This window comes from Erpetoichthys calabaricus, chromosome 3 (genome assembly GCF_900747795.2).
Source record: "Erpetoichthys calabaricus chromosome 3, fErpCal1.3, whole genome shotgun sequence".
NCBI classification, from domain to species: domain Eukaryota; kingdom Metazoa; phylum Chordata; class Cladistia; order Polypteriformes; family Polypteridae; genus Erpetoichthys; species Erpetoichthys calabaricus.
In genome coordinates, this window is record NC_041396.2 from 302,452,434 (window position 1) to 302,595,172 (window position 142,739).

Here is a 142,739-nt window from a genome sequence, read left to right on the forward strand (position 1 = left end):
ATGTTATTTAGACATTTCTATGATTAGCCTGCTAAGCTTCTTTTTTTATTGGTGGACACGTTAAAGCGCCTTTCTAGGACCCTTTCATGAAAACATTAGTGGGACCACAGAAGAACAAGCATGCAGTGAAAAGGCTTGGGAAAAGCCACAACACAAGAAGAGCAAGTAGACTAAGTGCAGAGTGTGGGAGCAATGAAGAAGGACTGGAGAGCCACATAAACCACAGCGACTACTTATGACATGAGGAGCAAAACATAAATAGAGAGAGAGGATGTAATGTCAACGCGTAAAAACGTTACCTGATAGCCACTAGAGCACAGCATAAGAAGAGCAAGTGAGCCCTGAGCAGCAAAAATGTGACATTGATAAACAGAGAAAGTGCGAATCTTCAACCATCTGTTTGAGAGTACAAAGGACCTGGAAGGAAAACACAAACACATCATGCTGGCAGCAAATGATGAGCAACACATCAAGCATTTCCAGATAGGAGCGTAAAACAAAGGAAACATTAAAAATCTTCTTTCGGCTGCTCCCGTTAGGGGTTGCCACAGCGGATCATCTTCTTCCATATCTTTCTGTCCTCTGCATCTTGCTCTGTCACACCCATCACCTGCATGTCCTCTCTCACCACCTTCTCTTAGGCCTTCCTCTTCTCCTCTTGCCTGGCAGCTCTATCTTTAGCACCCTTCTCCCAATATACCCAGCATCTCTCCTCTGCACATGTCCAAACCAACGCAATCTCGCCTCTCTGACTGTCTCCTCACCGTCCCACCTGAGCTGACCCTCTAATGTCCTCATTTCTAATCCCATCCATCCTCGTCACACCATTAGCATCGTCCTCGTTAGCATCTTTAACTCTGCCACCTCCAGCTCTGTCTCCTGCTTTCTGGTCAGTGCCACCGTCTCCAGCCCATATAACATAGCTGGTCTCACTACCATCCTGTAGACCAGGGGTCCTCAACTCCTGGTCCGCGGCCCACTACCGGGCCGCCGTCATCTGATGGCCGGGCCGCGAGAGAACTGCTGGCAACGGAGACTCACTCAGACTTTTCAGAACGCTTGGCGGGCAGGGCTTTGCAGAGGCGCAGAGAGAGGAGAGAGACGGAGGTGAGTGACTATTACAACAAAGTATTTTGATGGTCCCGACAGTTTCCCCATATGACACGAGTCTATAGAAATCGCGTTACTACGAAGTACATTCAGCAGATGCTTTCATTACAATGAAGTGACCTTGAAATGCCCGAATGAATCATCCACAGAGCAGTTAGATCTTTGGTTGCAGCTCAGCTGTGCACATTTGCACAGAAACATTGTAAAAAAAAAATCTCTTTCTTTGAACTTTCCTCATACTGTTCTGTTTTTTTTGTTTTTTGCTGTTTTTGTTTTCTGTGGTTTTCAGTGATACCTTTTGCTTATTGCTTGTCAACATTTCAAAAACATTCATTGGAATTTAACTCATTGTCACCCTCCTATAGAAACAGCAGACACGAAAAAAAGATAGCAGTGTTAATATTTGTGACGTGCAGTCTGTTGGAATGGCAAATGTAAAGCATTTGCAAAAAAATGAAGAAAAATCTCGGGTTGCAAACGTATGCGACCTGCGCCACCACCACCTAATCAAATCATCGTGATGTTCCTACATTGATGGATTAAAAGCCAGAAGTCTACATGACCATCATCATCAAGTCCTTCCATGAGAACCCTAAATACAAAGAGGACTGTTCATTTATGTGAGGTAGAATGCCCAGAGGGGGCTGGGGGGTCTCATGGTCTGGAACCCCTGCAGATTTTATTTTTTCTCTCCAGCTGTCTGGAGTTTTTTTTTTTTTCTGTCCTCCCTGGCCATCGGACCTTACTCTTATTCTATGTTAATTAATGTTGTCTTATTTAAATTCTTACTTTGTCTTTTATTTCTCTTTTCTTCGTTATGTAAAGCACTTTGAGCTACATTATTTGTATGAAAATGTGCTATATAAATAAATGTTGTTGTTATTGTTGTACATATCCTGTACAACTCTTACGTACTTCTCTGCCACTCCTGACTTCCTCATACAATACCACAGCTCCTCTCAGTCACCCTGTCAGATGCTTTCTCCAGGTCCACAAAGTCACAATGCAATTCCTTCTGGCCTTCTCTAAACTTCTCCATCAACACCCTCAGAGCAAACATCACATCTGTGGTGCTCTTTCTTGGCATGAAACCATCCTGCTGCTCACTAATCATCACCTCACTTCTTATCTGAGCTTCCACTACTCTTTCCCATAACTTCATGCTGTCGCTCATCAATTTTATCCCCCTGTAGTTACTGCAGTCCTGCACATCCCTCTTATTCTTAAATATCGGCACCAGTACACTTCTTCTCCACTCCTCAGGCATCCTCTCACTTTCCAAGATTCCATTAAACAATCTGGTTAAAAACTCCACTGCCATCTCTCCTAAACACCTCCACAGGTATGTCATCTGGACCAACGGCTTTTCCATTCTTCATCCTCTTCATCGCTGTCCTTACTTCCTCCTTGCTAATCCGTTGCACTTCCTGATTCACTATCTCCACATCATCCAACCTCTTCTCTCTCTCATTCTTTTCATTCATCAGCCTCTCAAAGTACTCTTTCCATCTTCTCATCACACTCTCCTCGCTTGTGAGTATGTTTCCATCTTTATCCTTTACTACCCTAACCTGTTGCTCATCTTTCCCAGCTCGGCCCCTCTGTAGCCCACCGGTCCTTTTCTCCCTCCTTAGTGTCCAACCTCTCATACAACTCATCATACGCTTTTTCTTTAGCCTTCACCACCTCTCTCTTCACCTTGCGCCTTATCTCCTTGTACTCTTGTCTACTTTCTGCATCTCTCCAACTATCCCACTTCCTCTTTGTCATCCTCTTCCTCTGTATACTCTCCTGTACCTCCCCATTCCACCACCAGGTTTCGTTTTCCTCCCTCCTCAGATGTCACACCAAGCCCCCTTCTTGCTCTCACCCTTACTACATCTGCTGTAGTTTCCCAACTGTCTGCTGACTCTTCACTACCACCCAGTGTCTGTCTCACCTCCTCTCTAAACTCAACCTTGCAGTCTTCCTTTTTCAACTTCCACCATTTGCTCCTTGGCTCTGCCCTCATTCTCTTCCTCTTCTTGATCTCCAACGTCATCCTACAGACCACCATCCTATGCTGCTTAACTACACTTTCCCCTGCCACCACTTTGCAGTCTTCAATCTCCTTTAGATCGACTCTTCTGCATAGGATGTAATCTACCTGTGTGCATCTACCTCCACTCTTGTATGTCACCCTATGTTCCTCCCTCTTCTTAAAATATGTATTCACCACAGCCATGTCCATCTTTTTGGCAAAATCCACTGTCCTCTTACCTTCATTCCTCTCTTAGACACCATAACTACCCATCACCAACATGTCTATTGAAATCTGCTCCAATCACCACCTCTCTCCATCACTTCATCCAACTCACTCCAGAAATCTTCTCTTTCTCACCCATTGCACACCCAACTTGCGGTGTATATGTACTAACAACATTCATCATCACACCTCCAATTTCCAGCTTCATAATCATCACTCTGTCTGACACTCTTTTCACCTCTAAAACACTCTTGACATACTGTTCCTTCAGAATAACCCCTACCCCATTCCTCCTCCCATCAACACCATGACAGAACAATTTGAATTCCCCTCCGATCCACCGGGCCTTACTCCCCTTCCATTAGTCTCTTGCACGTACAATATATCAACCTTCCTTCTCTCCATCGTATCGACTAATTCTCTCCCCTGACCAGTCATACTGCCAACATTCAAAGTTTCTACCTTCAGTTCCACTCTCTTTACTTACCTCCTCTCCTCCTGCATCCGGACTCGTCTCACCCTTCTTCTTCAGCCAACAGTAGCCCAGTTTCCGCCAGCACCCTGTTGACTAACAGTACTGGTGGTGGTTGTTGTTAACCCGAGGCTCAACCGATCTGGTATGGAAATTTGTATTGTTGTCCGCATATTGATTTGGCAAACTTTTACAGTGGATGCCCGTCCTGACGTAACCCTCCCCATTTATCTGGGCTTGGGACCGGCACGAAGAAACACACTAGTTTGTGCATCCCCTGTGGCTGCATATTAAATTTGATTTGAAATAATCTGAAATATTGATATTGCTACAATGGACTCACTCATTTTCCTCTTTTCAGCTTCCTACTTTCTCAGAAATCTCAGATCTTGTCCCTAAGTCTAATCCATCCACCTGTCAACTGGACCCCCTCCCTACAGTTCTGGTCAAAGCCTGCCTCCCCTCTCTGGTCTCCCTTATCTCTGCTATAATCCACTCTTCTCTCACTACTGGTTATGTTCCTTCATCTTTTAAAACTGCTGCAATAACCCCAATACTGAAAAAACCTGGTGCCGATCTGACTAATTTCAGTAATTTTCATCCTATTTCTAATCTACCCTTCATTTCCAAAATTCCTGAAAAAATAATGGCTATTCAACTTCATTCTCATTTATCTCACAATAATCTGTATTAACAGTTCCAGTCTGGTTTTCGTCACGTCCACAGTACAGAAACGGCACTTATCAAAATGACTAATGGCCTCCTTATGGCAGCTGATTCTGGTTTAATTCCTATTCTCATCCTCCTTGATCCGAGTGCAGCCATTGACACTATTTGTCACACTGCTCTTCTCAATAGATGATCTTCGATTGGCATTACCCACACTCCACTAGATTGGTTCAGATCCTACCTCTCAGGCCACACTCAGTTTGTTCAGCTTCAAACTTTCACATCCCAACCCACCGCTGTTACTTCAGGTGGGCTCTGTCCTGGGGTCCCTCCTTTTCATTATTTACCTCCTTCCCCTTGGTAATATCTTTTATAAATATAACATTAGCTTCCACTGTTATGCTGATGACCCCCAGCTCTATCTCACCAGCAAACCTACTGTTTCCTATCCATCCTCCTCACTTATTGATTGCATAGCAGAAATCAAATCCTGGTTTTCTTCAAATTTTCTTAAATTAAATAACAAGTGACAAAACTGAGGTTCTCCTCATTGGTACAAAATCAACATTATCCAAAACAGATCATTTTTCATTTGTTATTGATAATTCCTCTGTCTCCCCTTCCCCACAGGTGTCATCCTTGACAGTACTTTATCCTTTCAGTCCCATATCAATAACATCTCCTTGTCTTCATATTTCCACTTGTGTAACATTAATCATATTCGCCCCACACCACTGCTATCCTTGTTCACAGCCTTGTCACTTCTTGTCTGGATTATTGCAATTCCCTTTTTCTTTGGTTTTTCTCGCAAATCTCTTTAGAAGCTTCAACTGGTCCAGAATTCAGAACCCCCCTCTGTTCGCCATATCACTCCCGTTTTGCAGCAGCTTTCAATTCAAAATTCTCCTACTAACTTTTAAGGCTCTCCACAACCTCGCCCCTCCATATCTGTCTGACCTCCTCCATGTTGCCATCCCCCCCCCCCCCTACCCTTAGATCCTCTTCCTCTATCCACTTGACTGTCCCCTTTGCCTGTCTTACCACTATGGGGAGCAGAGCATTCAGTTGCTGTGGAACTCACTACCATCTGAGCTTAGAAATATTGAATCATTTTCACTTTTCAAATCTAAACTTAAAACTCATTTGTTTAAGAGTGCTTTTTCTCTTTGATTACAATTGCTCTGTCTGATTTTAATTTTGTTTATAATCTGTGTTTTATCTATTGTTCGGTGTCCTCGAGTGTTTAGAAAGGCGCCTACAAATAAATAAAATGTATTATTATTATTAATACTGTTGAGCGTCATTGAAGCGGTTTAGATGCCTCCTTTTATTTTTGTGATGTAGCTTTCATCCTTGGGAAGACGACGACCCCCAGTGGACTGCAGTGGGGCATCAGCGTCGGTTTCTCTGGATTTCTGCCGGCCGGAGGAGCTGGCTAAAGACTGACTGTGGGGTAAGTTGCTGGTCACAATTAATGAAATCCGCTCTTTAGGTCAACCAGGAAAACAGCAGCTGCAGGATCACAGACTTCCAGAAGTTTAACATACAAACCGTTGTTCGCTTGTTGCACTTTTAGCGTTTCTCACTACAAGATTTGCGAAAGGTACGAGACCTTCATAAATTTAATGTTTTTGGGTCATTTAACTTCCGTTTCACTGAATGAATTTGTGTTTGGGATTATGGGTGAATGTCCGAATGAAAATAGCGGATAATTGTGTTGAAAATAAGTTATTTGACGTAAAATATGTTTTATTGTTGCACTAGAAACACTTGAATATTTCACATACATGGTGCTACTTATTTGTTCTCGTTCCAAATTGTTCTCTGTTCATTTATCAGCTTGTACCAAACTGTCCCGCATGTTCTCTCCACGTTTGCGTGAGTTTCCACCCACAGTCCAAACACAAGCATGTTCAGTGAGTTGATGGTGCTAAATTCGCACAAATGGGTGTACAAGTTCGCCCTGTCCAGCCTTGCGCCTCCATGCTAGCTGGGATAGGCTCCGCTACCCCCAGACAGTGGTCTGGATTAAGAAAGCGAGAGAGAGAGAGGCGAGGTTGGGCGCATGCGTGATTTACACATGCACCACATAACGAACCACCTGGATTAGGACTGGAGTGCAGCGAGTGACTCCTCAGCACCACACTGGAACAACTTGAGGTTTTCTACGGTGGTTGGAGTGCCAATCCTGACACAATTTCCCACGTTTTCCCTGCAATTTGTAAAAGCTGGAAGCAGATTAACGTCATACCCAGGACGAAGCAATTGCAGATTAAAGGCCCAATGGAGTGGAGTCACTTCTGCCATTTTCGGGATTCGAACCGATAACCGGCGCAGATCCCTCGCATCAGAGTCTGGATTAAGTTGGTTAGAAAATGACATGATGGCCACTTGTCCAATTGGTCAAATTTAGTGTTGTCAGATCGCACACGTTACTTTAACAATCCAATCAGATTTAATCCAGTTGGTCGGAAACCACACCAAACTAGCAGCACTCCCGCCAACATCCAACATCCCCTAGCATTGGTTTAGCCGCGCGCGCATGTGTTTGTTGCCCAGTCATATTCTATCTTTTACGAAGATGACAGATGTAGCGAAGACGAAAAAAATAAAAGATGTAAAATATTAGGAAATTTTCCCCATTATCACACGTGTACATTCAGCAAAAAAGTGTAGGTATGCTATTAACCTTCCATCGATATAACTGCCGATTACACACCTGCGCTGCTGTCGCCTCCACTAGGGGTGCTGCTGCAGGCGACGCCGTGCCTATGGGGAACGTGAGAGGCTAGTTGCAAGGGCGACCCGCAAACTGCAAGCGGTTCAAAAAATAAAACATAATAAGGGCGCAAAGTTAGTAAAATAATATTTAGACTTTAATAAAATATACAAATTAAATAAGTAAATGAAAAAAAAATACATAAACGATTGTCCCAGAATTATTCCGAAACACAATCAAAAACACAATAGAAAGCTTTCAGCGAGACTTTCGTGATCTGCAATACAGTACTCCATAAATTGCAATTTAGGCCTAAATGTCCACTCCATTGGGTGGTAAAGCGTCGAGGACACCATCGTCTATCATCTGCTAGTATTTTGCTGATTAACTTCAGTTCTCTGCCGTTGTGACTATGTCAGTTGATAAAATTTGGTTGCGATTCCTCGGATTATTAGACCGATAATCTCGATTGTCAAGAGCATAAGGGACGCCATTTGTACTAAAACGAAATAAATGAAAAGAAACGAGATACGTAATCACGCGAAAAAGTGCAATGACATTCAATATTGAAAACCAGCAACAATGACACAGTTAAATACCCACTGATTGATTTGATAGACGACAAAATCAGATTAAAAGAGACCTTTTAAAAAATATAATAAACTATTTTGAGATGTGCCGTCAGGAAAAGTCCAACTGTGAAATACAAACACTCCTTCAAAAAAATAAGGTAATTTTAAAATAAAACCAGTAGACGTCAATTTCAAAGTACTGTATATTAATTGAAATGGATAAAACAATGATGTGCAATAACAAGAGAAGTATTAGTATTACGTGCAGTATGATAAAATATTCTGTTCTGTTTTAGTTATTTTTTACAAGATTCATTTATTTATGCATTTCACTTATAAACAAACCGTGGCAGCATTTTGCTTAGAAAATAACACTACTGTAATTTGATCCTGTTCTAAAAATTAGAATGAGAGACGGAGCTATAATACAAAATAAATCTCACTGGTCCAATAGGTCGATTTATGTATCTAGATTTATTTTAACTTTTCACAAGAAATGTTTAGGTCAGTAAAATATATAACAAATTGAAAATGAACAAAATGGTAAGCTAATTTTAAATGTCCATTTTTTTGTTTTGTTTTTTTGGGGGGGGGGGGGTAATGCAACATTTTTTCATTGTCTTTAATCCATGTTCTAATTGCATTTTTACATCACACGTTATCTCACGGAGGTTTGTAAATAATACCGAAGTAATTAAGACTTGCGAACGGAGACCCTGCCTTCTAGTTCCCACCGCGCCGAATTCCCACCTGCTTTTCACAGGCACTCTTATACCACATAAAGAAAAGTAAAGCCTAAGAGAGGGCGGTACCAACTTTACTCCAATCACAGAAGAGCACAGGCTGACTAATACAGTGAATGGACTTTCAGTTTTCAATCTCTAAAGCTACCGAAACGCATAGTAATAAAGGTCCCAAATAATAATAGCACTAAGACAGACAATCATTACTTCAATATATTACATAAACATTAAGAAATATATATATAATATATAATATATATATATATAATATATATATATATATATATATATATATATATATATATATATATATATATATATATATATATAAAAACTTAAGCGAACTCTACCAGTAAAAATCAGCAAATGACTTTAGAAGGTAGCACGTTGAAGTTTATTTCCGGATCCTCGTGATTGACTCTCATTTCGTCCAATTGCATGAGACATGCTTTCCAAATTTACGCCTCTATGGGAAATGCCTCATAAGGTGTATTCTGATTGGCTGAGGTCAGCGTCACGTTCCGTAGAGGGACCCTCAGAGCGGCAAAATGGCGGAGGTTGTGGAGCTGCACAAACTCAAGGTAAGAAGCCGGTAGTCTGGTAGCCTGTTTGCGAGGAGTTGGTTGTTTAAGCTCTTTATTAATTTGGAATTGGAAGGCTTGTTTAGAGGGTTAATGGGAATGTGGCAGATCTATCAGCGTGTGCTTTAACCCACTTTAAAATGAGCAGGAGACTGTAGGGAGAGGGTGGTTATAGTGTTGGGTTCAGTTTTGGAACGAGGAGTCGCGTGCTTTTAGTTTTCCCTTTTCTAATAAATCAAGTTAACTTCATCTTTGCTGAGTGTTTCTTCCTTAATTGGTTTTAAAGAGGCGAAGGCGTGAGCGTCACATAAGACTTGGAGGTGTTTGGTACTTAAGCTGTATGGTTATGTTAGGTGCACTGAAATGTTAAAAGAAAATAAGCAGAGTGACGGTGAGTCGACGCCGCATACTTCAGAACGCCCCCCACACCACCGGCTCTTCTAAGAGGGGTGCGGTTAAGTGTTGAGAGTTTTTTAGTCTTGATTCTTTTTGATGCCCAGAAGATCGAATTTGAGTCTGCAGCGGGCGCGTGTGTGTGGTAGAAGCTCGTTCTCCGAGTGCGTTACTGAATCCTTCTTTTCTCAACAGCTTGCTGAGCTGAAGCAGGAGTGCATCGCCCGGGGTTTGGAAGTAAAAGGAAACAAACAGGACCTGATCAACCGTCTGCAAGCATACCTGGACACACATGGTAGGCAAGACTGTGTCTGTTACTCGTTACAATCTGCTCTTCTTGTCCGTACCAAAACCCATTGCTATGACTTCACTTCAGCTGTGTCAGATAATGACTTGAACTAATTAACCACACGAGCAAAATAAAGAGCTCTTTGCAAAAACTATCGTAGATACATTAACAGAGACCGATCAGACTACTGTACTTCTGGGTGGTAACAGGGTGACACCTGCTGTGGCCTCCAGAGCCTGTATGACCAGGGAGGAAGACGGAGAGGGAGAGAGAGACATACATGTGCAGTTCAGTTTAACTGGTGCCTGTTTGTGGATGGGCGGCACGGTGGCACAGTGGGTAGCGCTGCTGCCTCGCAGTTGGGAGACCTGGGTTCACTTCCCGGGTCCTCTCTGCGTGGAGTTTGCATGTTCTCCCCGTGTCTGCGTGGGTTTCCTCCGGGCGCTCCGGTTTCCTCCCACAGTCCAAAGACATGCAGGTTAGGTGGATTGGCGATTCTAAATTGGCCCTAGTGTGTGCTTGGTGTGTTTATGTGTGTCTTGCGGTGGGTTGGCACCCTTCCTGGGATTGGTTCCTGCCTTGTGCCCTGTGTTGGCTGGGATTGGCTCCAGCAGACCCCCGTGACCCTGTGTTCGGATTCAGCGGGTTGGAAAATGGATGGATGGATGGATGTTTGTGGATTGCAGACTACTTTATTCTAGGTTTACCAGAAGAAAATATCTTCCTAATTCCTCCTGCTTTCATGGTGCTAGCTATAAATCAAAAGTACCACACTAGCAGCTTGGTATTTCACACCATGTCAAAATGCTAGGGATGCAAACCCTTCTAGAGCAGGGGGCTCTTAAACTTTTAAATCCGAGGACCGAAATGATAAAATCAGAATTGTACTGGGACCCAGGGAGCGGATTCGGAAGGTTGCCCTTGAGCAAGACCTTTAACCTGAAAATTGCTCCAGGGGTGCTGTACAATGGCTGACCCTCCACTCTGACCTCCAGAGGTCAAGCAAAAAGACAACTTCCCCTTGGGGACTAAAACAGTGTACCAAATACCAAAAAATATATATATAAGGACAGCAGCATCATAAAGAGATGAAGAGTATTATGGATATAATAAAAAAATGATTTTTTTTTTCTTTCAAACATATTTCTCACATGAATAATACTAAAAGAGTAAAGTGAAAAGCAAATCAGTTTTTAAAACAATACTCTGTCAATCCATTTTCCTGAACAGCATTGTGGGTCAACTGGAGGCTGTTCCAGCAAGCACAGGGTGCCAGTCCATCACAGGATGAACAGACACCAGTGGGCCAAATTAACATCACCAATCCCTCTGTCCTGCATGTGTTTAAAACTTTGGGAGAAAACCCATGTGTGCACACAGGGAAGCACCTGGGGCTTTAACCCAAAGCAGTTCTCATTCAAAACAGGAATGCATTCCTGATGTATTTGAGTGTAAAATGTATTGAAGTGGAGAGAAAAATTATTAAGGGTGCAGTGTGAGAATGTAGTGATTTTTGAAATGATAGCATGAAAGGTCACTTGACTCATGGTGCTAGGTAAGGCATAAAGTAGTTCAAAAATTAATTGCAGCTTATTTACGTTTTCATAGATAACTTTTACTCTCCCCCCCCCCCCCCCCCCCCCCCGAGTGTTTTAATTGAGGTTCACCATTAACAATACGGCTTTCTAAATTACTTTGAAAATAGTTTAAAATACCCCAGATTTCATTTATCAACTCGATTAACAGAGGTTAAAAAGGCTAAATTTGTTCTTTAAAAATATATACAGTATTTGTATTTTAGACGGGTAATAGGAAACTTTTTTTTTTTTTTTTAATAATTCTGGGGACAGTCTAGTTTGAAATGTTGAACTCTACTGACTGACGGGGTTCAATGTCTACTGCTTGTCTCAGCCATTTTCTAGTTCTGGTGTTCTTATGGTTCTCACTCATTGGTCTAACAAACACATCCTTCACACTCCGGTTGACCGATATTTATCAAACTAATTTAATGTGACAAGAAAGGAATTCTTCACCAAGACTTGTTAAACGTAATACAAAAATCTGTGCCTCTGTTACAGATTTAGTTTCAATGCATGCAATAATGGTGAAACCAATATAAAATATTTATGTAAAATATAAAACAATGTGACAAACTGATACTCCAATTCACTTGCCTTTCGTAACACGTTGAAGATCATCTTACACCAGTTTTCATTTCAGCATTTCAATTTAGGGCAGCATGGTGGCATAGTGGTAGTGCTGCTGCGTTGCAGTAAGGAGGACCAGGGTTTGCGTCCTGGGTCCTCCCTTCCTGGAGTTTACATGTTCTCCCTGAGTCTGCGTTGGTTTCCTTCCATTGTCTAAAGACATGCAGGTTAGGTGAATTGGCAATGCTAAATTGTGGAAGTGCGTGTTTGCCTGCCCTGTGATGGACTGGTGACTTGTGCCATATGCTAGCTTGGGTAGACTCCAGTACCCAACCCCAACCCTGCTCTGTATTAAGCAGCTTTGAAAATGATGTGACTTTACTATCTTGTGCTGCTGTGTTTTCACCCAATGACTATGTCTTAGACAGTCATTTCATTCTCTGTCCCCCTTTCTTATATGTGTCTACTGTCCGTCTTCTCAGACTTATTTTTATTACTAACATTTGCCACAGAAACACTCCCCTTGATATACCAATGGCATTGCTTAATGCACAACTGCAATGAATTATTTGCTAAATAGCTGGTGGCGCAGCATTCGATACAGAATTCAGAATACAGAATGGATGATTTGGCAATTTTTTTCTACCTTTTGACCTAATTTGGGTCACAATCCATAGTTTTATGAAAAACCAATTTAGAGTAACAAATTTATTGCCAAACAGCAGGAGTACCTGCTGTTGCATTTTTAAATATCTATTTGTGTAATGGATAAAGGTAACAAAGCAGATCTGTCTTTTAAAAATGTTGACTCTTTTGTCATTGCTGGCTGCATTGCTAGTGTCCCATCCAACAAATTTCAGTTGTTGCTATCTGGCAGCAGATTTAGACTTTAAAGGGTAAAGAGCAACAGATGTAAGAACAGTTTCATATTATACTCGGAGATACAAACATTTTTAATTTTATAAGTAAAGCATGCAGACCTAATTAAAATAGTTTCTCTATAAGCATCACATATAACTCTTCCATTTTAGCAACCTATTCTTCTGTTTTCACCTTGAAAAAAATCCAGCATCCCATAATCGCATTGGTGATGTAACTGTCCTAAGTAGTGTTCATTTGTCTGCACACATTTCTCTCTTGTTCTCGTTCTTGAACTCTGTATCCTGGATTTTGTGTTGCATGCCTATGAGCTTTCATGTCTGCCAGCTGCTCAGTTGCTTGATCTTATGTGCTTTCTGTGATGTCCTTGAAGCTCAGCAGATGTCACAGCTTTTCTTTTTCCTCCTTCCAGTTATGTGATCTGCTTGTCATGGTCGATGATCAATAAACACAATATTTGCACTTGATTCTGCACATGTGTACCATGTTCTGTGGGATTATCAATAGATGGGCTTGCGTTGACCATGCTTTTATTACGATAAACATATCTGCCCACCAGTAAAGTGGCAACTAGATTGTCGTAACCCAGACTTTTTTGAATTTCCAGGACATATGGGGATATATTCTGGATCACTTCTTGCTAGTCTATTAGTATTGTTTCTTCTTTCTTGGTCTTCATTACTTAATCGGTATCTATGATGTGCTTGGCAGATGACACTGTTCTTCTTCATCTACTTATTATGTTGTCCTTTGTAGCATAAGTGTCTTTTGTGATTTGCTTGATGCTCAGCAGATGTTTAATCTCGATCAACTTGCGTTAAACACAAGCAGAGGTCACTTTACCACGGTTGCCTCTACTTCAGTTTTTGAATTTCCCAAACGTATCACTGAGCAACAAGTCTAGAGAATTTTAATTTTGTTAATTAAACATGAACAGTTGACACATGTGGTCTATAGTTTGATTATAAAAATACACTTTAATACAGGAAGTAAGGCTTCTATGCTTCTGGTTATGCAGGAGCTTAGTGTAAAAAAGGTGTTAAAAAAAAAAAAAAGGATAAAGATGAACAAAATTTAAATCAGCTGATCAAGTAACATGAAATTGGTGATCACTATCAGCCTTAAAACCTGATTAGAGCATCCCTACTGTTGGCTGAATGGCTTTGGTGTGACTACACAGTGTTGGTTTTGTGCAAGTCCTCCTAACCTCAGTTTTATCCTCCTTACTTGAATGTTTGAAAAAGCATTAAAGTCTAGATTTTCAGTTGTACAAACAGTAATGCACTTGCAAATTCCTTGAACTTTGCCTTTTGGTGTGATCCTCTTTTGTTACACAACCCGATGTAATTTTTTTAAACTCCATGTATTGTGGGTGTTAAGATAGCACAGTTTTATTATATATATATATTGTATAAATTAGCCATCTCCTGCAGCTTTGCCTGCGTAGTAGTAAAACAGGCAGTGAGGAGGTCCCTGTCCAGATCCCCACTCCTGACGTCACTCTTCCCCCTCCCCTCAGCCCGTCTCAGATTAGTGTGAGTATACCAGCCCTGCAAGCGAATTATAATATTTAGCGTAATGAGAGAAGTCGCAAAATCAATCGGAATGTTCAAGCAAATTATAGAATAAAAAGATCTAAAACTGTTACTTAGTTCTCTCGTTAGCTAAGTAAGCAGGGTCTAAAAAAACTATAAAAAATTTTGTGCTTGGACCATGAAATTTTTAAAAACGTTTCTTAGCGAGCACCTATGGGCCAAGGGTAACCTACATTCCAAATTTCAGGTCCCAAGTCCTCAAGGTTGATGGTTTGGGAGATTTCGTGATGAGTGAGTCAGTGGTAGTTGGCATAATATTAAAATGTGGCACGCGGCTGGCGTCTGTGCCCAGCCGGGTTGTCCCTGCACTGTATCCTCAGGGGGAGCAGCCCTGGACGGTGCAATACCTCCCCCTGGACGCTAGATGGCCGTCCCTCTGGGTTGGAGAGGTGCCTCGGGCACCTGCAGGGCTCCACGGGAGTTGGATGCAGCCCTGTTGGCTCCCGCAGGCACCGCCAGGGGGTGCTGTAGCTGGGACTCCTGCGGCCCTGTGGGCCACGTAGGCACCATACCCGGAAGTGCAGCCGGAACAAGCCAATCAAGCACCTGGAGCACTTCCAGGTGAATTATAAAAGGGAACAGCAGCCACCACTCGAGGGCCAGAATTGGGAGGAAGAGGACAAGGTTGCCTGGGAGGAGTGGTGGTGCCAGACGAAGAGTTGGTTGTTTTGATTAAGTGCTTGGGACTGTGTATTGCCTGTGGGGTTCACGGGGAAGACGTGCCCCACAGGTGAAGAAAAATAAGTCTTTGTGCTTTTACACATGCCTCAGTGTGAGTCTGTGTTGGGTCGGGCGCCTGTATAGCGTCCATATCACTATAAGAGAGAGAGATAGATAGATGTGTGTGTGTGTATATATGTGTAGATATATAGATATATTGCAATTAAAATTGACTCGGAATGTTTTGTTTTCCTTAAATTGGCACAATGCATGCTCCTAACCTATTTTGGGACAATGCATTTTTCGTGTTGCACCAGCAAACCACCTGTCCGATTTATACTTTTGTCACACCATGTAGCCCATAATTGGTGGACCTTAGTGCTGGGCGGTATACCGGTTCATACCGAAAACCGTTTTTAATTTTTTTTATGATATGGATTTTTCTTATACCGCAACACCAGTTTAAATTGCCTAAACAACGTTCGGAACATGGCGCAGCAGGAAACTGTTCAAGTGGGGACCTTTTTCACTGCTACACCACCAAATAGTGGGCGGTAGCATAGGTATATGGAGGACTATTTTGGACAAAATTAAATAAATAAATAAACGCGCAAATAAATTAAAGTTCTGTGAAATGTGAAAAATGGACAGAGAGCATTCCAAAACTGAAGCCGACGATAAAGTTGAACATGAACAACAGAAGAACTTTTGCCAAAAAAAAGGAGTCACGTCCGTCGCCTGGAGACACTTTAGTTTTAAAAGGTCAGATGTGTAAATACTGTTTCTATACTACTGGATAACACTGCAAGCCAAGTTGTACTTGTTTTTGTACTTGCTAGTGTATGTTTTGCTTGCATTCATCCTGTGATGTGCTGGCGACTTGTTCAGAGATGGGCGCAACTCTGAATGGATGGCATAATTAAACATGTATAACGAAGATATTTTTAAAGTTCTGAACACTCCGTCGGCTAAGTTAATAACTAGTTTTAATTTCACAAAGACGTTTATCGTGTGGTGATTGGTAATGTGGAGAAAGAAAAAGGAAAGATAGGAACTGGGGTTTTGGTAGAGAGCAGGAATATCATGAAGTGAATGGATTCTGTACGGTGATTGCTGCAGGCGCCTGCTCTTAGTGCGGAGGAAGTCAGTGAGTAACGACTGGGTCGGGGAACACTTAACACAAAGTATTTGATGTGCTGCATTAACTTATGACGGGGTTTGTGAAAATCTAGTAAATTAAGCATTGATTTTAGGATGAAGTTTAGTTTACAACATTCTACTTTAATTATAAAATAAACTATGAGAATAAAGTGGAAATGTCGACTTTAATCTTGACATAAGCGTCAACATTAAAGTGGAAATGTCAAGAATAAAGTCAACATAGTTTGTTTGTTTTTTTCTTCCGTGTCCATATTTTTTTTTTCTTCACAGTGGCCCTAATGCGTTTCCATAGGGCTATACCACAAACAGCATTATAAATGCAAGTTGCAGTTTTATTATTTATTTATATAGCTTAGCTTGAAGCAAGGTCCATATTAATGCAGTTTGCCTAAATGATGGTACAGTTGGTAAGATGTCATCACCAAGTTGCACTTATTTTATTTTAATTTGGTGAATACTGTGTAATGCACCTGGGCTTGAAGCCTTGAAGTAATGGTGCAACTATCAGTAATACTATTATGTATTTTATTGTTATTATTTATTAGTTTAAATATTATGCAGTTTAATGATGGTAAAATTGTTTAAAAAGTCACTTTAACGTGTCAGTGGACAGAGATTGTTAACATTAACAAAGTGTAGTTGGTTTACAAAAAATATTTACTATTTATTCCTTTTCTAAGACGTGTTCAGTGCAATCCAACTTTAGACAAACACCTCTGGATATTTTACTAAGTCTAAATGCCTCTTTGGATGGTTGAAAATATGTTGTCAAAATCATAGTTTTAAGCTTTTGCAAAAATTTGTTCAATTGAAAGGTTCTATATTTTGACTGCATCTGTCATGCAATGTGATGCCTTCTCTTTAGTGCCACCCCTTTGAAAACTATCACTTTATGGGGCCATGCAAACCTGGATTAATACTTGTGTGCACATTAAAATGTCTTTTTGTACGATGTACAATTCTCAGAACAGTCGAATAGGTTATTCTTAGCCAGTCTACTGCAGTAATTGTAGTGGAAAATGTGGTTAACATCCACTCATGCATGGGGAAAAAAATACCGTGAAACTGGCAGAATTTAGAAAAATACCGTGATATAGAATTTTGGTCATACCGCCCACCTCTAGTGGACCTCCATGCAAAATTTTGTGAAAATCAGTTCAGCTGTTTTTGCACGGCTGGTGAAGAGAAGAGTTAACTGTGGAGATGCGATCTGAGGATTAAAATGAGGTCCTTTAGTGAGCTGAACGGATAAACGAAGTGAAACGAAACCAAGCTGACAAAATGAAGAGACACTCTGAGGTGGTTTCAATTTTATTTATACAATAGAATAGTTTATTTTTGATAGCCCAAAATCACACAAGAAGTGCTACATTGGGCTTTAACAGGCCCTGCCTCTTGACAGCCCCCCAGCCTTGACTCTCTAAGAAGACAAGGGAAAAACTCCAAAAAAAAAAAAAAAAAAAAAAAAACCTTGTAGGGAAAAATGGAAGAAACCTCCGGAAAGGCAGCTCAAGAACAGACCCCTCCCAGGTAGGTTGTGAAGAAGGGGGTTCATACAAAGAAGTAATGTATGTAATTTATGTAACTTTTTGTAATTTTCCTGGCTTGAAAATCTGTTGGAGAAACTAATGGGTTCGCTTCCCGGTTCCTCTTTGTGTGGATAGTGCTTTGAGTACTGAGAAAAGTGCTATATAAATGTAATGAATTATTATTATTATTATTATTATTATTATTAATGTCATGCACTGCCAAAAAAACTTGCTTGATTGAAAGAGTCTAACTGTGGTATTTGAGGTTTTTGCAGATTTCTTTTCTGAAACTTCACAATTTCTTCTTAACAGCTGAAGAGGAGGTCAATGAAGAGGAAGTCTTGGGAGATGACACAGAGGTAAGACTGGTTAGTTACGGTCACTTGTATGTGTGCTCCAGTGATCTGCAGGCAGCAGTGCTCTCGCTTTGTGTGTATGCATACAGTAGGTGTGAGTTTGTGCTGGACTGGAGTCCTGGGTTGTCATTTCAAACTTTGATACGATACTAAAAAAAGTAATAAAATCTGATGCAGTTTTTGATACCCAATAGAGTATATAATGAAACTCATTTAAAAATGTATTATAATTCTGTATGCATTCAAATATTTACATTGATGAAATCAAATAATTGAAATTGTACTCATTAAATCATAGGAATAATTAGCTATAGTAGCAGTTAATCACCTTGGTGTTAACCTTCATGCACGTTAGAACTTTGTTTTGGTGGGACATAATCTTATATAGGCAGATTTGAAAAAAAAATACAACCGCACAATCAGGGCTATGCTGATGAGCATTTTATGTGATGCACTCTGAAAGGAAAATGCACCATGCTGCAGCATTCACGCAGACACCATCCATGAAGCTGCCAAAGCCAGTCAAGTTTCAATTCAGTTTCTACTGTAACACATCAAGTATATGAACAAATGGAGGACTAGTGCCATTGTTTATACATTTGAGCAAAGTTATACTGCCTCATACAGTAAATGTGAAGAAATAAAATATGAAAATTGCACTAATAAAGTAATGCACTACAGCAGCGAGATTTTAAAAATCAATGGAGCCCTAGTGCTAAAATGTGTTGTCCCCTGAATGAACAGCACAGAATCAAAATGACCTGCTGGTACAAAAAATAATTTTAGACCCTTGTCTTATCTTAGGGTGCCTAGTCATTCTGGCCTCTTTTCACTCTCTCTCTCTCTCTCCTTTCCCAACAAATTGCTAATGTGTGGTGGGTGTACTGGCACAAAATGGCTGTCATCACAGCACACATTGGTGGTTGAGTTGGTTACCCACTTTCCATGTAAAAGTGCTTTGAATAGTGAGAAAAATGCTATATAAAATGCAATCTCGACATCGTCTTAATAAAACATTTCACTATGTAATAAAGTATTTAACCTGTAGAGCCATGGAGACAAAAAAACAAAACAAACAAATGCCACATCCCTGCTTTAAGTGGAATTGTTTTGAGATGCTTTGTTCCTCCCCAAAGAGAAATTGTCTTTTGCATGACCTTAGGCCAACTGTGTCCAGCTCCGGTCCTGGTGTGGGTCTCAGTGGCTGCAGGTTTTCATTCTAACCCTTCTCCTAATCGCCGAGCAGTTTTCACTGCTAATTAACTCCTTTTCTCTTCATTTTAATAGCCCTGTTTTTAAGGATTCAGTGCTTCATTAAATGAAATTATTCATTTCTTCATTAAATGGCAGGAGTATCTGTCATTCATTGATTGTGCCCGTGGGCACACAGCCAATCTGTGGGAGCCAGAAGTCTGCCTGGGTTGTAGGGGTTCAAACCCTTACTGTATTTCTCTCAATGACATGCAAATCAATTTATAACTTATGTGGACATCAAACTCCAGCCAATTTCACTCCAACCAGTTTCTTAATGAGAAGCCAATTCTTGCTGTTAATTAAAGCCGTTTATTGAATATCAGGACTTGTTGCTGCTCTCCTTCTGCCACAGCAGACTGTTGAATTTGTTTTTTTTTTCTAAGAGGTTTTGGTGACCTGAGCAGACCAACATGACTAAGACCCTTCACCTTTCTTTATTTTCATGTTAATGGGTAACATGGCGGCTTGTTTTGTGTCTCATTATTGCTTGGCTGCTCATTAAGGAAAAAGAAACCACTAAGGGGTCGGAGATACGTCAATTAAAACGAAGGCCAAAGAAGTTAATCAGTAGCAACAATGGCGCACTAATTAAAAAGATGGTTAGAATGAAAACCTGTAGCCACTGTGGCCCACCATGACCGGAGTTGGATTCCTCTGCCTTAGGGAGTCAAAGTGCAGGGTGTGCAGGCTTATACTGATTCATGTTTATGTCATTTAGAAATAAGAAAAGGAATTACAAGCCAGGGCAGCACAGTGGCACAATGGTAGTGGGTTCGCTTCCTGGGTCCTCCCTGCGTGGAGTTTGCATGTTCTCCCCGTGTCTGTTTGGGTCTCCTCCCACAGTCCAAAGACATGCAGGTTAGGTGCATTGGCCATCCTGAAATTGTCCATAGTGTGTGCTTGGAGCGTGTGTGCTTCCTGCAGTGGGGTGGTGTCCTGCCCGGGGATTTGTTCCTGCCTTGTGACCTGTGCTGGCTGGGATTGGCTCCAGCAGACCCCCCCAGGACCCTGTTTTATGATATAGTGGGTTGGAAAATGACTGACCACAAGGCTCTACTGTCAAAAGCTGAAACGAAGAGGGAAGCGCTCTAGGCTGTAGAACTGAGAACACGAAAAATGAGCATTGAAACAATTGCGTTACAATCGATACCTATTGATGTTTAGATCCTGGCTTGCTTTCTACATTTCACTTGTTGCTGCAGGGAAAGGCTTTGTCCAGCAAGATGTCTTAGGAAACTGGGGACAAGTTCAAGAAGAGTGTGCTGGTAAATGTTAGCTGGCTGTCAGTAGCACACTAACGGCTCGTTGGCACTGCACCTCTCACCAGAGATGTTCTATATTTTCTGGTTATTGGTCTCGCACTCCTATTGCTTGTTCTTTATGCTACCAGTCTACAGTGTGACCCTCAGCAAGTTGTTTCACCTGCCAAAACTCTTGAAAGTTGACTGCAGAGTATGAATGCAGTGTTGTGCTGAAGTGCATGTGTGAAGTACTTGGGGGAATTAAAATGAAGTCTAAGTAATGACTGTCGATGGGGATTGGATTTGGAATCCCCCCAACCCAACCTTGGGCAACTTGTAGTGACCACTGCTGCAGCTTGTTAGGGACGTGCCTCAGTAGAGAGATTTCTTTGGGACTTTGCAGAGATATGTAAAGATGCATCCCCCGGTGGGTTTAATCATTCAAATTTTGGTTTAGTGCTCTTCAGTGTTTCATCCTGGTGGTCTGTAGAGCAGCACATGTTGCAATCATCTGAGCATACAGGGCCCTCATAACTATGTCGGCTTGTTATGAAGACATTTTTTGAATAAACAAGTAACAGTTTATGTAGTGCCTTGCTACATGGATATGTCAAAATTATCCACACTTTTGTGATGATTGTGTTCGGCTTGGCTGTGCAGCTTTCCCCGCGCACATATGTATGAAAACCTCTTGTGTCTGCAGTCACTGTGGCAAAGTTTCTAGGAGTAAACATGGCTGCTCTGCTCACTCTTTACGCCATAGAAGGGCATTGAGCAGTGATACATTTTTTTATTTTAATTTTGTTTTTTATATGCTGAAGGTGTACATTGGGGGGAAATAAGTGTTTGAACCTCTGCCGAATTTGTACATTTGCTCTTTTACAAAGAAATGAACAGTCTGTTAATTTTTATGGTAGTTTCATTTTAATGGAGAGAGACAGAATATCAACCAAAAATAAAAAAAAAAACAAAAAAACACATGACATAAGTTATAAATTGATTTGCATGTCATTGAGAGAAATACAATAAGGGTTTGAACCCCTACAACCCAGGCAGACTTCTGGCTCCCACAGATTGGCTGTGTGCCCACGGGCACAATCAATGAATGACAGATACTCCTGATCTCGACTCATGATGTGTATAAAGCACACCTGTCCACAGAACCAATTTCTTCTATTCCAACCTCAGCACCACCATAGGCAAAGACCAAAGAGCTGTCAAAGGTCGTTGGGGACAAGGCTGGGATGGGCTACAAGACCACCAGCAAGAAGCTTGGTGAGAAGGTGACAACTTTTGGTGCGATTTTATTCAGAAATGGAAGATAAATATAAAATGATCATCGGTCACCCTCGGTCTTGCAAGATCTTGCCTGCATGGGAGCAGCTTTTTGATGATCTGAAGGCAGTTATGATCACCACAGTCACCAAGAACTTCTTTGGTGTAACACACTATGCCGTAATGGATTGAAATGTTTCTGCGCCCACAAGGGTCCCCCAGCTCAAGAAGGCACATGTACAGGTCCGAATGTTCACTGGCAAACTTAAGATAGAAGAATGCATTTCAATGGAAACCAACAAGTGTTTCAGCCTCTGGTCCTTTAAATGGGGAGAGTAGCAGCCATGTTTACTTATTTATAAAAAGAGTTGTGGGACTCTGTAACAAACTACCAAGACGTTGAGTTGAAGCAGAAGCCTTGATAACCTTTAAGAAGTATCTGGACGGGATGTTGGGACAGCTTAGCTATGAGTTAAACCAATGGGCTGAATGAGCTTTGTTTGTTAAATTTCTAGAATGTTCTCTTCATGATTTTGACTAATTTAATTTACAATCTGAATAGCCAGTCTTTGTATCAGTTTGCAGCTGATGTTTTGATAGTAATTTTAACTTGTGTTGCTTTGCTTTGCATTGCATGTATGTTGGTTTTGTTAAACATCTTGTGATAATTGATTACTCCCTGCTAGAGGCACTTTATGAAACTAATTTGTTTCCTTCCATGTCCCAAAGATGTCCATGATAAGTTAACTGCAGATGTAAGTGAACTTCCTGGACTTCTTCCATAGATAGACAGAAGTTTATTTGTCTCCAGGGGAAAAAAGCCTATTAAATATACACACATACTATAGTCAGAACACAATAGAATAATTAAAAAGAAAGAAAAGTTCTGACTTGTCAGTCCCTGTCTCAGTGAGGTGTTATTCAGGTGTATTGTCGTTGGAATAATGGAACCCCTGTTGCGTTTCTTGACGCACTTCTGCTGAATAATTCAGTGTGTGTTACAGAGGGTGCGTGCAGCATTGTTCATAATGGCACTCAGTTTTGATTGAACTTTTGTCCTCCTCTGCTACCTTCAGGGTGTCCAGAATGTGTCCCCTAATTGAGCCTGCCCTTTTTAATTAGCTTGTTGATTTGGTGGGCCTCTCTTGAAGTGATGGTACCAGCCCAACACACCACACTGGCCATCACAGAGCTGTTGAACATTTGAAAGATGTCCGTTCCCTCATTAAAGGCACAAAGCTTCTTAAGAAAAAAGCATCTGCTTTGCCCTTTCCTATGTAGTTTCTCTGTGTTACAAGACCTGTCTAAATGGTCATTGATGTGGACCCCCAAGTACTTGTAGGACTAGACCACCTCTACATCCACCTCCTGAGCAGTGACTGCATACAGAGGCTCCTTGGTGTGGCAAAAGTCAACAAGCAGTTCCTTGGTCCTGCTGTTTAGTTGCAGACAATTCTTTGTGCTCCAAGAAACGCTAAGTCCTTTATCCAAGACACCACTGGCTCATCTAGCTGCTTATCTTTGAGTTGACCCCTTAACAGGGGTGGCTGGATGTATTGAAGGCACTGGAGAAATCAAACAACATCATCGCAGTGCTGCCAGCTTTGTCCTGCCTTGTGGAGCAGAGGAATGACTGTATCCTCCGCTCCAGCCTTTGTCTGATAGGCAAACTGTAGTGGGTCCAAGTGGTCTACCGCAAGAGGACTCGTATAGTCTAAGACCAGCCCCTCAAAGGTCTTCATAATGAGATACATAAGTGCTACTGCACTGTAGGCATTAGGTGAAGAGCTGCCTTTCTGCTTTGGACCAGGAGCAATGCAGGCTGTTCTCCACAGCAAGTGGCATTTTCCAGAGCCTTGGGGACAAACTGAACAAGTGACAGAGGACACCATAGAGCTGGTCAACACAGGCCTTCTGAACTTGAGGGCTGCATCTATGCTTCTGTTCTGGGGACAGCTCTGCTGTGAATGACTTGATTTCTTTGGGGGGGGGTGGTGAGAATTAAGAATGTGTTTTTAAATCTGTGTTTGTGTGTCGATTTGTAAAAATATTGCATTTATAGTTCCTTTGATTAATAATAATAATAATAAATATGACTGGGTGGATGCATGATGATCACTTTTTTTTTTTCTTTGTCCCCAATAGGAGGAACCAAAAGAAGTAGAAGCGGAGCAGCCACAGTTGGAAGAAGTTGTTGCTATTGAGAAGGAGGAGTGAGTGTTCTTTGCTAGTGCAAGCCTCGCACTTCTTGAGGAGTGTGCTTGTTAGAAGGGCAGGTCTGATACGGGTAACCTGATAGTCACGCTAGCACTTCAGTTTGGGTTAATGTGGCTTAGCGTCACTCCATTTTCCTATGTGGCTTACTTCAGGTATGCAGTCCCATGCAAAGGTTTGGGTTCCCTGGTCAAATTACTTTTTTTGGAAAAATAGCCATTTCAACTTCAAAATAAGACATTGGCATCTTTATGAAAATATTCATCTACAGTTACAGGCATAAAACAGTACACCTCTACAAACATGCAATTCATCCATCCATCCATCCATCCATTATCCAACCTGCTTAATCCTAACACAGGGTCACAGGAGTCTGCAGGAGCCAATCCCAGCCAACACAGGGCACAAGGCAGGAACCAATCCCGGGCAGGGTGCCAACCCACTGGAGGCCACACACACACACCAAGCACACACTAGGGCCAATTTAGAATCGCCAATCCACCTAACCTGCATGTCTTTGGACTGTGGGTGGGAAACCCATGCAGACACTGGGAGAACATGCAAACTCCACAAACCCAGGTCCCCTGACTGTGAGGCAGTGGTGCTACCACTGTGCCACCCCCATACAATTCATATTGAGATTAAAGCTTTGCAGTATGAAATCTCCATAAATTATTTGTTCTGTATGTTTAATATTGCCTACTATTGGACACCAGTAATGGCACACTGCATGATAATGTGCAATGAATACACTTGACTTATAGTTTTCCTCTTCTTCCTCTGTACGTTTAGCATTTATTTGCTCAGAAGTTGATGCCCTTGCTGCTTCCTGAGAAGCTCTTTTCTCCACCCCATCGGCCCGCTTCTTCTCTTCTTTTGCCAGCATGTTTTGGTGTTAAAACTGATTAAGTCAGTGTTTGTGTTGCAATTACTTCGTATGTTTTCTTTAGTTTTTCACTTAAGCTGACACTTAAGTCTTCAATCTGCCAAATGAATGATTTAAGATTTGAAGAGGTAGGGGAAGTGACGCCGAAGGTAATAGGGAATGAGAACGGTGCCCGTACACATGCGCCACCCTGCTGCCGAGAGTGGATTGTACAATTAAATAAAAATTAAAAAGAGGAATAACCTGGGAGGTCAATCATCACCCCAAATGCGGATAGTAGACGTTCACATAGTATATGTGTACCAAATTTCAGGTCAATGGGTCAAACGGTTTGTGAGCAACAGGTGATTTAAAATCCTGGATAGACAAACGAACAGCCACAGTAGCATATTATATATAAAGATTCATAAATCAAAACATTGTAAAATCAAATCAGTGTACATATACACAAGTTTTAGTTTGCTTGTAAACTTATTCTTTTGTATTTAAATATTGTAATGAACAATGAGATGGAAAGACTGAGGCACAAACCAAAAAACAGTTGAGCCCAAGAATGGTTGCGTTTGTTTCAACACTGAAAGATCGCACCTTACAGCTGTTATGACCACAGGAGATGCTTCATTAAACAGCAGACAGCACCTGACTGCTAGCCACAGCTATTCTCATTCCAGTCCCTGTTAGTCACCCAGCATCCCCAGTCACGCAACCCACTAAGAGCCACTTATCTTCTAGTCCGGTTTCTATTCATCCTTTGCTCAGTCTCCACCTGCATTCTAGAATCTTCTCTGGCATGTAAAGTGTGTTGCGAATAATCCCAGGGTTTATAAAATGTAGAGAGCTCAGTGTACCTGTGCGACAGGTTGATGTCAATCATGTATCCGGCCCCTCCTATCTCAAGGGTAATCTTGTACTACAATATTATCATAAAATACTTGCCTGCAGTGTCATTAGACAGGTTGCATGTTAGAACATGCCAGTAAGAATTTCACTGTACTCCTTGACAATTACCCGACAAAATTAGGATTTGCAGTTACTAAAGTGCGAAACCATCCAAATTTAAATTTCCTTTTATTTATTGAGTGAACATCTAACTTTGATTCCATCAGCGGCTGTCCTGTTATTTTCTGCTTGAATGAGTTATCTGCTGGCCCGACTGGCTATATTTCAGTGGCTCCCAAAATCGGTCCTGGGGACCCACTGTGGCTGCAGGTTTTTGTTCCAACCAACTTCTGTTTTTCATTGGACTCGGCCTAATTTAAGTGAATCATTATTTCCCAGATTCTTTGTTTTTGAGACAATGTAGAAATTACCAACTACGTTTGGTAAATTTTTTTTAAAATGTAATAAGCAGTTATATGGGGAATATATAATTTTTTTTTAAGTCATTAACAGCATTTTCAACCTAATTTTCATTCTGCTTTTCCAGATGTTCTGGTTATTTAATTGATTATTTACTAATTAGTGGCTCTGACACTGAAGTCGTTGCTGCTTTCATCATCCCAGGTGTCTGCTATGCTGGTTAATTGTCACTTCTTCTTCTTTCGGCTGCTCCCGTTAGGGGTTTGCCACAGCTGATCATCTTCTTCCATGTCTTTCTTTCCTCTGCATCTTGCTCTGTCACCCCCATCACCTGCATGTCTTCTCTCACCACATCCATAAACCTTCCCTTAGGCCTTCCTCTTATCTGGCAGCTCTATCCTTAAAGTCGTCTACCCAGCATCTCTCCTCTGCACATGTCCAAACTAACACAATTTCGCCTCTCTGACTTTGTCTCTCACTCGTCCCACCTGAGCTGACCCTCTAATGTCCTCATTTCTAATCCTGTCCATCCTCGTCACACCCAATGCAAATCTTAGCATCTTTAACTCTGCCATCTCCAGCTCTGTCTCCTGCTTTCTGGTCAGTCCCACCGTCTCCAGCCCATATAACATAGCTGGTCTCACTACCACTATTAGGGTTAAATGAAGGGAGCAAACTACACAGGAAAATAATAGAAAAACAACAAAAGTTATTTCTACTTAAATCACATAGAAATATTTCTAAATGTCTTATAAATGTAAAAACCATACTGTTGTGTGTTTCTGACTGCAGAATAAGAGTAAAAAGACCTGCTAATTAAGTAATAATAATTGATAACTGATCTCCTTGATTGTAAATCTGGTTGGAACAAAAACCTGCAGCCACAGTGGGTCCCCAGGATTGAGTTTGGGAACTGCTGCTATGTTTCCTTTTAATGAAAATGCCAACACTGAACATGAAGCAGAGACCACTCCACTGTGCCGTTATCCCCCTGCTGTTGAAAACCTTCACTGGGTAAAGACATAAGCGGAACAGGCTATGATTAGATGAGAAAAGCAAGCATTAGGTGATCGTCTGCTTTCTCTTTCTGCCATGCAAGAGGAGGACTGCTGTTGAAGGAGGTGCAAAGTCCATTCCTTTAATACACTGATTCTGATTTAGAAATGATAATGTCTCGAGTATTTATTACACAGTTGTAGTTGCTGGCAGTAGTATTTAATTATATCATGTGAACTGTTGTAATATGATGAAGTTTGTTCTTCACCGGTCCCAATAGAATTTAATATGAAAACAGCTGTGAATGCAAGGATGAATTTATGAAATTTGCTGTACTGTCCCTGTGTGCCTGTACTAAAAAAGCACCTTGAGCATGGGAAAGGCGCTATATATCCATCCATCCATCCATCCATTTTCCAACCCGCTGAATCCAAACAGGGTCACGGGGGTCTGCTGGAGCCAATCCCAGCCAACACAGGGCACAAGGCAGGGAACCAATCCTGGGCAGGGTGCCAACCCACCGCAGGGCGCTATATATATAATATATAAAAAAAAGTAGTAGTAATATTATTGGAACACCTTCAGTCCCAGTGTACTTCCATGTGCAGTGATGTCTTTGCTGTGAGATGACATTTTGAATCTTCACATCATTATGCAGGCAGCGAGTAACAGTTCTGCCGAAGTGCAGTCAGTGCATCTCATGTTATACATTTTGATTTACTTTTTCAATCGGAAGTTTAAATTTCCAAAATTTGACGAAATATGTTTTCATTTGCCTTTTTTTTTTTTTTTTTTTTTCCATTTCCGTCATGTGGTAATGTCATACAAAAAATAAAGACCACAGTTTGTATTGCCGGTCTTTTCTATCGCAAAATTTGACAAAGTAAAATTTTGCCTCATGCTTATACAGTTATGATTCTTTTTGAAATGAAAAACTTTTTGGCACCCTTTCCAAATTAACGTTTCCAGACTCGTTAGCTTATTAGTCTGGTCTGACGTGGCTCATTAGTCTGGCCAAGAATTATTAGGATATGTACGATGGTGACACTTCCAGAGCCTGAAAGAATCTTTGACGCTCTTATACATTATACGGCACTTAACGACCATGTGCTTTTCTAAACAATTGGCTGAAAATGAAACTAAAGCCCACAAAATAGGGGAAGACCACAGTCTGAAATGACGGCTAAGAGAAATCATGGCGTTCAAGACAAAATCTGGAGGACTAAGCAGACTGAGAGAACAGCTCATATACTGTAGGAGGGCAAAGCAAAACCCTGCACAGGGCCCTGCTGAGAAAAGCCATGGTGGTACACAGCCCTACTGGGTAGCATTACTTCCATGGATGTGACCTTCATGGAAGAGCCATCAGGAAAAACTTTACCTGCAATTTTGTCACAAGAAACATGTTTTAAGTATGCAAAATAACATCTGTATAAGGCCACTGTAGTTTGGAACCGTGCCACAGATGTGAAACTAAACGTTTTGGCTACAACCTGCCTAAAGGGGCCTGAGTTGCCTCAAAAATTTGCATATTGTAATATTTTTAGTTAGCCAATAAAAGATGTAATTTTGCTTGACTTTTCACTACTGGCCATAGCCATAAATGGTTGCTTTGGAGCAACAAATGAGCAGCCTTTGTAGGAAAGAACACCTTGTCAACCTTTGTTTATGTTTGTGACATAGGAAACATTGCATAATTACAGGAAAGAATTAAATATCAAGAATTCCTTGAGGAGAATTTTAGACAGTCACTGATACAAGAATGGCTTGTGTAATGAGATGATATTTAAAAACGCACTTCAAAATCTGCTATAAAGTACCTCAAGAAACTCCAGGTGAAGGTAATAAATGGCCCGCTCAGTCTCTGGGATGGAGTCCAAAACAAGAATTCAGAGACTACTAGCCAGGTACAAATAACATTTGCAAGCTGTGTTTTTTGCCGAAGGGGGGTGTAACTAAGTACTGACTTGATAGGGTCCCCAAACCTTTGTGAATTTCCCCTTGGGATTAATAAAGCGTCTATCTATCTAAATGCATTATGCACTCTTACATATATATACAGTTGTGCTTGAAAGTTTGTGAACCCTTTAGAATTTTCTATATTTCTGTATAAATATGACCTAAAACATCATCAGATTTTCACTCAAGTCTTAAAAGTAGATAGAGAAACCAGTTAAACAAATGAGACAAAAATATTATACTTGGTCATTTATTTATTGAGGAAAATGATCGAATATTACATATTTGTGAGTGGCAAAAGTATGTGAACCTTTGCTTTCAGTATCTGGTGTGACTCCCCCTTTGCAGCAATAACTGCAACTAAACGTTTCCGGTAACAGTTGATCAGTCCTGCACACCGGCTTGGAGGAATTTGAGCCCATTCCTCCATACAGAACAGCTTCAACTCTGGGATGTTGGTGGGTTTCCTCACATGAACTGCTCGCTTCAGGTCCTTCCACAACATTTCGATTTGGATTAAGGTCAGGACTTTGACTTGCCCATTCCAAAACATTCACTTTATTTTTCTTCAACCATTCTTTGGTAGAACGACTTGTGTGCTTAGGATTGTTGTCTTGCTGCATGACCCACCTTCTCTTGAGATTCAGTTCATGGACAGATGTCCTGACATTTTCCTTTAGAATTCTCTGATATAATTCAGAATTCATTGTTCCATCAATGAAGACAAGCCGTCCTGACCCAGATGCAGCAAAACAGGCCTAAACCATGATACCACCACAACCATGTTTCACAGATGGGATAAGGTTCTTATGCTGGAATGCAGTGTTTTCCTTTCTCCAAACAACACTTTTCATTTAAACCATAAAGTTCTGTTTTGGTCTCATCCATCCACAAAACCTTCTTCCAATAGCCTTCTTGTTTGTCCACGTGATCTTTAGCAAACTGTAGACGAGCAGCAATGTTTTTTTTGGAGAGCAGTGGCTTTTTCCTTGCCACCCTGCCATGCACACCATTGTTGTTCAGTGTTCTCCTGATGGTGGACATACAGTGGTGTGAAAAACTATTTGCCCCCTTCCTGATTTCTTATTCTTTTGCATGTTTGTCACACAAAATGTATCTGATCATCAAACACATTTAACCATTAGTCAAATATAACACAAGTAAACACAAAATGCAGTTTTTAAATGATGGTTTTTATTATTTAGGGAGAAAAAAAATCCAAACCTACATGGCCCTGTGTGAAAAAGTAATTGCCCCCTTGTTAAAAAATAACCTAACTGTGGTGTATCACACCTGAGTTCAATTTCTGTAGCCACCCCCCAGGCCTGATTACTGCCACACCTGTTTCAATCAAGAAATCACTTAAATAGGAGCCGCCTGACACAGAGAAGTAGACCAAAAGCACCTCAAAAGCTAGACATCATGCCAAGATCCAAAGAAATTCAGGAACAAATGAGAACAGAAGTAATTGAGATCTATCAGTCTGGTAAAGGTTATAAAGCCATTTCTAAAGCTTTGGGACTCCAGCGAACCACAGTGAGAGCCATTATCCACAAATGGCAAAAACATGGAACAGTGGTGAACCTTCCCAGGAGTGGCCGGCTGACCAAAATTACCCCAAGAGCGCAGAGACGACTCATCCGAGAGGTCACAAAAGACCCCAGGACAACGTCTAAAGAACTGCAGGCCTCACTTGCCTCAATTAAGGTCAGTGTTCACGACTCCACCATAAGAAAGAGACTGGGCAAAAACGGCCTGCATGGCAGATTTCCAAGACGCAAACCACTGTTAAGCAAAAAGAACATTAGGGCTCGTCTCAATTTTGCTAAGAAACATCTCAATGATTGCCAAGACTTTTGGGAAAATACCTTGTGGACTGATGAGACAAAAGTTGAACTTTTTGGAAGGCAAATGTCCCGTTACATCTGGCGTAAAAGGAACACAGCATTTCAGAAAAAGAACATCATACCAACAGTAAAATATGGTGGTGGTAGTGTGATGGTCTGGGGTTGTTTTGCTGCTTCAGGACCTGGAAGGCTTGCTGTGATAGATGGAACCATGAATTCTACTGTCTACCAAAAAATCCTGAAGGAGAATGTCCGGCCATCTGTTTCGTCAACTCAAGCTGAAGCGATCTTGGGTGCTGCAACAGGACAATGACCCAAAACACACCAGCAAATCCACCTCTGAATGGCTGAAGATAAACAAAATGAAGACTTTGGAGTGGCCTAGTCAAAGTCCTGACCTGAATCCAATTGAGATGCTATGGCATGACCTTAAAAAGGCGGTTCATGCTAGAAAACCCTCAAATAAAGCTGAATTACAACAATTTTGCAAAGATGAGTGGGCCAAAATTCCTCCAGAGCGCTGTAAAAGACTCATTGCAAGTTATCGCAAACGCTTGATTGCAGTTATTGCTGCTAAGGGTGGCCCAACCAGTTATTAGGTTCAGGGGACAATTACTTTTTCACACAGGGCCATGTAGGTTTGGATTTTTTTTTCTCCCTAAATAATAAAAACCATCATTTAAAAACTGCATTTTGTGTTTACTTGTGTTATATTTGACTAATGGTTAAATGTGTTTGATGATCAGAAACATTTTGTGTGACAAACATGCAAAAGAATAAGAAATCAGGAAGGGGGCAAATAGTTTTTCACACCACTGTATTAACATGAACATTAGCCAATGTGAGAGAGACCTTCAGTTGCTTAGAAGTCACCCTGGGGTCCTTTGTGACCTCGCCGACTATTCCATACCTTGCTCTTGGAGTGATCTTTGTCGGTCGACCACTCCTGGGGAGGGTAACAATGGTCTTGAATTTCCTCCATTTGTACACAATCTGTCTGACTGTGGATTGGTGGAGTCCAAACTCTTTAGAGATGGTTTTGTAACCTTTTCCAGCCTGATGAGCATCAACAACTCTTTTTGTGAGGTCCTCAGAAATCTCCTTTGTTCGTGCCATGATACACTTCCACAAACATGTGTTGTGAAGAGCAGACTTTGATAGATCAAAACTCAGGGTGCCCACTCACACCTGATTGTCATCCCATTGACTCAAATTTCACCTTCAAACTAACTGCTAATCCTAGAGGTTCACATACTTTTCCCACTCACAAATATGTAATATTTGATAATTTTCCTCAATAAATAAATGACCAAGTATGATATTTGTCTCATTTGTTTAACTGGTTTCTCTTTTCTACTTTTAGGACTTGAGTGAAAATTTGATGATGTTTTAGGTCATATTTATGCAGAAATATAGAAAATCCTAAAGGGTTCATAATCTTTCAAGCACAACTGTATATTGTCTGTGTGTGTGTGTGTGTGTGTTCTTCAGGACAAATAACCCAAAGACTCCTTGGCAATTTTACTGTTTAGTTGAACTTGCAGAGATGTCCCCTAAGTGGGCCAGGACAGACGTGTAGTCGAGTGTAGCTGGTAAACGTATGGTAGCTCGTTGTGTGAACGTACAACGTACATGTACCACAAAGCTGAGTTTGTCTGCATGGCTTGAATGAGAAGTAAGGTGCATGCAAGCGCCACCTAGTGGTTGTGGTTGTCAGCAGAGCAGACTGCTCCACACACTCGCATGTCTTTTTATAATTTATGTGTTTAGTTTATTAAATTAATTGTACCCTGTAACGGTACATTAACATTTTCATAAAAATGCTGTTGATTTAGACAGCACTTTTATTTATCCATGGGGAAAGTTGCTTTTTAAATAAACAGTGACACCTTTCTCAAATACACTCCAAATTGACCTAAAAAGGTGAAAACTTCTGACTTGGCTAAAGATCAGAGGGGCAGCAACGGTCATGGTGAGGCACTATAAAGGCATCTTGCTGTTGGTATAGAAGAGCTCCAGTAGCATTTCTTATCACATTTCTACGTAAATGCTTAGTGTGTTTGATGCCGAAATTATATATATATATATATATATATATATATATATATATATATATATTTTTTTCTTTTTTTAATTTTATTTTAAATATCAACAAAATATGCAGTTGGTCCAGGGGTGTCTAAAGTTTTGCATGGAACTGTATCTTGTGAATGGTTTAATATTTAGAGACAAACCTTCCTTTTCATTTTAATTTACAGTCATTGGAAGCACATGGGGCAGAGGCCTATAGAAGGTTCTTTGACAGCTCTGCAGGCTGTTGTCATTAGTATGTCATTTGGTCCACTGGTCTTCTCGCTTTAAGTGAGAAAGTCGGCTGTTGTTGGTTCCCCCCCAAACCCAAAATCCCGATTACGATTTACACCAATCAGCCACAACATTAACACCACTGTCAGGTGATCAGAATAACATTGATTATGTCATTCCAGTGGCATCTGTCAAGTGGGGGGGATTTATTAGGCAGTCAATTCTTAAAGGTGTTGTGTTGGAAGCCGGAAAAATGGGCAAGGATGAGAATCTTGGCAACTCTGATAAGGGCCAAATCGTGATGGCCAGACGACTAGGTCAGAGCATCTCCCAAATGGCAGGTCTTGTGATGTACGCAGTGTTTAGTGCCTACCAGAAATAGTCCAAGAAAGGACAACTAGTGACAGGGGTGTGGGCCACAAAGGCTCCTTGATGCATTTGGGGAGCAAAGGTTACACCGTCTGGTCAGATTCCATAGAAGAAATACTGTAGTGCAAATTGCTGAAAAACTTCATGCTGGCCATGAGTGAAAGGTGTCCGAGCACACCGTGCATACAGACTGTTCAGAGTGCCCATGCTAACCCCTCTCCACTGTCAAAAGCACCTGTATTGGGCATGTGAGCATCAGAACTGAACCATGGGGCAATGGAAGAAGGTTGCCTGTTCTGATGAATCACATTTTTATTTAGATCATGTAGATAGCTCAGTGCATGTGTGCCATTTTCCTGTGGAAAGAGATGGCAACAAGATACACTATGGGAAGAAGGCACTACTGTGAGACCCTGGGTCCTGACATTTTATGTGAATGTTATACAGGCACCTACCTAAAGTTTGCCACAAACTGCGTCCACTCCTTCATGGCAACAGTATTTCCCTGATGGTAGTGACGTCTTTCAGCAGGATAAAGCACCCTGCCCCAGAGCAGAAAAATTGTTCAGGAACAGTTTGAGGAACGTGACAAAGTGTTCAAATTCCCCCAATCTCAATCTGATCAAACACGTGTTGGAAAAAGTTCAATCCATGAAGGCCCCATCTTGGAATTTGCAGGATCTTCTGCTAACATCTTGGTGCCAGATAGCTCAGGATACCTTCAGAGGTCTTGTGGAGTCCGTGCTTCAGCAGGTTAGAGCCATTTTGTCGGCATGAGGGGGACCAGCAAAATATCAAGCAGGTGGTTTTAATGTTGTGGCTGATTGGTGTATACGTTCCAGACAGGGTTTTGGGGTGGCGTGGTGGGGGAGAAATCAAGTTATAACTATAAAATTCTTATGATGGCATTCAGCGTACAATGGAACCTATTTAGCGATCCTTTGAGTAGAACCTGCCAGCAGGAGGCAGCATCTGTTTACCAGTTATATTCACTGGTTTTGGATATTTCTGAAAAGCTAAATAATTTTTTGTGAGGAAGTTATACTGTAAATTGAGCAGTCACAGGTTATAAAATAAGAACACCTGTCATTTTCCGGTAGAAACTATTAAACATAACGTTCTCAAAGTTGCATAATTGTGTCTGGGGCCATGGGGTGCAGAATCTAACCTGGCAGGAAACCACCCTGGAAAGTGCACCAGTCCATTGGAGGGCCTGCTTGAGCATGTATTCACAGTTGAGAGTACTTAGGCTGATCGGTCAGTTTAACGTCAACCTTAACATGACACGTCTTCAGGGATGTGCATGGAAAATTGGAAGACTCTGTGAGAAGATGTAAATGTCACACAATCAGTGACTGGGTGCAGGATGTGGACCCTTGTCACTGAAGCAGTAGTGCTATACAATACTCCATTTGAAAAGAAACATTTATGTTCTCTTTGGTAACTATGCCACATGTCAGTTTTAAATTAATCAAAATTTAATCGGTTCTAAATTGTCCCTAGTGTGTGCTTGGTGTGTGGGGATGTGTTTGTGTGCTGGTGCCCTGACCGGAGTTTGTTCCTGCCCTGCGCCCTGTACTGACTGGGATTGGCTCCTGCCTTGCCCCTGTGTTAAGGTATAGCAGGTTGGACAATGACTGACTAATCGATGTTTGTATAATAGGAATAAAGTAGCAAAAAGGTTAAAGTGGCACGAGAGGAACAATGCTGTGGCAGTTGCTCGGCAGGGAACAGTGGGGTGGTGTTGGTGATGTAACTGAGCCGCTCACACAGTGGCATCTGTTAATCATCTTCTGCCACTCCCTGGTAGAGCCAGAATTGCCACTTTGCTAATGTGCCCTCCTTTTGTGTTTATGCTGCCTGACGGGCAGGGTTGTCAGTATAGCCCATCATTGGACTTGGTAGTTAGTAGCTTCTGAGTGTTTACAGCTGTGGCACAGATTTCTTCTGGAAGCCTGCAGTTGGTGTAGCCAATGTCAGTAGCAGCAGGCCTCTTCATCCCCTGCTACATCGTCTTCCCTCATTTGTCCGTTTGTGTCTTTAAACAATGTCTCCCCGACCGACTGTTGTCCGCCTTCTAAAAGCCCATGCGGATCTGTACGGGTCCAAAGGTTTGGTGCTCTGTTTTCACTCTGCTTGTCATTCATTCTGTTCACTTATTTGTTCAAAGATGATTTTTACTTTTTAAAAGCCAGCTTGGTTGTGATTCACCACTCCTGATTGGTACTTGTGATCATTCGCTCATCAGAAGTTTCCAACTTCTAAGGAATCCTTTTAAAAAGTGATATGACTGAGATTGAAGAGAACAAGATGATCCGTTTTGGCAGCGGTGACATTAATTTTAATGTGCTGATGGTAAACATGGAGTTCATTCCTAGGTGTAACCTCCATGTAAAGTAATTCACAAAAGTGAGTACACCCCTCACATTTTTGTAAATATTTTATTATATCTTTTCATGGGACAACACTGAAGATATTACACTTTGATCCAATGTAAAGTAGTTCGTGTACAGCTTGTATCACAGTGGAAATGAGCTGTCCCCTCAAAATAACTCCACACACGGCCATTAATGTCTAAACTGCTGGCAACAAAAGTGAGTACACCACTAAGTGAAAAATGTCCAAATTGTGCCCAAAGTGTCAGTATTTTGGGTGGCCTCCATTATTTTCTAGCACTGCCTTAACTCTCTTGGGCATGGAGTTCAAACGAGCTTCACAGGTTGCCACTCCTCCATGACGCCATCACAGAGCTGGTGGATGTTAGAGACCTTGTGCTCCTCCACCGTCCCCACAGATATTCAATAAGGTTTAGGTCTGGAGACATGTTTGGCCAGTCCAGCACCTTCACCCTCAGTTTCTTTAGCAAGGCAGTGGTCATCTTGGAGGTGTGTTTGGGGTCGTTATCATGTTCAGTTTCCGAAGGGAGGTGATCATGCTTTGCTTCAGTATGTCACAGTACATGTTGGCATTCATGGTTCCCTCAATGAACTGTAGCTCCCCTTTGCCAGCAGCACTCATGCAGCCCCAAACCATGCTTGACTGTAGGCAAGACACACTTGTCTTTGTACTCCTCACACACGCTTGACACCATCTGAACCCAATAAGTTTATCTTGGTCTCATCAGACCACAGCACATGGTTCCAGTAATCCATGTCCTTAGTCTGCTTGTCTTCAGCAAACTGTTTGCTGGCTTTCTTGTGCATCATCTTTAGAGGAGGCTTCCTTCTGGGATGACAGCCATACAGACCAATTTGATGCAGTGTGCGGGGGGGTGTATGGTCTGAGCACTGACAGGCTGACCCCCCTCTGCAGCAATGCTGGCAGCACTCATACGTCTATTTTCAAAAGACAACCTCTGGATGTGACGCTCAGCACATGCACTCAACTTCTTTGGTCGACCATGGCGAGGCCTGTTCTGAGTGGGACCTGTCCTGTTAAACCTGTCGCTGTATGGTCTTGGTCACCGTGCTGCAGCTCAGTTTCAGGGTGTTGCCAATCTTCTTATAGCCGAGGCCATCTTTATGTAGAGCAACAATTCTTTTTGTCAGATCCTCAGAGTTCTTTGCCTTGAGGTGCCATGTTGAACTTCCAGTGACCAGTGTGAGAGCGAGAACATCAAATTTAACACACCTGAGACCTGGTAACACGAGCGAGTCACATGACACCCACCGGGGAAGGAAAATGGCTAATTGGGCACATTTTGGACATTTTTCACTTGGGGGTGTACTCACTTTTGTTTCCAGCGGTTTGGACATTAATGGCTGTGTGAGTTATTTTGAGGGGACAAAAATTTACACTTTGATACAAGCTGTACACGAACTACTTTACATTGTATCAAAGTGTCATATCTTCAGTGTTGTCCCATGAAAAGATATCATAAAATATTAACAAAAATGTGAGGGGTGTACTCACTTTTGTGAGATACTGTATAAACTGCAGCCACAGGTCTAGGTGTCCCCTTCAGCGCCCTAAGCTGTAGGTGTAGTTTTCCTTCGTGTCGTTTGGTGTAGTGCAGGAGAATTGATGACCTGGTGGGAGTGCAAAGGGCTGGGCCGGCACTGGTTTACCGGTTATCTAATCTGCTAGCTTGTACTACTGTACTGTGTTTGCACTGCAGAGGGCAGTATTGGTCTGAAGTCATATTTCTCCGTGAATCTTGGGAACATGCGCCGTACTTGGTTTGGACAGCTGTCAGGTCCTTTCTGTTTTAAGAAATTTAACAGCAAACACTGTTTCTGATCTTATTTGCAGTTTGACATCCAGGAACCAAGAGAAAAATGTGGTTAAAATAACGCCTCCCGTTTCGCTCGACGAGGTAGGTACTTTTTTTTTGTTCTCTGTGGGCTTTTTCACGCACTAGGACGTAATTCTTCACATTTAACATTGCTACATCCTACATTTTTTGCAAATTACAACCATGAATATTTTAAATTACTGTGAGTTTACTGGCTTTTCCTCAATATCTATGTACAGTGCTTTCACAAAGTATTTAGACCCCTTTTTACGTTGCAGCTTTATGCTAAGTTTGTGTAAACTAATTTGCAAAACCCCATTCATCAAGTGTCCCTCAATACCCCAGCGTCCCCACAGATATTCAATAAGGTTTAGGTCTGGAGACATGTTTGGCCAGTCCAGCACCTTCACCCTCAGTTTCTTTAGCAAGGCAGTGGTCATCTTGGAGGTGTGTTTGGGGTCGTTATCATGTTCAGTTTCCGAAGGGAGGTGATCATGCTTTGCTTCAGTATGTCACAGTACATGTTGGCATTCATGGTTCCCTCAGTGAACTGTAGCTTCCCTTTGCCAGCAGCACTCATGCAGCCCCAAACCATGCTTGACTGTAGGCAAGACACATTTGTCTTTGTACTCCTCACACACGCTTGACACCATCTGAACCCAATAAGTTTATCTTGGTCTCATCAGACCACAGCACATGGTTCCAGTAATCCATGTCCTTAGTCTGCTTGTCTTCAGCAAACTGTTTGCTGGCTTTCTTGTGCATCATCTTTAGAGGAGGCTTCCTTCTGGGATGACAGCCATACAGACCAATTTGATGCAGTGTGCTTCACAAACTGAGGGCTGCCTGACAGTCCATTATCAGGACATCATCTACCTGCTGACCTCAGAGTTGACCCTTTAACAGGGATGGCTTGATGATTTTGAAGGCACTGGAGAAATCCAAAAAAACTTATCCTCACAGTGCTGCCAGTAAGGATTTGCAGGATCCTCATTGTTGAGGACCCGAGTGTCTGGACCAGGCCAAGGGGGCAGCCACGCAACACTTGGCTGTGGCAGATAGTCATTTCTGGATGGTGGGACTGGAACACATGTCTTCCTGGGGAGGTTGCCAGTCAGGATCCCGAGCTGTTTTGGGTGCCGCTGGTTTGACTTTGTGTTGCTCATGGAGTCCCGAATGAGACACATTACCTGGATTGTTAGGGAGCGACAGTTACGGCACTACGCCCATGTGGCATGATTATCCGAGGGTGATCCGGCTCATTGTTGAGGACCCGAGAGGCTGGACCAGGCCAAGGGGGGATGCCCACATAACACCTGGCTGCGGCAGATAGAGGGTCATTTCCGGAAGGTGGGACTGGAACGCTTTTGGGTTTCCAACCGCCATCTCAAGCCGTTTCATTGTGTGGTGGGTGCAGCAACGTGCTGTAGAGCAGGTAGATCAGTATATCCTCCTGCCAGCCTTTGTCCAATAGGCAGCCTGTCCCCAACTGGGGTGCTTCTGTCTTTCCGTTCCAATTGGAATGCAACGTCCCACCCCTAATCCAGGGTAGACGCTCTAAATAAGATGTATGTGAATTTTATTTAATTGTAATATTAATCAAAGAACAGAAATAGAGTTGAAATTTTATGGAAGTTTAACTAAGGTGTTTGTTTGTTTTATTTATTGTTGGGAGTCACTAGATCTGCTTCTATAACTTTAAGAATAAAGTATGCTTAGAAGAGAACGGTTTATTAATTTAATTTGTGCAAATGGTACCTAGAGTGTCGTACGGTGTTAACCATTATGGATGCAATGAAAAGTCAAGCAAAAGGACACATTTTAATCTTGCCTGAGGAGCTGCCTTGAAAGCTTGCATATTGTAATCATGTAGAAAAGAACTGAAAATCTCCTACTGACCTTTAAGGATTTTGACACTCTTGTTATCCTTCTGCTGTGAAACATTCTGACCTGTCATTGTTTACACATGTCTTCAACAACTATTAGCATACAATGATAATTTCTGTATTATCTATATCTATTATTTATTATGACATATCTTACACATCAATATTGCTGCTACTTCTTTGTCCTATCTTTGCACAATGTCTTGTCTTGTTTGTGTTTTAACTTTTAATTTAAAAATTTTAATTCTATTTTTAATTTTATTGCACATCATGTTGTTACACTGTGGACCCTGAGCTTCGCAATTTCCTCCATCTGTATACTTGTATATGGTTGTGATGACAATAAAGTTCACTTTGACTTTGAGTTGGCCAATATAAATGTATCATTTTGCCTAACTTCTCATTTGTGCAATTGGGAACCCAGAATACAACACACTTTAGCCCGGTCTGTTATGTAGTGCCTTTTACATCCATCTATCTGCTTGTAAAGTCTTCAATGGGTTGTAATGTGTGGTTTTGTAGCTCACCTGGCGTGTGCCATTCTTGTAGCACTAATAAGTACAGGTGCTGGTCATAAAATTAGAATATCATGACAAAGTTGATTTATTTCAGTAATTCCATTCAAAAAGTGAAACTTGTATATTAGATTCATTCATTACACACAGACTGATGTATTTCAAATGTTTATTTCTTTTAATGTTGATGATTATAACTGACAACTAATGAAAGTCCCACATTAAGACCAATGCAAAAAAAGGATTTTTAGAAATGTTGGCCAACTGAAAGGTATGAACATGAAAAGTATGAGCAGGTCCAGCACTCAATATTTAGTTGGGGCTCCTTTGGCCTGGATTACTGCAGCAATGCGGTGTGGCATGGAGTCGCTCAGTCTGTGGCACTGCTCAGGTGTTATGAGAGCCCATGTTGCTCTGATAGTGGCCTTCAGCTCTTCTGAATTGTTGGGTCTGGCGTATTGCATCTTCCTCTTCACAATACCCCATAGATTTTCTATGGGGTTAAGGTCAGGCGAGTTTGCTGGCCAATCAAGAACAGGGATACCATGGTCCTTAAACCAGGTACTGGTAGCTTTGGCACTGTGTGCAGGTGCCAGGTCCTGTTGGAAAATGAAATCTGCATCTCCATAAAGTTCGTCAGCAGCAGGAAGCATGAAGTGCTCTAAAACTTCCTGGTAAATAGCTGTGTTGACCTTGGACCTCAGAAAACACAATGGACCAACATTGACACCAACAGTGATGGTTTGGCACCCCAAACCATCACTGACTGTGGAAACTTTACACTGGACCTCACACAACGTGGATTCTGTGCCTCTCCTCTCTTCCTCCAGACTCTGGGACCTTGATTTCCAAAGGAAATGCAAAATTTACTTTCATCAGAGAACATAACTTTGGACCTTTTTGTCTTTAGCCCAGGCGAGACGTTTCTGACGCTGTCTCTTGTTCAAGAGTGGCTTGACACAAGGAATGCGACAGCTGAAACCCATGTCTTGCATACGTCTGTGTGTGGTGGTTCTTGAAGCACTGACTCCAGCTGCAGTCCACTCTTTGTGAATCTCCCCCACATTTTTGAATGGGTTTTGTTTCACAATCCTCTCCAGGGTGCGGTTATCCCTATTGCTTGTACACTTTTTTCTACCACATCTTGTCCTTCCCTTCACCTCTCTATTAATGTGCTTGGACATAGAGCTCTGTGAACAGCCAGCCTCTTTAGCAATGACCTTTTGTGTCTTGCCCTCCTTGTGCAAGGTGTCAATGGTCGTCTTCTGGACAACTGTCAAGTCAGCAGTCTTCCCCATGATTGTGTAGCCTACAGAACTAGACTGAGAGACCATTTAAAGGCTTTGGAGTTAATTAGCTGATTAGAGTGTGGCACCAGGTGTCTTAAATATTGAACCTTTTCACAATATTCTAATTTTCCGAGATACTGAATTTGGGACTTTCATTAGTTTCGGTTATAATCATCAACATTAAAAGAAATAAACATTTGAAATACATCAGTCTGTGTGTAATGAATGAATCTAATATACAAGTTTCACTTTTTGAATGGAATTACTGAAATAAATCAACTTTGTCATGATATTCTAATTTTATGACCAGCACCTGTAAATGTCTGTGTGTTGTAGTTTAGGGCTTTTGCCACTAGAGGGCCACTGTTTGTTTCTAGGCGCTCCATCTTTAGTGTGAAGTGCATTGCATTACAGGAAAGGCTCCGTGTGACTTTGGAAATATGAATTTGTATCAGAGGTTAGACCGGAGAACAGGGCTGACTGATTTGGCAAAATGTTTATGGATAAAGGGCTGCATCGAGGTGCATTTGAGTAATGCACCGTAGTTGGAAAATAAGATGCACAAAGGCTTCCGGCTTAGCCTAGAGTTCTTAGTCCTGTGAAAACTGGAGTCCCTTAAACATTCTTTACACAGAGTTGTTAAAAACTTTGAAGATTCCCCAGTGAACAAAAAAAGAAATAAAAGCAGCACCAATTTGTTGCTTAGCCGCAGCTTTACTTCTAACAGAGCATTGCTAACAGTGTCAGCCTAAATGCACTTTGTGAATGAGGGGCTTTTTAATATCAAACATGGGGAAGTTAATTTACAGCCTTTGAACAACTGTACACACTAACCAGAATGGTTTTTAGCCGTTATGCCTTTATAAAAACCAGTCCCTCCACACTGTATTATAATTCTGTAGATAAAATATGCTCCCAATTGTGTGTTACTTTTTTTTAAACCTGTTATTTTCAGGCAGCCCAATTTATACTGAAATGTTAGATTGTTGTGTATGTGAAGCTTCATAACCCTGGTGGTCTTGGTGGCGGGGGGTGGTGTTAACTATTTGAATGAAGGGAAGTGGCACATGCTTTTGAGATTTGGCATGCATAATAAATGTTTGAGTGTGATGTTCTTGCCCTGTCATCCTCATCTACATCTTTGGCCTCCCTTCCGTTTTGCTCTTTATTCCCCAATTTAAGCTGCCGTATAGCCGCAGTGCAGCCCACCTCTTCTGCTGGCGATTTACATGTCTCTGCAGCCATTATGTCCAAACTGTTAAGATGGAAGGATTGGCAGCAGGCTTTGTGCATGAAGTTGTCACTTTTCCTTCTCTCTCTTCCCACAGAGGTTGCGTCTTCGAGCCGAGCGTTTTAATGTGCCTGTAACAGCAGACAGTAAGAAGGCCGCCAGGGCAGCCAGGTCAGTAGTGTTGTTTTTTGACCGACTTGTCACTTGTTTGTGCACATTGCTGCCAACATATTACCCATGAACAGATGTTTCACCATTTTCCTCTTTCCTTGAAGGTTTGGCTTGGCATCTACTCCGCTGACAGGTAAGAGTGTATTTTGATAAATACAGTGTGCTGTTTTTGGTAAACTTGCTTTTATGTAGAAGCGTTTGACTTGGAATCTACAGTGCATCCGGAAAGTATTCACAGCACATCACTTTTTCCACCTTTTGTTATGTTATAGCCTTATTCCAAAATGGATTAAATTCATTTTTTTCCTCCGAATTCTACACACAACACCCCATAATGACAACATGAAAAATGTTTACTTGAGATTTTTGCAAATTTATTAAAAAAAACAAAACTGAGAAATCCCATGTACATAAGTATTCACAGCCTTTGCTCAATACTTTGTTGATGCCCCTTTGGCAGCAATTACAACATCAAGCCTTGTTGAATATGATGCCACAAGCTTGGCACACCTATCCTTGGCCAGTTTCGCCCATTCCTCTTTGCAGCACCTCTCGAGCTCCATCAGGTTGGATGGGAAGCGTCGGTGCACAGCCATTTTAAGATCTCTCCAGAGATGTTCAATGGGATTCAAGTCTGGGCTAAGGCTGGGCCACTCAAGGACATTCACAGAGTTGTCCTGATGCCACTCCTTTGATATCTTGGCTGTGTGCTTAGGGTCGTTGTCCTGCTGAAAGATGAACCGTCGCCCCAGTCTGAGGTCAAGAGCGCTCTGGAGCAGGTTTTCATCCAGGATGTCTCTGTACATTGCTGCAGTCATCTTTCCCTTTATCCTGACGAGTCTCCCAGTTCCTGTCGCTGAAAAACATCCCCACAGCATGATGCTGCCACCACCATGCTTCACTGTAGGGATGGTATTGGCCTGGTGATGAGCGGTGCCTGGTTTCTTCCAAACGTGACGCCTGGCATTCACACCAAAGAGTTCAATCTTTGTCTCATCAGACCAGAGAATTTTCTTTCTCATGGTCTGCGAGTCATTCAGGTGCCTTTTGGCAAACTCCAGGTGGGCTGCCATGTGCCTTTTACTAAGGAGTGGCTTCCGTCTGGCCACTCTACCATACAGGCCTGATTGGTGGAATGCTGCAGAGATGGTTGTCCTTCTGGAAGGTTCTCCTCCCTCCACAGAGGACCTCTGGAGCTCTGACAGAGTGACCATCGGGTTCTTGGTCACCTCCCTGACTAAGGCCCTTCTCCCCCGATCGCTCAGTTTAGATGGCCAGCCAGCTCTAGGAAGAGTCCTGGTGGTTTCAAACTTCTTCCACTTATGGATGATGGAGGCCACTGTGCTCATTGGGACCTTCAAAGCAGCAGAAATTTTTCTGTAACCTTCCCCAGATTTGTGCCTCGAGACAATCCTGTCTCGGAGGTCTACAGACAATTCCATTGACTTCATGCTTGGTTTGTGCTCTGACATGAACTGTCAACTGTGGGACCTTCTATAGACAGGTGTGTGCCTTTCCAAATCAGGTCCAGTCAACTGAATTTACCACAGGTGGACTCCAATGAAGCTGCAGAAACATCTCAAGGATGATCAGGGGAAACAGGATGCACCTGAGCTCAATTTGGAGCTTCATGGCAAAGGCTGTGAATACTCATGTACATGTGGTTTCTCAATTTTTTAATAAATTTGCAAAAATCTCAAGTAAACTTTTTTCACGTTGTCATTATGGGGTGTTGTGTGTAGAATTCTGAGGAAAAAAATGAATTTAATCCATTTTGGAATAAGGCTGTAACATAACAAAATGTGGAAAAAGTGATGTGCTGGGAATACTTTCCGGATGCACTGTATATAATAATCTATTATAAAAGTGGTGGAAGGGAGACAGGAACACGAGATGTGATCTTCTCGGAAGACACTTAAAAGACCCGCGAGATGAAAGACATTGGCCACGGAGCATCTCATGGGGACCTTAAACATGAGACTTGGTGCCAAGAGATTGAAATTTGACATCCCGCGAGAGACACTTTAATGTCACGCAAGACAAGGCAGTGAGACCACATTTAAAACAAGTTCACGGACATCTAACCAAGCAGTTGTTGGAATGCGTTTGGCAGACGAACATCATGTGCTCCCAGCTCTTAAAACAACAAGCGACAAGCAGAACACGCAGCTTGCCAGCAGCAGCAGTTAGAAGCCAGCAGATGATCCGACTGCAACTCCTTAGCGTGCGTTCAGCCCCCCCATCCCAAAGCAAGCGGCAGAGACACGAAGTGGCAAAATGACAGCTGCTGTACAGGCTTTTACATGATCGACGCAGAGCATGAGGCTCGCCAGCAGCAAGACAACATGATTCGACTTCATCTCGTTAGCGTGCGTTCAGCTGCCCCCCCACACACACAATGCGAGCAGCGTTCTACGTCCTGCGAGAAAGAGATGTAACCATGCCCGGGGCTGGAAATAAGTATTGTTTTTACAAAAGTTTTACAGCAAAAGTGTAGTACTAGGGTGTTGTACCGTGTTAGCCATTATGAATGTAGAGAAAAGCCAAGCAAAATGACACCTTTTGTTGGCTAACTAAAAAGATTACAATATGCAAGATTTCGAGGCAACTCGGGCCCCTTCTTCAGGCAAGATGTAATGTTACATCTTGCCTGAAGAAGGGGCGTGAGTTGCCTCGAAATCTTGCATATTGTAATCTTTTTAGTTGGCCAACAAAAGGTGTCATTTTGCTTGGCTTTTCTCTACAGTAAAAGTGAAAATAATGCATATGTAACAATTCCCATTGTATATCCGGCAAACCAAACCCAGGGTTGGGCAAGCGAAGCGAGCAGTGGATGGAGGCCCCTAGTGTGTGTATCTATATCTATATACTGTATATCAATATAAAGATATATTAAATTTGATAAGGATAATGGTGTGGTGGGTCATTTCTGTTGCTAAAGCTTTTCTGAGTCTAGAGGACTGTTTTCATTTGCCCACTTCCCCATGCACTGTAAATACAGCCTTTGTTCCAAACATTTAAACACCTCAGTCCCCTCAACAACATTAAAGTTGCATCTTGCTCTGTAAAGTGCTAAGGTGGGCTGTGTATGACCAGTGTGATCTCCGTGGATACCTGCATCTGTCTAATTAGTAAAACGCTTTGTCAGAAATTGTCCTCATATGGTTAAATATCTTGACCTGTAAAATCCATACTTTGTTTAATTGGCTTGAATTTTTTTGTTTTTGAAAATGTCAGCTTAGTTTGTTCGTTTATGGCAGCACTTAGGTGATGTAGCCAACTTGCAGCTTATTGCGTGTATGATGGACAGCATGACTGTGCTGTCCTCCCGACTGGGAATCTTTCACCTGGCCAGGAGACACTTAGATATTTATGGATGAATGTAGGCCGTGTGTTCCTCCAGTCCACTGGGTGGCACCTTCAGTCTAGCATAGCTCCCACTTGGACACCCACAGTGCCACATGGGAGCTGTAGTTCTGGCAGGCGGCCTTGGTGGAGCCGCTACAGGGTACTGTGGAAGGTCTATGTAACCTGGAAGTACATCCTGGGAGCAGTATGGTGGCACTGGATGTGCTCCTCAGTTTCAACGTATAGGAAGTCCCAACACTTCACCCAGATGAGTCAGATTCTAGTGTGGTAAAAGGAGAGAAGTGGAGGAGGAAAAGAGAGACGGAATTGTAGGGTGGATTGTTCTGGTGAAGAAGCCAATTTATTTGAACCTGGAACATGTGTGGCTGCAATTGTGTATGGAGTTTGGGGTTCTGAGGCATCTTAAACAAATCCCAGCAAATAAATGACTGCTGGTTTCTTTGCTTATCTGCTGACCACTAACAATTCCTGCCACATTACTTTTTTTTTATTCTTCTTAATGGAATTAAAAATTTGAGAGCCTTTTCAGCATTATAGGGCACTTTGTTTGCAATGCACACTTCGCCCTATCCAGATGCATCTTCCAGCATGTCCTGCTGTCTTCATTCTCACTGATGAAGAGTTGGCAGAGCCGATCCAAGATAGCAAGCTATAATTTAAAAACAAAGGTTAAGATTTATACCTCAAGTCAGAAAGAAAATAATTGAATCCAAAATTGTATTCCTCTGTGCCCCCCAAAATTAAGTCGAGTTCTGCAAGAAGGCAAGTCAGATGTGCACATACGGACAGAGCTGGCTGGTAGAAATTCTAGTAAAAAGACAGGAGTGAAATGCTGATATGTGGCCATGTTAGCCGACTAGCAAGCAAAAGAGATGTGAAGCAAAGTAGCATATCAGGTAGTTTATCTGGTGGGTTAATTCACGTCCTGGTTTTTAGAAATGTGAGTGTGGTGAAAAGGCATTTTATCAATATGTTTCACCATGCTGCTTTCAACTTATTTACAGAGGTTAAGTGCTGCTCTGGATATTTAAATAAGGATATGAGTATCTCATCTTTTTTGTTCTGTCATGTGCATTTTAACCACAAGGGGGCACCACTGAACCCCAAATGGCAGCCAAGATAATTCCAGGTTTAAAAAGAATGTTTTTATTTGTCACCAACACTTTTCCACACAAGCACCACCCCAAATACTCGCATATAATTACAAATTCTCTTCTTCCTCCACCTCCTCCAGTATATTGTTGCCTGCTGTCTCCTGACTCTGACCCTCTGAGGTGAGGCTGTGGGCTTCTTTTGAACCGGACCCAGAAACTGCTTCTAGTGTCAAGCCCAGGTCGTGTGGAAGCCAAGACAGTCCTCCCCTCTGGCAGCGCCCTCAGCTGGCACACAAAGACTCTGACAGGACTGCGTTTTCCAGGCTTCAATTCCCACTCCTCTCTGCAGGTGTCCCCTGAAGAATACTGCCACCTGTCATGTGGGGGAATGAACTGCTCCTGACAGGCATGTGGCAGGGGTGTTGAACTCCGGTCCTGGATGGCCACAGTGGCTGCAGGGTTTCATTCTAACCATCTTCTTCATTAGTGACCAGTTTTTGTTGCTGATTTAACTTATTTTGCTTTAGTTTTAATGAAATGACTCGGGGCCCCTTAGTTGTTTCTTTTTCCTTAATTAGCATCCAGACAATAATGAGACACAAAACAAGGCGCCATATGACCAGCTCACCTGTGCCCATCACACAATATCTGAAAATAAAGAAAGGTGAAGGTCTCCGTAAGGTTGAACTCTCGGGTCACCCAAACATATTTTGATGGTGTTAACAGCAAGAATCGGCTTCTCATTAAGAGATTAAACTCCCAGTTTAGCTGGTCATCTGTTGGCTCATTTCACGTCTCATTTCTGTCATTTAATGAAGAAACACATCAACTCAGAGGACTGAATCCTTAAAAACAGGGCTATTAAAATGAAGGGAAAAGAAGTTAATTAGCAGTGAAAACTACTCGCTGATTAGGAAAAGGGTTAGAATAAAAACCTGCAGACACTGCGGCCCTCCAGGCCCGGAGTTTGACACTTCTGCATTATGGCTTCCTGGCTGGTCAAGAAATCCTCTTCCATAGCACCTACAGTGTACTTTTTCATTTGTTTGCTTAATTAAAATGAAAGCCTTCACAAATACTTTTTTATGATACTATAAAAGAAATTTTGACAAGTAAAAGACCATTTAGTCCATATGCCAGTTTGTTAAACTGTCCTAATATCTCCTCTCGAGATATAAAGATTATCGAGACGTCAAAGGGGGTCGTCTTTTTATCATCGAGTTAATGTACCATTTATCTTCTGTGTAAAGAACAATTATCACTATCATGCAAAATTGTTATTTTGTTATATTGATTATATTAAGTTACATTTTCCACTTTAGTGAAGAATCCACAAAGTGGGCTACCAGAGGAACTCTTCTGGCCAAACGGTGCCTCAGCATCCCCTCAGATTGTGCTGTGGAAAATTGTGTTCTGGTTTAGAGCTTGCCAACACCAGAGATGGTTGACAGACTAGTATTTCTTGGCAAAAACTTGTAAATAATCTTTTATATATCCATCCATCCTCTTCCACTTATCCGAGGTCGGGTCGCGGGGGCAGCAGCTTGAGCAGAGATGCCCAGACTTCCCTCTCCGCGGCCACTTCTAGCTCTTCCGGGAGAATCCCGAGGCATTCCCAGGCCAGCCGGGAGACATAGTCCCTCCAGCGTGTCCTGGGTCTTCACCGGGGCCTCCTCCCGGTTGGACATGCCCGGAACACATCACCAGGGAGGCGTCCAGGAGGCATCCTGATCAGATGCCCGAGCCACCTCATCTGACTCCTCTCGATGCGGATATAGATATATATAGATATAGATATATATAGATATAAGATATACAGTAATCCCTCACTTATCGCGGGAGATAGGTTCCAAGGCCGACCGCGATAACTGAATTTCCGCGAAGTAGGGACACTATATTTATTTAATTATTTAACGTGTATTTGGACGTTTTTAAACCCTCCCTGTATTGTTTACAACCCACCATTTACTCTGTTAATAACAGGGAAAACTGCTAAGCAATATGAAATCAGTAGATAAGTTTACACTTACTGTATAGCGAAGTACACGTAGCAGCTTGTAGGCGGTCATGACGTTGTCAACCTTGTTGCAAAGATTCCTAAAGCAGATTCCATCCAGACTACTGCCTTATCACGTCCACTTGCAACTCGTTTTGCACCCTGGTTAAAGGACACTGCGGCCGTAGATCTTATGTGCTTTTCCTCCCTTTTAAATAAAAAGAATCGATGTCCTGCAGCGGTGTAGCTGTTCCCTTCCTTCAACATATCCAAAACTTTTACCTTTTCTGCAATCATTTGCATCTTCTGTTGGTGCTTGGACACGGCCCCTGAAGCATTAGCACGTTAATGATGAATGAGTGAGATGAGACTTCCTGGTTAATGCAACATTCCGTCGCTGAGCCAATCAGCAGCACACAGGAACTTAACTGCGTGCTCTGATTGGGTAGCTTCTCAGCCATCCGCCAATAGCATCTCTTGTATGAAATCAACTGGGCAAACCAACTGAGGAAGCAAGTAAAAAGACCCATTGTCCACAGAAACCCGCGAAGCAGCGAAAAATCCGCGTTATATATTTAGATATGCTTACATATAAAATCCGCGAAGTCGTAAATCCGCGAAAAGTGAACCGCGAAGTAGCGAGGGATTACTGTGTGTGTGTATATATTAAATATATATAATATATAATAGATAGATAGAGATATATAGATGTAGATATAAGATATATATATATATGTAGATATAAGATATATATATATATGTAGATATAAGATATATAGAGATATAGATACAGATATACAGTGCATCCAGAAAGTATTCACAGTACATCACTTTTTCCACATTTTGTTATGTCACAGCCTTATTCCAGAATGGATTAAATTCATTTTTTTCCTCTACACACAACACCCCATAATGACAACGTGAAAAAAGTTTACTTGAGGTTTTTGCAAATTTATTAAAAATAAAAAAACTGAGAAATCCCATGTCCATAAGTATTTACAGCCTTTGCCCAATACTTTGTCGATGCACCTTTGGCAGCAATTCCAGCCTCAAGTCTTTTTGAATATGATGCCACAAGCTTGGCACACCTATCCTTGGCCAGTTTCGCCCAATCCTCTTTGCAGAACCTCTCAAGCTCCATCAGGTTGGATGGGAAGCGTCGGTGCACAGCCATTTTAAGATCTCTCCAGAGATGTTCAATCGGATTCAAGTCTGGGCTCTGGCTGGGCCACTCAAGGACATTCACAGAGTTGTCCTGAAGCCACTCCTTTGATATCTTGGCTGTGTGCTTAGGGTCGTTGTCCTGCTGAAAGATGAACCGTTGCCCCAGTCTGAGGTCAAGAGCGCTCTGGAGCAGGTTTTCATCCAGGATGTCTCTGTACATTGCTGCAGTCATCTTTCCCTTTATCCTGACTAGTCTCCCAGTCCCTGCCACTGAAAAACATCCCCACAGCATGATGCTGCCACCACCATGCTTCACTGTAGGGATGGTGCCAGGTTTCCTCCAAACGTGACACCCGGCATTCACACCAAAGAGTTCAATCTTTGTCTCATCAGACCAGAGAATTTTCTTTCTCATGGTCTGAGAGTCCTTCAGGTGCCTTTTTGCAAACTCCAGGTGGGCTGCCATGTGCCTTTTACTAAGGAGTGGCTTCCGTCTGGCCACTCTACCATACAGGCCTGATTGGTGGATTGCTGCAGAGATGGTTGTCCTTCTGGAAGGTTCTCCTCTCTCCACAGAGGACATCTGGAGCTCTAACAGAGTGACCATCAGGTTCTTGGTCACCTCCCTGACTAAGGCCCTTCTTCCCTGATCGCTCCGTTTTAGATGGCCAGCCAGCTCTAGGAAGAGTCCTGGTGGTTTCGAACTTCTTCCACTTACGGATGATGGAGGCTCATTGGGACCTTCAAAGCAGCAGAAATTTTTCTGTAACCTTCCCCAGATATGTGCCTCGAGGCAATCCTGTCTCGGAGGTCTACAGACAATTCCTTTAACTTCATGCTTGGTTTGTGCTCTGACATGAACTGTCAACTGTGGGACCTTCTATAGACAGGTGTGTGCCTTTCCAAATCAGGTCCAGTCAACTGAATTTACCACAGGTGGACTCCAATGAAGCTGCAGAAACATCTCAAAGATGATCAGGGGAAACAGGATACACCTGAGCTCAATTTCGAGCTTCACGGCAAAGGCTGTGAATACTTACGTACATGTGCTTTCTCAATTTTTTTATTTTTAATAAATTTGCAAAAACCTCAAGTAAACTTTTTTCACGTTGTCATTATGGGGTGTTATGTGTAGAATTCTGAGGAAAAAAATGAATTTAATCCATTTTGGAATAAGGCTGTAACATAACAAAATGTGAAAAAAGTGATGTGCTGTGAATACTTTCCGGATGCACTGTATATAGATATAGATATATATACAGTATGTAGATAGATATAGAGATTATATATAAATAGATAATCTATATCTATTTTATCTCTATCTATATCTATCTTAGAGATGGAGATAGATATAATTTTTTTCCAGGCTTCAATTCCCACACCTCTCTGCAGGTGCCCCCTGAAGAATACTGCCACCTGTCATGGTGGGGAATGAACTGCTCCTGACAGGCATGTTTATCCAGTCCATCCTTTGTGGCAGGGGTGTTGAACTCTGGTCCTGGAGGGCTGCAGGGTTTCATTCTATATACAGTGGAACCTCAGTTCACGACCATAATTCGTTCCAAAACTCTGGTCGTGAACCGAAGCAATTTCCCCCATAGGATTGTATGTAAATACGCTCCAGACCATACAAACTGTATGTAAATATATTTATGTAAGTTTTTAAAGCACAAATATAGTTAATTAAACCATGGAATGCACAGTGTAATTGTAAACTAAATGTAAAAACATTGAATAACACTGAGAAAACCTTGAACAACAGAGAAAACTAACACTGCAATAGTTTGCACTATAGCACTATCAATCGCTGGCTAAAAAAAAAAAAAAAAACCTTGAGTTTTAAGCACAGGGGAAAAAATAAACATTTGAAAAAATCCGTAATTTAATAAACCACCAAGAAAAGTAACATTGCAACAATGCACGCTACGAACCGATCGCTGTAAACAGAAGTGAGAACAAAATCAAGCCCAGTGCATTCTTTAACTGCCTTCCTACCTTATGTGTCCAGCCCTCTTTCTCTCTCGTGCTGCCTGTGTGTCTGCGTCTGTCTCTGTCTCTCGTATGTGTGTGTGTGTGTGTGTGTGTGTGTGTGTGTCGCTCTCTTGCTCGCTGCACAGGAAATGCACAAGAAGAGACTGAACATGTACAAACCGAAAGGGAAACTTGCTTGTTCGTATACCGAGTGTGTGGTTGTGAACTGAGGCAAAACTTTGGCGAACTTTTTGGTCGTAAACCGATTTGTACGTGTACCGAGACACACACACACACGGAGAGGGCGAGTCAAAATTATGTTAACCATTTTTTCACAAAACATACTGTATGTGTGCAAGATGATTTACAGGAATGTCTCAACCTGTTCGCCACCATGTTCAACACACAAAACCCAACGAGCAATAGTACCATTTAAAGCCTGGAAACGCACTACACAGGGAGTAGATGATACCACAGTCCGTATTCTGTCCTTCAGGTCATTAATATCACAAACTTTCCTTCTATACATGCGCTCCTTCACCATACCCTATAACCAAAAATCACAGGGGGTCAAATCAGATCGGTGTGGAGGCCATGGCAATGGTCCACCATGACCTATCCATCAACCCGGAAGGGTGCGGTCAAGATAAAAATAATCCATTAGTGTTTAACGTAATTTTGACTCGCCCTGTATATATAAAAATCCATCCATCTGCTTTTCACGAAAGAACTACTTAACGGATTTTCGATCAGTTTTTTTTTTTTTATAATTTGCGTGAACTTTCTGGTTGATTTTGCGACTTCTCTCATTGCGCTAAGTATCATAGTTCACTTGCGGTACCGATTTTATTAGCGCGAATCCGAGAGACGCAGCAGGCTGAGGGGAGGGGGAAGTGGGCGGGGCCCTCCTCACTCACGCACCAGCCTCCGTTTGAGTCAGTCTACCTCTTGCCACATGTTGGAGCATACCTCTCCTCCGCTTAGCTAGCGATACCTGTTTGTTTGTTGACCCTGTTGTTCACTATATGGGGCTAATATGCTGTACCCTGTTATTTTTTACATTCAAATTATTCCTTTTTTAGGTGGCTGAAATAAATCTACTACCTTAAACTGTCATGTAACATTTATGTGTATACGACCGTTGGTAGTTATAGCAATTGCCAAAATGTCTTTAAAATCTAGACTTCTGCTTACTCGTGCTAATTAATGTTCAGTTATTTGATGTAAATGTTTCATGATAGTAAGAGTTTAAAATGTTATTCAAATGTAAAACTGAGCATCAGGATATGTATGTAATAATTGATCTAGAAATCTGGAATAATCCAGGCAGCGATGTGTTTAACTTCTCACCTTTCCCACTTTTTTGGCAACACTTTTTTTTTTTTTTTTGACTGCAACGCCACATGGAGAGAGACACTGCTGTTTATATTATTCCAGAGTGCCATTTCAACTTTTAAAGAAGTTAATGGCCATGGTACAATGACTTCGGAATGTATTCAGACCCCAGAATGACAAAGCAGGGCTTTAGGGGAAGAAAACTAGATGCAAGTATTCAGACCCTTTGCTGTGACACTTTAAAATTTGGCACAGGTCTGTCCATCGCATTCTGTCAGCCGTCATAAGAGCTATTTCTACACCATCTTCTGAGTCCACCTGCAATCAGTTAAACTACAGTATTTTGCGCACCATAAGGCGCACTGGATTGAAAGGCGCACTCTCAATTGCGGGGCTTATTTCTGTACTTAAGCCATACATAAGGCGCACCGTATTATTCGGCGCATGCAAAAACAAGGTAACAGAAGCAAAACAATGAGTTTAGTTAAACCTTATTCTACTACGTATTTAAAAATACACTCACATTGTTTTTTGATCAGTTTGTTGTCACAAATCCATCGAAGTCCTCACCTTCTGTATCTGAATTGAACAGATAGGCAAGTTCGCCATCAAACATGCCGGGTTCCCTCTTGTCATTGTCGGAATCAGTCTCGTTGCCGGGTGGCTGTTCAGCAATGATTCCAGCTTTCGCGTAAGCTCGGACAACAGTCGAAGCAGACACCTTAGCCCAGGCATCCACAATCCATTCACATATGGTGGCGTAACTCACCCGGCGCTGCCTTCCAGTCTTAGTAAAGGTGTGTTCGCCGTCTCTCATCCATCGCTCCCATGACGCTCGCATCTTCACTTTGAACGCCCTGTTTACACCGATGTCCAGCGGTTGGAGTTCTTTTGTTAATCCTCCTGGAATGATGGCAAGCTCCGTATTCATTTGCTTCACTTGTTTTTTCACAGTAGCGGTGATATGGGCACGCATGGAGTCGCAGATCAACAAAGACGGTGATGCATGGAAAAACCCACCCGGTCTCTTCACATACACCTCTCTCAGCCACTCTCTCATTTTCTCCTCGTCCATCCAGCCCTTTGGATTGGCCTTAACGATGACTCTGGCTGGAAACTTTTCTTTTGGCAGCGTCTTCCTCTTAAGAATGACCATAGGTGGTAGTTTCTGTCCATTACCGTGGCAACCAAGAACAACAGTGAAAGCCGATTTCTCATGCCCCGTGGTGCGTATGGATACCGTGCTGGTCCCCTTTTTCTCCACAGTATGGTTCACAGGGATGTCAAAAGTGAGAGGGACCTCGTCCATGTTGGTGATGTGGTTGGCCTGGATTTTTTTGTCGGTAATCTTGTTGCTGCAGTAGGTGCGGAAGATGGTCAGCTTTTCTTTGTAATCCGCTGGCAGTTGCTGCGCCACGGTAGTTCGTGCGCGGATGGCGAGATGGCGCCTTTTCATAAACGAAAGCACCAAGACGGACCTCCTTGAAAGTGCTCGAGCTTCATGTCTTGTGCTATCGTTATTGCCTTCAGTCGAATGGTGACTGTAGAGACGCTTCTCCCGGCTGCTCTTTGTTCAAGAATCCATTGTTCAAGTTGGTCTTCCAACTCTGGCCACCTCGCCTTGTTCCCGCGGAAACTCTTTTTTGTCTTTTTAACTTGGCGCAATTCATTCTCCTGCTTCCTCCACTCCGAACCATAGATTCATTGATTTTAAATTCTCTCGCTGCTGCTCTATTCCCATTTACAACCGCGTAACTGATAGCCTGTAGTTTGAATTGTGCATCGTAAGCATGTCTCTGATGCCATTTTCAGGGTCCTTAGCCAAACAAATGTGGTTTCGCAGTGCACCAGTAGTACAATATACCTACCTGCCGTAGGCGTGGCGGAGGTAAGTGTACGTGGCTTTACGTAATGTTCTGCAATTGGTTTATCGCTGCCAGCGTTCATAGTGTACGTATTACTACGTCCCTATGTCGGCAGGAAATGGTCTGACAGTCAATCAAGCAGAGCGCTTACTAAAATGCACAACAACATTTTTACAGATTTTGGAACTCAGTGCACACATAAGGCGCACCGAATTTAAAGGCGCACCGTGGATTTTTGAGAAAATTAAAGGCTTTTAAGTGCGCCTTATAGTGCGCAAAATACTGTAGACATGATTAGTAAAGGCAGACGCCTGTCTAGGAGGTTCCACAATTGAGCTGTGAGGTAGAAAGAATTTCCTGAAAAGCTTAGAGGCAGGATTGTGATAAAGTAGAAATCTGGGGATGGCTAAGAAAAAACAAGTTGCACCATTGAAGGTTCCCAAGATCACAGCGACTTACATAAGTGTTAAATGTAAGATGTTTGGAACAACCATGACACTTCGTAGAGCTAGCTGAATGGCCAAACTGAGTAATTGTGGGAGAAGGGCCATGATAAGAGAGGGTGACCTAGACGTTTGGCTGAGCTCCGGAGAAGCTATGTGGAAACTGGAGAAACTTCTTGAAGGACAAACCTAAACTGCAGTACTCCAGTAATCTGTGCTTTATGTCAGTGGGCAGACAACATTTCAAAGCATTCGTGGAGTTTGCATAAAGGCACCTAAAGGACTCTCGGGACTGTTCGAAACAAGATTTTCTGCCCTGATGAAACCAAGAATGAACTGTTTAGCCTCAATTCTAAGCGTCCTGTCCGGAGGAAACCGGGCACCTGCTTATCACCAGCACAATGTCATTCTGACAGTGCAGAATGTTGGTGACAGCATTAAGGTCAGGGAGAATAGACAGGGCAGAAGGAAAGCTGAAGGAAGTAAATCCAGAGATGTACTTAATGAAAACCTGCTCCACAGCATTCCGGATGTTAGACTGGGCCAAAGGTTCACCTTCCAACAGGACCACCACCTTAAGCAAAAAGCAAATACAATGAGTGGCTGAGGGGCAACTCTGGGAATGTCCTTGGGTTGTCCAGCCAGAACTGAAAATTCTACTCATCTGTATATCTCTGGAGAGACCAGAAATTAGCTGACCACCATTGTTCTCCATCCAGTCTTACAGATCTTGTGAGGATCTGAGGAGGACAATGGCAGAAAATTCCCAGATCCAGCCATGAACAGCTTGCAGTGTCAGACCCAAGAAGACTCCAAGCTGTAATCACTGCCAAGGGCCTTCAGCAAAGGATCTGAATACTTGTGTTAATGTGATATTTCAGTTTTCTAGTTTTAATAAAGTAGGGGGCTTTGCTCGCCATTTCCGGCCCCAGACATGGTTAAATCTCTTGGCACAAGGTCTCTTCTTGCGGGACGTGAAAATATCTCTCTGAAAAAGCCACGTCTCGTCTCAGGCTAAAAAGTGTCGTCCCAGGATTTTTTTATTATAATAGAGATTTGCAATTAAAGTTCCTAAGATTCTGTTTCTGCTTTGTCATTCTGGAGTACCAAGTGGTGTTTGAGGGGGAAGATTATTCTGCTCTTTATGGCAGTTACTGAGGACCTATGTAGTCCTAGCCGCCAGAGTTGTAAGGTAAGGGTGTCAGTGTTAGGGCCGCAACTGTTAATATATATAAATGATTCAGATAGGAATATCCGTAACAAGCTGGTTAAGTTTGCAGATGATACCAAGATAGGTGGATTAGCAGATAACTTGGAATCCGTTGTATCATCTCAGAAGGGCTTGGACAGCAGACAGGCTTAGGCTGACTTGTGGCAGATGAAATTTAATGTCAGTAAATGGCGCAGTAAGGAGACTGTGGAAGGTTGTGGGTTTGCTTCCCGGTTCCTCCCTGTGTGTAGCGCTTTGAGTACTGAGAAAAGCGCTATATAAATTTAATGAATTATTATTATTATTATTAAAGAATTACAGATAGAAAGGAAAAATGTGAGGTGTGAATACATAATGGAGGTCTGAAAATCAAGAGTCCACCTTATGAGAAGGATTTAGGAGTCGTAGTGGACTCTAAGCTATCGACTTCTAGACAGTGTTCAGAAGACATTAAGAAGGCTAACAGAATGTCAGGTTATATAGCGCCTTGATGTGTGCAGTACAAGTCACAGGAGGTTCTGCTCAACCTTTATAACACACTGGTGAGGCCTCATCTTGAGTACTGTGGTCAGTTTATGACTCCATAAAGACACAGCAGCACTGGAGAAAGTCCAGAGAAGAGCGACGAGGCTGATTGAGGGCTACAGGGGGTGAGTTATGAAGATTTAAAGAGCTGAGCCTTTACAGAGATGAAGAGGAGACCTGACTGACGTGTTTAAAATGATGAAGGGAATTAGTGCAGTGGATCAGATGGTGACTTTAAAATGAGTTCATCGAGAACACGGGGGACACAGCTGGGAACTTTTGAAGGGGAAATTCACACAAACATTAGGAAGTTTTTCTTCAAACAGAACGATAGACACTTGGAATAAGAGACCAAGTAGTGTGGTGGACAGTAAGACTTTAGGGACTTTCAAAACTCAACTTTTGTTTTTTTTTTTTTTGGAAGAAATAAGTGGACAGGACTGGCGATCTTTGTTGAGCTGAATGGCCTGTTCTCGTCCATAGTGTTCTAATGTTTTGTTAGCATTACTGATGCTGGTGATTGCTGGTGGCTCTCAAATGGACCCTGGTGTGGGTGCACATGCTATCTGAAGGCCACTTCTGTTAACATCTTTGCCTGTAAAGTTGTTAATGCTGCACTGTAACTTTTATGAGCTGGAGTTAAGTTTGATTCTAAAAGCAGTGAGTTTTATAAATGATTTTAAGAAAGTTTTCTTTCACTCCATTTGCTTGAGCTTTAAGCTGTAAGCTTACTCCTGCCGCTCTTAAGTGCATGTAGACTCTCGGGTAGCTTATTTGTTTGGTTTTTGTCCAGTTGATGGTTTAACTGCAGACCACGGGTCACACGCAGCAGCTGGATCCGGTTCAAGTTTTGATTCATCAGCAAAGGCAGCAGTAGCTGTGGGGGAGGATTGTCCTCTGGAGAGCAGTAGTTCATTATGCCAGGGGACCTGGCAGTGGGCCGAGTGACCAGCACTTTCTTGGAAAAAAGATTAACAGCAGAAATTATTTCTCATTTCAGGGTCTTCAGTGACCAGCAAACCAAGCGTAAGTAAGCCGTCGTTTTTTTTCTCTTCTTCTCCCCCCTCCATCTCCTCCTGCAAAGTGGCAGCTTAAAATGACCGATTCAGTGGCGTATGTCGCTCTCACCTTTTTTGTAGAGTAAGGAACGTACGTATAGCAAATAAAGGATGCTCCAATTGTCCACACTGCTGCACAGCAAATCCTAATAGAATGGTAGCCCATCATCTCTGCACTTCATTCATTAATCGTGGTGGTCGCCTCCAGTTAGAAGTCACTAATACAGTGCATCCGGAAAGTATTCCCAGCACATCACTTTTTCCACATTTTGTTATGTCACAGCCTTATTCCAGAATGGATTAAATTCATTTTTTTCCTCAGAATTCTACACACAACACCCCATAATGACAACGTGAAAAAAGTTTACTTGAGATTTTTGCAAATTTATTAAAAATAAAAAAATTGAGAAATCCCATGTCCATAAGTATTCACAGCCTTTGCCATGAAGCTCCAAATTGAGCTCAGGTGCATCCTGTTTCCCCTGATCATCCTTGAGATGTTTCTGCAGCTTCATTGGAGTCCACCTGTGGTAAATTCAGTTGACTGGACATGATTTGGAAAGGCACACACCTGTCTATATAAGGTCCCACAGTTGACAGTTCATGTCAGAGAACAAACCAAGCATGAAGTCACAAGAATTGTCTGTAGACCTCCGAGACAGGATTGTCTCGAGGCACAAATCTGGGGAAGGTTACAGAAACATTTCTGCTGCTTTGAAGGTCCCAATGAGCACAGTGGCCTCCATCATCCGTAAGTGGAAGAAGTTCGAAACCACTAGGAGTCTTCCTAGAGCTGGCCGGCCATCTAAACTGAGCGATCGGGTGTGAAAGGCCTTAGTCAGGGAGGTGACCAAGAACCCGATGGTCACTCTGTCAGAGCTCCAGAAGTCCTCTGTGGAGAGAGGAGAACCTTCCAGAAGGACAACCATCTCTGCAGCAATCCACCAATCAGGCCTGTATGGTAGAGTGGCCAGACGGAAGCCACTCCTTAGTAAAAGGCACATGGCAGCCCGCCTGGAGTTTGCCAAAAGGCACCTGAAGGACTCTCAGACCACGAGAAAGAAAATTCTCTGTCGGTCTGATGAGACAAAAGATTGAACTCTTTGGTATGAATGCCAGGTGTCACGTTTGGAGGAAACCAGGCACCGCTCATCACCAGGCCAATACCATCCCTACAGTGAAGCATGGTGGTGGCAGCATCATGCTGTGGGGATGTTTTACAGTGGCAGGAACTGGGAGACTAGTCAGGATAAAGGGAAAGATGACTGCAGCAATGTACAGAGACATCCTGGATGAAAACCTGCTCCAGAGCGCTCTTGACCTCAGACTGGGGCGACGGTTCATCTTTCAGCAGGACAACGACCCTAAGCACACAGCCAAGATATCAAAGGAGTGGCTTCAGGACAACTCTGTGAATGTCCTTGAGTGGCCCAGCCAGAGCCCAGACTTGAATCTGATTGAACATCTCTGGAGAGATCTTAAAATGGCTGTGCACCGACGCTTCCCATCCAACCTGATGGAGCTTGAGAGGTGCTGCAAAGAGGAATGGGCGAAACTGGCCAAGGATAGGTGTGCCAAGCTTGTGGCATCATATTCAACAAGACTTGAGGCTGGAATTGCTGCCAAAGGTGCATCGACAAAGTATTGAGCAAAGGCTGTGAATACTTATGGACATGGGATTTCTCAGTTTTTTTATTTTAATAAATTTGCAAAAACCTCAAGTAAACTTTTTTCACGTTGTCATTATGGGGTGTTGTGTGTAGAATTCTGAGGAAAAAAATGCATTTAATCCATTCTGGAATAAGGCTGTGACATAACAAAATGTGGCAAAAGGTGATGCGCTGGGAATACTTTCTGGATGTGCTGTAAGTTGCTAAATGCATGGACTGGTCAGGGCTGAAGTTTGTGTTGTGTTTGCAGGTGACCGTTGATCAGCTGAAGAAGAGAGCCCAGCGCTTTGGGATGAACGTGTCTTCAGTCTCAAGAAGGTGAGGCCTTAACTGTTGTTACTTTAGTATAACCGAGGGGCTTATAAGAGGGAATGGTCTCCTAAAAGATCAGCTGAATGGATTGACCTTGTGGTTTTACATAAACTTGAAGCCAAACGGTGATATATGTCCATGTAGAGCATCAGAAATTGAGAGTGGAGGCAAAGGGACTCCATTTCTTGAATTCTAGAACATCAAGATAGCAAGCGCCGACTTCCTGTGGAACATTTTACTGTATTAGCTTGTAATTTTTTTGGGGGGGCAGCTGTGAAGTAGCCACCTCCTGAGCAGAACAGGATGTTAGCTCCATTAGATACCTGGAGTGTCTTATCTTTTAAGAATGCACGCTCGATAAAAGCACACGTGTTCTTTCTGACATTAAGAAAGAGAGGCTGGCAAATGGCTCTCACGTCTTTCTGCATACTGATTTGCTTGACTGACATTCCTGACCTCTCACAATGCACCTCTTTCCAAAGTTGTGGTGCAAATGCAATTTGTGTTCATGCCACAGAAAGATAAGGTGGTATTATGTAAGGTCACCCTATCGGCATTTGCACACCTCCAGTCTTATTCTTTTATAATTGTTTTATTTTTAATCTCCGCAACGGAAACTTGAGACAGCGGGAGGGAGATATAATAGCCCCTCGTTGGGAGAAAATAGCTTTTTAGGAGAGTGCAGTGAGAGGAGCAAATTGAATTATCACGGCAGGATCCTCTTGGCTGCCTTTGTGCGCCATCGGAAGTTCCCCACACGTATCTCCTGGCGAGGAAGGATGGCAGAAGGGCCAGTTACATAACCGTAACAATCTGCTCCCCTTTCTTTTGATGCGTCGTGTGCAAGGGGGCACTCAAGGGTCTTCTTTTTCTGACCGTATTGACAAGCCACTTGCAAGCATTGCGCATATGTATAAAATCTCCACCCTTTCCGTTTTATTTCTGTGTGAGTTTATATCACGTCTTTCTGCTTCTGTTTTAAAAGTGTTGGGAGCTTCTGAATGTATTGTGCCATGCTGATGCACCTAGTTCTCTGCACACGTATGGTTTGTCCTTAAGAGATTGTTGTTAACAATATGTGTTTATGGCTTTTCATATATAATGTGTAAGGTAAAGTGAAGGTTCAGGTCATTCCCTCAAGCTCACCTCCAACCTAAGCATCGGTGGTGTAGCCTTTCCACTATTCTTTGTTAATGTCTATTTTTCCTTAACTCTTTGAGGGCTGAATATTTTTTTCCGAAAAGCACACAGAGCAATGATTTCACACTTAAGTCAACATAAAACGTCTGTTGCTATGTGCTGTGGGTGCTGTTGGCGCATGTTCGGCATCATTGGGGGCACCTCAATGGTCAGCAGGATTGCACGGTGGCCCAGCTGCCTGGCTGTCTTCGGTAGGCGCATCAGCTACACAAAAGTGTTCAGCACCACGATCACCTGGGGACCGATCAGATGATGCTGGTACCTCACTTTCATTTTTGATCTGCAGATCACTTGCATCAAACTCAGTATGACAAGTCATAATCCGATTCAACGAAATTACGTAAAACGTCCATGGAGTATTTTGCTTTGCACGTTCGCTTTGGTCTCTTGCCAGATGTTGGTGCCATTTTAAGGTTGTTTGCTCTTTGCTACTCATTTACGTGTAGGGAATCGAGGTTAAATCATCAAAGCCATGTAACTTTCCTTCTAGCAAAGAGAGTTGAACTAAAACATAAGGATGAGTTTTGTTGCAGTTTACAGCCGTTTACCCTCCTCTACGCCTGAATTTTGACAAAAGTCGACATCAGCCCTGAAAGAGTTAAAGGGCAGTCGGTTGTGCTTTGCAGGCTGCATTAATCTTCCTATGATGCAGCAATATACAGTAATCCTTCCTCAATCGCGGGGGTTGCGTTCCAGAACCCCCCGCGAAAGGTGAAAATCCGCGAAGTAGAAACCATATGTTTATATGGTTATTTTTATATTGTCATGCTTGGGTCACAGATTTGCACAGAAACACAGGAGGTTGTAGAGAGACAGGAACTTTATTCAAACACTGCAAACAAACATTTGTCTCTTTTTCAAAAGTTTAAACTATGAGACAGAGATGACCGTTCCGTCTCACAATTAAAAGAATGCAAACATATCTTCCTCTTCAAAGGAGTGCGCGTCAGGAGCAGAGAATGTCAGAGAGAGAGAAAAGCAAACAATCAAAAATCAATAGGTGCTGTTTGGCTTTTAAGTATGTGAAGCACCGCCGTATAAAGCAGCTGCAAGGAAGGGAGCAATGTGAAGGTAGTCTTTCAGCATTTTTTAGAGGAGCGTCCATATCCTCTAGGCCAGTGTGCGAACAGCCCCTCTGCTCACACCCCCTCCGTCAGGAGCAGAGAATGTCAGAGCAAGAGAGAGAGAAAAGTAAACAATCAAAAATCAATAGGTGCCATTCAAGCTTTGAAGTATGCGAAGCACCATGCGGGAAGCATATCGCTTGACAAAGCAGCCACATGTAAGCCCAGCAAGGATGGCAGCAATGTGAAGGTAAACTTTCAGCGTTTTTTGAGGAGCGGCACTATCCTCTAGGGTTGCGAACAGCCCCCGTGCTCACAATATATTTGAGGAGTTTTATTTAATCCGTAATACGCGCTCTAGTTGGGTAGGTTCTCAGCCATCTGCCAATAGCGTCCCTTGTATGAAATCAACTGGGCAAACCAACTGAGGAAGCATGTACCAGAAATTAAAAGACCCATTGTCCGCAGAAATCCGCGAACCAGCAAAAAATCTGCGATATATATTTAAATATGCTTACATATAAAATCCGCGATGGAGTGAAGCCGCGAAAGTCGAAGCGCGATATAGCGTGGGATTACTATAGATGACCTGGAAGTAAAAGAGCCAATCCCCGAAGAGTGCAGGAAATGGCAACCGAGTATAATCGGTCAGGCCAGTCTGTTCAGAAATCGTAAACTCAGTGGGATGAAATACTTTGGGAACTGGCCCAGCAGTAGTTGGCGCGTTCCAGTTAGTCGATGGCTGTCACCTTGCAATCTCTCCAGACTGAATAGAATTGGGAGGGTACAGAGAGGTGGGAGGTTTATTCAGTTTTATCCATCCATCCATTTTCCAACCCGCTGAATCCGAGCACAAGGTCACGGGGGGTCTGCTGGAGCCAATCCCTGCCAACACCGGGCACAAGGCAGGGCGCCAACCCACCGCAGTTGCAGTTTTAGGTAGAGTTAAAGAATCTAAAACATAAAACATTACTCTTTGATATTAGTGATTCCATCTACTGAAAGTTTGATCCCCTGTGAGCAAACTAAGTTACTGTCTATCTGTTAGGTGGCACTTTTCTTGTCTGTCTGTCAATCGATCCATACCTTTCCAAAAACCACTGTTTCTTCTTTAGCTTTGTGACAAATAGGGGGCGCAATCGCTCCCTTGAACCCTCGGACCAAACGCCAGACACCAGATAAAAGTCCAATTCTTGACTTTATTTATGAGTATTGTGGAGTGGAGGGTGCTTGGTGCTCATTATAATAAACACAGTAACCAATAATCAATAAACAATCCTCCACTCCCAGACGCGTTGCCACCCTTCCTCCCGACTCCACTCGCCCGTCTGGAATCTCTCACAGTCCTTTATAGTCCTTGACCCGGAAGTGCTTCTGATCCCTCAGTCCATGTGACTTCCCAGCACTTCTGGGTCAGGTGAAAACTCGACTTCTTCATCCCAGAAGTACGTCATTTCCTCTGTTGCTGTGACTAAGACGTACTTCCGGGATATAGGGAAAATAGCACTCCCTGCTCCTTCCTGCAGCGTCCTCTGGAGGCCCCCATGGGATCCAGCAGGGCTGTGATGTAAAACTCTACTGTCCATGATGCCCTGCTGGAACTCAAGGCACCTCTGTTGCAAGAAGGGCTCCACCTGGCGGCCTGGGGGTATTGGCCGGGATGAACGGCCGGCCATATCCCAAAGCTTATATGGGTACTCATGCCTGTCCTGGTAGCATAAGAAACAAGTTAAGAACCAACCTTTCATTCACACACATTTGTACTCTGGCAGCCTGGGATTAGTTTCGAGTCGTCGGTTAATATAAACCTTGGGAATATGGGAGAAAAACTTGTAATGACGCCATATGGAAAATGACTAGCTTCTGGCCTTTAATAACCTCTTGAGCACATCCATCAGTCTATCTGCAGAGGATGTGCTGATCACGTTGAGAGGTTTGATCTTCCTGTGAAGTCGGTAGACGGACTGGGACAGCATGGGAGGTTATGAAGTCTCCTGAAAGGGGTGTGTGGCGTTCCCAGAATCTCGGACAAAGGTCCGAGTCTTTAGAGTCCTAGTGCTTCCTGTTTCTTAGGTGTGGGCGCTATCCAGTAACCTGAGATGAAGACTGGACTCCTTCACGGAGAAGCCTTGTGTTGCTCACGGAGTCCCGAATGAGGCACATTACCTGCATTGTGAGGGAGCGTTGGTTATGGCACTATGGCCATGTGACGCGATTACCCGGGGGTGATCCAGCTCATTGTTGAGGACCTCAGTGGCAGGACCGGGCCAAGGGCAGATAGACAGCCATTTCCGGAGGGTGGAACTGGACTACATTTCTGCTTGAGCTGACGGATTGGGGGAGCATGGGGGGGAGTCATGAGGTCCGTGTAAAGGGGTGTGTGGCACTCCTGATATCTGCAAAAGGACGAAGGTCCAAGTCTTTAGAGTCCTTTCTGTTTGTGAGACATGGATGCTCTCCAGTGACCTGAGACAAAGACTGGACTCCTTGGGTGTACTGCAGGTTTGATTTTGTATCATGAAGTCCCATATGAGGCAAATTAGATAGATAGATAGATAGATAGATAGATAGATAGATAGATACTTTATTAATCCCAGGGGGAAATTCACATATTCCAGCAGCAAAAAATATTAAAGAGTAATAAAAAATGCAGGTAAAAAAAAAACAGACAATAGCGTGAATAATGTTCAATGTTTACCCCCTCTGGTGGAATTGAAGAGTCGCATAGTTTGGGGGAGGAATGATCTTCTCAGTCTGTCAGTGGAGCAGGACAGTGACAGCAGTCTGTCACTAAAACTGCTCCTCTGTCTGGAGATGACACTGTTTAATGGATGCATTGTGAGGGACTGTCAGTTACGACACTACAGCCATGAGGCGCTACTCCCTGAGGGTGACCCGGCTCACAGGAACCTCATTGTTGAGGACGCGAGCAGCTTGACCAGGCCAAGGGGGACCCCTACGTAACAGATAGATGGTCAGTTCCGGAGGGTGGGGGACTGGATCACATGTCTGCCTAGGGGTTTGCCAACTGGCATCTTGAGCTGTTTCATTTTGTGGTGGGTATGGCAACGCACTATACCAGTGCATGCTTCCCAATCTGACCTGAACCTGGGCTTGACAGTACAATAGAAATGTATCTTCAGTGGGATTGTGGACCTGCCATTGTGGTTAGCTCATGGCACAAGTAGTACTATGGTCTGTGATTGTCATACTTAAAGGTTAGAAAGAAAATTACACATTAGAAATACTAGACCTCGATGCTGTATACAGTCAGAAGTGTGCTGAACAAATGACAAGCCGACTAATCTGCGGACCAATTGCCTTTGCGTGTTTGTTTTTGGGTAAACTTGACCGTGGTTTGTTTCCAGAGGCATATTTTGGGAGAGAAAAAGGTCAGGGTGTTTAGCCGGACCTGAGGGGAGCGAGTTTTGTTTTAGCCAATGTAACAAGTTCCTCCTGACCAAGAGCTATCAAGTTAACAGTTTTAGCCTGTTAAAATTATTTATTTTATAATAATCGTTTGCTACAATTCTTAGACAAACTTGCAACATGTCATATGTAAATGTTCCTGAAAATGAGAGGCCTGCCATAAAGAGTGGTCCGTCTGAGTGTGTTTATAAACTTGTCGTAATTTGGTTGACTGCTTGCTTCTCTGGTTTTTTTAAAAGAGCTTCCACTTTTCCGCTTCTCTCATGGCCGTGTTTGTAGCAACTGTGGAATGGCTTCTGTTAACACAGGGACAATTAAACAGGAAAAATGAAAATGTTTAAATTAAAAAAACAAAAACAAAACAAAGGAGAGCGTGTATCAGAGGACAGTGTTGGAAACAAATTAGAAACCATCTCTATTCATGACACCCAGAACTTCTTTAAAGCAGGGAGGAGAGTCGCTTTGAGTAGTGAAAAAAGTGCTATATACATGTAAAGAATTATTATTAAAGACTCGCACAAAACTGACCCTGAAATTCCTTTCTTCACTGTGCCATTGATCTTTTTAAAAAGGCTTACTTGGAGATAATAAAAATTCTACCGTTTGCTTCCCAACTAACTGGAAAACGGGACTTGTTGTCTGGAAAGGGAAGGGAAGGGTGATCGCCTGGATTGTGGCAACTACAGGGGGAGTAGCACTGCTCTCGGTGCCGGGTAAGGTCGTCCTCAATAGAATCTGTGATCACTTGCTCACCTACCAGTTACCGGAGCAGTCTGGTTTTACGCACTAACGCGGGTTGTAAACGACATTCTGATATCCTCCACTGTAATTCCGTTGTTAGGCTTGAGTGCAGCATTTGACACCATTGACCGTTCTGTTTTACTGCACAGGCTAGAAAATGATGTTGGCCTTACAGGCACTGTGCTCGCTTGGTTTAGTTCATATTTATCAAATCGATTCCAATACGTACAGAAATGTGCTGACAGGACTCCATCATCATACACAGAAGTGAGATATGGTGTCCCACAGCGCTCAGTACTGGGACCTTTACTGTGTTCACTTTACAGGCTTCCACTGGGATCTGTCATTAGAAAACATCATGTTAATAATGTTCACTCGTACACAGATGCCTTTCTTTTAGATCAAATGAAGTTTCTCCAATGTTAGCTTTAATTAGTTGTGTTAGTGAATTAAAGGAGTGGACGGATGAGAACAAGAGATGTTAATTATTGGAGGGAGTGACGCTGATCACAACAATATATCGTCATCACTTAACTCAGATGGAGTCCCCATTAATTTTACTGAATCAGCCCGCAATCTCGGAGTTATCTTTGACTCTAGCAGGTCATTTAAAGCACATATTACAAAGTTGTCCAAATCGGGTTTCTTCCATCTTAAAAATGTTGGTTAATTAAGGCGTTTTGTAAATAAGAAATTCATTCCTGCATTTATTTCTCGTAGGATTGACTACTGCAATGCGGCGTTCAGAGTGTTCTTTATACAGCTGCAAGTTAATCCAAAATGCTGCTGCAAGAATCATTACAAGAACAAGAAAATCTGAACACACAACTCCAGTTCTTAAATCCTTACACTCGCTCCCGGTTAAGTTTAGGGCAGATTTCAAAATCCTCCTTTTAACATATAAAGCATTAAATGGCCGAGGTCCGGCTTACTTGTCTGAACTTATCATGACTTACAAACCTGAGTGCACATTAAGATCTCAAGATGCCGGTCTTCCTATGATCCCAAGGATTAATAAAATAACGGGGGGGGGGGGGGGGGGGGGGGCTTTTAGTTACATGACCCCTAAACTGTGGACTGGTCTGCCTGCTACTATAAGAGGTGCCCCTTTGGTCTCAGCTTTCAAATCCCGGCTGAAGACTCACAACTTCAATTTAGCACACCCTGACTAGAGCTGCTGATTAACTGTACAGACTGCATCTTTGTTGTCCGTCATTAGCACTAAAACATAAGTAACATGATAGTTACTAACCCTCACCTATTTTGTTTCTCTTCTCGGTACTCAAATATTGCACTTGGTGCCACGACCCACCTGCCAAGTTGCTTTGCCTGCCTAAGGTAAAGTCATCCCTGATGGAGGATCACAAGAATCGTGGGGTAGAGGGGTCCTTCAATTGGATTGGCTGGCACAGCACTGTTTCAGCTGTGGAATGGCCAGTAGGGGGAGGCAGCTTGATGGCTGAGGTCTCCAGGACTCTAAGCAAATCCAAATCCTATTATGGGATATCATCTACTGTTAACTTCTTCTCCGCACTTGTAAATATTTTATTTTTTATACTGTATTGAGGATTTGTTCTGTTCTGTGTATTGTATTGACCCCTTTCTTTTTGACACCCACTGCACGCCCAACATACGTGGTAAAGGGGTCTCTGTTTGAACTGCCCCTTTCCTGAGGTTTCTTCCATTTTTTTTTTTTTTCCCTACAAGGGTTTTTTTTTTTTTTTTTTTGGGAGTTTTTCCTTAGAGATTCAAGGCTGGGGGGCTGTCAAGAGGCAGGGTCTGTTAAAGTCCATTGCGCCATTTCTTGTGTGATTTTTGGGCTGTACAAAAATAAATTGTAAATTGTACGCCTAAGAAGTCTACCATCGACCGCATCCTGGCACTGAGGGTTCCCATGGAGCGTAAACACGAATAACGGCAGAGTTTCTTTGCAACCTTTGTCGACTTTATTAAAGCATTTGACATGATTGATTGAGCCACCCTGTGGGACATCCTGAGACTTTATAGGATCCCCTCAACGTTGTGCTGGATATCATGGCTGGCCTGTCCACTGGTACAGTGAGTGCTGTGGAGAGTGAAGGCAGAACCGCTGCGTTTTTCTCAGTTGATTCTGGGGTCCGTCAGCAGTCTGATTTTTGCTCCTACTCTGTTTAATGCTTGCATGGAATGTGTGTTGGGCAGGATAATGGGGTCCAGCAGCTCTTGGGTATCTGTTGGTGAAGAAAGATTTCACTGATCTTGACTTTGATGATGATGCTGTGAAATTCCCAAAGTCAATGGAGGCTCTGATCGGGGCGCTCGAGTGACTGAGTGAGGGGTCTGAGTGTCTGGACTTGCGAGTGTCCTGATAAAAACCAGCAGCCAGGCCTATAATGACCTCGTGAGCACAACGAGAGGTTGTGAGAGAGTGTCGAGAGGTTTACTTAACCTCAGTCGTGTCATTCATGTCTCTGGTGACTCTTCCTATGAAGTCAATAGATGGATTGGGGGGTTCATGAGGTCATTGTAAAGGGGTGTGTGGCACTCTTGATATCAGCAAAAGGACGAAGGTCCAAGTCTTTAGAGTCCTTTCTGTTTGTGAGACATGGATGCTCTCCAGTGACCTGAGACAAAGACTGGACTCCTTGGGTGTACTGCAGGTTCGATTTTGTATCATGAAGTCCCATATGAGGCAAATTATCTGCATTGTGAGGGACTGTCAGTTACGGCACTACAGCCATGAGGCGCTACTCCTTGAGGGTGATCTGGCTCGTAGGATCCTCATTGTTGAGGACCCAAGCAGCCTGACCAGGCCAAGGGGGACCCCCACGTAACAGATAGATGGTCATTTCCGGAGGGTGGGGGACTGGATCACATGTCTGCCTGGGGGGTTGCCAAACAGGATCTTGAGCTGTTTCGTGGAGTAGTGGGTGTGGCAATGTGTTGTACCAGTGCCTGCTCCCCAACCTGACCTATAGATGCATGCAGAATTGGCATATGCAGATTATCTCATTAAAAACGCATGGAAAAGTCGCACACACAAAAATAAAGTATTAATACACAAAAACACGTAAAGCCTTGTGTGTGTTAACAAGCATCTCTGCATACAAAGGTGTGAATTGGGCCTAAATGCAGTTAAAGGTAATCCTGCTGAGCAGTAAAATTCTTACGTTATTGAGAATTCTTTTCCCCCAGTTGCTGCTCAGGGGGGTATTTTCCGTACGTTGCTTAAATCATCCGAGATCAGGTGCCTCATCTTGGATAAGTTAATGCCGGTGACACTCATCCGGGATAGGTCGGTTTTTCAAACGCAGCCGTGTATTAGATTAGTCGAGCTGGATCTAATCATACGAGATGAATGCGCGCACCCGCGCTGAGTGAAAATCCCATATATATTGAGTCTAGAAAACATGATCAGCAAGTCTTTGATAGGCTGTAACAAAATAATGAAAGAACGGGTGCATTTTTTTTTTTTCACACAAACGGAGCAAGACCTTTCATTCGAAGGACGTGAAGAATTTCAAGATTTAATATGCACAAAGGGTAACACTGCAAAAGCAGCCCAAACCAGAAAAGATGGCTGGCAAAAAGTGGCTGACAAATTAAACGCTAAGTAGTGTGCATTGTACTTACTGAATGCAGCATTTCATTTCCTATGTGTCCGATTAATTATTATTTTATATGTCATAATTCCAAATCAAACATGAGAACATGGGAACAGGTTAAAGTGAAGTACAAGAATATACTTCAAACTGGTAAATATTGGCATATAACTATTTAAAGAATTGTTGACATAAAGAATCGTATATAATATAAAAAGCATTAATTTTAAAGCTAATAAGAAGGCAGACAAGCAAAAAACAGGTGGAGGTCCATGCGGTCCAGACCTAACCCCTGCAGAAGAGTTGGCTCTCCAGCAAAATGCCCATCGCCCTGTTTGTGAGGGCATTCCAGAGGGAAGCTCCTCCTCAGAACCAGTGGCAGGACGCAGTGGTCACTTCATTTCAGGTAAAGGATGGTCATTACATATATTTGTCCTCCATGTGTGCCATAGGTATGCTCCATATAGCCCTCTTTTTTTGTTGGGTCAGTTGCAGGGAATGTCATATCCCTAGAACCTGTGTCTGACCAACGAGATATTGACGAAGGTCAAATATTTGATGAAGACACTGTGTCTGATTATTCATCAGGAGGAGAGGTACATTTTCCAAATAATGTTTGATCAAACTCCACTCTGATCAGTCCCATGTGCCCCAATCACATTTGGAAATCCTGGTAATGAGAATGTTAGGCTGATTGTGAGATTCTTTATGGAACTCTGGGTGTTTTTACCTGTGTGTTACCTACAGTACCTGCAATGGCATGAAACGCCTCTTTTATTGTCTGCACACGCAGGTGTCCAGGAAACACAATGAAAACCCGAAGGAGATATTTCAGAGCCAAACAGACTTTACGAATTGCCTGGCAAACTGCACTTTTAGTTTGATTTTCCGCATCGCCTACAGTTTATAAAAAAAGTGCCGCTTGTAAAAAAAACCTCAAAGCAATTCATACTGTCTGTGTGGTTGTGAGAGCCCGACTTCGCCGAGTTTGACTTCGAATATAAGGTGCTGATAAATCTTTGAGGTACAATATTCCCCCTCGGCTAAAGCGGTATCTTTCGAAAAGAATTTCCTCCGGGAGCAATAAAGGATCTTGCCGATCGCACAAAACCCTCTCTGTATGAAATTCTCTTCTTATGATTTTCGCACCGATATCAATTGGTCGCTCATTCATGAACGGCAAAGCCCTGACTGGATGACTTCCACGCACCGTCACTGATTACGTGTGTAAACTAATCCTTGTTTACGTAGAACAGACCTGCTCCGAGCAGCTTTGAGGATTAGGATGTGTTGCTATGACAACACTTCCAGCAAGAGTTTCGAAAAACTGACAGATCCAGGATCAGGCCAAATCTTCAACAATTACATCCGGCTAAACGACTAATCCACGTACGAAAAATACCCCCCAGGTGGTCTTTGTCACATTGGGTCAGAGGCTTGCAGCCTTCTGGTTTAATACCAGCCCTTCCATTTTCTAGCTTGCTTACTTTTGAATCTCAGAGCGCTTTCCTCTATCATGGGACATTGTAGCACAAGGTGGGAGCCAACCTCGCCTGTGAGCAAAAAACACGTCAACACTTGGGTCAGTTCACAGTTAGCAGTCAACCAAATACCAACTGACATAGGAGGCAGAAACGCTAACCACTTGCAGAGGGAGAGATGGAGTGCTGGCTGAACAGCTGTGGAGTCGAGGTCCCATGTCACCTGTCATTTCCTGTTCGTGGGGTTTGCTCCTATTGAGCTGGTGCTGGTAGAAGGCAGACATGGTGCAGTGGCCGGTGTCCTTTTTTATTTTAGAGGAGCTTGTATGTAGTAACCTTAAACATTCCTTGGATTTTACAAGTCTGGGTTTTAAAGTGCAAAAGATGCAAAACACACACATTGCCTCCATCTTGCGTTTGCTCCTGCGCTTTGCAGATTTTTCCTATGAACACAATCCCCCCCCCATCCCCAAAACCCCCCATCCTCCTGAACCTGCACACACTGCCTGTGAATGGAGCTTTCACTGGCTGGGCATAATAGGAAGTGACAGCAGAGAGAATAGTTTCTGGCAGGCATGGAAATTGTTGTAAGGTTGGGGCTACTGCAGGAGCTGGCCCCCTCGTCGTGGGCTCGTATACCTTTTTTTTGGGGGGGGGGGGGGGTGGAATTAATATTTGAACGAATACAGTTAGTCAAAGGTGAGATCGGGGTAATGGAGGACAGCAAAGATTTGGGTTTTTTTTGTTGAGGAGGATTTCCACTATTGGTACTTTTTGTCTACTTCTCTTGTGAAATTACAGCTTCATGAATGACTTGCTGTACATTTGTGGATAATTTCGGGCCAGAGTACAATAATAATATGTGAAATGTGAATTTCCCCTTGGGATTAATAAAGTATCTATCTATCTAACAGCATGACCACCTAGCTCAGGTCATTTTCACCCACAGCCACTGAGGAGGCGCTGTGGTCACTTGCTGTTTTTACCCCCAAATACTAGCAGTCTGCTTTATTTTTCAATGCAAGTATATCTGCAGTGAGGGCATCTTGTCACTTTGTGTAAACTGCCCTCCGTGCTGGGGTAGAGTCCTGGTGTGGCTTTGTAGGACTGGAAGTGTGAGGAGACAAGTACAGGCGGAGTGGTGGCTCCAAGGCTACGGATCTGCACTGGCAATCGGAAGGTTGCTGGCTCGAATCCCATAAATGCCAATAGGGACTCTGCTCTGTTGGACCCTTGAGCAAAGCCCTTAACCTGCAACTGCTGAGCGCTTTGAGTAGTGAGAAAAGCGATATAGAAATGCAAAGAATTAAGTGTACAAGTGTAGTAATTGTTTGCCTTAGCACAGCTGACTAGCAGTGTCTGGATACGTTAGTAGTCACATTCTTGTTATTTGTATAAAGTGCAGGCTTTGTTTTTCTCTCCATGTGGATTTCAGGTGAATCCGCTTATCGGCGTCTCACAGTGGCTCAGAGGCCCAGGAGTCTTTTTAAACTCAAATGTTATGAACACCTTGGAGCCCTAACTAGGCTGCTGGTCTGGTTCTGGGGAATCAAGACACTATATAAAAGCTTTCGGGATTGTCCTTCCGTCCTGTGAGTGCAAAGCGTAGCAGTATTCCGCTTATCACAGACTTACTACTTGTGGCTTGCGGTACAAAGTGCCGCGATGTGAGCAGAGTTCTGGTGCTCCCATCGTTCCCTTGCTTTTGTGTGCGATGCGCTGGAAAAATAGACAAAATTATGTCTCTGGAAATAATTAATGTTGATGGAGTACAAATGCCTCACCGCATAGTAAATATCGGGGGAGATGGTGCTTGCTTATTCTCATCTACAGCTTATTTAGTGCATGAAACTCCGTCTTTAGCGGTACAGATTCGGGCTGACATTGTACGACATGTTTTAAGTAATTGGTCGAGGTTTCAGCTATTTACAATGATGCCGTCAGGAATCTCTTATACAAATGAGCTTCAGTATCTCACTGAAATGTCAAAGTCTCAAACTTATGGTACCATTTCTGAGCTAATGGCAGCGGGAGAGTTGTTCCCCTATGAGTTTCAAGTATATTATTATGGAGTCCTACACTCCAAGTTTGGACAGGCACTCGAGGGGAGATGTTATGAATGGGCACTTTGATGTTCTCATTCCCTACACTTACATGCCTGATGTACACACGGAGTGCACACAAATTGAGGATAAAAGGCGGGTGAGCCTAGTTTCATTACAACACAATACAATTTATTTTTGTATAGCCCAAAATCACACAAGAAGTGCCGCAATGGGCTTTAACAGGCCCTGCCTCTTGACAGCCCCCCAGCTTTGACTCACTAAGAAGACGAGGGAAAACTCCCAAAAAAAACCCTTGTAGGGAAAAAAAAATGGAAGAAACTTCAGAAAAGGGCAGTTCATAAAGAGACCCCTGTCCAAGTAGGTTGGGCGTGCAGTGGGTGTCAAAAAGAAGGGGGGTCAATACAATACACAGAACAAAATGAATCCTCAATACAGTATAAAAATCAAAATTTTACAAGTACGGAGCAGAATTTAACAGTAGATTATATCCCATAATAGGATTTGGACTTGTTTAGAGTCCTGGAGATCTTAGCCATCAAGCCATCATTACAGGCAAGAACTCTAATTGAGATGTTGCTTGTATGTTGATCATGTCAGACATATGCAATGTTTGCAAGTTACCTTGGTTAAAGATTACAAAGTCCTGCTCACTGACACACCGAGGAGATCGGTCCTCCCCCAAACTGTGACTCTTCAATTCCACCCAGGGAGGTAAACGTTAACATTATAAAAAGTTATTGTCTGTTTTTACCTGCATTTTTATTACTCTTAAATTTAATATTGTTCTTTATCAGTATGCTGCTGCTGGAGTATGGGAATTTCCCCTTGGCATTAATAAAGTATCTATCTATCTATCTATCTATCTATCTATCTATCTATCTATCTATCTATCTATCTATCTATCTATCATATAGTGCCTTTCATATCTATCTATCTATCATATAGTGCCTTTCATATCTATCTATCTATCATATAGTGCCTTTCATATCTATCTATCTCTATCATATAGTGCCTTTCATATCTATCTATCTCTATCATATAGTGCCTTTCATATCTCTATCTATCTATCTCTATCTCTCTCTTTATCTTTCTCTATCTCTGTCTGTCTATCTATCTATCTATCTATCTATCTATCTATCTCTATCTATCATATAGTGCCTTTCATATCTCTATCTATCTATCTCTATCTCTCTCTTTATCTTTCTCTATCTCTGTCTGTCTATCTATCTATCTCTCTATCTCTATCTATCATATAGTGCCTTTCATATCTCTATCTATCATATAGTGCCTTTCATATCTATCTCTATCTATCTATCATATAGTGCCTTTCATATCTCTATCTATCTATCTCTATCTCTCTCTCTTTATCTCTTTCTATCTCTATCTCATATAGTGCCTTTCATATCTATCTATCATATAGTGCCTTTCATATCTCTATCATATAGTGCCTTTCATATCTCTATCTATCATATAGTGCCTTTCATATCTCTATCTATCTATCTCTATCTCTTTCTATCTATCTCTATCTCTCTCTCTATCTCTATCTCATATAGTGCCTTTCATATCTCTATCTATCTCTATCTCTCTCTGTTTATCTCTCTCTCTATATCTCATATAGTGCCTTTCATATCTATCTATCTCTCATATAGTGCCTTTCATATCTATCTATCTCTCATATAGTGCCTTTCATATCTATCTATCTATCTATCTATCATATAGTGCCTTTCATATCTCTATCTCTCTCTCTATCTCTTTCTATCTCATATAGTGCCTTTCATATCTATCTATCTATCTATCTATCATATAGTGCCTTTCATATCTCTATCTATCTCTCTCTCTCTTTATCTCTTTCTATCTCTATCTCATATAGTGCCTTTCATATCTATCTATCTATCTATCATATAGTGCCTTTCATATCTCTATCTATCTCTCTCTCTCTTTATCTCTTTCTATCTCTATCTCATATAGTGCCTTTCATATCTATCTATCTATCATATAGTGCCTTTTATCTATCTATCTATCGATCGATTGTAAGGGGTCCTACATGTTTTCCCGCTACTTCATTTTCATGTTTTCTACGCTTCGATACAGAATATTTCCAAGCCACTCTGAATGCTGTCAAAGCCCAGACTCGGACAAGGGCCTGTCCTTTACCTTCTGTCCAGTATACCTGTGTTTCCATTTTGGACAAAAAGTAGGCATCGGACAAAAGGCAACCCAAGCAAGCAATAAAGGTGTTGTATGCTGTAACTGTGCAATGATGCTGACCGTGACGACACCAGTTGGCCAAGGTTTGCATGGGTTTCGCATATTGGGTAAAATCCAAATTCCACAGGAGGTTCCAAGAACCAGATTTACCCTCGCACCCTGTACAAAGCAGATCAAGCCACAGGGCCCGTTCTGGTGGATCCCCTTGGCATATGTTGGGGTAGGTTGCATGCATGATGGTGCTTTTGGTAGGTGCATATGTGTGTGTAAAGTGTGTTTTGTCTTTTTGGATTGGTTCTTTGTAAATTAATTAAACAATTGTATCTGAAACAGATTGGCTGCAACCTCCAGAGTCCCCGGCTCACACACAAGGCAAATTTTCTTAACCACTTATGATTTTAATTTTGTGGCTATAAGTTGCGGTGCACTTGTACCACGTTTATTGCAGACCCTGTCCTCTGAAAGCTCCTTATTTCTGCCATGTAACTAAATCGAGGAATCCTTCTGGACAATGACCCTCCCGTTCTCCACTCTCCCAACGCTTTGTCAAACCATTGGCTGCAAATAATTGACTCTGTCCCCATTGTTTGAAGTGGCCTGCTCATGTGATGTCATCGCCCTGAAGCAGGCGGGCGGGTGGGCGGGAGGGAGTTAGCAAGGGGTCAGCTGAATCTGGCACGGCTTTTTAATTCTCCTTTAGTGTGACTTTGAAAAGAAATGCAGTCCTGACAATCGCTGGATCTGGAGAGAAGTCCTTGGGTTTATGGTGATGAGGGGGTGGGGAATGGCATGGCACATGGTGGTTTATATGTCCCTGCTGTGCAACAAAATCTGTCCCTTTTGTTCTGGACATTGAATGCAACTTGCACTTCTGTTGCTGGCTTCAATGATGTCATTATACTAGGATTCAGCTGGTTAACCCACTTTAGCACAACGGGCAGCAGCAGCAGCCTCCTCCACCTCCCATGTACACTGAGGGCTAAGATTGTGCCCCATGAGCCCATTGTTGTGAGATTCTAGGAAACGGGATCCCGAAAAAGTGCTTGTTCCTGGTGAGGCTCGTCATTTTCAAAAGGGTTTTTTTTTTTTTTTTCTTCTTTTTTTTGGGCCCCCTCAGTTTTTGTACATAAAGCTTTTATTTATCTAATGGCCAAAGGTCATGTTGGCTGCAGAGCTATAGGAACGTCTTAAAGCCGAGTGATGACTTTATGTAAATGGTGTTGTGAAACTGGCTGGTATTTGTGTTGTGGTGAAGCTCCAAATGCTGCAACAGCTTCCCTCCTCGAGGCACCTTTGGTAATGCAGGGGGCCGTGCCATTTTGCCTATTTTTGCACATACTCGTGCTGTCATAGCAACATGCTATACATAACAATCTTGCAGTAGCTGGCACATTATCCTGAGGCCTGGCATCAAGCACTAGAGGAAGTTTGCTGAATGAGAGGAGCTTGGCATTTAAACTGGGGAGAGACAGCTGGTAGTTGAGCTTGGCACAGAACTGGCAAGGATCCGTTGGTTCTGGCATAGAGTGAAGAAACTGGTGCTATAGAGTGGCAGTTGGCAAAAAAAAAAAAAAAAAAATGCCCGACCCATCAGGGTGGAAACTGTCATTTTGAGCGAGTTCTGGCAGAGGGTTAACTATGAGCGAAGTGGTAGAAGGACAAATCTGGTGCAGTGCCTGGCAGAGGAGTGGAGTGGTGAATTCTGACGCACGTATAGCAGAGAGAGCTGGCACACAAGCAGAGGGCACATGTGTGTGCTCGTGCAGCTGGCCAAGACTGAAGCCGAGGGGCTTGCTTTCCTCTGCTGAAGCCTGTGCCGAGTTCTGCTGCAAACATATGGAAATGTTGTTATTGTTCAATTCTGAACTTTGTGGATGGAAAGTGAGAGGCAGGCTGAGCAGAGCGTCGGTAGGTGATATTAATTCACATCCCAGGCTGGCACTTTGCTTTATACCCTTTTAATTACGTTTTGCTGTCATTTTGATCTAGTATCGCCAGTAATGAGTGAGTTAATATTCTGATTAAACTGGACTCATTTGAATATTAAAATGCCCGTTATAAGCCCAGTTTGATTAACATTTGAATTGGGCCTCTTATCTCCCAAGAGGCCCTGCACTTGAAATGAGTAATTTCAGGACCTTGCAGTGTGGACAGTGCTGGCGTCTCTCTTTGTACTCCTTTTAAAGCAAAAAAAAAAAAACAGCAGTCGACCTTCTCTAAGAAATATCTTTTTAAATTAATTTTTAAAATGAAATAAGAATGACAATTAGGAAGCTAGTCCCGTCTCCAGTTGTGTATCTGGTCTCCTTCATGTTTATCATCTGTCCTGTCCAGCCTGCAAATTCAGACTCCCACAACCTCTCCAACACTCCGTCCAGCTGGTGGTGACCCTGCACCTTTTGCCTAACCTCTTGCAGCCGATCCTGGCTTTCCACTCTCAACACCGACTCCCTGTCTCTTATTGACCATCTTGGCTGTAGTGCCAAGCAAGAACCCAGACTGTCCATCCCTGACTGTCCAGTCTGTCCCCTGCCCACCTCTCCGCCCTGGCTGTTGTTCATTATGCAAAAAGACGCCGTTTCCTTATTTGTGCTGGCCTGCTGGTTCCATTTGGCATATAAATCACAGTTAATAAACATGTCTCTTTAACATAAACCAGTTTGTTGCACACTTTACAGCTCACTCTGCTCCTGCTCGCCCTCTTTATTGGAAGGTCAGTGGTATTATTAGTACAGCTGGATTTGTTTAGTGTCCCTGTGTCCCATTTAACCACCCCATACCCCCACGAGCAGAAGGCTTTTACACATATCTGCTTTATATATTTGTAATGCCCCTCTGACCTGAGGGGGTGGGTGGGTGCCTCTGGTCCAGGTGAGCACGTGCAGGCCAAGGCAGCCCAGCTGTGTTCAAAGTCCCAGGAGTCCATAGACTGCTAGTTAATGTCTGCATATTGGGGAAATGTGAGCCCCTCTGTGTTTCTGAAACATCATGAAAGTGTCTTTTTGGACGGCGGTTTGTCCCTAAATTGTGAGGAGATAATTCTTTAAAAACAAACACATACTCCAGGTTTTGTACTGTGTCGCCACTATTGACGAGAATCACTGGCCACCGCTGTATTGAAAGTGAGCTAATCGGCTGGAGACCCTTCTGTTAAACGTGTTTGACGTGAGGTGCTCTGCAAATGCAGCCGTATAACCACCAATGTGAATTTCCCCTTGGGATTAATAAAGTATCTATCTGTCTATCCATCCATCCATCCCATACAGTGCCTTTCCTATCTATCTAAGGCAGGCTCTATTGTTGGCATGGAGCTGGACAGTTTAACATCTGTGGCAGAGCGACGGGCGCTTAGCAGACTCCTATCAATTATGGAGAATCCACTAAATAGGATCATCTCCAGACAGAAGAGCAGCTTCAGCGACAGACTGCTGTCATCGTCCTGCTCTACTGACAGATTGAGGAGATCGTTCCTCTGTCACACTATGTGACTCTTCAATTCCACCTGGGGTAAACGTTAACATTTAACATTATACAAAGTTTTTGTCTGTTTTTTCACCTGCATTATTATCATTCTTTAATTTAATATTCTATCTATCTATCTATCATATAATGCCTTTCACATCTATCTGTCAATCGATCGATCGTGCGTCTGGAAAGTATTCCCAGCGCATCACTTTTTCCACATTTTGTTATGTTACAGCCTTATTCCAGAATGGATTAAATTCATTTTTTTCCTCAGAATTCTGCACACAACACCCCATAATGACAACGTGAGAAAAGTTTACTTGAGATTTTTGCAAATTTATTAAAAATAAAAACATTGAGAAAGCACATGTCCATAAGTATTCACAGCCTTTGCCATGAAGCTCGAAATTGAGCTCAGGTGCCTCCTGTTTCCCCTGATCATCCTTGAGATGTTTCTGCAGCTTCATTGGAGTCCACCTGTGGTAAATTCAGTTGACTGGACCCGATTTGGAAAGGCACACACCTGTCTATAGAAGGTCCCACAGGTGACAGTTCATGTCAGAGCACAAACCAAGCATGAAGTCAAAGGAATTGTCTGTAGACCTCCGAGACAGGATTGTCTCGAGGCACAAATCTGGGGAAGGTCACAGAAAAATTTCTGCTGCTTTGAAGGTCCCATTGAGCACAGTGGCCTCCATCATCCATAAGTGGAAGAAGTTCGAAACCACCAGGACTCTTCCTAGAGCTGGCCGGCCATCTAAACTGAGCGGTCGGGGGAGAAGGGCCTTAGTCAGGGAGGTGACCAAGAACCCGATGGTCACTCTGTCAGAGCTCCAGAGGTCCTCTGTGGAGAGAGGAGAACCTTCCAGAAGGACAACCATCTCTGCAGCAATCCACCAATCAGGCCTTTATGGTAGAGTGGCCAGACGGAAGCCACTCCTTAGTAAAAGACACATGGCAGCCTGCCTGGAGTTTGCCAAAAGGCACCTGAAGGACTCTCAGACCATGAGAAAGAAAATTCTCTGCTCTGATGAGACAAAGATTGAACTCTTTGGTGTGAATGCCAGGCGTCACGTTTGGAGGAAACCAGGCACTGCTCATCACCAGGCCAATACCATCCCTACAGTGAAGTATGGTGGTGGCAGCATCATGCTGTGGGGAACTGGGAGACTAGTCAGGATAAAGGGAAAGAATCTGGTGTGGACGATGGCTATACATTTTTCTGTAAGTACTCCTTTATATTTGCTAAAGTTTTTGTTACCTTTCTTATGCCAGTTCGGTGACAGTTTCAGCTAACCAGTTTCTTAATACAGGGGGTCCTCGGGTTACGACAGTTCTGTTCCTACGACAGTGATGTAAACCGAATTTTGGTGCAAGTCGAAACACACCCTAGCCTAAGTCACTTACCTATCCTAACACATTTGTAAAATTACAATCTAGAACATAAAAACACAACTAAGCCACAGAAAAAGGAAAAGGACATAAATATATTGTACTGTACTGTACTGTAGTAACAGAAAAAATGAGTGTAAAAAAAAAAAAACAATCCTTTATTCCTTCTCGAGTCTCAATTTTTTTTACGTTTTTATGGGAGTGAGCGTTGTAAACTCAAAACGTCGTATGTTGAGACGTTGTAACTCGAGGACTCCCTGTGTAGTTAACGTTGGCCTGTTCTGTCTTCTATAATACGCTACCGTGGCTGTCCGTTTGTCTATCCTGGATTGTAAATCACCTGCAGCTTGCAAACCATTTGAACTATTGACCTGAAATGTGGTACACATATACTACATGACGTCTACTATCCACTTTCGGGGTGATGATTGACCTCCAAGGCTATTCCTCTTTTTTTTATTTTTATTTGATTGTAGAATGAAAACTCTGCGTCGGCCAGCAGGGTGGCACTACGACACATGCGTAAATCCGCCGTTCTCATTCCCCTCCCACCTTTGCCGTCACTTCCTCTTCATATCTTAAATCATCCTTGTAGGCAGTTTGAAGACTTAAGTGGCAGCTTAAGTGAAAAACTAAAGAAAACGTACTAAGTAATTGCAACACAGACACTGACTTCATCAGTTTTATAACGAAAAGATGCCAACAAAAGAAAAGAAGCAGGCCGCTAGGGTGGAGAAAGAAGAGCTGCTCAGGAAGGAACAAGGGCATCAACCTCTGAGCAAACGAATGGTAAACGTACAGAGAAAGGGGAGGAATACTGGGAAAGCTCGAGTCAAGTGGATTCTGCAGTGCGCCGTTACTGGTATCAGTATATTGTAACACAGAATAAAGTAGTACATCAGCTGTAATCTTAAGTGAAAACAACAACAACATTTATTTACTGTATATAGCACATTTTCATACAATAAATGTAGCTCAAAGAGCTTTACATAACGAAGAAAAGTAAAATAAAAGGCAAAGTAAGAATTAAAATAAGAGTAAGGTCCGATGGCCAGGGGGGACAGAAAAAACAAAAAATAAAATCCATACGGCTGGAGAGAAAAAAGTAAAATCTGCAGGGGTTCCAGGCCACGAGACCACCCAGTCACCTCAAAGTATTTGATCTATGTTTATCTAACTACCGCTTATCTTTGTATTGTTTCAAAAGTTTCTCCATGTTTGTTATACAGCAGGGAAAATAAGTATTTCTATCTGGGCATCTTGAAGCTGTCATTACCAACAAAGGCTTTTCTACTAAGTATTGAAGGCATTTCAGTAAGCGTGTCCCATACGTCATTCCACTTTATCACTTCTTTGTTTTGATGTCTTTGTATGTGTGGATTACTTGGGTTGTTACCAACATCTGGTGAGAATTTCATGTCAATTGCCCCATTAGAACTATATTTACTGAGATACACATGAACGTGTTCAATACTTATTTTTCCCCGCTGTATATCAGTTAAGTCCATAAACTTGCAATCTAGATTTACAGCTCATGTAATTAGTTAAAATAAAAATGTAGTATCATTGCAGTCACGCTGTGTGCACTTACCAGAAGCAGGTGCCACAGCATAGTCGTATTCTGTTGAGAAGGCACGTGGTGTGCTGTTTTCCATCATCACAGACTCTTGCACATTAACTCTGAGATGACCATTTACCCTTTCAAAAGCCGATTTCTGTGTCAGTAGGGCACCTTGGTTGATTCGACTACAAAGCCTCGGCACAGCATCAGTCTTAAGGCCAAACTGAAGTGCTGCATCACTTCACGGGTGTCGAACTCCAGTCCTGGAGGGCCGCAGTGGCTGCAGGTTTTCATTCTAACCATCTTCTTCATTAGTGACCAGTTTTTGCTGCTAATTAACTTCTTTTGCGTTAATTTTAATTAACTTGACTCGGCCTCCTTTGTTGTTGCTTTTTCCTTAATTAGCAGCCAGGTAATAGTGAGACACAAAACAAGCCACCACCTGTGCCCATTACACAATATCTGAAAGTAAAGAAAAGTGAAGGTCTCAGTAAGGCTGATCTCTCAGCTCACCAAAACATTTTGATGGTGCTGTAGCAGAATGAGAGCAGCAACAAGCCACGGAATTTAAAAAAAAATTAGTGTAATTAACAGCAAGAATCGATTTCTCATTAGGAAAGTGATTGGAGAGAAACTGGATGGAGTTTGCAGCCCCATTTTACCTGCTGATCTGTTTGCTTGTTTCATGTCTCATGTCTGTTTGGTTGTCATTTAATGAAGATAAGAATCAATTGAGAGAACTGAATCCTTAAAAACAGGGCTATTAAAATGAAGAGAAAAATAAGTTTAATTAGCAGTGAAAACTGGTCACTGATTAGGGAAAGGGTTAGAATGAAAACCTGCAGCCACTGCGACCCTCCAGGCCCTCAGTTCGACACCCCTGCCCTAGTGTATACCAAAATTTGGTGTCTCTCATCTCTTTTGATGGCTTTGATCCATTTTTCTTCTCCGTGCTTCATCATTTGGAAAGCTGTGAAAAATCAGGTCATTTTTGTTTTGAATTTGAACAGAGAGGGACACCGCATACGTTCTTGTTTTGAAATTCCACCATTGTTGTAATTAACAGGAAGAGTTTTCATGTTGATGAAGAAATCTGCAGGTGTTATGAAGGGCTAATTGCTCCAGGCTCTGTCAGGAGATTAATAAAATCTATCTATCTATCTATCTATCTATCTATCTATCTATCTATCTATCTATCTATCTATCTATCTATCTATCTATCATATAGTGCCCTTTCTTTCTATCTATCTATCTATCTATCCTGCCTACTATACTAAAATTAATATCTATCTATGATATAGTGCCTTTCCTATCTATCCTGCCTACTATACAAAAATTAATATCCATCTATCTATGATATAGTGCCTTTCCTATCTATCCTGCCTACTATACTAAAATTAATATCCATCTATCTATCTATGATATAGTGCCTTTCCTATCTATCTATCCTGCCTACTATACTAAAATTAATATCTACAGTGGTGTGAAAAACTATTTGCCCCCTTCCTGATTTCTTATTCTTTTGCATGTTTGTCACACAAAATGTTTCTGATCATCAAACACATTTAACCATTAGTCAAATATAACACAAGTAAACACAAAATGCAGTTTGTAAATGATGGTTTTTATTATTTAGGGAGAAAAAAAAATCCAAACCTACATGGCCCTGTGTGAAAAAGTAATTGCCCCCTGAACCTAATAACTGGTTGGGCCACCCTTAGCAGCAATAACTGCAATCAAGCGTTTGCGATAACTTGCAATGAGTCTTTTACAGCGCTCTGGAGGAATTTTGGCCCACTCATCTTTGCAAAATTGTTGTAATTCAGCTTTATTTGAGGGTTTTCTAGCATGAACCGCCTTTTTAAGGTCATGCCATAGCATCTCAATTGGATTCAGGTCAGGACTTCGACTAGGCCACTCCAAAGTCTTCATTTTGTTTTTCTTCAGCCATTCAGAGGTGGATTTGCTGGTGTGTTTTGGGTCATTGTCCTGTTGCAGCACCCAAGATCGCTTCAGCTTGAGTTGATGAACAGATGGCCGGACATTCTCCTTCAGGATTTTTTTGGTAGACAGTAGAATTCATGGTTCCATCTATCACAGCAAGCCTTCCAGGTCCTGAAGCAGCAAAACAACCCCAGACCATCACACTACCACCACCATATTTTACTGTTGGTATGATGTTCTTTTTCTGAAATGCTGTATTCCTTTTACGCCAGATGTAACGGGACATTTGCCTTCCAAAAAGTTCAACTTTTGACTCATCAGTCCACAAGGTATTTTCCCAAAAGTCTTGGCAATCATTGAGATGTTTCTTAGCAAAATTGAGACGAGCCCTAATGTTCTTTTTGCTTAACAGTGGTTTGCGTCTTGGAAATCTGCCATGCAGGCCGTTTTTGCCTAGTCTCTTTCTTATGGTGGAGTCGTGAACACTGACCTTAATTGAGGCAAGTGAGGCCTGCAGTTCTTTAGACGTTGTCCTGCGGTCTTTTGTGACCTCTTGGATGAGTCGTCTCTGCGCTCTTGGGGTAATTTTGGTCGGCCGGCCACTCCTGGGAAGGTTCACCACTGTTCCATGTTTTTGCCATTTGTGGATAATGGCTCTCACTGTGGTTCGCTGGAGTCCCAAAGCTTTAGAAATGGCTTTATAACCTTTACCAGACTGATAGATCTCAATTACTTCTGTTCTCATTTGTTCCTGAATTTCTTTGGATCTTGGCATGATGTCTAGCTTTTGAGGTGCTTTTGGTCTACTTCTCTGTGTCAGGCAGCTCCTATTTAAGTGATTTCTTGATTGAAACAGGTGTGGCAGTAATCAGGCCTGGGGGTGGCTACGGAAATTGAACTCAGGTGTGATACACCACAGTTAGGTTATTTTTTAACAAGGGGGCAATTACTTTTTTCACACAGGGCCATGTAGGTTTGGATTTTTTTTCTCCCTAAATAATAAACACCATCATTTAAAAACTGCATTTTGTGTTTACTTGTGTTATATTTGACTAATGGTTAAATGTGTTTGATGATCAGAAACATTTTCTGTGACAAACATGCAAAAGAATAAGAAATCAGGAAGGGGGCAAATAGTTTTTCACACCACTGTATCTATGATATACTGCCTTTCCTATCTATCTATCCTGCCTACTATACTAAAATTAATATCCATCTATGATATAGTACCTTTCCTATCTATCCTGCCTACTATACTAAAATTAATATCCATCTATGATATAGTGCCTTTCCTATCTATCCTGCCTACTATACTAAAATTAATATCCATCTACCTATGATATAGTGCCTTTCCTATCTATCTATCCTGCCTACTATACTAAAATTAATATCCATCTATGATATAGTGCCTTTCCTAGCTATCCTGCCTACTATACTAAAATTAATATCCATCTATCTATCTATGATATAGTGCCTTTCCCATCTATCTATCCTGCCTACTATACTAAAATTAATATCCATCTATCTAAGATATAGTGCCTTTCCTATCTATCCTACCTACTATACTAAAATTAATATCCATCTATCTATCTATGATATAGTGCCTTTCCTATCTATCCTGCCTACTATACTAAAATTAATATCCATCTATCTATCTATGATATAGTGCCTTTCCTATCTATCTATCCTGCCTACTATACTAAAATTAATATCCATCTATGATATAGTGCCTTTCCTATCTATCCTGCCTACTATACTAAAATTAATATCCATCTATCTATCTATGATATAGTGTCTTTCCTATCTATCCTGCCTACTATACTAACATTAATATCCATCTATGATATAGTGCCTTTCCTATCTATCCTGCCTACTATACTAAAATTAATATCCATCTATGATATAGTGCCTTTCCTATCTATCCTGCCTACTATACTAAAATTAATATCCATCTATCTATCTATGATATAGTGCCTTTCCTATCTATCTATCCTGCCTACTATACTAAAATTAATATCCATGTATGATATAGTGCCTTTCCTATCTATCCTGCCTACTATACTAAAATTAATATCCATCTATGATATAGTGCCTTTCCTATCTATCCTGCCTACTATACTAAAATTAATATCTATCTATCTATCTGTGCCTTCTCTCTCTCTCTCTCTCTCTCTCTCTCTCTCTCTCTCTCTGTAGCTTTAGTAATTCTTTTCTATTTTGCTGTCAAGTGTTTTCCAACAGATTTGTCAAAGTTCGTTCCTTTTTTTTTTTTTTTTTTGTTATTGTAATTGTGCCAGCTGATGTATGCTGGCATTGTGCTTGGATCAGTTCTTGTCAAGTGGGCCTCCACACAGGGAGGAACCGGGAAGCGAACCCACAATCTTCCACAGTGCAAAGCAGCAGCACTACCACTGCGCCACCTGTGATTTTCCATGGTGATGGTTTTTCTCTTCTTTACTGTATCACCAGCACTTGCATCAGATTTGTGTTTCAGAGACATTCTTGAAGGGTGAAGACAAAAGGTTAAGATGAGCTCCTCTGCATAGCACGGTACACGTCATCAGAACAGGATGGCACCCCTCGTCAGCACGTCTGGTGTACTGACGAGACACAACATCCTGCTATGTGTGTAACAGTACAAGCAGGTTTGCTATTGAGAATGAATGGCAGCAGCGACGGGCGGTTCATCACCAGCTCACCTCACAGTCACCTCCACTACAGTATGCTGCCTGCACCGTCCACCCACCAAGAACAAACACGGTGCGGCCAAAGGCGGGTAGTGAATCGCCCAACCCCAATTCAACAGGCAGCCATCCGAGGCACACTACAATGCTACCCCCGGCCGCCCCGTTCACCTTCGATGGCCTCCATTCGGCCACAACCGGGTCACCGCTTGCAGCATTACCAGCCGCCCATAGAGAACGAACAGGGCAGCTGTGTGTGGTGGGTGGGCAGTGAAACCGCTTGCCACCAGGAGCCGCCCGAGGGACACTACACTGCGCGGGCAGCGAAATTGCCCCCCTCCAGCCTCCATCCAGCCACCGCTTGCAGTATCCCCAGGCCGAAGATGACAGAGCGGCAGTTACTGAGGCACATGCGTCGCAGCTCCGGCCCCGTTCGTAAGTCGTAGGTCGGATGTCCGTAACCTGGGGACTACCTGTACTCCATAATTCAGGACATTTATATGACCTAACATTCTGTTAGCCTTCTTAATAACTTGTGGACATTATTTGGATGTTGATTAAGTGGTGAGTCAACTGGTTCACATGTCCAAGTCTGGCCAACTCGGGCTATGCCAGTGTTAAACGTCCATAAACATACTCTATAATTGGAGCAAGAACCCAGTCCTGGCAGGAGTTTCGCTTTTCTTACAGAACAGAGAAACTCCAAAACTAGGCTAAAAGAGATCCCTAGTTTGTATGATTGACTATCCTGACTTTTGATTGTAAAGATGCTACACGAATTGTGTCCTCGCCCACTTTGTAATGGCACCAGTCATTAAAGGGTGCAGGAGCAAAACTAATATGCCAAAAATATAAATGCATGTTGGAATAATTCAAATTTAAATTTCTGTTTTATCAAAACTGAGAGAAGCAGAATCCAGGCTTCATATGATCAAGCCTGAAATGAGGGAATGTCTATTGTGGTTATTTTTCATCAATCAATGGATAGTTTAAGTGGCACCATCACCAGTATACACCATCATAGGACACCTAACTGGGCTCACACTTTATAGTTTATGTCATTAACAGTTTCTTTTGCAGATTTACTCTTATTTGTGGTGGCTCTGAGGCTAGGGATCTGCACTGGCAATCAGAAGGTTGCCAGTTCAAATCCCGTAAAATGCCAATAGGGACTCAGCTCTGTTGGGCCCTTAACCTGCAATTGCTGAGCGCTTTGAGTAGTGAGAAAAGCGCTATATAAATGCAAAGAATCGTTATTACAGTCAACCCTTGATATACGACCGGCCTGACATGCGAACAACTTGATTTACGACCAAAATTTTTGTTTTGATTTGCGACCAACGTCTTGCGTTACGACCCGAATGCGGTCACGTGTATCCGCTTGTGCGATTGTAAACAAACAACCGAGAGCGTTCGCAAGCGTCAGTCGGAGCCCAGATACATGTGTTTGTGGACGTAATTTCGGTCAGTGCAGTGATTTATATAATTTATTTCGATAATTGCTAAGGAAGGAAGAGAAGGTAATGAAGGTAAAGAAAGCGATCAGAATCGAAACGAAGAAGGAAATTGTGTGGAAATATGAGAGTGGCGTTCGTGTGACCGATCTCGCTAATATGTACAGCATGTCGAAATCCACCATCTCGACAATTTTACAAAGAAAAGATTTGTATAAGGAGGCTCCTTCCAAACAATAACCACCTTCCATTTCATTCTCCTCCTCCTCCCTTCCTGTAACCCAAAGATGTCAAATTAAATGGTGAGTACAGTATGAAATTGTTGTTTCTGGTAGGCTAGACACTTTTTTTTTTTTTTATAACTTTTTGGTTAGTACATTAGAAAAATTATTGGTGTTTTGGTAAATTATGCACATTATACAACCATTTTTTATTATGAAAAGGTTAAGTAAGTGTTGCTGTGGGAGGTTCGGAATGCATTGTGGGTATTTCTGTTATTTCTTATGGGAAAAATAGTCTTGACTTACAACCAACTTGAGTTACAACCAGCCCTCGCGAACAAATTGAGTTCATAAGTCAAGGGTCCACTGTATTTTAAACTAAATCTGTACATAGCGTGTTATGCTGTTACTCTGTCTTTGAAATTTTATAGGCTTCCATGATCCCATTGTGACTGGCATAGTGAACAATAAATGGAGGAGGAAAGGTGTAGGGTACACATACAGTTGCCAATTGGTGGCGAGGTTTCAAGAACAGCGTTATTTATAAAGTAAGTTTTTAAAAACGACATGCATTGAAACCAATGTGAATGTTGCTTCCTACTCCGGTGCTGTTCTTAAAGTACAGTGCTAGGCCACTTGATGACGGACTGGTGTTCGTTTCTGCTGTACAGTAAGCCCAATGTTTCTGGGTGAAGCTCGGGATTAAGCAGCTCTAAAAATGTTGTTTGTGATTTGTTTAGTTAGAGCTGAATATATGCCTGCAAATTTTAGACTTTTTAAAGTCTAAATGAGTGTCTGTTAATTGAAAAATGTACCTTCACTAAGCTATAAGAGGATTAAGTCTGATTGTTTGTCTGTGCCAAATGATCAGCTGCCATTTTTCTCCTACCTGTTTACCTCCAATTGTGGCACTGTAGCATAAAAAGTCATTTTAGAAAAACAGAAAAATAAATTAATTTAGCTGATGCTTTTATCCAGAGTGACCTGCAAAGTGTCAGCGAGTAGAATGGCATTCTTGTTGCATTTTATTATTGCCCTTTATGTTCACCAACGGGTGGCACAGTGGGTAGCGCTGCTGCCTCGCAGTAAGGAGACCTGAGTTCAGTTTGCATGTTCTCCCCGTGTTCTCTCCAGTTTTCTCCCACAGTCCAAAGACATGCAGGTTGGGTGCATTGGCGATCCTAAATTGTCCCTGGTGTGCGCTTGGTGTGTGTGTGTGTGCCCTGCCTTGTGCCCTGTATTGGGTGGGATTGGCTCCAGCAGACCCCCCGTGACCCTGTAGTTAGGATATAGCAGGTTGGATGATGGATGGATGTTCACTAACATTTACAGGTACATGGTGGTGTCCATGCTGACATGGCTCCTGCTCAGTTTGGGGCAGCAGGGCACTATAGAAGGGGCATATTTATCGCATGCTACCTTAGAACGGCAAAAGGTGTTACTAAAAAGACTTGGTCCATCTAGTAGAGTCGATTGTTTGCTGAAGTCCTATTAAAGCACTATTTGATAAACCTAATGGAGTAGCCATTTGATAGATAGATAAATACTTTATTAATCCCAAGGGGAAATTCACATTCTCCATACTGATACAAAAACAATATTAAATTAAAGATTGATAATAATGCAGGTAAAAACAGACAATAACTTTTTATAATGTTAACGTTTATCCCCCCCCTCCCCCAACCCCGGGTGGAATTGAAGAGTCGCATAGTTTGGGGGAGGAACGATCTCCTCAGTCTGTCAGTGGAGCAGGACGGTGACAGCAGTCGTGAAGACATGTAAATATAACGTCTTTTTGGTATTCTTTGTATTACAGTGTATGTGAATCTTCTGAACTGAGTCTTAACATAACTCCATGTATGATTGCTAGAAAAGTGGAATATTTTGTCTGCATAGCATTCATTGCGATAAACGCTCGTAATTATGGCAGCATCGTTACCTCTTTCAATGGAGATGTCCAGGAAATTTAATGAATCGGTTCATTTCTTTTTCCATGGTGAACTGAATTGCAGGGAACACGCAGTTAACTGGGACATGGTGCAAAATAGCAACATTCCTGGCTAATACCAAAAGTAATAATAATAAAATTTCATTTGTATAGCGCCTTTCCCATGCACAAGAGTCTCATAATGAAACAGCAGGTGTACGTAACACTGGATAACAGAGATTTCCTAAACAGAACATTAAAGCCAATAGAGACAGGATATACAAAGCCATTAAATACAATAAACCAGAGTAAAATACTAAATTCAATACTAAAAGAAAGCCTAACAAATAACGTCATTTGTGATCTAACATGTGCACAAATTACAGTGAGTATTTGGACAGAGAAGACTGAAATAGGAGGCAGAATGTCCGGTTAAGTTAGAAGCCCTCCTAAATAGATGAGTTTTAAGTTGTTTTTTAAAAGAATGAATGGAGTCAGCTGATGAAATTAATTTAGGAAGTTCATTCCAAAGTTCGGGCGCCTTGGCACTAAAGGCCTTGTCACCCACGGAGTGCAGGTTAGTGTGGGGCACAGCAAGATTACCAGAATCAGAGGACCTTAGTGAGTGGAACAGGAGCAGAGCGATGGAGACGATCACTGATGTAGTCCGGTGTGAGGCCATTTAAAGCTTTGTGGGTGGTTAATACAATTTTATATTCAATCCTGTAAGACACAGGGTGCCAGTGGAGGCGAAGCAGGATGGGTGCTACATGCTCGCTGTTGTTGGTCCGTGTTAGGACTCTTGCAGCAGAGAGCTGGCTGAACCACAGCTCTTCGACAGACATTTGGACATGAACCCAGTATGTGCAGGCTTATGGGCACCTGAATAATAAAAAAAGGCTTTCTGAACCAACATCCTCTGAAGCCCACCTTGTTGATCCACCCCACCCCCTCATGTGCTATGTATTGCCTTTGATTCCAGTATGTGTAATCATGTCACCCGTGTGATAATAATAATAATAATTCATTACATTTATATAGCGCTTTTCTCAGTACTCAAAGCGCTATCCACACAGGGAGGAACCGGGAAGCGAACCCACAATCTTCTTACTGCAAAGCAGCAGCACTACCATTGCGCCACCTGTGAGGACACCTGGTAGGTCATAAAAAGCTTAGGGATGGATAAAAAAAAAAAACGATTTCAAGATGTGTATTTATGCTCTCCCTTTGTGGATGACTAAGTCTATCTATACTGTATATGTTACCTAAGTAATCCACACATACAAAGAAATCAAAACAAATTTAAGTTACAGTGCATCCATAAAGTATTCACAGCACATCATTTTTTCCACATTTTGTTATGTCACAGCCTTATTCCAAAATGGATTAAATTCATTTTTTTCCTCAGAATTCTACACACAACACCCCATAATGACAACGTGAAAAAAGTTTACTTGAGGTTTTTGCAAATTTATTAAAAATAAATTGAGAAAGCACATGTACATAAGTATTCACAGCCTTTGCCATGAAGCTCCAACTTGAGCTCAGGTGCATCCCGTTTCCCCTGATCATCGTTGAGATGTTTCTGCAGCTTCATTGGAGTCCACCTGTGGTAAATTCAGTTGGTTGGACATGATTTGGAAAGGCACACACCTGTCTATAGAAGGTCCCACAGTTGACAGTTCATGTCAGAGCACAAACCAAGCATGAAGTCAAAGGAATTGTCTGTAGACCTCTGAGACAGGATTGTCTCGAGGCACAAATCTGGGGAAGGTTACAGAAAAATGTCTGCTGCTTTGAAGGTCCCAATGAGCACAGTGGCGTCCATCATCTGTAAGTGGAAGAAGTTCAAAACCACCAGGACTCTTCTTAGAGCTGGCCGGCCATCTAAACTGAGCAATCGGGGGAGAAGAGCCTTAGTTAGGGAGGTGACCAAGAACCCGATGGTCACTCTCTCAGAGCTCCAGAGGTCCTCTGTGGAGGGAGGAGAACCTTCCAGAAGGACAACCATCTCTGCAGCAATCCACCAATCAGGCTTGTATGGTAGAGTGGCCAGACGGAAGCCACTCCTTAGTAAAAGGCACATGGCAGCCCACCTGGAGTTTGCCAAAAGGCACCTGAAGGACTCTCAGACCATGAGAAAGAAAATTCTCTGTTCTGATGAGACAAAGATTGAACTCTTTGGTGTGAATGCCAGGCGTCACGTTTGGAGGAAACCTGGCACCATCCCTACAGTGAAGCATGGTGGTGGCAGCATCATGCTGTGGGGACTGGGAGACTAGTCAGGATAAAGGGAAAGATGACTGCAGCAATGTACAGAGACATCCTGGATGAAAACCTGCTCCAGAGCGCTCTTGACCTCAGACTGGGGCGACGGTTCATCTTTCAGCAGGACAACGACCCTAAGCACACAGCCGAGATATCAAAGGAGTGGCTTCAGGACAACTCTGTGAATGTCCTTGAGTGGCCCAGCCAGAGCCCAGACTTGAATCTGATTGAACATCTCTGGAGAGATCTTAAAATGGCTGTGCGCCGACGCTTCCCATCCAACCTGATGGAGCTTGAGAGGTGCTGCAAAGAGGAATGGGCGAAACTGGCCAAGGATAGGTGTGCCAAGCTTGTGGCATCATATTCAACAAGACTTGAGGCTGGAATTGCTGCCAAAGGGGCATCGACAAAGTATTGAGCAAAGGCTGTGAATACTTATGGACATGGGATTTCTCAGTTTTTTTATTTTTAATAAATTTGCAAAAATCTCAAGTAAACTTTTTTCACGTTGTCATTATGGGGTGTTGTGTGTAGAATTCTGAGGAAAAAAAATGAATTTAATCCATTTTGGAATAAGGCTGTGACATAACAAAATGTGGAAAAAGTGATGCGCTGTGAATACTTTCCGGATGTATGTGCCATAAAGTGTATGTGTGGATTACTTGAGTTGTTACCGACATCTAATGAAATTTTTATGTCAAGAGCCCCATTAGAAATGTATTTACTGAGAGAAAATGACGCATTCAGTACTCATTTTCCCCGCTGTATATTCGATGAGATTCATCTGTTGGTGTTACTTTAAAGAAAACCTTTACTGGTTTGCTAAAAATTAAATGTTTTCAAGTCCTCCACTAAACCGAAACAGCAAGGATATGGGAGATGCGTTTTGGGGTTTGTGCAGTACGGCCTTAAAGATGACGCTTTCCTGTATGGATTTAAATGTGAGTGGTGTCTAATAAATGAGCCTTCCCCTTTTAAGAGACTTTACCCAGAGGATATGAAGAAGCTGTGTCTTGGGTGGTTTGCATGGCAGTGGCAATGGATATCAGTGAGCGAGAGAACAAAGCCATACTTTGAGGTGAACACCTGCAGTTTAATGTATTTGAGCAGCGGAGTGATATTGTTACAATGGGAAAGGGCCACATGAGTTCAGTTTCATTATTTAGTAGTCCGTTTGTTAAAGTTTCAGTCGGAAAGCTGTATAGAATTACATTATACTGGTATCTAATGAAACCATCAAAGTTTTCAGTTAAAGTCTGATATGAATTTTAGGCCATTCTGCCCTCTCCAATTTCCACTTACAATGTTTTTCAAATACAATGCAATTTATTTTTGTATAGCACCAAAATTACACAAGAAGTGCCGCAATGGGCTTTCAGTAGTCATAGCAGCCATTTTCTTCACAAGTACATGTGCTTTAGGAGATGATTGTCAGAACATGTAGCTTAGGAAAAGCACCATTAGTTGTTCCTTATGGACATTGTGCCCAGACTGGTGGTGGTGGTGGTGTCAGGCTGTCATATAATATTCTCACTGTGTAGTCTTGGTCACCATGCAAAACAGACATAAAGTGCATCCAAGTGTATCCTAGGAGTGAAGGGTGAGCTGAACTCTGACCGGACAAGGGATTTAAAAGTCATTTAGTCAAAATGGTTACGCAGTAATCTTGTCAAGATGTTCAGAATGCTCAAAGGCGTCAAAGTTGGATCCACCAGATTTTTGATTCTTGTTAATTTGTGAATCTTATACTCCATCACCTAGTGCAGACTAAGAAGAACTGCATTTAAGTTATAATCTAGGTCAGGGTCTCCAACCTTTTTTTCCCCTGAGAGCTACTTTTACAAAATTAAAATGGCCGAGAGCTCCTCATGTTTATTCTCATAGCTTAACCCATCCATCTGTCCATCCATTTTCCAACCTGCTGAATCCAAACACAGGGTCACGGGGGGTCTGCTGGAGCCAATCCCAGCCAACACAGGGCACAAGGCAGGAACCAATCCCGGGCAGGGTGCCAACGCACCGCAGGACACACACAAACCAAGCACACACACTAGGGACAATTTAGAATCGCCAGTTCACCTAACCTTCATGTCTTTGGACTGTGGGAGAAAACCCACGCAGACACGGGGAGAACATGCAAACTCCACGCAGGGAGGACCCAGGAAGCGAACCACAGGTCTAGATTAACCCAAACAAACTGAATAAGCTTGTGTTGCCTGAACATTTACAAAATTCTGGTGTCCACAACTCACATTTTGCATTAAAACATCACAAAAAAATATTGAGTTCACCTACAGTGTAAGTCTGTATGCATTTCCTAGTGTATCTCACACCATTGAATTGAAACACGAGTGCTGTCAAAACAGAACAATGCAATTCCAGATCCACAGATCTAACTTATCAGAATCCGAATCTCTTTATTGTCATTGTAACAAATACAATGAAATTAGGTGCAGTCTCTGCAGTGTCAAAATATAAATAAAATAGAATTAAAAAAAGGATAAGAAGAAATGAGGTAGAACACAAACATTCAACATAAGACCTTACATGAACACTATGGCAGAAGATGTCGTCTATTGCACTGCTGCATTGGAGGTGATGAGGTGGCATTCAGTGCCCAGATGGCAACAGGGTAGGAACTGTCATTCAGTCTATGAGTCTTTGTTTTGATGCTCCTCTGTCTTCAGCCTGATGTCATGAGCGGGGTGTGAGGAGTCTTTCAAGATGTTTTCTGCTTTCCTGAGGCAGCGAGAGCCGTGCAGTTCATCCAGAGAGGGGACATTCACTTGTCATTTTGTCACATGTCACTGTGTCACTTTATTCACATGTGTGACGTGTTGTTTAGTTAGTCAGATGACTGGCACTGAGGTGTCTGGTGGAGTGGAGCCACTGAGGTTCACTCTGATGGAGTCATTTCAACGTCAGTCTTGTTCTGAACTTTGACTTCATGACATTCCTGTCAGACTCACAGAGGTATGGAGACCCAAACAAAGCAGACATTTTCACATTTCAGCTTGGTGAAGATTCTTAAAGTTATCAGGCTCCACTAAGCTCCAGAAATGCTGTTGAGACTTTAACTGCACATTATTTTGAAGGTTTACTAATATATAAAATCCAATGTCCGTCTGCTTTTCACGAGAGAACTACTTAACGGATTTTGATCTGGTTTTTTTTCTAGAATTTGCTTGAACATTCCATTTGATTTTGCGACTTCTCTCATTGCGCTAAGAATCAGAGTTTGCTTGCGGTGCCGATGTATTTGCGCAAATCCATGAAACACTTGGGGTATCTGCTGAGCACCAGAAACCCGGCTTTGTATCAGAAGTGTTCAAGTTCAAAATGGAGGCAAATGGATATTGCAGAAAATGAATAAAAGTAACACTATCTACATTGTTATTGTGGGCTGTGTTTGTGTTTCTAAACGACCAGCGACTTTCATCATAAACCCTTATAGGCTCAAGTTCATGAGTAAAATAATAATAATTGTAATGTAGAAAACAGATTCTTGCTGCTGTGAAATTTTTAATTTTGTGTAGAGTGACCCATTTTAAAATGTGCTGAGGTACAGTATATGGTAGTAGGCTTTATACCATCATACACTGCATACATCATTTGCTGTTGTGACTTTTTTCCTCCCTCACTCACTCACCAGCTTCGGGTCGTAGTCCTTAACTCCGCTCAGCTAGCGAACGAGAGAACAATTGAAGTCAACTTTTGTTTGAGATTTAAAATAAAGTGTTACAGTGGACCCTTGACTTATGAACTCAATTCGTTCACGAGGGCTGGTTGTAACTCAAGTTGGTTGTAAGTCAAGACTATTTTTCCCATAAGAAATAATAGAAATACCCATAATGCATTCCGAACCTCCCACAGCAACACTTACTTAACCTTTTCATAATAAAAAAGGGTTGTAAAATGTGCATAATTTACCAAAACACCAATAATTTTTCTAATGTACTAACCAAAAAGTTATAAAAAGTGCCTAGCCTACAAGAAACGACAATTTCATACTGTACTCACCATTTAATTTGACATCTTTGGGCTGCAGGAAGAGAATGAAATGGAAGGTGGTTATTGTTTGGAAGGAGCCTCCTTATACAAATCTTCGTAAAATTGTTGCGATGGTGGATTTCGACATGCTGTACATATTAGCGAGATCGGTCACACGAACGCCACTCTCATATTTCTGCACAATTTTTGATCGCTTTCTTTACCTTCGTTACCTTCCTTCCTTAGCAATTATCGAAATAAATTATATAAATCACTGCACTGACCGAAATTACGTCCACAAACACATGTATCTGGGCTCCGACTGACACCTACGAACGCTCGCAGCTGTTTGTTTACAGTCGCACAAGCAGATACACGTGACCGCATTCATGATGTTGGTCGTAAATCAAAATAAAAATATTGGTCGTAAATCAAGTTGTTCACGTCAGGCCGGTCGACTGTACTTAGGTCTTGATGAGTTTGAGTCCGGATATTCTCTTATTGAAAAGAGAGATTGCAATTCAGATTGTGGATCCTGATATGATTTTTTTTTTTTTTTTTGGAAAGATCGCCCCACCCCTAATTTGACTAATCAAGTTTTCAAATTTATGTTAGGATTCATTAATCCTTTGGTGAGCTACTTGGAAAAGGGGGGCTGCGATCAAGGTGTTGGAGACCCCTGATGTAGATGGTGCTTATCCACACCAAGGGTCATGGGCAATGTTCCCTCTAAGCTGAGTGCATGAGCAATTGCTCACATGAATTCAGAGCGTTGCTCATACTTCCCGCACGATTGCTCATTCTGATGGCATCGCTCGTACTTATCGCTCGATCGCTCACTCCGACCGTCGGAGTTGGTGCTCATAAATTTTTGGCTTAAACAAAATGTCGCTCATAAACAATGTTTTTTGCTCACTATATGCTACTCCTTAGAGGGAACATTGGTCATGGGAATTCGGAACAAACTATGGAGTACAGTGATCCCTCACTATATCACGCTTTGACTTTCACGGCTTCACTCTATCGTGATTTTTTTCTCATACACGCTTACGTCACTACGCATGCACTTTCTGAGAACTTTTATCTAAGCCCCACGATGGCTCCTAAACGTGCTGCTTTTTCTAAGCCTTCTGACAATGAAACTAAGCGCCGGAGGAAGATGCTTACCATCCAGGAGAAGGTGAAACTCTTGGATATGATCAAAGATGGCAACACCCTACAAAAGCCTCCTCACGCATATGAAAAGACAGCGCCAGCAACTGCCTATCAAGATGTTCTTCAGCCGCGCACCTGGACACCCACTGCCTACTCCTAGTACTCCTTCAGCGGAAGAAGACAACGACGCACCTGCTGAAGATACTGCACCACCTTGTCACGCTTGGGTCACAGATTTGCACAGAGACACAGGAGGTTGTAGAAAAAAAAGAACTTTATTCAAAGCACTGCAAACAAACATTTGTCTCTTTTCAAAAGTTTAAACGTGCTCCGTGACAAGTCAGAGATGACAGTTCCGCCACGAGCAGAGAATGTCTGAGAGAGAGAAACAAAACGACCAATTCCAAAGCTGAGAGGCGCTGCACAATACTTTTAAGTAAGCGGAGTACAGTAATCCCTCCTCCATCGCGGGGGTTGCGTTCCAGAGCCACCCGCGAAATAAGAAAATCCGCGAAGTAGAAACCATATGTTTATATGGTTATTTTTATATTGTCATGCTTGGGTCACAGATTTGCGCAGAAACACAGGAGGTTGTAGAGAGACAGGAACGTTATTCAAACACTGCAAACAAACATTTGTCTCTTTTTCAAAAGTTTAAACTGTGCTCCATGACAAGACAGAGATGATAGTTCAGTCTCACAATTAAAAGAATGCAAACATATCTTCCTCTTCAAAGGAGTGCGCATCAGGAGCACAGAATGTCAGAAAGAGAGAGAAAAGCAAACAAATCAATAGGGCTGTTTGTTTTTTAAGTATGTGAAGCACCGCCGGTACAAAGCTGTTGAAGGCGGCAGCTCACACCCCCTCCGTCAGGAGCAGAGAAAGAGAGAGAGAAAAACAAACAGTCAAAAATCAATACGTGCCCTTCGTGCTTTTAAGTATGCGAAGCACCGTGCAGCATGTCGCTTCAGGAAGCAGCTGCACAGAAGGTAGCAACGTGAAGATAATCTTTCAGCATTTTTAGACGAGCGTCCGTATCGTCTAGGTGTGCAAACAGCCCCCCTGCTCAATCCCCCTACGTCAGACACAGAGAAAAGTAAGCTGGGTAGCTTCTCAGCCATCTGCCAATAGCGTCCCTTGTATGAAATCAACTGGGCAAACCAACTGAGGAAGCATGTACCAGAAATTAAAAGACCCATTGTCCGCAGAAATCTGCGAACCAGCAAAAAATCCGCAATATATATTTAAATATGCTTACACATAAAATCCGCGATGGAGTGAAGCCGCGAAAGGCGAAGCGCGATATAGCGAGGGATTACTGTACCACGTGAGAGGTTTATCGCGCGTTAGCGCAAGTAAGAAGGGTAAGGAGCAATGTGAAGGTAGACTGTCTGCTGTTTCAGGGGTTTTCCCAGGGGCGTCTGTGTCCCCTGAGGGTGCGATCAGCGCTCCAGCTTACCACCTGAAGACTCTCCTACTGAGCTCGTGCCTTCATAGGTTAGTGGGTGTGTGTAAGAACTGTGTGTGTGTAATTAAATGTACAGTACAATAATAATATATTTGTAATGTCTAATATGTCTTATTTTCTCTTATTTTGTCTAATATATTGAGTAATACGAGTGTAATGGTGACTAAAGGGTGTTATTTCATTTCTAGAGGGCTCTAATAATGTTAAAAAATGTATTTAGAAGGTCGTAAACAGGTTTTCTATACTCTAACTGCGAAAATATTCGATTTATAAATAAAGAATCCTACTTTGTGAAAATTCATTTTATGGCGGTAGAGTCTGGAACAGATTAACTGTGATAAACGAGGGTTCTCTGTATCTGCATGAGACCACTGCGACATCTGAGATATCCGTGAACCTAATAAGCACCCTGTGAAGTTTGAGTAAATTGCCTCCTCCTGTTCTTTTGTCCACCTTCTTGCGTTCCAAGATTGTTTTCGTGACTCCCCATCGGCCGCTAGGTGGCCACACTGCCAGGTTTGGTCCCATTAGAATTCTCTGCTCTTAACCTCGAGCTTTTCAGTTTAGTCTTCCTGCTGTTTAACCTGACAGGTCTTGCTGAGATGGGTTTCAGCTTCACCCGATTTCGTTTGGTAGGAAAGGTGAAAGCAAAATGCCAGTATTAGCCTCAGAAGGGGTTGGGGTTGGGATTGGGGGGGGGGTGTTAGGCCCAGAGGTTAATTCACTGCCCTGAGGTCTATGGCCCATTAAGAATGAGAAGTGTTGCCAGAGGCCAGAGGTGGAGTTGATGAATGCGAAGTTGCTGGCGTTCTGATAGGGGTAATTTCAGTTTGACAGGGGCAGGCGGCCTCATGAATCAAAATGTGTCAGGGAGCTGCTAAAGATGGAGGGCAGCTTATTGTTGGTGCTGACACGGTGCGAGGAGCGGGGGCCCTGGCTGGGGTCAAGTGTGACAGATCACTTGTGCAATGTTGATTTAGTGGCTGTGCACTCGAGGGAGGGAGGGAGGGGGTTGGCGATGCTGTTCGTGGAGTCCGAAATGTGCTGCTGCTGTTAAACTTGGGAGCGTGTCTGAGCCCCCCGCTCCCTTCCCCCCCTACTATCTGCTGTGTGTGTGTTTTTGTCCATTTGCTTTGCCGTGTAGTTCTTTTGAGATTTGCTTATGGTTGGCTCGGCCGTGTTTTACTTTTGCTGGTCTTTTACAAATTTGTACAATTTGCAGCTAGAAAAGAGCAGGTGTAGATTCTGGAAAAATGAAATGGAGGGCCAGCTTGAAGAGCTCAAGGTTACCGGGTGAGGACGAGGCAAAAAGGCACGCGCTGCAAAGAGAAACAGAAAGGCCGACTGCTGCCTCGTGAATAATTCATTTCTTTTCCCTAATAACTTTAATTTGTAGCAGCTGTTGGCCTTGCTTTTATTTATATTCCCTGCGATTTTGATTAGAATGGTATCAACATATTTCATAATGTATAATGAACAATGAGGGCAGGGCGCCTTGTGGGATGCATTATCATATTCTAATTAGAAGATATACAAAGCCTTTTGTGTTGGGATTCACATTTTAGCCAACAGGAATCAATAAAAATTCATGAAGTAATTTTCTCGGCTGCAGCATGGACGTTACGAGATGTGCGCCGCAGAGGGTTAACGGCACACTGCGGTGATTGATAGCCTTCTTCTCTTGTTGGCCCGCAGTGTGACTTGAGGGCCCATTGTTTCAAGCCGCTGATTTATGGAGATTGGTGGCTCTCTTCCAGTTTGGGCTGCACCCCGCTGTACGTGTGGCAGCCCCCCTCTGCGGCTGATGAATAATTAATTTTTAATTTGAGCAACTTTCAGCTTGGCCTTCTTTGCATTTCAGCAGCACCCGTCCTGTTTCTCTCTGTGGATTACAAGGGCCTCGATGAATGGGTGGGTGGTTTGGTCCCCCTTTCTTTCTTTCTTTCTTTTTCTTTTCTTTCTTTTTTTTTCTCCGCTCTTTCTCTACGACACTACTGAAGGTTGTGACCTCTGCTCCCTGACCTGGAATTTGTAGGGTTTGTCTTGTTGACAATGCAGTGGAGTCTTCTGTTTGCAGAGGGGTCTTATGTCCCCAGATAACCTTTCGCAGTCCTTTCCATTTTACTTCAAATCCACATTCAGGGCAGCATCAGTCACAATTGAACAAGCTTTATGGACTGAACAGCGGTCTGCCATTGTCCGCCAAACGTTTGTTGTAACATCGGACCACTGGCTGGATGGAGATTGCGAAAGTCAACACGTCCTTGATTTTCACATTTCCTCTGTTATTTGAATCCAATGCGTAAAGAATAATCGATCCATTAATTAAAGTTACTGATGACGCACTGGCACCTCTGTCTTTTGGCACTTCTGCTTGGTGGAGTCTATGTACTCTTTAAAACCCGGAGTTTCGACCTCCTAGTCCGCAGTACTAGGGTGTCGTACCGTGTTAGCCATTATGAATGTAGTGAGAAGTCGAGCAAAATGACCCCTTTTATAGGTTAACTAAAAAGATTACAATATGGAAGCTTTCAAGGCCTCTCAGGCAAAGATGTCATCCTAGTGAACCTCCCAGTCCAAGAGGCTCCTGTCAGATCGGCTTGTGGTGTAAGTGTGAACGGTGCGAGAGATCCCTGTGGTGGATCACACGTTCCTTGGTTTGCCTGTAACCCTCGCTTTTGTAAGGCGTCTTCACAAAACACACGGACTTTGCTTACATAAGATTTTTTTTTTCTTTTAAATCCATCAAACTCCGTTAATTAGTAGCTAGGTGGCTAAGACACTGGGCTTTAAGCCACAAGGCTGCCATTTCAATCCTCTTCCAAGTCACTTAACCTGCCTGAGCTTAGTAAAAAAAAAAACAAAAAGCAAGGAATTTCTGTTAAAGCTGTCTGCAAAAAAATCCGAAATGTTCTTATTCAGTGGGCGCTTTTGATATTTTTCAAATCGGATCAATTTTCTTTACAATTATGATAGATTAATTTCCCCCATGACATTGTGCTCTGAAGTGAAGCATTTTTTTTAAATCGCTTTATGATGGAGGTAAAGCACATTGGGGTTCAGCATTAAAACAAAAGCCTTGAAAATGACAGAATATGTTCATTGTTCAGGCAGAGTGTTACCAAGTGCATACAGTATAGCATCTGTAAATACAGTGGAACCTCGGGTCACGACCGTAATTCGTCCCAAAACTCTGGTCGTGACCCGAAGTAATTTCCCCCATAGGATTGTATGTAAATACAATTAATCTATTCCGGACCGTACAAACTGTATGTGAATAATTTCTTTTAAAGATTTTTAAGCACACGAATAGTTTTCTCTGTTCAAGGTTTTTTCAGTGAGATTCAATGTTTTTACATTTAGTTTACTATTACGCTGTGCATTCTATGGAATAATTAACTACCACTGCAATAGTTCGCACCATAGGGCTACCAACCGCTGGCCAAAAACACGAGTCTTTAAGCACAGGGAAAAACGTGAACATTTGAAAAATCCGTAATTTAATAAACCACCAAGAAAAGTAACATTGTAACAATGCACACTACGAACCGATCGCTGTAAACAGAAGTGAAGGTTAAAATCCAGTAGAAAAAAGTCTTCATTAAATACGAGGTTAAAACAATGGCATGAAGCAGTCTCTTTAAAAACAAGCCCGGTGTATTCTTTAACTGCCTTCTCGGCCTTACACGGCCGGCCCTCTCTCTTGAGCACGCGTGTCTGTCTCGTGTGTGTGTGTGTCTCTGTGTCTGTCTCTCTCTCTCGCGCGCGTCTGTCTCTCTCTCTCTCTCTCTCTCGTGTGCGTCTGTCTCTCTCTCTCTCTCTCTCTCTCTCTCTCTCTCGTGTGCGTCTGTCTCTCTCTCTCTCTCTCGTGTGCGTCTGTCTCTCTCTCTCTCTCTCTCTCGCGCGCGTCTCTCTCTCTCTCTCTCTCTCTCTCTCTCGTGTGCGTCTGTCTCTCTCTCTCTCTCTCTCGTGTGCGTCTGTCTCTCTCTCTCTCTCTCTCTCTCTCTCTCGCGCGCGTCTGTCTCTCTCTCTCTCTCTCTCTCTCTCTCGTGTGCGTCTGTCTCTCTCTCTCTCTCTCTCTCTCTCTCGTGTGCGTCTGTCTCTCTCTCTCTCTCTCGCGTGCGTCTGTCTCTCTCTCTCTCTCTCTCTCGTGTGCGTCTGTCTCTCTCTCTCTCTCTCGTGTGCGTCTGTCTCTCTCTCTCTCTCTCTCTCTCTCTCTCTCTCTCTCGTGTGCGTCTGTCTCTCTCTCTCTCTCTCGTGTGCGTCTGTCTCTCTCTCTCTCTCTCTCTCTCTCTCTCTCTCTCTCGTGTGCGTCTGTCTCTCTCTCTCTCTCGTGTGCGTCTGTCTCTCTCTCTCTCTCTCTCGTGTGCGTCTGTCTCTCTCTCTCTCTCTCTCTCTCTCTCTTGTGCGTCTGTCTCTCTCTCTCTCTCTCTCTCTCTCTCGCGTGCGTCTGTCTCTCTCTCTCTCTCTCTCTCTCTCTCTGCACAGGGAGAGACTGAGCACGTGCAGAAATCATCAGCGCGCACAAACCAGAAGGGAAACTGGCTTGTTCGTATACCGAGTGTGTGGTCGTGAACAGATGCAAAAGTTTGGTGAACTTTTTGGTCGTAACCCGATTTGTACGTGTTCAGAGACGTTCGTGACCCGAGGTTCCACGGATGTATGGAGTATCGGTGTCATTTTAGGGAGGGGTAAAAAGCAAAAAAAAAACAAATTTGTAAGATTCGCCCATTTTTAAAGGCCATCCACTTAATCTAACTCTTCCTATCTGACAGCCTTTTGGCACCAAAGCACTGTTTCCTCAAGCATACACTTCTAATCTCAAAATATCATCATCATCATCAATTGCCATTATTGAATGTTGATACCCAGGTAGGAATTGCTGGTTCAGTTCTGTAGATAAGGCTCGGGATCTGCACTGGCAATCAGAAGGTTGCCGGTTCGAATCCCGTAAATGCCAATAGCGACTCTGCTGTGTTGGGACCTTAACCTGCAATTTGAGTAGTGAGAAAAGCGCTATATAAATGCAAAGAATCTTATTTAAAGAATAACTAACTATATGGCAATTATTGGGAAAAAAAGTCACACTTCCAGTTACTCTGTCTTTAGGCTTCCATGCATAATCAGCCCAGGAAACAAAATGTGATGAATGGAATTTAATTCACAGCACATGAACTAAACATTTTTAGCAGGTGACGAGTATTGTTCAGCCATCTCCTGGATTCAGTGTTAAAACATGCAGTTATCTGTGGCTAACCACACTGAGACCAATCGATCTGTAAATACACAGGGAGAACATGCAAAGTCAATGCAGGCCCTGGCGCTGTGGGGCAGGAGTGACCGCTCTGTGCTAACATTTTGAGGACACTAAACTTACAAACTTTTTAACCCGACTAAAACTAAATGTAGGCCTATTATGTCTGATTTTTATCATTGCGTGTTACAGCATCTCACAAAAGTGAGTACACCCTTTACATTTTTGTAAATATTTTATTCTATCATTTCATGGGACAACACTGAAGATATGACACTTTGACCCAATGTCCAGTAGTCCGTGTACAGCTTGTTGTAAATGTGCTGTCCCCTCAAAATAACTCGACACACAGCCATTAATGTCTAAACCACTGGCAACAAAAGTGAGTACACCCTTAAGTGAAACATGTCCAAATTGTGCCCAGTTAGCCATTAACCACCCCCCCACCACCGGTGGGTGTCATGTGACTCGCTCGTGTTACCAGGTCTCAGGTGTGTTAAATTTGATGTTCTTGCTCTCACACTCTCTCATACTGGTCACTGGAAGCTCAACATGGCACCTCAAGGCAAAGAACTCTCTGAGGATCTGACAAAAAGAATTGCTGCTCTACATGAAGATGGCTGAGGCGATAAGAAGACTGGCAACACTGAGCTGCAGCACGGTGACCAAGACCATACAGCGACAGGTTTAACAGGACAGGTCCCACTCAGAACAGGCCTCGTTATGGTCGACCACAGAAGTTGAGTGCATGTGCTGAGCGTCACATCCAGAGGTTGTCTTTTGAAAATAGACGTATGAGTGCTGCCAGCATTGCCGCAGAGGGGGGTCAGCCTGTCAGTGCTCAGACCATACACCCCCCCGCACACTGCATCAAACTGATCTGCATGGCTGTCATCCCAGAAGGAAGCCTCCTCTAAAGATGATGCACAAGAAAGCCAGCAAACAGTTTGCTGAAGACAAGCAGACTAAGGACATGGATTACTGGAACCATGTGCTATGGTCTGATGAGACCAAGATAAACTTATTGGGTTCAGATGGTGTCAAGCGTGTGTGAGGAGTACAAAGACAAGTGTGTCTCGGCTACGGTCAAGCATGGTGGTGGGAGTGTCGTGGTTTGGGGCTGCATGAGTGCTGCTGGCACTGGGGAGCTACAGTTCATTGAGGGCACCATGAAGGCCAACATGTACTGTGACATACTGAAGTAGAGCATGATCTCCTCCCTTCAGAAACTGAACATAACGACCCCAAACACACCTCCAAGATGACCCACTGCCTTGTTAAAGAAACTGAGGGTGAAGGTGCTGGACTGGCCAAGCAGGTCTCCAGACCTAAACCCTATTGAGCCTCTGTGGGGAAGGTGGAGGAGCACAAGGTCTCTAACATCCACCATCTCTGTGATGGCGTCATGGAGGAGTGGAAACCTGTGAAGCTCGTGTGAACTCCATGCCCAAGAGAGTTAAGGCAGTGCTGGAAAATAATGGTGGCCACCCAAAATATGGAGACTTTGGGCACAATCTGGACAGTTTTCACTGAGGGGTGTCCTCACTTTTGTTGTTAGACATTATTGGCTGTGTGTTGAGTTATTTTGAGGGGACCGCACATTCACACTGTGATACAAGCTGTACACGGACTACTGTACATTGGAGCAAAGTGTCATATCTTCAGTGTTGTCCCATGAAAAGATAGAATAAAATATTTACAAAAATGTGAGGGGTGTACTCACTTTGTGAGATACTGTATGCCTGTGCATGCATGATGGTGGTAGCAGCAGGCAAAATCTTTTATGAAATGCGTCATTCTGTTTGTTTTGGAGTGACGAGTATAAACTTCTGTATGCTGCTTTAGATGTGAGTGCAGGAAATAACAAAACTCCACCTGGGACGGCTGCAGCGCGCAGACAAGCAAACAGAACACCAGTCCTTACTTCAGGAAACTCGTACCAAGAATTTCTGATAAGATGGATTCCTTGCAGTCTACTTTTGGTGTCACAAGCATACCTGAGAAACCGAGAAAGAACGGCTTCACTGGTGTCTCTTGAATGTCCCTCCTCTGTTTAATTCGCGAGTGTCTGATTCACTACTTTGCTGGATTAGATTCCAGTCACGTGATTATCTATCTATCTATCTATCTATCTATCTATCTATCTATCTATCTATCTATCTATCTATCTATCTATCTATCTTATAGTGCCTTACATATCTATCTATCTATCTATCTATCTTATAGTGCCTTACATATCTATCTATCTATCTATCTATCTATGTGTTCTTCACAGTCCGCTGTTGTGTTCTGTTTTTGATTGCTATACCTTTTTGTTTCTCGCTTTACTCTTCTGCCATGAAACTGTTTGGTCAGAAACTCTCTAGACTGTTCCAGTGACATGAAGGGACATTCACACTAATGGCACTAACTAAAAATATTTTTACTATTTTTCCATATCATTTTGGAGCCATCACATTTGGAGGAGTCACAATCAGTTCCAGTTTTAGCCTGTCTGTTGAATTGAGAAAAGATTTCATAAATGTCAAAAGTGGACATTTTTCAAAATAAATACGAGCCAAATTAAATATTGGGATTGGCAAAGTGTTGGCCAAGCAATCGAGTGGCACATGGACTTCATTTTTGTAAAATGTATCTGGCTGTTGCTGCAGTTGTGCTTGAAAGTTTGTGAACCCTTTAGAATTTTCTAGATTTCTGTATAAATATGACCTAAAACATCATCAGATTTTCAGTCAAGTCCAAAAAGTAGATAAAGAGAAACCAGTTAAACAAATGAGACAAAAATATTATTCTTGGTCATTTATTTATTAAGGAAGATGATCGAATATTACATATTTGTGAGTGGCAAAAGTATATGAACCTTTGCTTTCAGTATCTGGTGTGACCCCCCTAAACGTTTCCGGTAACAGTTGATCAGTCCTGCACACCAGCTTGGAGGAATTTGAGCCCATTCCTCCATACAGAACAGCTTCAACTCTGGGATGTTGGTGGGTTTCCTCACATGTACTGCTCGCTTCAGGTCCTTCCACAACATTTCGATTGGACTTTGACTTGGCCATTCCAAAACATTCACTTTATTCTTCTTCAACCATTCTTTGGTAGAACGACTTGTGTGCCTAGGGTCGTTGTCTTGCTGCATGACCCACCTTCTCTTGAGATTCAGTTCATGGACAGATGTCCTGACATTTTCCTTTAGAATTCTCTGATATAATTCACAATTCATTGTTCCATCAATGAAGGCAAGCCGTCCTGGCCCAGATGCAGCAAAACAGGCCCATACCGTGATACCACCACCACCATGTTTCACAGATGGGATAAGGTTCTTAGGCTGGAATGCAGTGTTTTTCTTTCTCCAAACATAACACTTTTCATTTAAACCATAAAGTTCTATTTTGGTCTCATCCATCCACAAAACCTTCTTCCAAAAGTCTTCTGGTTTGTCCACGTGATCTTTAGCAAACTGTAGACGAGCAGCAATGTTTTTTTTTGGAGAGCAGTGGCTTTCTCCTTACAACCCTGCCATGCACACCATTGTTGTTGAGTGTTCTCCTGATGGTGGACTCATGAACATTAGCCAATGTGAGAGAGGCCTTCAGTTGCTTAGAAGTCACCCTGGGGTCCTTTGTGACCTCTCCGACTATTACACGCCTTGCTCTTGGAGTGATCTTTGTGGGTCGACCACTCCTGGGGAGGGTAACAATGGTCTTGAATTTCCTCCATTTGTACACAATCTGTCTGACTGTGGATTGGTGGAGTCCAAACTCTTTAGAGATGGTTTTGTAACCTTTTCCAGCCTGATGAGCATCAACAACTCTTTTTGTGAGGTCCTCAGAAATCTCCTTTGTTTGTGCCATGATACACTTCCACAAAGATGTGTTGTGAAGAGCAGACTTTGATGGATCAAAACTCAGGGTGCCCACTCACACCTGATTGTCATCCCATTGACTCGAATTTCACCTTCAAACTAACTGCTAATCCTAGAGGTTCACATACTTGTGCCACTCACAAATATGTAATATTTGATCATTTTCCTCAATAAATAAATGACCAAGTGTAATATTTTTGTCTCATTTGTTTAACTGGTTTCTCTTTATCTACTTTTAGGACTTGAGTGAAAGTCTGAAGATGTTTTAGGTCATATTTATGCAGAAATATAGAAAATTCTAAAGGGTTCACAAACTTTGAAACACAACTGTATAGGGGGGCACAGTTTTATCACTTGACCCCTCCTGTTCTTTTTTTTTTTTAATGTTCCTACCCCTTTGACCCCTCAGCTGGGTCATCATTTAAAAAAAAAAAACCAAGGTCTATTTGCTTGAATATCCCGTGATGCCCGCCTCACCGTGGGATGGCACTGACTTTCCGCCACCTTTTCCACAGGCTGAGGAGGACGAGAAGCTGAAGAAAAGAAAGGAGCGATTTGGGATTGTCACCAGTGCTGCAGGAACGACAGAAGACAATGAGGTATGTTGGCACCATGAAGGTGGAGGACAGGAGTTGAAACTTAGGAAGGGCAGACCTGGTAGATCTTCAAATAATTCGTTTTTGTTTTTTTCACCTCGGTGTAATTTCTAGGCAAAGAAGAGGAAGCGAGCAGAGCGTTTTGGGAACGTGTAGCAGTGCTGGCAGCTCCTCTTCCATTGATGCCTCCACTTGCTCAGCAGAAGTTTTGCCTTTTTAAATATATATGCGTGTTCCTTCATTTTTTGACGTTTTTTAGCAGATGTTTTTAAAAACAATTTCTAACATTTTGGTTTTCCTCCGTTTTTGCATGTTGGGCCATGTCATGATTTAGTGATGTTGCACTGTGCCATTCTAAATGCCCTGTGCAGCTCTCCGAGGGCCGTATGGGCACTGGGCAAATGAAGTGGCGTTCCAGAGCTTTGTGTACATCTCTAGTCGTGGTGGTGGCCGGTCCAGGAGATCCGAAACTGTTGTCCCAGCTGTGCTGGCTATGCATCTTTCCTTCCGTGTCATTGAACGACTGCAGCTGATCACCTACATCTGTTTCTTTGGGTGTTTGTTTTTTTTTTTACTGTTTATTTTAAGTCTGTTTTGTTTTTTTTGTTTTTTTTAACTAGATTGTCTTTTTTGGAAAATGTTTTATCAAGGAAATAAACTGTAGACCAATAACATTTTACAATAAAACGTGTGCGTGTCTTTGTTCCAAAGTCCATGTTTTACTAAAGTTCTTGTGTACTTTTGCCGCCATTTTCAGTTGGCGAGCTTGATGAACCGAATGCTCTTCATCCATTTACAGAATTTTTTTTCATTCAAGGACGGGGGTGTCCAGGGCAGCTTTACTGAGGACCAAAAGCAACACCCACCATAAATCTCCAATGCAGAGGACGGAAAACGAGGCCCAGGTACTGCACTGCACTGCACATCACAATCGTATATCCTGCTGATGGTTCACAAAGCCTTCAGTAATCTGCTTCATCCCATATCCCAGAATGCCTCTCACCTTACACTCCAAACCCTAACCTTAGATCTTCAAATGAGGGTCTGCTTAGAATTCCAAAGAAGTGGTGAGGCGAGTGGCCTTCTGCTGTTAGGCAGCTCAAATCTGAACAGCTGACTGATAGAAATTCACCAGGCTGACACGGTGGAGCACTTTAACTGCTTTTTTCGGCTGCTCCCGTTAGGGGTCACCACAGCAGATCATCTTCCTGTCCTTGTCATCTTACTCTGTCACCCCCATCACCTGCATGTCCTCTCTCAGGCCTTTCTCTTTTCCTCTTCCCTGGCAGCTCTTAGCACCCTTCTCCCAGTATACCCAGCATCTCTCTCCTGCTCTGCACATGTCCAAACCAACACAATCTCACCTGTCTGACTTGGTCACCAACCGTCCCACCTGAGCTGACCCTCTAATGTCCTCATTTCTAATCCTTGTCACACCCAATACAAATCTTAGTATCTTTAACTCTGCCACCTCCAGCTCTGTCTCCTGTGCCACCGTCTCCAGCCCATATAACATAGCTGGTCTCACTGCCATCCTGTAGACCTTCCCTTTCACTCTCGCTGATACCCGTCTGTCACAAATCACTCCTGACACTCTTCTCCACCCATTCCACTCTGCCTGCACTCTCTTCTTCACTTCTCTTCCACAATCCCTGTTACTCTGTACTGTTGATCCCAAGTATTTAAACTCCTCCACCTTCGCCAACTCTACTCCCTCATCCTCACCATTCCACTGACCTTCCTCTCATTCACACACAGGTACAAAGTCCTAACTCCTTATTAGAACATGGCTTACTCAGAGCTTCATTTTAGTGTAACCCTGATATTCTGTATACAGTGGGTACGGAAAGTATTCAGACCCCCTTCAATTTTTCACTCTTTGTTATATTGCAGCCATTTGCTAAAATCATTTAAATTAATTTTTTTCCTCATTAATGTACACACAGCACCCCATATTGACAGACAAAAAAAAGAATTTTTGAAATTGTTGCAGATTTATTAAAAAAGAAAAACTGAAATGTCACCTGGTCCTAAGTATTCAGACCCTTTGCTGTGACACTCATATATTTAACTCTGGTGCTTTCCATTTCTTCTGATCATCCTTGAGATCACCTTCATTTGAGTCCAGCTGTGTTTGATTATACTGATTGGACTTGATTAGGAAAGCCACACACCTGTCTATATAAGACCTTACAGCTCACAATGCATGTCAGAGCAAATGAGAATCATGAGGTCAAAGGAACTGCCTGAAGAGCTCAGAGACACAATTGTGGCAAGGCACAGATCTGGCCAAGGTTACAAAAAAATTTCTGCTGCACTTAAGGTTCCCAAGAGCACAGTGGCCTCCATAATCCTTAAATGGAAGACGTTTGGGACGACCAGAACCCTTCCTAGAGCTGGCTGTCCGGCCAAGCTGAGCTACCGGGGGAGAAGAGCCTTGGTGAGAGAGGTAAAGAAGAACCCAAAGATCACTTTGGCTGAGCTCCAGAGATGCAGTCAGGAGATGGGAGAAAGTTGTAGAAAGTCGACCATCACTGCAGCCCTCCACCAGTCAGGGCTTTATGGCAGAGTGGCCTGTCGGAAGCCTCTCCTCAGTGCAAGACACATGACAGCCCACATGGAGTTTGCTAAAAGACACCTGAAGGACTCTGAGATGGTGAGAAATAAGATTCTCTGGTCTGATGAGACCAAGAGAACTTTTTGGCCTTAATTCTAAGTGGTATGTGTGGAGACAACCAGGCACTGCTCATCACTTGTCCAATACAGTCCCCACAGTGAAGCATGGTGGTGGCAGCATCATGCTGTGGGGGTGTTTTTCAGCTGCAGGGACAGGACGACTGGTTGCAATCAAGGGAAAGATGAATGCGGCCAAGTACAGGGATATCCTGGACAAAAACCTTCTCCAGAGTGCTAAGGACCTCAGACTGGGCCGAAGGTTTACCTTCCAACAAGACAATGACCCTAAGCACACAGCTAAAATAACGAAGGAGTGGCTTCACAACAACTCTGTGACTGTTCTTGAATGGCCCAGCCAGAGCCCTGACTTAAACCCAATGGAGCATCTCTGGAGAGACCTAAAAATGGCTGTCCACCAACGTTTACCATCCAACCTGACAGAACTGGAGAGGATCTGCAAGGAGGAATGGCAGAGGATCCCCAAATCCAGGTGTGAAAAATTTGTTGCATCTTTCCCAAGAAGACTCATGGCTGTATTAGCTCAAAAGGGGGCTTCTACTAAATACTGAGCAAAGGGTCTGAATACTTAGGACCATGTGATATTTCAGTTTTTCTTTTTTAATAAATCTGCAACAATTTCAAAAATTCGTATTTTTGTCTGTCAATATGGGGTGCTGTGTGTACATTAATGAGGGAAAAAATTAATTTAAATGATTTTAGCAAATGGCTGCAATATGACAAAGAGTGAAAAATTGAAGGGGGTCTGAATACTTTCCGTACCCACTGTATGTATTGGATTATCATTTCTATCCTGGCTCCACACTCCATACTAACCCTAACTTTCTCTGCTGTTCTCTTTCCAGTTTTCGGTGTTGCTGATCTGTGCCCCCCACCACCTGATCAGAGCGCCATGCAGCCCCTCCATTGATGGTTTGAAGGCCAGAGGTCCACATGACCAACATCATCTAATTCTTCCACCTGAAGCCTGAAACATGATTGAGATCATTAATGTTCAGTAGAATGCCCAGTGAGCGCCGAGTGGAACCCCTGCAGATTTTGTTTGTTTTATTTCTGTCCTCCCTGGCCATCAGACCTTACTTTATTCTTTGTTAATTAGTATTGCCTAATTTTATTTTTATAATTTTTTCCTCTTGTAAAGCACTTTGAGCTCCAGCATTTGTATGACAACATGCGATAGAAATGCATGTTCACGTTGTTTTCTTCTTATCAGCTCTCCCCAAACCCACTGCAGTAGATCAGCAAAGCTGCCAACAGCCATGGGACTGAAAATGGCAGAGCTGCAGCCCAGACACGGATTTGTAGCATTCATGTGTGGCATTTCACCACCTTACAGAAACTGGGTGTAAAACCCAGCCACTGGGGGTGCACAGAAACCAGTGTGTTTCTTCACACCGGTCCCAAGCCTGGATAAATGGAGAGGGTTACGTCAGGAAGGGCATCCAGTGTGAAGTTTGCTCCTTCAGTTTTACTGTGCAGTAATCCAGTCTGTATCGTCTATTACAGGTGCTGGTCATAAAATTAGAATATCATGACAAAGTTGATTTATTTCAGTAATTCCATTCAAAAAGTGAAACTTGTATATTAGATTCATTCATTACACACAGACTGATGTATTTCAAATGTTTATTTCTTTTAATGTTGATGATTATAACTGACAACTAATGAAAGTCCCAAATTCAGTATCTCAGAAAATTAGAATATCATTTAAGACCAATGCAAAAAAAGGATTTTTAGAAATGTTGGCCAACTGAAAGGTATGAACATGAAAAGTATGAGCATGTACAGCACTCAATATTTAGTTGGGGCTCCTTTGGCCTGGATTACTGCAGCAATGCGGTGTGGCATGGAGTCAATCAGTCTGTGGCACTGCTCAGGTGTTATGAGAGCCCATATTGCTCTGATAGTGGCCTTCAGCTCTTCTGAATTGTTGCGCCTGGCGTATTGCATCTTGCTCTTCACAATACCCCATAGATTTTCTATGGGGTTAAGGTCAGGCGAGTTTGCTGGCCAATCAAGAACAGGGATACCATGGTCCTTAAACCAGGTACTGGTAGCTTTGGCACTGTGTGCAGGTGCCAGGTCCTGTTGGAAAATGAAATCTGCATCTCCATAAAGTTCGTCAGCAGCAGGAAGCATGAAGTGCTCTAAAACTTCCTGGTAGACGGCTGCATTGACCTTGGACCTCAGAAAACACAATGGACCAACACCAGCAGATGACATGGCGCCCCAAACCATCACTGACTGTGGAAACTTTACACTGGACCTCACGCAACGTGGATTCTGTGCCTCTCCTCTCTTCCTCCGGACTCTGGGACCTTGATTTCCAAAGGAAATGCAAAATTTACTTTCATCAGAGAACATAACTTTGGACCACTCAGCAGCAGTCCAAAGGCGAGACGCTTCTGACGCTGTCTCTTGTTCAAGAGTGGCTTGACACAAGGAATGCGACAGCTGAAGCCCATGTCTTGCATACGTCTGTGCGTGGTGGTTCTTGAAGCACTGACTCCAGCTGCAGTCCACTCTTTGTGAATCTCCCCCACATTTTTGTTTCACAATCCTCTCCAGGGTGCGGTTATCCCTATTTCTTGTCCACTTTTTTCTACCACATCTTGTCCTTCCCTTCGCCTCTCTATTAATGTGCTTGGACACAGAGCTCTGTGAACAGCCAGCCTCTTTAGCAATGACCTTTTGTGTCTTGCCCTCCTTGTGCAAGGTGTCAATGGTCGTCTTTTGGACAACTGTCAAGTCAGCAGTCTTCCCCATGATTGTGTAGCCTACAGAACTCGACTGAGAGACCATTTAAAGTTTCACTTTTTGAATGGAATTACTGAAATAAATCAACTTTGTCATGATATTCTAATTTTATGACCAGCACCTGTACTGTCTGGTTTGGCTCAGCCACACAACACGACTGGCACAGACTACAACGGACAGTCAGGACTGCAGCAATAATCATTGGTGCTGATCTGCCCTCCATTCAGGACTTCTACAGATCTCGAGTCAGGAAACAGGCAGAAAACATCACTGCAGGTCCATCACACCCTGCTCACAATCTTTTTCAACTGCTTCCTTCTGGTAGGCACTACAGAGCACTGTACCCCAAAACTACCAGACATATGACCAGTTTCTTCTCTCGGGCCATCACTCTCATGAACACTAAAATGATCTCCTAGCATCAGAGAGAATACTAGGTAAAAAAAATGGAGTCCAATTCCTTGTATGTGTGTATATTTGGCCAAGAAAGCTGATTCTGAGGTTTATGGATGTGGTGAGAGGGGACATGCAGGTGATGGGGGTGACAGAACAAGATGATGAGGACAGAAAGATATGGAAGAAGATGATCTGCTGTGGTGACCCCTAACTGGAGCGGCCGAAAGTAACTGGGTGTAAATGCACTGGTGACCACATTAGTTGTTCAGAACCTGATAGCAATCACATTTAATGAATGGAACTGCTAATGTGCGTTTTCTTCATGTACAACAGTCAAGTCAGTGGAAAAGTCAAAGGAATTGTGTAGGGCAGTTGGGTAAGCCCTGGCATCTGTGCAGCTTTACACAGTAAGCAGAAGTTGAGCGGCCATCTCCTTCACTCCTTTGACATTTTCCTAAAACACAAGTTCTTTTTTTTTGTCACTGTGGCTTGTCACCTTCTTGTCACTTTTTCTTGCTGGGTCCATGTCCTTTCTAACTACTGGTTAAGAGCTGCTGTTCTGCGCAGATGAACAAGACTGGATGCGTGAGACTCATTTTAATGCCAGGAGTAAATGTAATCCAGCCCTGGATATGAGACAAACGTTAAAGAGGGTCTTGGAGAAGACAAAGTGTTGTTGCTAGCTGTATGTACCGTGTGCTGACCATTCACAAAGGTCCAAATGCCAGATCCAGCCTATGGGCAATGAGTTTGACACCCCGGTCCAAGGTTTGGTGTTTGTTTTTTTTTGTTTTTTAAATCCCATAATGATAAGGCGCTAATGGTGCCAGCAGTGTGTGCAACACTGAGATGTTTTAATGGACAGAGGAATCCATCAATCCATCCATTATCCAACACGTTATATCCTAACTACAGGGTCACAGGGGTCTGCTGGAGCCAATCCCAGCCAACACAGGGCACAAGGCAGGAACAAATCTCAGGGCAGGGCGCCAGCCCACCTCAGCTGTCTATCTATCCATTATATAGTGCCTTTAATATCTATCTATCTGTCTATTATATAGTGCCTTTAATATCTAGCTATCTGTCTATCTATTATATAGTGCCTTTAATATCTATCTATCTGTCTATTATATAGTGCCTTTAATATCTATGTCTATCTATTATATAGTGCCTTTAATATCTATCTGTCTATCCATTATATAGTGCCTTTAATATCTATCTATCTATTATATAGTGCCTTTCACTTAATAATAATTCTTTGCATTTATATAGCGCTTTCCTCACTACTCAAAGCGCTCAGCAATTGCAGTTTAAGGGCCCAACAGAGCAGAGTCCCTATTGGCATCTTACGGGATTCGAACTGGCAACCTTCTGATTGCCAGTGCAGATCTCTAGCCTCAGAGCCACCACTCCTCTATCTATCTATCATATAGTGCCTTTCTATCTATTTATCATTATATAGTGCCTTTCACTCTATCTATCTATCCCATTATATCCTGAGTACAGGGTCACGGGGGTCTGCTGGAGTCAATCCCAGCCAACACAGGGCACAAGGCAGGAAACAAACCCTGGGCAGAGTGCCAGCCCACCACAGATAGAGGAATCTGTGTGTTAATTACAATTACGGACATCTTGGACTAGACAAAGAAAATTCAATTTCTAATATAGGACACACACTAATGACATCTATAAAAAAAAAATTACAACTTTAAGATGGGCACAAATGGCTTATATCATTTTAAGGTGCTTGTGTTTTGCACTTTGCTTTTGGTTTGTCACATATCATCCATTTCAAAACATGAGCCTGTGAACTGAGTGACGCCATTCTCACGTTGTCTTCTATATCCACACTGTTGGTGGCTACTCCTGGGGCTACCTGTTCTGCAAGGAACGGGGATACAGGAGTTTCAGCACCCATACGCCAACAGGCCCCTTAATGCTCCGGTTAATTTTAATGACTTTATTTCAGTGGGCACAGACTGTGGGGAAACTGACGTCAATGAAGTTAACCCAGTAGATTTCTTTTATTTAATTTGTGACTTGTATACTGTATTGAAAACTGCATTCCAGGCAGAATCCAGAAATGGGGCGACTCAAACCACCTACAACTGAACACCAGCAAAACCAAGGAGCTGGTGGTGGATTTTAGGAGGCCCAGACCCCTCATGGACCCCGTGATCATCAGAGGTGACTGTGTGCAGAGGGTACAGACCTATAAACACCTGGGAGTGCAGCTGGATGATAAATTGGACTGGACTGCCAATACTGATGCTCTGTGTAAGAAAGGACAGAGCCAACTATACTACCTTAGAAGGCTGGCATCCTTCAACATCTGTAATAAGATGCTGCAGATGTTCTATCAGACAGTTGTGGCGAGCGCCCTCTTCTACGCGGTGGTGTGCTGGGGAAGCAGCATTAAGAAGAGGGACGCCTCACGCCTGGCCAGACTGGTGAGGAAGGCAGGCTCTATTGTAGTCATGGAGCTGGACAGTTTGACATCTGTGGCAGAGCGACGGGCGCTGAGCAGACTCCTGTCAATCATGGAGAATCCACTGCATCCACTGAACAGGATCATCTCCAGACAGAGGAGCAGCTTCAGTGACAGACTGCTGTCACCGTCCTGCTCCACTGACAGACTGAGGAGATCATTCCTCACCCACACTATGCAACTCTTCAATACCACCGGGCGGGTAAACGTTAACATTATACAAAGTTACAAAGTATACCTGCATTTTTATCACTCTTTAATTTAATATTGTTATTATCAGTATGCTGCTGCTGGAGTATGGGAATTTTCCCTTGGGATTAATAAAGTATTCCCAGCACATCACTTTTTCCACATTTTGTTATGTTACAGCCTTATTCCAAAATGGATTCAATTCATTTTTTTCCTCAGAATTCTACACACAACACCCCATAATGACAACGTGAAAAAAGTTTACTTGAGGTTTTTGCAAATTTATTAAAAATAAAAAAACTGAGAAATCCCATGTCCATAAGTATTCACAGCCTTTGCTCAATACTTTGTCGGTGCACCTTTGGCAGCAATTCCAGCCAAGTCTTGTTGAATATGATGCCACACGCTTGGCACACCTATCCTTGGCCAGTTTCGCCCATTCCTCTTTGCAGCACCTCTCAAGCTCCATCAGGTTGGATGGGAAGCGTCGGTGCACAGCCATTTTAAGATCTCTCCAGAGATGTTCAATCAGATTCAAGTCTGGGCTCTGGCTGGGCCACTCAAGGACATTCACAGAGTTGTCCTGAAGCCACTCCTTTGATATCTTGGCTGTGTGCTTAGGGTCGTTGTCCTGCTGAAAGATGAACCGTCGCCCCAGTCTGAGGTCAAGAGCGCTCTGGAGCAGGTTTTCATCCAGGATGTCTCTGTACATTGCTGCAGTCATCTTTCCCTTTATCCTGACTAGTCTCCCAGTTCCCCACAGCATGATGCTGCCACCACCATGCTTCACTGTAGGGATGGTGCCAGGTTTCCTCCAAACGTGACACCTGGCATTCACACCAAAGAGTTCAATCTTTGTCTCATCAGAACAGAGAATTTTCTTTCTCATGGTCTGAGAGTCCTTCAGGTGCCTTTTGGCAAACTCCAGGCGGGCTGCCCTGTGCCTTTTACTAAGGAGTGGCTTCCGTCTGGCCACTCTACCATACAGGCCTGATTGGTGGATTGCTGCAGAGATGGTTGTCCTTCTGGAAGGTTCTCCTCTCTCCACAGAGGACCTCTGGAGCTCTGACAGAGTGACCATCGGGTTCTTGGTCACCTCCCTGACTAAGGCCCTTCTCCCCCGATCGCTCAGTTTAGATGGCCGGCCAGCTCTAGGAAGAGTCCTGGTGGTTTCAAACTTCTTCCACTTACAGATGATGGAGGCCACTGTGCTCATTGGGACCTTCAAAGCAGCAGAAATTTTTCTGTAACCTTCCCCAGATTTGTGCCTCGAGACAATCCTGTCTCTGAGGTCTACAGACAATTCCTTTGACTTCATGCTTGGTTTGTGCTCTGACATGAACTGTCAACTGTGGGACCTTATATAGACAGGTGTGTGCCTTTCCAAATCAGGTCCAGTCAGCTGAATTTACCACAGGTGGACTCCAATGAAGCTGCAGAAACATCTCAAGGATGATCAGGGGAAACAGGATGCACCTGAGCTCAATTTGGAGCTTCATGGCAAAGGCTGTGAATACTTATGTACATGTGCTTTCTCAATTTTTTTATTTATAATAAATTTACAAAAATCTCAAGTAAACTTTTTTCACGTTGTCATTATGGGGTGTTGTGTGTAGAATTCTGAGGAAAAAAATGAATTGAATCCATTTTGGAATAAGGCTGTGACATAACAAAATGTGGAAAAAGTGATGCGCTATGAATACTTTGTGAATTTCCCCTTGGCATTAATAAAGTATCTATCTATCTATTATATAGTGCCTTTCATATCAATCTATTATATATTGTATTTCTCTTTATGTGTTTTATAGTGCCTTTCATATCTACTTATTAATCTGTGTATTATAAACTGTCTTTCTGTCTATCCATGTATCATATAGTACCTTTCATATCTATCTATTATATAATGCCTTTCCATCAATCAATGTATTAGATAGTTCCTTTCGTATCAATTTATATATTATATAATGCCTTTCTATCTATCTGTCATATAGTGCCTTTCATATCTATCTATCTATTATATAGTGCCTTTCATATCTATCTATCTATCTATCTATCTATCTATCTATCTATCTATCTATCTATCTGTTTTTAAGGATTCGGTCCTCTGAATTTCTTTCTTTGTTAAATGACAACCGAACAGAAATGAGATGTGAAACGAGCCAACAGATGACCAGCTAAACTGGAATTTTAAACTCCAACCAGTTTCTTACTGAGAAGCCAATTCTTGCTGTTAATTAAAGCCATTTATTGAATATCAGGACTTGTTGCTGCTCTCCTTCTGTTGAATTTCTGTTTTTTTTTCTAAGAGGTTTTGGTGACCTGAGAGATCAGCCTTACTGAGACCTTCACCATTCTTTATTTTCAGATATCGTGTGATGGGCACAGATGAGCTGGTCATGTGGCGCCTCGTTTTCTGCCTCATTATTGTTTGGCTGCAAATTAAGGAAACAGAAACAACTAAGGGACCTGAGTCAGGTTAATTTAAATTAAGGCAAAATAAGCTAATTAGCAGCAGAAACTGGTCACTAATGAAAATTATGGTTAGAATGAAAACCTGCAGCCACTGTGGCCCACCAGGACCGGAGCTGGACACTCCTGATCTAGGACATTAGGACAATTGTGATGAAAACAGTACATTTAGCCCAACTAGCTTGTCTAAAATGACATCAAGATCACATTTGACACTACTTGGTTACGATTCCATGTGTCTCTGGATCTTTGGGTGAAGAAAAACTTTCTTGAATTTATTGTGAAGTGGCAACTGGGACCCGCTGTACTAATTATGTTCTTGATTTAAAAGGCGCTTCTCTTGATTTCACCTTCCAATTTCCATTTGCTTAAGCTGAAAAGGTTGAACTCCTTCATTCTTTCCTTATTGCTCTTACGCCTCTTAATCAGTCTTGTTTCTCTCCTCTGGACTTTATCTAGCACCGCTTTGTCTTTTTTTAGTAATATGCAGGCCACAACTGCCCACGCCACTCCAGCTGCAGCCTCACCAGTGTGTTATAACGTTTAAGGGTGACCAGCCTTGACTTCTGCTCCACCTGACATTGTATCCGTCTTTTTGATCGCTTAACAAACTTATCAAGTCATGAAGTGGAAATCCGTACCAACTTTTTAAACATATCTGGGTGAGATATAAGGATAAGTGAGATGACTAACTCTGAATAGGCTTGACTGACTAAACTGATTGCCTCATGTTTATCAAACTTCTAGCTGATGCCACAATATTTACACATCATGTTACGGCAGGACTGTCAACCACGAAGCAGCTGTGTTTTGTGTGGGACGTGGGTTAGTGGGGAGCCGGGCTCTGTGTGCAGCAACTACCACTGCAGACTTAAGTGAGTCTGCACAACATAAAGTAACATTTAGATGTGTCAATTATATACAGGACGGTAGTGAGACCAGCTATGTTATATGGGCTGGAGAAGGTGGCACAGGAGACAGAGCTGGAGGTGGCAGAGTTAAAGATGCTAAGATTTGCATTGGGAGTGACGAGGATTAGAAATGAGGACATTAGAGGGTCAGCTCAGGTGGGACGGCTGGGAGACAAAGTCAGAGAGGCGAGATTGCGTTGGTTTGGACAACCTGAGCCGACCCTCTAATGTCCTCATTTCTAATCTTCGTCACACTCAATGCAAATCTTAGCATCTTTAACTCTGCCACCTCCAACTCTGTCTCCTGCTTTCTGGAGCCTTAATGAATCAATAATAAGGATAAAAGTAAAGTATATGTTAAGCGCAAAAAAAGCAATTGTCAAACAAACAATGCATACGCAAAAGCCCTCTTAATTCCCTGACAGCGGTAATTATTTACAAACGCTGCACAAATGTCACTGAAGGAAACACCAGGCGCCACACCATAAAACAAATAACACTTACAATAAAGTCCAAACACAGTCCAGTACAGCAGGGGCAGACCCCTGAGTGAAATGTGAAGTTTTGTCCTACCAGGTTCCAGTTGTTGCCTGAACATTTGCTGTGTTTGTGAGACGGTAGCACAGGAGACAGAGCTGGAGGTGGCAGAGTTAAAGTTGTTAAGATTTGCATTGGGTGTGATGAGGATGGATAGGATTAGAAATGAGGACATTAGGGGGTCAGCTCAGGTGGGACAGTGGGGAGACAAAGTCAGAGAGGTGAGATTGTGTTGGTTTGGACATGTGCAGAGGAGAGATGTTGGGTATAATGAGAGAAGGGTACTAAGGATAGAGCTGCCAGGGAAGAGGAGAAGAGGAAGGCCTAAGACACAGGTGTCGAACTCCGGTCCTGGAGGGCCGCAGTGGCTGCAGGTTTTCATTCTATCCTTCTTCTTCATTAGTGACCAGTTTTTGCTGCTAATTAACTTCTTTTGCCTTAGTTTTAATTAACTTGACTCAGTCTCCTTAGTTGTCTCTTTTTCCTTAATTAGCAGCCAAACAATAATGAGACACAAAACAAGCCGCCACGTCACCAGCTCACCTGTGCCCATCACACACTATCTGAAAATAACGAAAGGTGAAGGTCTCAGTAAGGTTGATCTCTCAGGTCACCAAAACATTTTGATGGTGTTCGTAGAAAAAACAGAAATATTGACAGATTTGGAAATGTCTGCCGTGGCAAAATGAGAGCAGCAACAAGCTGTGGAATTAAATAATGATTTTAATTAACAGCGAGAATCAGCTTCTCATCTGCGGTGGGTTGGCACCCTGCCCGGGATTGGTTCCTGCCTTGTGCCCTGTGTTGGCTGGGATTGGCTCCAGCAGACCCCCGTGACCCTGTGTTCGGATTCAGCGGGTTGGAAGATGGATGGATGGAATCAGCTTCTCATTAAGAGACTGGTTGGATTGAAAATTGGTTGGAGTTTGAAATCCCAGTTTAGCTGGTCATCTGTTTCACATCTCATTTCTGTTTGGCTCTCATTTAATGAAGAAAGGAATGTAGAGAAAAGCCAAGCAAAATGACACCTTTTATTGGCTAACTAAAAAGATGACAATATGCAAGCTTTCGAGATCTTGCCTGAAGAAGGGGCCCGAGTTGCCTCGAAAGCTTGCATATTGTCATCTTTTTAGTTAGCCAATAAAAGGTGTCATTTTGGCTTTTCTCTACATTCATAATGGCTAACACGGGACAACACCCTAGGACTAATGAAGAAAGGAATAAATTCAGAGGACAGAATCCTTAAAAACAGGACTATTAAAATGAAAGGAAAAGGAGTTAATTATCAGTGAAAAGGGTTAGAATGAAAACATGGAGCCACTGCGGCCCACCAGGCCTAGAGTTCGACACCCCTAGCCTAAGAGAAGGTTTATGGATGTGGTGAGAGAGGAGGACATGTAGGAGATGGGGGTGACAGAGCAAGATGACGAGGACAGGAAGATATGGAAGAAGACGATCCGCTGTGGCGACCCCTTATGGGAGCAGCCGAAAGAAGAAGAAGAAGAATCAGGTGCGTTTTCTTTCATTCACAAGTCTCATGTTGTCCTTCCAGCCTTCAGGATTATAGATAGATAGATAGATAGATAGATAGATAGATAGATAGATAGATAGATAGATAGATAGATAGATAGATAGATAGATAGATAGATAGATAGATAGATATGAAAGATGCTATATAATCAAAAGATATATAGAAAGATAGTGTGAAAGGCACTATATAACTGATAGACAGATCAATATGAAAGGAGCTATATAATAGATAGATAGATAGATAGATAGATAGATAGATAGAGTGAAAGGCACTGATAGATAGATAGATAGATAGATAGATAGATAGATAGATAGATAGATATGAAAGATGCTATATAATCAAAAGATATATAGATAGTGTGAAAGGCACTATATAACTGATAGACAGATCAATATGAAAGGAGCTATATAATAGATAGATAGATAGATAGATAGATAGATAGATAGATAGATAGATAGATAGATAGATATGAAAGATGCTATATAATCAAAAGATATATAGAAAGATAGTGTGAAAGGCACTATATAACTGATAGACAGATCAATATGAAAGGAGCTATATAATAGATAGATAGATAGAGTGAAAGGCACTGATAGATAGATAGATAGATAGATAGATAGATAGATAGATAGATAGATAGATAGATAGATAGATAGAGTGAAAGGCACTGATAGATAGATAGATAGATAGATAGATAGATAGATAGATAGATAGATAGATAGATAGATAGATAGATAGATATGAAAGGTGCTATATAATCAAAAGATATATAGAAAGATAGTGTGAAAGGCACTATATAACTGATAGACACATCAATATGAAAGGAGCTATATAATAGATAGATAGATAGATAGATAGATAGATAGATAGATAGATAGATAGATATGAAAGGTGCTATATAATCAAAAGATATATAGAAAGATAGTGTGAAAGGCACTATATAACTGATAGACACATCAATATGAAAGGAGCTATATAATAGATAGATAGATAGAGTGAAAGGCACTGATAGATAGATAGATAGATAGATAGATAGATAGATAGATAGATAGATAGATAGATAGATAGAGTGAAAGGCACTGATAGATAGATAGATAGATAGATAGATAGATAGATAGATAGATAGATAGATATGAAAGGTGCTATATAATCAAAAGATATATAGAAAGATAGTGTGAAAGGCACTATATAACTGATAGACACATCAATATGAAAGGAGCTATATAATAGATAGATAGATAGATAGATAGATAGATATGAAAGGTGCTATATAATCAAAAGATATATAGAAAGATAGTGTGAAAGGCACTATATAACTGATAGACACATCAATATGAAAGGAGCTATATAATAGATAGATAGATAGAGTGAAAGGCACTGATAGATAGATAGATAGATAGATAGATAGATAGATAGATAGATAGATAGATAGAGAGAAAGGCACTAGAGAATGGATTGAAAGAGAGAGAGAAAAATAGATAGATAGATAGATAGATAGATAGATAGAGAGATAGATAGGTAGATAGGAAAGGTGCTATATAATCAAAAGATATATAGAAAGATAGTGTGAAAGGCACTATATAACTGATAGACACAGCAATATGAAAGGAGCTATATAATAGACAGATATATAGATAGAGTGAAAGGCACTGATAGATAGATAGATAGATAGATAGATAGATAGATAGATAGATAGATAGATAGATAGATAGCGTGAAAGGCACTGATAGATAGATAGATAGATAGATAGATAGATAGATAGATATGAAAGGTGCTATATAATCAAAAGATATATAGAAAGATAGTGTGAAAGGCACTATATAACTGATAGACACATCAATATGAAAGGAGCTATATAATAGATAGATAGATAGATAGATAGATAGATAGATAGATAGATAGATAGATAGATAGAGTGAAAGGCACTGATAGATAGATAGATAGATAGATAGATAGATAGATACTTTATTAATCACAAGGGGAAATTCACAAAAATTAAAATTAAATTTTAAAATGTGGCTGAAGGAGGAGAGAAATGATTGCCGTTTGATTTATAAAGCATTCATTCCCCTGTCTGAACTCCTGAGTGTTTTGTGAAGTGCCGAAGTTGAACCCTGTAGTTGTGCCGAGACACTGTTGTGATGTACAAACTGCAAAAGAAAAATCAACAGGTGAAGAGAGAAGCGCGTGGTGAAGCAGAGGGGCATCAAGCAGGCAGCATCCAGTGGGTGGCCTAGGAAGTAAACCTTCACGACAATGCTGGTATCTGTTGATTGTGGTCGCTTGGCACCCTCTGCCCGTTTGCTGTGTACTGCCATATGCTTGCGGAAGGCTTTGGGTATTCTCCAGTTTTCATAGCCCCCCCCCCCCCCATCTTCTTTCCCACTTTCAATAAAAGTACAAACAAAGGGCTCTGTTAGTCAGCTGTGCTGTCCCTTGTGCCCTCAGTTACCCAAGCATTGTGCGGCGCACACAATGGGTAAGTCCCTACAGCATGTAAGACATCTGATATTTCTTTAGCCAGAATTGGTACATCATCACCTTTCTTTGCCTCATTTGCTGCTTCCAAACTATGTTCGTTTCAGTCTTTATCACCATCAGCCATCCTGCTGCGTTTTCACTTCCTAACCCAACAGCCGAAACACCCTTGAGGAATAAGTCGGCCAAGTGCCACATGTTGGATGGCATTGCCCTATTTTAATGGAGAAAGCCTGTGCACTTGGAGCATGACAACGGTAATGGCACCTGTACTTCTGCCACATTTACATTTTTTGAACCCCTCGCCCTTCTAGGATATCATTTAAAACTGCAGTAGCTGCCTCCACAGGTTAATGAGTAAATGCGGTGGTAACACAGGAGGCAGTGTTCCAGTTTGGCCAGTTAGGCACAGAGACCAGATGCTGGTTCTGGAGAAGGGTGACAGTAGGTTTGTTTTTTTTTGTTTTTTTTTTTCCTCTTATATAAAAAATGAAAAAAAAAAAAAAAAAAAAAGCCCTCCTAATTTATTTCTGCTCCCAATGCCAGGGGAGGCGGTCGTGACTAATGCGAGTTGAATGGAGGGAGAGAAAAGGCAGCAAAGACACAATGGTGAGTGGAAAGTGTGGGAACGAAGCAGAGTGAAAAGAAACCTGCAACTGCAGCGTGAGAGCTGCCCCTCGCTGCGCCCAGAAACAAATCCAGCGTGACATCACACACCCTTTCAGACCCGCTCTGTGGCCAAAGTACCTAAGCAGAGAGCCACTAGCAAGCTGTTGCAAACTCTCGTCCCCAGGTGTGTCCCCCCTACCCCCGAATCTACTGTGCACTTTGAATCTGCAAAGATGATTCTGGAAATGTGGCAACAATTGTGCCAAGTTGAATTGCGAAAACGGGGCATCTTGGCTTCGTTAGCACGTGGGAAACGGGTGGCGCCTGCTGCCTACCTCAGCTCCCGGTATCTCTCGTGGGCGGCATGAGACTTATTGAGATGTCATGCCTTCAAGGTGCGCACTTGGATTATAAACTGGGACCCTGCTTTTTACCTACTTCTCCGGGAGGCGCAGTGTCACTTAATAGTTAAAGAGGTGAGAGAAACCGGGCTTGGGGTAGAGAGAGTATTGGACTTGATACGGCTCCAGCTGCCTCCACTTGACAAGACCCCTTCTAGGAGCTTAAAAAAAACGACTTAAAAGACAAAAAAACAAAATGGACTGAATAGAATAATCCAAGTGCATGCCACATAGTTTACTGCTTTTGGTGCAGGAAGGGGGTTTTGTTCCACCCCCACTTAATATTTCGGTGTATGGTAGGCACGGTCCTCATGGTGTTGTTTTAAGATGGCCTTTGTGCATGCAGCTCTTAATTGAGCCTAACAAAGGTGTTTATGGGAGGACAAATCACTGAATACCCTTGACCATTCTTCTCTTTATTGCTTTAGCTGCTGTCATAAACGCTTGCATTCCTCCCCCGTTTTCGAGTCTCTTTTGTGTTTTGTCAGCCTTTGTGAAAGGGCACCAGCAATGCTGGCTTCACACTTTTGCCAGTATGAAACACGCTCGTACTTTCACTTCAAAGCTCTCTTGTGGCCCACTGCTGACTGGACCAGAAACCGTGCAACTGAGGCCTTAACTCTAACTCTCACCTGGCCTCCTTCTCATCTTCTGCTAATATTGAGGCGGCTCATTTAAAATGTCACTCGTAGTTCACTCCGGGAACAGAAAGCAAGCGTAACAAGCTAACGGCAAAGTACAGGTGGGCAGGCTGCTTTCATCGAAGTTCCATGCATTTTTGTTCATTCTGGCCGACCAGATGGTCCTCACCTTGCCAGGAGCTGCTCCGCATTTGAAATGATTCCAGGATCCTTGGCAGCCTCGTCTGAACCTCGCTTGTTCACATCAGAAGCTCTTCCTGGCACTCGGACAGCTAACAGGAGATGTAAAACACAAGCACGTGTCCTTGTGTGATGCATTCCCTGTTTCCTCCTTCCCCTATGCGAGTTCTCCTTATTCGGCCGCCTTTTTTTTTTTTCTTTGGCACAACCCTGCCATAAGGAATTGTCACGCTCATCTTGCAAAGCCCCTATGGACTTGGAGTTCTTGGATCTCTGCCTTGCTTGTGCTTCAACTGGCATCGAGCCCCCCGGCACTCGCCAAAAACTTAACACAAGCGGGATCAAAAAAAAAAAAAAAAGGGAGGGCCGGCAAGTCAGCTCAGGGCGGCCCACGAAAAAGAGCAGCAAACCGGACATGTGCTGTGAGGCTCCACACGGATGCACTAAAACTTCATACTCTGTTGTGCTGGGCCCTTAACCTGCAATCGGTAAGCGCTTTGAGTAGTGAGAAAAGCGCTATATACTGTAAATGCAAAAATTATAATTCTGTTGGTTATTACAGTTTTTGTGGTTGACTTCATTGATCAAACATGACCTCACTAGTTTTGAAGCTATACATTGTAATCTGGTAGCAGGTTACACATTAGCAGTGTGTTTTGCTGGGAGACTTTCTTTGAATCCCCTTCATTAAAAAGAGAGCAGCACTTTGTGGGGGATTGACTTGCAGCAGTCAGCATAACATATTGAGTTTAAACTCGGTCTTCTTATGATTGTCCAGTACAGGGCTTATGGCCCACTGACTCGTGTTCATTCATTATACAAGTTACCAATCATGGCAGTCATCGAGCACTTTTTAGTTGTACTGAGATATGGTGGGCATATGGACAGTCACTGTAACTAAACACGAAACTGTGCTTTAACCCTTCTAGTAGTCAAATTACAGGGGTGTCGAACTCCGGGCCTGGTGGGCTGCAGGTTCTCATTCTGACCCTTTTCCTAATCAGTTTTCACTTCAATTAACTTTTTCCCTTCATTTTAATTACCCTGTTTTTAAGGATTCAGTCCTTTGAATGAATTTGTTTCTTCATTAAATGACTGCTGCATTTAGCTGGATTTGAGCAGACAGGACGTCTCTGAACACCTCAGAATTCATTCGGCTGCTTCTGTCCTGTGTCACATCATCAATAAACACGAGTGTCCCAGTGCCACTGGCAGCCATCACACTGCCTCCCTCCACCGTGTTTTACAGATGATGTGCTATGCTTTGGATAATGAGCTGTTCCACGCCTTCTCCATACTTTTTTCTTGCCATCATTCTGGTAGAGGTTGATCTTGGTTTCATCTGTCCAAAGAATGTTTTTCCAGAACTGTGCTGGCTATTTTAGATGTTCTTTAGCAAAGTCCAATCTCGCCTTTCTATTCTTGAGGCTTATGAGTGGCTTGCACCTTGCAGTGCACCCTCTGTATTTACTTTCATGCAGTCTTCTCTTTATGGTAGACTTGGATATCGATACGCCGACCCCCTGGAGAGTGTTGTTCACTTGGTTGGCTGTTGTGAAGGGGTTTCTCTTCACCATGGAAATCATTCTGCGATCATCCACCACTGTTGTCTTCCATGGACGTCCAGGTCTTTTTGCATTGCTGAGTTCACCAGTGGTTGCTTTCTTTCTCAGGATGTACCAAACTGTAGATTTTGCCACTCGTAATATTGGAGCAATTTCTCTGATGGGTTTTTTCTGTTTTCGCAGCTTCAGGATGGCTTCTGTCACCTGCATGGAGAGCTCCTTTGACCGCATGTTGTCTGTTCACAGCAAAATCTTCCACATGCAAGCACCACACCTCAAATCAACTCCAGGCCTTTTATCTGCTTAATTGATAATGACATAACGACAGACTTGACCATACCTGCCCATGATATAGCCTTTGGGTCAATTGTCCAATTACTTTTGAGCCCCTGAAATGAAGGGATTGTGTTAATAAAATGCTTTAGTTGCCTCACATTTTTATGTAATCGTTTTGTTCACCCCACTGAATTAAAGCTGAAAGGCTGCACTTCAACTGCATCGGAGTTGTTTCATTTCAAATTCATTGTGGTAATGTACAGAACCACAATTAGAAAAAAGTTGTCTCTGTCCAAATATTTATGGACCTATGGATGACTAGTGTAAGGTGCTATATTACACACGTTCAGAATTGAGCTGTCAAAGACCAGATTCTTCAGAAACAGAGGAAACTGTTCAGATGGTCCTCCCCTTTGACCATAACAAGGGAAGAGACCACAGGCACTCTTAGGGTAACACGGGAATTGATGGTCAGTGGAGTCCTCTGCTTTAGGACATTCACAGAGTTGTCCCTGAAGCCACTCCTTTGATATCTTGGCTGTGTGCTTAGGGTCGTTGTCCTGCTGAAACATGAACCGTCACCCCAGTCTGAGGTCAAGAGCACTCTGGAGCAGGTTTTCATCCAGGATGTCTCTGTACATTGATGCAGTCATCTTTCCCTTTATCCTGACTAGTCTCCCAGTCTCTGCCACTGAAAAACATCCCTACATCTATAATCTGTTGGATCTGAGGTGCTGACGCAAGTGGCAGCCTAACCAGCAGCTCTGTCCGCGTTACAACATTCTGCTGTCTTTGACTTCCTTTCTTTACTTACAGCATGGAGTCTATCTATCTATCTATTATATAGTGCTTTTCATATCTATCTATCTATCTATCTATAAACCTTAGTGGGACCTTCACCTTTCTTTATTTTCAGATATTGTGTGATGGGCACAGATGGCGGCTCATTTTGTGTCTCACTATTATTTGGCTGCTAATTAAGGAAAAAGAAACAACAAAGGGGCCTGAGTCAAGTTAATTAAAATTAAGGCAAAATAAGTTAATTAGTAGCAAAAAGTGGTCACTAACTAAGAAGACGGTTAGAATGAAAACCTGCAGCCACTGCGGCCCTCCAGGACTGGAGTTTGACACCCGTGTCATATTAGAACAATCTAGATAAGAATAGGCCATTCAGACCAACTAAGCTCGCCAGTCCTATCTACTTACAACATCAAGTCGAGTTTTGAAGTTCCCTAAAGTCCTCCCAGTTTACCACATTACTCGGTCACTTGTTCAATGTGGCTGTGGTTCTCCGTGTGATGAAACACTTCTTACAGTTTGTGCAAAATATTTCCTAAACAAGTTCCAGCTCTGTCCCCCATGTTCTTGATGAACACATTTTAAAGTCTCAATCCACTGCAATAATTCCCTTCATCATTTTAAACACTTCAGTCGTGTCTCCTCTTATTCTCCTTCTGCTTACACCGAAAATGCTCAGCTCTTTTAATCTTTCCTCATAATTCATTCCCTGTAGCCCTGGAATCAGCCTCGTCGCTCTTCTCTAAACTTTATCTCATGTAGCTTGGTTCTTTTTGTAGCCCGGTGACCATAACGGCACACAGGAGACCTCCTTGGTCTCGTACTCCACACATCAGGGCACTATACTACCAGACATTCAGTTAGCCTTCTTTTAAACACTGTCTGGATGTTGATACTGTAGTACCAAGTCCACTACAACTCCTAAATCCTTCTCGTAAGGTGTACTTTCAATTTTCAGACCTCCTACATGGCCTATAGGACATCTAAAAGCCATTCATCAAATCTGGGAGTTGGTGGCATGCTTGTGTCAGGACCCTGACAGCCTCCTCAGGTTGCTTATGAGACACAAGGCTGTTATTATTACAGCCCTTACAGAAAATGGTTCCTCACTCCCTGCTCTCAACCTTAACCCCACTGCAAAAGAACACGGTGTGATGGCAGCAGCCCTGAAAAGCAAAGGGAAGTCTCCACATGTTTTGGGGTGCACAAGATCACGGCCCTGACATGCATCTGTGTTTGCCTTACTTGGAACATCTTTGAGTGAGACCGACCAATCCATCTCCCGTGGGCTCGTTTTTAGTGTATATTAATTAAGACCCCAGTTTTGTCCAGCGTTGGCATGTCTGAACTGAAACGAGCTGCACAAAAAGAAAAATAGGCGCATGTGCAATGTGAGTTCCAAAGCAAACATCCTGTTGTCAAGCCGTCCACACATGTGCAGATCAAAGAGTGAGCTTGCCAAGTCCACTCCAGCTTAATTGTGTGTACACTGAAGGAAAACTAAACTGCCATTAGTTTTGGGTGCCATCAGAAAAGCAGGGAATCCAGCCAAGTGCATGGCTCTCAGAGGCAAGCAGCAGCTCCAGCAGTGGCATCAACGTCGGGGGGCGGGAAACGACACATCGTTTAGTGGGAGGTAAGCGTCTGTGTTGAGGGGGGCATAAGAATTTTTGTGCTTCACATTCAGAGCAGCCCCCAGAGATGTAAGGTGCGGGCGTTTGTGATGTGCAACACTTCACTTGCCATTCAAAGTAAAAAAGGCCTTCTTATATCAGAATTGAGCGCTACCCATGCAACATCATCCACTTCTGTGCTGATTTGGCAAACCAAGCTGAAACGTCAACAGAGCGCTCAGGTTAGCAGCAATCTGCTAGCCTCAAGCACATTCTGGAAGGAGTTTTGCCAAGAGCTATGTCTGAACGTTATTTGCTGTTACCATATTCAGTTGTGCATGATTAGTATACTTATATGCACAGGGCAATGCATTATGTCATCACTGGCATCGGGCATCTTAGTGAGAATGTGGGTGGTCTTGGTTCATTTGTATTGGTAAACGGTTGCTTCCAGTCCATGCTGTCATCTACTGATTTCTAAATTAGGTTGATGAGGGCCATTCCTTCGGCGGACATGTTAATTGGGTCACACTGCAAATTGTACGTGATTGTAACAGAGTGTACCTCTGTCACAGTAAACTTTTGAGATCCTGACGCAACCAAACAATGTTTCTTCAAAGAGAAAAATAAGGATCAAGCCTGTTTAGGTTTGAGGTAGAGTGCAGATTGCAACAGTCACCGTACATTAATGGACGCTTGCTCTTTCACAAAGATGTCATATTAGAGTACACCTTAAATTGTAGTGCTAAATTCTACTTGGAGTTATAAGACATTAACTAATGTCAAATGTGAAAACAAAATGGGACATCCATCCATCCACTATCCAACCGGCTATATCGTAACTACAGGATCACGGGGGTCTGCTGGAGCCAATCCCATCCAACACAGGGTGCAAGGCAGGAAACAAATCCCGGGCAGGGCGCTAGCCCACCACATCTATCTATCTATCTATCTATCTATCTATCTATCTATCTAACCAGCTATATCCTAACTACAGGGTCAAGGGGGTCTGCTGGAGCCAATCCCAGCCAAAACAGGGCGCAGGGCAGGAAACAAATCCCGGGCAGGGCGCCAGCCTACCGCAGATAGAGGAATCTGTGTGTGAATTACAATTATGGACATCTTGGACTAGACAAAGAAAATTCAAATTCTAATATAGGACACACACTAATGACATCTATAAAAAAAAAAATTACAAATTTAAGATGAGCAGAAATGGCTTATATCATTTTAAGGTGCTTGTGTTTTGCACTTTGCTTTTGGTTTGTCACATATCATCCATTTCAAAATGTGAGCCTGTGAACTGAGTGAAGCCATTCTCACTTTTTCTTCTGATTTCGGATCGCCAATGCACCTAACCTGCATGTCTTTGGATTGTGGGAGGAAACCCACTCAGACACGGGGAGAACATGCAAACTCCACGCAGGGAGGACCCGGGAAGCGAACCTAGGGTCACCTAACTGCAGGGCAGCAGCGCTACCCACTGCGCCACCGTGCCGTCCCCAAAATGGTACAGAGTTTGCTAAATGAACTATAAATAAAATAAATACATTGTTTCCATAAATATGCACACCCCCATTGTATCCAACAATTCATCAATCTGTTTTTACTAACCTGCACATTCAGGGCAATGTCACAGGGCGGCTGGAGCCTATTCCAGGAATCGCAAGGCAGGAACAACACGTGAACAGGGCACCAGTCTCATCACTAGGTGAACACATAGACGCACAACGCGGTCAATTTAGCAGCACAAATTCACCTAACTGGGATGGCTTTAAACTGCAGGAGGAAACCCATGAGGACCTAAGGAGAACATGCAAACTCCACAAAAGGAGCACCCAAGCAATGAACCCTGGTCGCCTTACTGTGATGTAGCAACTCTACCACTGCTCAACTGTGCCATCCTATGCCATTTTATGACATTGTACCTAAATGGACTGGAGTGCTACCAGTTACCTTCATATGTGACATCTGTACTTAAAGAAACTCCCCTTCTGTTAAGTTTTGTTGTGTCACACAAGTTCAGGTCTAATATATCTGACCTCCCACAATGCTATCAAAGAATCAAAGGAATGTCAGCCTACACTCTTGTAACTGGGGTACAGAATGGCCAGAAAGGAGCTGGGTAGCCATATTCCTGAAGTAAGGTAGACTATTAACATTTGCTAAGGAACATCGGGTTTATCCAGTATCAGGTTTTAACCTTCACAGCCAGCTGGCCTTACCTTAATTTACTATTCTGTGCCTAACCCAATCAAAAATAAAAACATATTTGGGTAGCTCCACAAATGTATATTTACCAGTCTTTTAACTTCTATATGGTTATATGTGTTTATGATGGATAGATTTCTGACATCTTCTGCCCAAATTAAATTACTCTTTTGTTTTTATTTTTATTTGCCTACTAAATTAAAATAGTTAGAATTTGGACTTAAAAGCTTTCTGTATATATATATATATATATCCATCCATCATCCAACCCGCTATATCTCAACTACAGGATCGCGGGGGTCTGCTGGAGCCAATCCCAGCCAACACAGGGTGCAAGGCAGGAAACAAACCAGGGGCAGGGTGCTAGCCCACCGCAGTATACAGTACATCCAGAAAGTATTCACAGCGCATCACTTTTTCCACATTTTCTTATGTCACAGCCTTATTCCAAAATGGATTCAATTCATTTTTTTCCTCAGAATTCTACACACAACACCCCATAATGACAACGTGAAAAAGTTTACTTGAGGTTTTTGCAAATTTATTAAAAATAAAAAAACTAAGAAATCCCATGTACATAAGTATTCACAGCCTTTGCTCAATACTTTGTTGATGCACCTTTGGCAGCAATTCCAGCCTCAAGTCTTTTTGAATATGATGCCACAAGCTTGGCACACCTATCCTTGGCCAGTTTCGCCCATTCCTCTTTGCAGCACCTCTCAAGCTCCATCAGGTTGGATGGGAAGCGTCGGTGCACAGCCATTTTAAGATCTCTCCAGAGATGTTCAATCAGATTCAAGTCTGTGCTCTGGTGGGCCACTCAGGGACATTCACAGAGTTGTCCTGAAGCCACTCCTTTGATATCTTGGCTGTGTGCTTAGGGTTGTTGTCCTGCTGAAAGATGAACCGTCGCCCCAGTCTGAGGTCAAGAGCGCTCTGGAGCAGGTTTTCATCCAGGATGTCTCTGTACATTGCTGCAGTCATCTTTCCCTTTATCCTGACTAGTCTCCCAGTCCCCACAGCATGATGCTGCCACCACCATGCTTCACTGTAGGGATGGTATTGGCCTGGTGATGAGCGGTGCCTGGTTTCCTCCAAACGTGACGCCTGGCATTCACACCAAAGAGTTCAATCTTTGTCTCATCAGACCAGAGAATTTTCTTTCTCATGGTCTGAGAGTCCTTCAGGTGCCTTTTGGCAAACTCCAGGTGGGCTGCCATGTGCCTTTTAGTAAGGAGAGGCTTCCGTCTGGCCACTCTACCATACAGACCTGATTGGTGGATTGCTGCAGAGATGGTTGTCCTTCTGGAAGGTTCTCCTCTCTCCACAGAGGACCTCTGGAGCTCTGACAGAGTGACCATCGGGTTCTTGGTCACCTCCCTGACTAAGGCCCTTCTCCCCCGATCGCTCAGTTTAGATGGCCGGCCAGCTCTAGGAAGAGTCCTGGTGGTTTCGAACTTCGTCCACTTACGGATAATGGAGGCCACTGTGCTCATTGGGACCTTCAAAGCAGCAGAAATTTTTCTGTAACCTTCCCCAGATTTGTGCCTCGAGACAATCCTGTCTCGGAGGTCTACAGACAATTCTTTTGACTTCATGCTTGGTTTGTGCTCTGACATGAACTGTCAACTGTGGGACCTTATATAGACAGGTGTGTGCCTTTCCAAATCATGTCCAGTCAACTGAATTTACCACAGGTGGACTCCAATGAAGCTGCAGAAACATCTCAAGGATGATCAGGGGAAACACGATGCACCTGAGCTCAATTTGGAGCTTCATGGCAAAGGCTGTGAATACTTATGTACATGTGCTTTCTCAATTTGTTTATTTTTAATAAATTTGCAAAAACCTCAAGTAAACTTTTTTCACATTGTCATTATGGGGTGTTGTGTGTAGAATTCTAGAGGAAAAAAATGAATTTAATCCATTTTGGAATAAGGCTGTAACATAACAAAATGTGGAAAAAGTGATGCGCTGTGAATACTTTCCGGATGCACTGTGTATATATATATAAGTATATATATAATAAACTAGCTGTGTAAGCCCGTGCTGTAAAAAGCACAGAGTCCTAGGAACTATTGAAATTGTCAGAAAATAAAATTAAACAAAGAGATGTCAGGTACGGTTGTCATGGTGGCGCAGTGGGTAGCGCTGCTGCCTCGCAGTTAGGAGACCCGGGTTCGCTTCCCAGGTCCTCCCTGCGTGGAGTTTGCATGTTCTACCCATGTCTGCGTGGGTTTCCTCCGGGTGCTCCGGTTTCCTCCAAAAATCCAAAGACATGCAGGTTAGGTGGATTGGTGATTCTAAATTGGCCCTACTGTGTGCTTGGTGTGTTTGTGTGTGTCCTGCGGTGGGTTGGCACCCTGCCCGGGATTGGTTCCTGCCTTGTGCCCTGTGTTGGCTGGGATTGGCTCCAGCAGATCCCCGTGACCCTGTGTTCGGATTCAGCGGGTTGGAAAATGGATAGATGGATGTCAGGTAATTGAAAGGAACTACTCTGGGCATCTCTCTCCTAGGAGGATTCGTTTTGCTGACATGCTAGCATCGCTTGTGCATTAGTGGCTCAGCGACGGTCTTTCTTTGGAGGTTTCGTTTTGCCGACGTGCTCACCTCGCTTGTGTATAAGCGGCTGGAGGAAAAGTAAAAGGGATACTGTTTTGCCGATGTAATAGCTCTAGCTCTATTCTGTAATAGCTGATAAGCGAGTGACTCTCTCTTCGGAGGTTTCGTTTTGCCGACGTGCTGGCCTCGCTTGCGTATCCTCAGAGGTGGCGCCCAACTCCACCTCTCTCTTCCGGGCCGGACTGACAGACACACATTTCCACTCGTAGATGTTTATATATAAGATGTGTGTGTGTGTGTGTTGGTCAAAATCTCAACTTTGACTATTTAACAGACTTAAATGATTTGACCATTTATCAAGAGATGTGAGCGTGCAGTATCTGTGTGTTGTGACTCAGTTATGAGGGCATGATGACAAATGGCAGTTATTAACATTGTGAAATGCTTGTAGCCCGTTGATCTTGAGAAAAATGCCTTCTGTAGATTTAGCTGTATTGAACTAACGTTGTTTTTATAAAGATTTGCCCTCTGTATTTTACAACTAAAATCATAGTTTTATCTAGAAAAGGCCTTATGCTGGGCACATCATATTTTATATTAAATAAATAAATACACACATACACATACATGTATATATACACACACACACATACATTTATATTTTTATAATATCTACTGTATATCTGAAGATGATTTTGTTGATGTAGCATTTCTTTTTTCATATTATGCTTGTGTAGTAGTACACTGGATGTACAAGTGGAAAACCACTTTTAAGAGTAATTTCATTTAACTCCTTTATATGATAGACTATATGTTACTGTTTCTGTTTAATATTTGTAAATCTGAAAAAGCTCTCTATTTGGTTTAACTGAAAAGGCAACGCAAATTTACCAAAGCACATTAAAGGCTGGCTCCCATGTGGATCTTTATTAAAAAAAAAAAAAAGATTATTCAAGTTGTACGCTTGTCATTGAGACAATGAAGACTCCTATGATACCCATAAAGAAATGACATTTTTCTATGGCTTAGATGAGATGTACTGTGCAAAAAACATGTTGATTACTGGCTTCACTGAAATATGCTTCATGGGATAAAGTTAAAAGCTAACCTTGAGTGCAATCTGTTAAAGTTCAAATAGAAGAAGATCCTACAGTCTAATGTGATGAATATTGACATTTTGCATTTCCACACTGTTTAATATTACCTTAAATTATTTTTCAGTTACAATTTAAAAGACTTGCATATAAAACCCAGAAGTCATGCTTGTTCTATTTTGTCATTTTAAATTTGGAGAATATTCAATTTTGCCACTTTTGCTGTGAAGCAGCTAACCGCTGATCAAATGAAATTAATCTTCTGCCCACATGAAACTTAGGAATTTGGCTTTTGTTCTTAGATATCTACAGATACTAAAGCATATATAAAAATGGACTGACTGGATTGAAGTGAGCGTCTTGAGAGTTTTGCTTTACTAGCAAGAAAAGGTAACTGAAGAACTGTTTCATAAGAGAGCGTTCAGTGCCAAATTGGTCGTGTACAATATCACAACTGTATCATCAGTGCCAATAAGCATAAATGTGGAATTTAGTTGGCCAACTAAATATACATCTGTGAAATTTATATGCCAAATTTAAGCTGAATGCCTGATTTATGTCATTAAAAACGGGTGTTTATAGACACACTGTCATTCATCTGCAATGGTCAATGTGTGCCTACTGATTGTTCCTATGCCTTTTTATTCAGGTTTACGAAATTAATCATGTACTGTTCTTGTCTCTTTTTAACTTAAGTATGAAATTCAATTCAATTTATTCTTGTATATGGCTCTTCACTGAGTATAGATTCAGAATGTTTGCACTGATTACCAACTATGACAAAGGTAAAGTAACAGTCGTCATAAAGGTTTCAGACATTAACATGCATATCAAGATACAAATCAGTCTCAGTATAATGCAGTATAATAATATCTTAATAATGAATCTATAGCTTGTTGAGAAAGAAAGAGAAGAAAACAAAAACTAAAATTAACAGCAATAAAGATATTACAAATTAATAAATGTATAATAACAGGCACTTGACAATCCTACTGATGCACTCCTAAAAAAACAAAAAAAAATCTAAATGTGCTACTACTACAAAAACACACCAAAATTTATTTTCAAAAGATCCTAACACTACTACCTACGTATCTATCTTAGAATGGCATCCCTACTGTAAAGGGTGCTGATGGCAGCATTACACTATGGGGATGCTCCTCTGCCTAGAGTTTTGAACTTTCATGAAGGTAAAAGGCACATTCAGATGCAGAAAAGTAGAGAATCGACCTGGAAGCAACATCTGCAAGAGATCTGGAACTGAGGAGAGCATTCATTATCCAGCATAACAATAAGCCAGAGCTGCTAAGGAGTGGCTTCAGGGCTAAAAGGTCAATGTTCTGGAGTTAAAGGTGGCATCACAGTCCAAGAGAGAATGAATGGTAGAAATCAACAATCACTTTACAACTTGAGGAGATCTTGAACAGTTCTGCAAATAACAGGCAAAAACTACAGTGCTGAAATAGACCAAGCTAGTAGACTCAAGGGGAAGTGGGAAAAGATTTACATTGACAGGACTCTGATGAATGGCAACAGACCCCAAATAAATGCATTAGGATTCCATTTTGTAACAATAAAATAAAGAAAAAAATGAAAATGATCAAATATGCTCTACACCAGGGGTGTCGAACTCCGGGCCTGGTGGGCTGCAGTGGCTGCAGGTTTTCATTCTGACCCTTTTCCTAATCAATGACCAGTTTTCACTGCTAATTAACTTCTTTTTCCTTCATTTTAATATTCCTGATTTTAAGGATTCAGTCCCCTGAATTTATTCCTTTCTTCATGAAATGGTAGCCGGAATGAAATGAAATGAAATGTGAAACGAGCTAACAGATGACCAGCTAAACCAATTTCACTCCAACTAATCTTTTAATGAGAAGCTGATTCTTGCTGCTAATTAAACCTGTTTATTTAATTCAATGGCTTGTTGCTGCTCTCATTCTGCCACAGCAGACATTTCCAAAACTGTTGATTTTTCTGAGAACATCGTCAAAATGTTTTGGTGACCGGAGCAACCAACCTTACCGAGACCATCACCTTTCTTTATTTTCAGATATTGTGCGATGGGCACAGGTAAGATGGTCACGAGGCGACTTGTTTTGCGTCTCATTACTGGTTGGCTGCTAATTAAGGAAAAAGAAACAACTAAGGGGCCTGAGTCATTTCATTAAAACTAAAGCAAAAGAAGTTAATCATCAGCAAAAACAGGTCACTAATGAAGAAGTTGGTTAGAATGAAAACCTGCAGCCACTGCGGCCCTCCAGGACCAGAGTTCAACACCCGTGCTCTACACCAGGGGTCCTCAAACATGGTCCTGGAGGGCCGGAGTGGCTGCAGGTTTTTATTCCAACTAGTTTCCTAATTAGAAAGCAGTCCATGCTGATGGTATTGAACTATTTAGCTTGTTAATGCTTGCATTCATCCAAGAGCAATTTTAATGGCACTGTAGAGTTTCCATCTGTGAGAACATTGTGGACCAGAATTGATTTCAACTTAATGGTCCTTCCAATTCCCCTCTCATTCATTTCTAAACATTTTTTTTATCACAGATACAATTAAATTGATCAGTGATTGAAAAGATAATACCTACATTTAACAGTGATTTGGTTGGCCCCCCCTGTTTACAGTACATACTGTATCAAGGTGGAGACATCATATTAAATTTGAGGGTTGAAGACTACTGGAAATCTGGCATGACCTGGTGATGGCTTGGAATGGGAGGTGGGTTGGTTTGGAGATAGCTAGACATAGTTTTGGCATCTGTGCCGTACAGTCCAAAAGTGCCCCACAGGGGGCAGAAAATGGGACATCGCAGGGAAGCAACTAGACACTGATGTCAAACTGAGCAGGCCTGTGGATGCAGAAAGAGGAATTAAAGAATACATTCCAAATACTGTAATATGTTTTTATTTTTTTTTAAATAAACAAATCAGACAGAAATTATCTCATGGTAAGCACGTTAGCTGGAGAGCTGCTAGTTTATTGGTTATCTGCATCTCATTATTAACTAATGTCTGATTAGATAGATAGATAGATAGATAGATAGATAGATAGATAGATAGATAGATAGATAGATAGATAGATAGATAGATAGATAGATAGATAGATAGATAGATAGATAGATAGATAGATACTTTATTAATCCCAAGGGGAAATTCACAAATCCCAAGGGGAAATTCATATTAAGAAAGCAGCTGCTAAAATCTAAAATAGGCAATTAAGGGTTCTGAATGGTAACAGGGAAGAGAACTAAAATTAAGCCCAAAAAATGTATTGCTTTAGTAGTAAATAAAAGGGTTCTAATTAAGAAATTGGTTAAAGTGAAAACCTGCAGCCATAGCAGACCTCCAGGACTGTAATTGATGACCTCTGATCTACAAAGTAACTAAAATTTGTATTTGATGAATAAAGGCACGAACAAGGCATAGAGTTAAACACCAACTTTCATTATCAGCAAGGACTGAGTTCTAATTAGGACACTGGCTGGAATGAAAACCCGTAGCCACTGCGGCCCTCCAGGACCGTGATTGAGGACCCCTGCGCTAAACAAACTGCATGCCGTACACCAAAAGCACAGAAAAGATTCAAATAAATGCTTACAGTATGAACATAGCTAAAAACATCCTTAAAGATAAAACTATACTTGTTCTTGAAAAGCACATCATAAACATTTAGCTCTTTAAAGAGCTGCTTTGAAATTCCTAGCAAATAACATGATTAAAGTGTCCTTGAAAAAAGGAGAGGTCTATCCAATGTTCAGAATGGGCTTCAGACTAATCAGACATTCCTTGGTAATGAAATTAACATCAACAACATTTTGGGATTTTGTTTAAGCTATTACATTACAACCAAGACGGACATTTATCTGTTTGCCATCCATTGGGGCTCATTCACCACAAGGATTCAAAACTCCCCTTATACACCTACAACCTCAATATGAAATAAATACAAGGCATACATAATAAGATCAACTAAAGTCCATGCAAAGAGTATCACTGTTTTCCCTGCCCCATAACAGACTCTCACATTGGGCACTAAAAACATCTCCAGACTGGAAAATGACTTTAAGAACATCAGCAGAACATCACCCAGTAAGCAGGCTTAATTCATACCAGTCTCAATCAATTTTGCATATTGTGGCCTCACAATGTAATAGTAAGTAACTCAGAAATCAAATTTTGAAAGGAAAAATAATGCAGAATTATATGACAGGAGCACCATGT

At 42.4% G+C, this 142,739-nt stretch overlaps 1 protein-coding gene across 1 annotated transcript; it reads left to right on the top strand.

Moving 5' to 3' along the window:
- The first annotated feature begins 9,007 nt into the window (after positions 1–9,007).
- Positions 9,008–110,800, top strand: sarnp (SAP domain containing ribonucleoprotein). Its single transcript, XM_051925114.1, has 12 exons — positions 9,008–9,111; positions 9,700–9,799; positions 18,077–18,123; positions 24,036–24,103; positions 38,016–38,079; positions 43,017–43,090; positions 43,195–43,223; positions 59,063–59,088; positions 61,041–61,108; positions 78,467–78,476; positions 110,045–110,119; positions 110,231–110,800. Exons 1-12 carry the CDS (start codon positions 9,079–9,081, stop codon positions 110,270–110,272), a joined length of 636 nt encoding a protein of 211 aa, XP_051781074.1. The 5' UTR covers positions 9,008–9,078; the 3' UTR covers positions 110,273–110,800.
- Positions 110,801–142,739: the final 31,939 nt, after the last annotated feature.

Coding starts and splice junctions, on each gene's coding strand:
- sarnp (XM_051925114.1), top strand. CDS start 9,079: ATGGCGGAGGTTGTGGAGCTGCACAAACTCAAG. Junction 18,124..24,035: donor TCTTGGGAGATGACACAGAG/GTAAGACTGGTT, acceptor TGTCCCCAATAG/GAGGAACCAAAAGAAGTAGA. Junction 24,104..38,015: donor GTTGCTATTGAGAAGGAGGA/GTGAGTGTTCTT, acceptor TCTTATTTGCAG/TTTGACATCCAGGAACCAAG.